The sequence below is a fragment of the Salminus brasiliensis genome, chromosome 9 (genome assembly GCF_030463535.1).
Source record: "Salminus brasiliensis chromosome 9, fSalBra1.hap2, whole genome shotgun sequence".
Classification (NCBI taxonomy): Eukaryota; Metazoa; Chordata; class Actinopteri; order Characiformes; family Bryconidae; genus Salminus; species Salminus brasiliensis.
This window is the reverse complement of record NC_132886.1, coordinates 9,585,760-9,713,545: the sequence shown is the minus strand read 5'-3', so window position 1 is coordinate 9,713,545 and position 127,786 is coordinate 9,585,760. Positions and strand designations below refer to the sequence as shown.

The window sequence follows — 127,786 nt, the reverse complement described above, 5'->3', positions numbered from 1 at the left end:
AGTCACTTAGTTGGGGATTATTTAAAAGAGCTACAATTCTTAGTTTAATACATTTAGAACATTAGAAAATGAATTTCTCAGACTGTCCGACTGTATTTTTTTCTACTTCATGCGAGTATGAATCTACACATCACTCATTACACGTCCACTTTTGATGAAACAGTAGATTTAAGTCTCACCTTTATGAACTGCTTGATTGTTTCATCTATTTCATCTTTAAACACTTCTCACTGTCTCTGACTGGGCTGGCAAAATAACTGCCCCAAACGGTTTGGGAAGTTATTGCCATCTAGAGGTCAGGCATAGAGTCTGTCACCTCAGTGAGAAGGTTGGATGTAGCTACAGGTAGCTGAAGCAGAGCCGGTTCAAGTTAGGAAGTTAGCTAAGGTAGCTAACTATTCAGAACATTCTTTTAAAGAAATGGACCACAGCCCTCATCTACAGAAAACGATGTGTCAGGTGAGTCTGCAGTGAGGGAGGTGGAGGTGAATATATTCCACATCCTAATAAACTTTACAAAAGTTAGCTGTAGTTACTGTGTTGAAACTAACTTAAGCAAACTAAACTAAACAAGATAATAACATTTATTTAACTTTGTGTAATATTAAAACAACAAAAAATTGTTGCCTAAATGTAAATAATTTAGTTTATACGTTCCTGTTAACTTGGATAGACATTACACAGATGTAGCACCTCTTCAAACCCTGCTAGTACATTGAAAATATAGTTTTAGTGTAAATATATACATTTCTTTATATATCATTTAAAAACAGAATTGTTATGCCTGCCATTAATGAGCTTTAATATAAATATACCATTTGTCAAGTATTTTTGTAAGACAACTCTGGTACACCTCCTTGTCCATCTCATCAGCTCTGTTTATCATCTAGGAGAACTTTGTAGTCCTTCAGTTTCTTTGTATATTACATAAAGTGTCCTATATAAGTGGAGCTGAAAAACTGATAATGTGTAATTAATAACATCTAGTGGCTGATGAGTGTACGTGTGTATATAAACATATAAAGTGTGTGTTCTTGAGGGTGTACTCAGGGGAAGTCAGGGGATATAAGGTTATGGACAGTTGGACTAAGCCCGGGATGTTTAAAATGTCTGGCCCCTTCCCTGGACACCAGCTCTCCTGGACTGCCGTTACTGCTGCTTTATCTCAGTGTTTCCCAAACCTGGTCCTAGAGCCATACTGCCCTGCACATTGTAGAGTGTTTCCTCCTTTAAACAGCCATATCAACACAACTATGATCACACTACGCTGGAGTTAGCCATTAGCCTAGCATGTACCCACTAGCTGTGTCTCTGCCTCCTCTCACACTGCTTTCATGTCCCCTCTTTCAGCCAGCAGGCTGAGGCAATGCTGTGACCCATAGAAGGCCTATGGTCTGGTGACGGTATTTATTAGTTGGACCAGTTGTGTTGGAAGCAGGGGAAGTGCTGTAATGTGCAGAGCAGTGTGCCAGGACCAGAGTTGGGAAACGCTTCTCTAGCTAAAGACGAATGTAGAAGAGTTATGTACACGAGTCCATTAAGGGAGTGACCAGAGTCCAAGCTGATGTCAAGTGACGTGAATTAAACCAAGTGCTCTACCTTAAACTGTGTGATTTAATGGCAAGCAGACATTATAATTGTGAAGGTCATACACTCTTTAAAGAATACACAACCAGCTAGCAGATTGTTTTTGCAGCATTTTTCAGGCATTTCACTGTTGTTGCTGAGATTTAAACGTCATGAGGGTTTTTTTATTTTTATAAGTGATGCAGAATTTACCACATATTATGTGTATTATGCCACATATTGAATATCAGTCCTAGAAGCTCCATGGTAAAGACATACTTTTGCTGCTATTGATAGTCCTGACTTTCAATCTCTGAACTCTACAGTCTCATTAAAGTATCCCAGGAATGTTTCTGTAATTTCAGAACATAATCTCATCTTAGATTATTAGCAGATTCCCTTTCTCAATAAGATTCAGATTTGAGTTTACTGTACTGCAATTGTCTTTACAATATTTGTGATTAACAATCTAAAGAGAAACTTACCGGAGAGGATCCAGGAGTAATTCTTCAAATCATCATTGTGCTCAGGCAGGAGGCAGTCATGCTTTTTCCCAAAGTTCTGGATATGAGCTGTAGGTTTAATCATAGCAACAAATGTAAGTTATAAGTTGTGAATTCTGAGAATTGGTGTGAGTTTGAGAAGTGATGTAAAAAATATTTTGAACAGCTGATAATGAAGCATGTCTAAGAAGCAGAATAAAACTTTGAATGTTTAATAAAGCCTCTGGTGAAAGCAATTTAACCTTGAACCGCTACATTACATGATACATAGATGTGGTGAAAAAGTTATTGATGTTTGGGGTAATTTATCTGTTGAAACTTTAGTCAAGCTTGAATGTGTCAGTTTTGGATCAGGGGCTTTTTTCTTTCACCTCTCAGTCCATGCTAATAGACACAGAGCGCATCGTGTCAATGGAGGGAAATCCATGCCTCTTGTGGGGGAAAACATATCACAGAGTTTAAATAATGGGGAATGTGGAGTTGCAGGTCACTGTGTCTTAAAACCGCTTTAATATGAAATGTCAACACCAGCCTTCTTCGATACCCTTATGTCTAAAGAAAAGGACAGATTACTAAACTAAACATGATTGAACTCCCTCAGTGTCCCTTTTCTGTGGACCCAGATGGCACTAGGGTCTACGCTTCAGCGAGGTATATGAATAATAATAAATCATAATTAGAATCGCTTCAACAGGAAGTCCTCAACAGGAAGAACGAGCTCAGCCTTCACATGGCCCTGTGGCTATGGTGAGCCCTCCTGTCTGTTGATAGCTTTAAGTCTACTTGGACATCTGTTTGGCTCAGTTTTGCATCTCAAATTAGGGTTTTTGTCATGCCTGGTCAGGCATAAAAGTGAAAAACTAGGAAAGGGAATGGTAGACTTACAAGTCTTGCATCGTCACAAGATAACACAAGATAGGATAATACAGACAAGATGGGATAAATCAAGCAGCAAACTAAGGAACAAAACTAACAAACAATACAAAAAAACAGCACTGAAGGATATTCCTTGAGCTGACTATGGAAAACTCTGCATCTAGAAAGATGCAGTGATTTCACAGCAGAGAGTTCATGACTGCACAGAGCTTTTGTAGCCACAGTCCCAAGCATTGTGCATGAGGTTAACGAGAGGAAAGCAACTGCAGTGCAAATGAGTAGCTGCTTTCTGGAAACCCAGCTCCTGACAGGGCTCCTGGGCGGAGACCTGGGATTGCTCCGGGGGAGAGTGTGAGAACGAGGTCCTGACAGTAACCCCTCCCCAGAATGCTGGCCAAAAACTCGCAAACCAGACCCCCGGATGGGGCCCCCACGGTACACCAGGCGCTGGAAAAGGGTTCGTCCAGGGGACCAGGAACCACGGGCTTGAACAGAGAAACATGGAACGAGTTGTGAGAATGAGGGGGGAGCTTAAGCTTGTAACAGACATCGTTAATCTTATGTGTGATAACGTCAGGAGCTGGTAGAGTCGGATGGCCAGAGAGACCAGTTGGTTAAGGTTGAGCTTCTCTTCACAACACACCAACTCCCTCTGTATCCGCGGGTTTAACCCATCACGAAACGGGGTTGTAAGAGCCGCCGGATTCTACCTGCTACCGGCGGCCAGGGTGCAGAAGTTGAGGGCATAGCAAGCGACTGAACGATCACCCTGAGTCACCCGGAGAAGTAGATCGCCTTTTGAGAGCCCTTCCCTTGGGTGCTAAAACACCACAAGCTCCTTTCTTGCATCTCTTCCCAGGTAGCAGTGGCCCAGAGCTCTAACCGTGATAAGGGAAACCATGATAGCCATCTTGGCCTTATCAGTGCAGGAAGCCTGGTTTATAAAAAAAAAGAAATTAGCACTGAAGCAGGAACCCTTCATAGAACTCTGGATCGCTGAAGTATGCCTCCAGTTTACAGAGCAGATACGTACTCGGGGACGGGGTGACCTGGCTGGGATAACTAGAGGGCTCTAACGAAGCCTGAACACCGCCCACTAGTTGGGCGACTTGTTGCTGTTGACCAGCCTGTTGCTGCACCAGGTGGCTAACAGTCACAGACATGCCCATTAGTGTTTGTTGCTGTTGTCCCAGGAATCTACCCTGGGCACGAACAGCCTGGTTCAGGGCCTCCATCTCCACTGTTTTGGGGGTTCCTGTCATTCTGTCATGCCTGTTCAGGCGCGGCAGTGAAGAACTAGAAAACACTTGCAGGGAATGGACGATGCAAGACTTTAATAAACAAAGGCTGGATAACAAGATAGGGTAATACAAACAAGATGGGATAAATCAAGGCAGCAGCAAACTAAGGGACAAAACTTACGAACAATACAAACTTGACAACTGCAACAAAACAACAAACATGGGACTGGGAAGAGGTGGAGCTTGGGTTAACGAGGGACAAACAGGACATAAAACACAACTGGCAGGAATGAACAAAAAACTACTGAGCCTAACTCAGGAGGGGACAGGGACAGAAGGAGCACTTATCCTCTCAGGGTGAATGTTTGGGTCTTTTTCCAAACTGTGAACCACTGGGAACATCTCCCAACAACGTACTGACCATGGAATCTGCAGTTATTTAGAAATGACTGACACTCACACCTAGTTTGTTTGCTGAAGTCTACACTAGTGTGTGTGTGTGTGTGTGTGTGTGTGTGGCATTCTATCAATGTAACAAAGCAATGACTCAAATGAAAAACATGTTCACTGTAGTGTTTGATTTGACAGAAATTTGGCAGGGCTACATAGATACATATTACCCTAGACATATAATGTCTACATGACCCACAATAACAGTAGTGAAATTAAGTCTAACTTAACCAGGGTTAACAATAATGTATTTAATTATGCATCTAAATTATGTTTGAATTTGAGCAATCATGTCACCCAGGCTGTGTTCATGTGCCATTATTAGCAGACGCTCGCACTGAAGGAATCATTTAAACCTCTTTAAAGCAACATTATGTAGAAATAGCACCTTTAAAATAGCAGCTTCAGAGTCATGATGATGCCCCACTGATGGTAATACATTGAATGACATCCCTATTAATCCCACATGGGATTCCACGTGGGAATTCTGCTACTGCACTATAGAACTTCAGTGATCTGCACGAGATCTCTCATCAGAACTGTGTAAAGCTGCATAACAGAGTCATATTTGTGTAAAATCCTGTAGGAATACTCTTCATCTTTTCTGATGCTTCCATCACTTTTAATTTAGCTCAAAAAGGTTCCATCAAAGAAACCAAGAACTCAAGTTCTATAAAGAGAGGAAATGCAGTTAGTTACTTTTTACCTCTAATAACAACCAAACTATTTACTGTCTTTGCAGTGTGAAACTCTAACCTTGCACTTTAAACGCCATGAGGAAAGCTCCAAGGAAAACACAGAGAACAGCCAGAATGAGCAGCTTGAGTTTTAACAGCCACTTTTCACCTCGCACCTGGAAATACATGAGCTGCTGGGACGTCTGACCTAAACACAAACACAAGAAGTGACTTTAAAACTAAATAAAGAACAGATTAAAATGTTCTGTTCAGAAATCTATTGAAAGTTGAAACACCTCTGATTAGACTAACAGAGATGTGTCGACTTTGAAAATATGAAATGTAGACAAAATATGACTGTACTTAGAATACAGGACTGGGGAATGTGATTTCTATTGGTAGCCCTTTTCAGAATATTGATTAGGTGATTTAAATATGTAACAAATAAGTAACAAAATGCAATGCAAAAAAACAATGTATCTCTAAAATGGCAACTTTACTAGAAAGTTGTAATTTTTTAGCTTTTAATGGAAGTCAATGTAAAAAGTTTTTTTTTCCAAGTCATGTTGGAACTTTTTGTACTGGTGTATGCATCATGCATTCTTACACTTGGTAGGAAATGTCATGTTACCATGTAAGCATCAAAAAAAAGTATTTTGTCAAATGACATGAACATAAGCAACATGCCTTAAGCCCCTCCTCCTCACAATCAAACCATTTATAGAATTCGGTCTTGCCCTGCCATGTCCATGATGAGGTTTTGTGCCCCACCATCAGCCTGTCACCTCCACATGAGCTACTTATCAGAGGGGAGGTCTGACCTTCTAGCACAAGCAGAAGCCAACTGAACTCCAGTTATCCCCCCTCTTACAGTCTCCTCCAACATTATCATATTTTGATGGCATGATCCAAACTCACAATCTAATATACCCCCCTCCCAACACACCCCACATACCAACACCACAGTTTGTTTTAGAAAAAGGGTTGAGTATAACTGGTCTGAGAGAAACATATATAAGGTTAACAAGTACAGATTTAGAAGATGAAAAGCACCGTTATAATGCCTTCATACCCAAACAACATCACCCTGTCAAGAGCTTGTAGACGTTCTGTACAAGAACAGCACTCCAAAATGCTATGGAGTCTATGATAGTCTGGCTGTAAAACACTGCAGGTTACAGTATACTTACCTTTGCTGTTGACTTGTTCTCTGTCTGCCATGGAGCTGATTTGGAGTGGGCCGAATGTTTTATATTAGGAAGAGAGAGAAAACTGCTGCAGTTGTGCCTCAGTAAGATGGCCGAGAGACTACAGTGCTACTTCCTCATGTAGACGATGCTGATGATGATTGTGGCCTTTGCTGCACACTCCTTTAACCATTGCACTTAATGAACAGACATTACAGCACGATTGTAAATGAAATGCAGTGACAACTACAACCCTATAAGTCTCACCTGATAGAAAAAATGTCAAATAATCAAAAATATCTGAAATAATAATAATAATAATAATAATAATAATAATAATAATAATAATTATTATTATTATTATTTTTTATTATTTATAATTTTTTAAATTATAAGCAAATGTAGCAATAATAAGCAAACATGTAGCAATAATAAGCAAATGTCTTACAAAACTTCCCAAAATTGAGTCCATATATATTTATATTATAATATTTGTTTCTCAGATCTGATGGTTTGTTGTTTGTTGTTTATTAACCTGCAAAACGTGTGAAGTCGAGTCACATCACACATTTAAAAGTGTGAAGTTGTTTCACACTAATGAATGCACAAAACAATCCTTCAAGTACAACACCACCCAGGACGCCTGTAAGTAAATGCCAATTAAGAAGCTTTATTAATGACAAAAGGGGAATATGTCTCTCCTGAAGCCCACAGTGCCTAACATCAATCTTATCCTGAAAAAAAAAAGAGTTTTCTTATCTGCCCACAAAAGTCTCAGATTGTGTTCACCCTGTCTCACTCCAGAGTTCACAACACCGCTCCGTCCCCAGCTCCAGTCTTTTCCGCCATACTGAATCCTCTCTATTCAAATCATCCGTCACTTCCTGTTTTCCAGTTCCACAGCTGATCATCATGAACTGACATCATCCCATCACAAGCCCTGCATCCCAGTTCTGCTGATTAGCCTCCACAAATAAAGACAACATAGACAGAGTACAGTTCTTCAACCAACCCATCAGTTTGAAGATGGTAGGGAGATTCATTACTAGTGGAAGTTTAATAGTCTGCACAAGTCTTCGAACAGATAGGATTAAAAGTTTTCTGATCATTATCTATACTGTGAGCTGCACATACCTACAATCACACTCTTCTGCTAACACCTCTGAAACAGTTTTGGCTTCTTGGTTGAGTAAAGAAAATGCCTCTATCCTCCTCAAAAAATAATCTCCAATAATCAAGTTATATCTATATTCTGTGGAGTTGATTGTAAAGGGCCCAGGATATCTAAAGGCTCTTGTTGCATAGGTTCTAATCATTGGAAAAAGAGGGTCACATGGGACTGGACAAAACCAAACTTCTGAACCCCCAAATGTCCCCCAGTAAGATAATTGTGCAGCATAGCCAAAAGCATTGGAATCATACACTGTCTGCTGAGCTGTCTGAACCACTGCAGGCTAAATGGGTCTGATGGTCACACTGGCACCAAACTTGCTCATCCTGTATCTGCAGTTGGCCACACCTGGGCATATTACTGTAAAGGGGATATTTGTAAAGAACTAAGGATGACTAAGGTGCTAAATGAATGGGTTTGACTTCTATTAATCCCATAAAGTGTTGAATGAGGTGGATTTTGGGAGAGCTCATTTTTACTAAATTCAACTTTGTCATTATACTAATACAGGCTTGTACAGTACAACCAGGCACTGTTAGGCTAAGTCTCCAGTGCAGAAGAGGTAGGAAATACAATAATGCAAGGTTAATAGACAAAACATGAGAGCGGCTGCACAGACAATAACTACAAAGACCATAAGTACAATAAATACAAAAAGACACAAATACAAACATGTGCATGTTCAAATGTGTAAACACCAACCGATTATCCCTCAACAGATCCCTTATTGCTAACATTTGAGTTGGAAGTAAAGTAACCCTCTTCTCATGCAGTTATAACTGTTCGACCAGATCATCAATGGCCCAATGTGTTGGTGTTTACTCCCTGTATTGCCTCTCTGTTCACTCACATCAAAATATTTATTTTAGTACAGAGAGGGATTAGAGGGTTTTCAGTACACAGGGTATTTTAGTACAGGGAGTGATTAGAGGGTTTATAGTACAAATGGTATTTTAGTACAGGGAGTGATTAGAGGGTCTATAGTACAAATGGTATTTTAGTACTGGGAGTGATTAGAGGGTTTATAGTACAAATGGTATTTTAGTACAGGGAGTGATTAGAGGGTCTATAGTACAAATGGTATTTTAGTACAGGGAGGGATGAGAGGGTTTATAGTACACATGGTATTTTAGTACAGGGAGGGCTTAGAGGGTTTATAGTACACATGGTATTTTAGTACAGAGAGGGATTAGAGGGTTTATAGTACACATGGTATTTTAGTACAGGGAGGGCTTAGAGGGTTTATAGTACACATGGTATTTTAGTACAGAGAGGGATAAGAGGGTTTATAGTACACATGGTATTTTAGTACAGAGAGGGATTAGAGGGTTTATAGTACACATGGTATTTTAGTACAGGGAGGGATTAGAGGGTTTATAGTACGCAGGAAATTTTAGTACAGGGAGGTATTAGCAGGGTTTATAGTACACAGCCACAATCTACAGTGTGCTGCGCAAGCCGCAGACTTCAACAGATAACAGCGCTGAGAACTTTGAGAAACTGGACTACATGGAGGTGCTGGTTGTAATGTCTCCCTCTGCTGGCCTCAGTGGGGAGCTCAGGCACAGGCAAATGTGCAAGGCCTAAGCCCTTCATCTGGGGCTCAGCTCCAGCACACAGGTGCTGTTCATGCTTGAACTGATTAGGAACCTCAGTTGGAAGTGCTCTTGGTGAAGTCACTGCTTCTTTACCAATCCTGGAAGTTGCCTGGCTGGTTCCTGACCTCTGCCTGTCCTGACACTGTCTATGCAGCCTGCCTCCACCTTTGGCAGCAGTGGAGGACGTCACTCCTCCCCACCCGTCTATCCTTGCTTTTTATTTATGCGGACCGGAGCAGAGGTGAGTGCTCGTGTTATTTGTCCCACTTTTCAGAATCTGAATTTTCTTTATACCGCCCTCAGGCCAGGCCATTCTCTTCAGGTGTCCTCATGTGGGTTCCTTCCACTTGCCTTGGTAACCACCATGCGCTAGCTTAAGCTATACTCTCATGGTAATTACTTCACATAGGAACAGTTAGGTTCAGCCATATGCTCTAACTACTCAGGCAGGACCCTAGATAGTGAGATTGTTGATTTAGTGAGAGTGCTAGGGAGCATGGAGTCATAGCACTTACCCTGTAGGTGAGCCAAGGTCAGAGAAGAGCAGATGAGAGATGGACCTCGTTCCACAAAACCAGAACTTCCAATCACTTTTCAAGATGTACTAATGACTCCTCAAAGCAACTCTACCTAACACACACCTGCCTTTACAGAGAATCAATAGACTTAAACCACAAAATCCATAAAATAATGTCATAGATACTAGGAAGGATACTGAGAATGCAAAACAGAGAGGAAAAAGCCAGACTGTACACAATGCTCCCTTTATTTCTGAACATTTTATTAATACAATAAAGATAATTTCAGTCTTTCAGCTATTTTAAGTCAACAAATGTCAGAAAAACAACCAAACAAGCATTTTCACACTTATAGAGGATGACTGATCATGACTTGCTGTTTGGTTTACAACAATATAGAGCCATCAATATCAAAGGATGACAACCTCTTACACATTAAAATGAAATGAAATGATTGAGAGTAAGACCTTCAAATAACTTGATCTTTTTAGAAGCTGTCTCTGCTGGATGATCATGTAATTTGCTACAGGGATGTTTATATAAATCGATGCTGTCAAAAACTCCTTACCTTTAAATAGACATCAGTGTAAAAAGTCATTTTGAAGCTTTTCTATTGGTCCAGTCATCATGAAATTTTAACACAATGTAAAGAACAACCAGATTCACATTGTTAGTGAAAAAGTGAAAAAACAAAAATGGAGACACAAGGTTTTTGCATGAGTGCATCAAAATGTTAAGGGCTACTCTGATCATTTGAACAAATATAAATAATGAAAGGAAAACCCTTGACCCTCTACCTTGCTGTCATATTAGTCATTCAATTGTTTACCCTTAAATTGGAGCTTTTGCTTCACAGACATGTTTGAATTTTCTATAATATACGTCACATAATGCAATTTTTAATAAATAAGTGTTAGTGGTTAATTGCATCAGACCACAGTTCCCTCTTTCCCAGTCATAATACTGGTATCTGAAGAACAAGAGAACAGAAATAATGGATTAGTCTTCTCACAGTGATCCGTTCTCAGAAACACATTAAAACACTGGAGTGAGATTTCTAGAACTTTATATTAACGTTCAGACTAAACTCTAAGAGCAGATCAGTGGTGTGTTTTCAGTGCTGTCTGAAACCTACTTTGATGTTGTACTGAGTTTTGTTCCGTCTAACCAGCGCCAGTCTCCTTTCTTCACAGCGTCAGTCAGACCAATCCAGTAGTATTCGTAATTATTCAACCTTTTTATGAATTTCTGCAACAGAAATATCCTGCTACTTTAAGACTTTATTCACTGTACAGAACTAGCACACATGAGAATTTACCAATAATAATAATAATAATAATAATAATAATAAATACTTGCCAGTAGCAGCTATAGTAGTAGTATTACATTATATCTGACCATCATACCTCTTCTTCTGGGGTGTTGATGATCACCAAGTGTCCTCCTACAGCCACACAAGCATCTCTACTAGCAGTCCAGGTCTCCTCATCAGTAGAAAAGTAGTAGCACTTCCCCCTGAAGTACTTCCAGCCTTCAGCACAACAGACTTCATCCACATTCTGAGCTGCAATTTTACAATGATGGGATACTTGATGATGATGATGATGATGATGATGATATTTAATAAACACTTTCAAGAATTATCTTAAAAACAAAAATATCATGTAAAAACAATTGAAGGTTTTTAATCTTATCTTTAAAGGCTCTCATGGTTGAGACATGTTTCCCTCACTATAACAGTCCTTCCAAGGCTGAATCATAATGATTTTTAAAAAGTTATTTTCTCAGTGAAAATAAAGTTTTCAAAGTTTTTATTCCTTGAGTGAGGATCTTAATGCTGCTCAAATACCTAAAAAATCTAAAACATCTAATCTATTGTATTTTATTTTATTATTAAATAATCCAAGATGGCGCTTTGTTTGTTTTAGTTGTCACGTGTGAACCTAACACGGTCACATACAGCGCTGAGGATCTTCTCAGCATCAGGCACTCCATGCCTAATGGAATCACTCCCGATTTCTCTTTATCGGACTGTTTTCTGGACGTTGTAGTGAGCGGAGTAGCTGCGCTCCTCAGCCGCAGACGCAGGCGGACGCGCAGACGTGGGAAACGCAGCGGAGCGCTCGTCAAACTCCGCCAGCGCGGACTGCGCACAGCGCTTCCCAGCTTACACCTGGCCAACCTCCGCTCACTAGGCAACACAATGGACGAACTTTCACTTCTGAACCGGACCAGCAACGACTTTTCTCTCTCTGCGGCGCTGTGCTTCACTGAGACCTGGCTCACCGAGGCCGGCCCGGACAGCGCGCTCCAGCTCGCCGGCTTTCACCTCCACAGAGCGGACCGCGTCGCGGAGACTTCGGGGAAGCTTAGAGGCGGAGGAATCTGCTCCTACATCAACCGCGGCTGGTGTTCAGACCTCACTGTGTTCATGAAAACATGCAGTCCTGATCTGGAGTCTGTGTTTATACTCTGTAAACCCTTTTACTGCGCGCGGGAATTCTCCTCCGTGGTGCTCGTCGGAGTTTATATCCCACCAAGCGCGTGCGTGCGCGGGGCACTGCGCGCCCTCACAGACCAGATCACCAGCGCGGAGCACCAACACACAGAGTCTGTTTTCCTCATTCTTGGGGACTTCAACAGAGCGGAACTTACCAGTGAGCTGCCCAAATACAGACAGCATGTTACCTGCCCCACCAGGGAGAGTAATATACTAGACCACTGCTATACTGTACTAAAGGGTGCATATAGCTCCGTTCCCCGAGCTGCTCTGGGCCTATCTGACCACTCTATGGTCCATCTTCTCCCAACCTACAGACAGAAGCTCAAGTGGGCCAAGCCTGAGGTTAGTACTGTGAAGAAGTGGACCAGTGAGGCTAAGGAGAGGCTTCAGGACTGTATGGAGTTAACAGACTGGTGTGTGTTTGAGGACTCTACAAGCGGCCTGGATGAATATACTGATACAGTGACGTCCTACATCAGCTTCTGTGAGGACATCTGTGTTGCGACCAGGACTCGCATTAGATACAATAATGACAAGCCCTGCTTTAACGCCAAACTGAAGCACCTGCGACAGTCCAAGGAGAACGCATTTAGGAGTTGAGACCGTACGCTCTACAACAGGGCTAGGAACACACTGAACAGAGAGATCAGAGCTGCAAAGAAGAGCTACTCCACCAAGCCGAGCAGACTGATGTCCACTAACGAGCCTTCAGCCGCCTGGAAGTGTCTACACAACCTCTCAGGTTACAAACGACCACTCCACCAGACACCTTCTACTGTAGGTTTGAAAAGCCCAGCTCCACTCAACAACACAACACCACTTCACACCCTTCTGACTCCCAGCCATCCATACAGCCCCCCCTGAAGATCTGTGAAGCAGACGTGCACCGACTCTTCAAAAAACAAAGAGTGAAGAAGGCACCAGGCCCAGACGGAGTGTCACCCTCTTGCTTGAGGAATTGTGCAGACCAGCTTGCTCATGTCTTCACCAAGATCTTCAATAAATCACTGGAGCAGTGTGTCGTACCGGCGTGCTTCAAACGCTCCACAATAATTCCCATCCCCAAAAAGCCAACCACCTCTGGACTGAATGACTACAGACCTGTCGCACTGACCTCTGTGGTCATGAAATCCTTTGAGAGGCTGGTTCTCACCCACCTGAAGGAGATAACCAACTCCCAACTAGACCCCCTGCAGTTCGCGTATCGGGCCAACAGGTCTGTGGACGATGCAGTGAACATGGGACTTCACCACATCCTCCAGCACCTCGACCAGCCAAGTACATATGCAAGAGTTTTGTTCTTGGACTTCAGCTCCGCCTTCAACACAGTCATCCCCAGACATCTACACACCAAACTGACCCACCTCAGTGTGCCAGCCTCCACCTGCCAGTGGATCACAAACTTCCTCACTGGCAGAGAGCAGCAGGTGAGGCTGGGAAAGATCACCTCAGGAACCAGGACCATTAGCAAAGGAGCTCCACAAGGCTGTGTTCTCTCCCCGCTGCTCTTCTCACTCTACACAAATGAGTGCACCTCCACAGACCCCTCAGTCAAAATCCTGAAGTTCGCAGATGATTTGACAGTCATTGGTGTCATCCGGGACAGTGACGAGTCTGCCTACAGACGGGTTGTGGAGCAGGTGGTCCTCTGGAGCTATCAGAACCACCTGGAGCTGAACACAGCCAAGACAGTGGAGATGAGAGTGGACTTCAGGAGAAGTCCTCCAACCCTTCCAGCACTCACCATCCTCAGCAGTACTGTAACGGCTGTGGACTCCTACAAGTTCCTGGGCACAATAATCTCCAAGGACTTGAAATGGGACTGCAACATCAGCACCATCGTCAAGAGAGCTCAGCAGAGGCTGTACTTCCTGCGTCAGCTGAGGAAGTTCAACCTGCCCAAGGAGCTGATGGTGCAGTTCTACACCGCCACCATAGAATCTGTCCTCACCGCATCCATCACAGTGTGGGGCAGCTCAGCCACCAAACACGACACCCACCAACTGCAGCGCCTCATCAGGTCTGCAGAGAGAACCATCGGTGTGAAGTTGCCCTCCCTACCGGACCTGCACACGGCCAGAATCAGGAAGTGTGCAGAGAACATCGTCCGTGATCCATCACACCCTGGACATCACCTGTTCCAGTATCTTCCCTGAGGTCGGCGTTTCAGCCAGTTGAAGATCAAGACCTCCAGGCTACAGAGAAGCTTCTTCCACATTACAACATTACAACAATACTTTCTGTATACAGTCTACTACATACATACATCCTATTCAGATGCTCTCTCACTCTCCTTTCTCTGTACTGCACTTTATTTATCTGATAGTGTCTCAGAACAACCTGTACTACCGTCTCAACCAGTGACTCCTCTGTTCTCCATATTTATATCTATTTAATCCAGTCTGCACTGTTCTTTACTGCTGCACTTAGCACTTTACTTTAAATAATTTAAATGTGTGTGTGTGTGTGTGTGTGTGTGTGTGTGTGTGTGTGTGTGTGTTTGTGTGAAGGTTGGGTGTGTTTGTTACTTCTGTAATGTCAGTTATCGTGCACTGTGAGCTACTGTAAACCAAAAACAAATTCCTTGTATGTGTAAGCATACTTGGCCAAGTCAGATTCTGATTCTGATTCTATAATATGAATTATTATTATTTATATTATATACATTATTACAATGTTTTTGGTTTAACTTTTTTTTTTTAAAGATCTTACCTTTAGGATTACAGCTCTGTTTTCCTTCTTTTTCCTTAAGCTGCCTAATTAGCTCTTCTTTCTCTGAAATGTCAGAAAAGCACATCAGAATGTTAATGCAGAAGAAGATCAGTTTAATGACAGTAAAGACTGTGGACAGGAACTGACCAACAAGAACACTGAGAAAACTGAGTTCATATGTACAGACAGTACTGGCTAACTCTTACTGCATTTAATTTAAGATAAGCATCTGAGACTGAAGGACACCTAATGAAGGTAACTGTATTCATTATTTCTCACAGGGAGTTTTTAAACCAGTTATATATTACATCCTAATAAATGATGTATGCTCAAAATAGTACCCAATAGGCTTTTTTGACACTCTTATTATGATGGTTCTCTATAGATTATATACAGATGCTCAGAACAGTAACACACTAGTAGAATTGAGTGGATTAACAGCAATGCTAGGAGTCATGTTTAGGATAAAGTGTAGTTTCTGAGCTGAAATTGGGGTTTAGGTTCAAATTTAATAAAATGTCAGACCTGAAATAGTCAGACCACCGACCTAAAATAGTGTCCCTGTTGTTGCCACTCCTGGCTTTGCATACTGCTAATCGCACAGTGTAACTTTGGTGAAGTGGGCAGGGCAAAGCTTGTGAGCACTGTGTAACGCTGCCTAACCATATTTGTGTAAAATACTTTACTATACTTTACTATACTATACTTTAATATTACTCTACTGCCTCAGTCCTCATACCTGTTTCACTTTCAGTGACCGTTCTGTATCTCTCAGCTCATCCAGAAAAGTGTCTCCTTTAGTGGTTGCTTGAAGTGCTAATTCCCTTTACTGACAATAGGGGGAGCTCAGAAGCAAGAAAGAGCAATTTTGCATAGTGCTGCTTTTAAGTAGTTCATCTACAAATAATCTACAGTGACCCAGCAAAATAAAGAGTTATCAACAGGGTAAACAGACTGTTTTCACTCCTCCAGTCTGCCAGATGATCCTTCTCCAGCAGTCCAATTTCTGCACCTAGCAGTTCTGAACTGTCTCCGGTCCAGAAACACTGATCATACAGCTATGTGTAAAATAAAGCAGTCTAACTTCACTAATGCGTTTAATTACAGATTTTGGAGGAGAAGATGATACAACATGGGGAAAGGTGTAGCCGAGTAATGGGCAACCAACATAATCAACAGTTAAGGCATGTACACACTTATTGGGTGCAATTGACTCATTTACTGAAATTAGTTAATTAGTGGCAAATTAATAGCAGTGTGGAGTTCAATTGGTGAGGTCATTCATTCAGTGAAGTAACTGGCCCTAATTTAGTTGGACCTGCTGGTTTGAGCCCTTGCTCAGTGAGAAAAATGGATCCTTTCAGACACTGGATTGGAGAGGGGGAAACATATCAAGAAGGGCTGAAAATTATTGGTTGCTCAGCTAAAATGTCAGATGTTAATCGAGTTCATGCCACACGAATATAAAGCACTTATCATAAAGATTCACTGCTGTTATTTTTGCACAAAACTGTACATACACGCCCTTCTCCCTACATGATTTTATGTGTACTCTCCTAAAAGACCAATGCTGTCTGGCTGACGTTTGCTTAAGACAACATGTATAGGCCAGAATTCTACTGGAAGGATGTTCTGTGGACAGATAGATTCAAAATCAGGAGGATGTCAAGGCTTAATCATAAGTGTAGCAAGACAATGTTAGCACAGCATGTTATGTTAGCACAGCAGGCTAATAACTAAAAGCTTACAGATTAATACTGGAAAGCATGAAACCTCCTCTACTTTGGCTCTTTATCATTTAAACCTGCATCCTCTGAGCACTTTGCCAGTGTCAGGCTTGTGATGTGCTTTCACCTTTAGAAGCAACATCTGCAGATGGCTTCATTTAAACATTAAACATCTGCAGCTGCATTGTTGAAGGGCTGGTGTGGCTCAGCGGTTAGAGCTCTGAGCTGTTGATGACAAGGCTGTGGGTTCGATACTCTGGCTCGGCAACCTACCACTCTTCACCCTTTCTGCTTCCTGGGTCCCGCAGCAATGGCTGCCCTGTGTGTGTGTGTGTGTGTGTGTGTGTGTGTGTGTGTGTGTGTGTGTGTGTGTGTGTGTGGCCAACTTCAGCATCAGTACATAGCAGATTAGCTAGGAGGCTACCAGTTCTAACTTGCACACCATATTTGAGGCCAAAGAATCAATGTAATAAATGTCAGTGTCAAATGTCTTCTGATCTGCTGGTATTTATACCTCTGAATGTGTTCAGTTTGTTTTTTGATAAATTACACATTTCATTACACCTTCAGTTAGTCTGTTGTTTTTATGTTACATGTTTTATGTAGTAAAAGTAAAGTTGTGTCTCACCTTTGATTAGTTTATCATTTTCTCCTTGAAGTTTTGTATTACTGTCATTTTTCTCTGAAAAGTCAAATCAACACGTTACTTCAAATGAAGATTAGACTCTCAGGCACTTATCGGGATTTTGGGCCTCATGAAAAGATATAACACTGAACACAGCTCTAATTCTACCAGAATACTCAACTAATACATTTAGAAAATTAGAAAATCTCAGACTGTCAGACTGTATTTTTTTCTACTTCATGCAAGTATAAATCTACAAATCACTCATTACACGTCCACTTTTCATAAAATAGTAAAGTTAAGTCTCACCTTTAAGGACTGTCTGGAGCTGCTTGATTGTTTCATCTTTTTCTGGAAAGTCAGAAAGTCACATCAACATCTTACTGAGAGTGAAGATCAGATCAGTCACAGTAAACTGTGAGGACAGTGTAAGTAGACTGAAAACATTGTTAACCTGAATAAGATCACAGAACTGAAAAAAAATAAGACCCTCAGTTCATTAAATCAAAACGTCTGAAGTTTGTAGAGCTGTATGGTTTTACTTTACATGGTTAAAATAATAGAATTATTGAAAAATATTTTCAGTTCATGAAAATTACAAATTGACAGAATTTGCTTAACAGATTAACAATTGAAAGCATAGGTCTGCCTCCTCTAATTTGTCTCTATCATTTAAACCTGCAACTTCTGAGCACTTTCCCAGTGTCCAGCTTGTGCTGAACTCTAAGAAGCTTTGAGTCTTAGAAGCTACAGCTGCAGTTGACTTCTTATTGTTCCACCATGTTTTGGCCATTTAAGGGGTTAATCAGATGTTGTACTCTCAATCTGCACCAATGAACAAGAACAGAAAAAATGTGGTCATGTCTACATTAACCAGACATGTCTAAATTTAGCAGATAGAGCCTTTAGTAGGAAGTGATCTCACCATTGTTCAGTACAACTCCATCTACACATCATTTTAAGTTATTCTAAAGTCACTTAGTTGGGGATTATTTAAAAGAGCTACAATTCTTAGTTTAATACATTTAGAACATTAGAAAATGAATTTCTCAGACTGTCCGACTGTATTTTTTTCTACTTCATGCGAGTATGAATCTACACATCACTCATTACACGTCCACTTTTGATGAAACAGTAGATTTAAGTCTCACCTTTATGAACTGCTTGATTGTTTCATCTATTTCATCTTTAAACACTTCTCACTGTCTCTGACTGGGCTGGCAAAATAACTGCCCCAAACGGTTTGGGAAGTTATTGCCATCTAGAGGTCAGGCATAGAGTCTGTCACCTCAGTGAGAAGGTTGGATGTAGCTACAGGTAGCTGAAGCAGAGCCGGTTCAAGTTAGGAAGTTAGCTAAGGTAGCTAACTATTCAGAACATTCTTTTAAAGAAATGGACCACAGCCCTCATCTACAGAAAACGATGTGTCAGGTGAGTCTGCAGTGAGGGAGGTGGAGGTGAATATATTCCACATCCTAATAAACTTTACAAAAGTTAGCTGTAGTTACTGTGTTGAAACTAACTTAAGCAAACTAAACTAAACAAGATAATAACATTTATTTAACTTTGTGTAATATTAAAACAACAAAAAATTGTTGCCTAAATGTAAATAATTTAGTTTATACGTTCCTGTTAACTTGGATAGACATTACACAGATGTAGCACCTCTTCAAACCCTGCTAGTACATTGAAAATATAGTTTTAGTGTAAATATATACATTTCTTTATATATCATTTAAAAACAGAATTGTTATGCCTGCCATTAATGAGCTTTAATATAAATATACCATTTGTCAAGTATTTTTGTAAGACAACTCTGGTACACCTCCTTGTCCATCTCATCAGCTCTGTTTATCATCTAGGAGAACTTTGTAGTCCTTCAGTTTCTTTGTATATTACATAAAGTGTCCTATATAAGTGGAGCTGAAAAACTGATAATGTGTAATTAATAACATCTAGTGGCTGATGAGTGTACGTGTGTATATAAACATATAAAGTGTGTGTTCTTGAGGGTGTACTCAGGGGAAGTCAGGGGATATAAGGTTATGGACAGTTGGACTAAGCCCGGGATGTTTAAAATGTCTGGCCCCTTCCCTGGACACCAGCTCTCCTGGACTGCCGTTACTGCTGCTTTATCTCAGTGTTTCCCAAACCTGGTCCTAGAGCCATACTGCCCTGCACATTGTAGAGTGTTTCCTCCTTTAAACAGCCATATCAACACAACTATGATCACACTACGCTGGAGTTAGCCATTAGCCTAGCATGTACCCACTAGCTGTGTCTCTGCCTCCTCTCACACTGCTTTCATGTCCCCTCTTTCAGCCAGCAGGCTGAGGCAATGCTGTGACCCATAGAAGGCCTATGGTCTGGTGACGGTATTTATTAGTTGGACCAGTTGTGTTGGAAGCAGGGGAAGTGCTGTAATGTGCAGAGCAGTGTGCCAGGACCAGAGTTGGGAAACGCTTCTCTAGCTAAAGACGAATGTAGAAGAGTTATGTACACGAGTCCATTAAGGGAGTGACCAGAGTCCAAGCTGATGTCAAGTGACGTGAATTAAACCAAGTGCTCTACCTTAAACTGTGTGATTTAATGGCAAGCAGACATTATAATTGTGAAGGTCATACACTCTTTAAAGAATACACAACCAGCTAGCAGATTGTTTTTGCAGCATTTTTCAGGCATTTCACTGTTGTTGCTGAGATTTAAACGTCATGAGGGTTTTTTTATTTTTATAAGTGATGCAGAATTTACCACATATTATGTGTATTATGCCACATATTGAATATCAGTCCTAGAAGCTCCATGGTAAAGACATACTTTTGCTGCTATTGATAGTCCTGACTTTCAATCTCTGAACTCTACAGTCTCATTAAAGTATCCCAGGAATGTTTCTGTAATTTCAGAACATAATCTCATCTTAGATTATTAGCAGATTCCCTTTCTCAATAAGATTCAGATTTGAGTTTACTGTACTGCAATTGTCTTTACAATATTTGTGATTAACAATCTAAAGAGAAACTTACCGGAGAGGATCCAGGAGTAATTCTTCAAATCATCATTGTGCTCAGGCAGGAGGCAGTCATGCTTTTTCCCAAAGTTCTGGATATGAGCTGTAGGTTTAATCATAGCAACAAATGTAAGTTATAAGTTGTGAATTCTGAGAATTGGTGTGAGTTTGAGAAGTGATGTAAAAAATATTTTGAACAGCTGATAATGAAGCATGTCTAAGAAGCAGAATAAAACTTTGAATGTTTAATAAAGCCTCTGGTGAAAGCAATTTAACCTTGAACCGCTACATTACATGATACATAGATGTGGTGAAAAAGTTATTGATGTTTGGGGTAATTTATCTGTTGAAACTTTAGTCAAGCTTGAATGTGTCAGTTTTGGATCAGGGGCTTTTTTCTTTCACCTCTCAGTCCATGCTAATAGACACAGAGCGCATCGTGTCAATGGAGGGAAATCCATGCCTCTTGTGGGGGAAAACATATCACAGAGTTTAAATAATGGGGAATGTGGAGTTGCAGGTCACTGTGTCTTAAAACCGCTTTAATATGAAATGTCAACACCAGCCTTCTTCGATACCCTTATGTCTAAAGAAAAGGACAGATTACTAAACTAAACATGATTGAACTCCCTCAGTGTCCCTTTTCTGTGGACCCAGATGGCACTAGGGTCTACGCTTCAGCGAGGTATATGAATAATAATAAATCATAATTAGAATCGCTTCAACAGGAAGTCCTCAACAGGAAGAACGAGCTCAGCCTTCACATGGCCCTGTGGCTATGGTGAGCCCTCCTGTCTGTTGATAGCTTTAAGTCTACTTGGACATCTGTTTGGCTCAGTTTTGCATCTCAAATTAGGGTTTTTGTCATGCCTGGTCAGGCATAAAAGTGAAAAACTAGGAAAGGGAATGGTAGACTTACAAGTCTTGCATCGTCACAAGATAACACAAGATAGGATAATACAGACAAGATGGGATAAATCAAGCAGCAAACTAAGGAACAAAACTAACAAACAATACAAAAAAACAGCACTGAAGGATATTCCTTGAGCTGACTATGGAAAACTCTGCATCTAGAAAGATGCAGTGATTTCACAGCAGAGAGTTCATGACTGCACAGAGCTTTTGTAGCCACAGTCCCAAGCATTGTGCATGAGGTTAACGAGAGGAAAGCAACTGCAGTGCAAATGAGTAGCTGCTTTCTGGAAACCCAGCTCCTGACAGGGCTCCTGGGCGGAGACCTGGGATTGCTCCGGGGGAGAGTGTGAGAACGAGGTCCTGACAGTAACCCCTCCCCAGAATGCTGGCCAAAAACTCGCAAACCAGACCCCCGGATGGGGCCCCCACGGTACACCAGGCGCTGGAAAAGGGTTCGTCCAGGGGACCAGGAACCACGGGCTTGAACAGAGAAACATGGAACGAGTTGTGAGAATGAGGGGGGAGCTTAAGCTTGTAACAGACATCGTTAATCTTATGTGTGATAACGTCAGGAGCTGGTAGAGTCGGATGGCCAGAGAGACCAGTTGGTTAAGGTTGAGCTTCTCTTCACAACACACCAACTCCCTCTGTATCCGCGGGTTTAACCCATCACGAAACGGGGTTGTAAGAGCCGCCGGATTCTACCTGCTACCGGCGGCCAGGGTGCAGAAGTTGAGGGCATAGCAAGCGACTGAACGATCACCCTGAGTCACCCGGAGAAGTAGATCGCCTTTTGAGAGCCCTTCCCTTGGGTGCTAAAACACCACAAGCTCCTTTCTTGCATCTCTTCCCAGGTAGCAGTGGCCCAGAGCTCTAACCGTGATAAGGGAAACCATGATAGCCATCTTGGCCTTATCAGTGCAGGAAGCCTGGTTTATAAAAAAAAAGAAATTAGCACTGAAGCAGGAACCCTTCATAGAACTCTGGATCGCTGAAGTATGCCTCCAGTTTACAGAGCAGATACGTACTCGGGGACGGGGTGACCTGGCTGGGATAACTAGAGGGCTCTAACGAAGCCTGAACACCGCCCACTAGTTGGGCGACTTGTTGCTGTTGACCAGCCTGTTGCTGCACCAGGTGGCTAACAGTCACAGACATGCCCATTAGTGTTTGTTGCTGTTGTCCCAGGAATCTACCCTGGGCACGAACAGCCTGGTTCAGGGCCTCCATCTCCACTGTTTTGGGGGTTCCTGTCATTCTGTCATGCCTGTTCAGGCGCGGCAGTGAAGAACTAGAAAACACTTGCAGGGAATGGACGATGCAAGACTTTAATAAACAAAGGCTGGATAACAAGATAGGGTAATACAAACAAGATGGGATAAATCAAGGCAGCAGCAAACTAAGGGACAAAACTTACGAACAATACAAACTTGACAACTGCAACAAAACAACAAACATGGGACTGGGAAGAGGTGGAGCTTGGGTTAACGAGGGACAAACAGGACATAAAACACAACTGGCAGGAATGAACAAAAAACTACTGAGCCTAACTCAGGAGGGGACAGGGACAGAAGGAGCACTTATCCTCTCAGGGTGAATGTTTGGGTCTTTTTCCAAACTGTGAACCACTGGGAACATCTCCCAACAACGTACTGACCATGGAATCTGCAGTTATTTAGAAATGACTGACACTCACACCTAGTTTGTTTGCTGAAGTCTACACTAGTGTGTGTGTGTGTGTGTGTGTGTGTGTGGCATTCTATCAATGTAACAAAGCAATGACTCAAATGAAAAACATGTTCACTGTAGTGTTTGATTTGACAGAAATTTGGCAGGGCTACATAGATACATATTACCCTAGACATATAATGTCTACATGACCCACAATAACAGTAGTGAAATTAAGTCTAACTTAACCAGGGTTAACAATAATGTATTTAATTATGCATCTAAATTATGTTTGAATTTGAGCAATCATGTCACCCAGGCTGTGTTCATGTGCCATTATTAGCAGACGCTCGCACTGAAGGAATCATTTAAACCTCTTTAAAGCAACATTATGTAGAAATAGCACCTTTAAAATAGCAGCTTCAGAGTCATGATGATGCCCCACTGATGGTAATACATTGAATGACATCCCTATTAATCCCACATGGGATTCCACGTGGGAATTCTGCTACTGCACTATAGAACTTCAGTGATCTGCACGAGATCTCTCATCAGAACTGTGTAAAGCTGCATAACAGAGTCATATTTGTGTAAAATCCTGTAGGAATACTCTTCATCTTTTCTGATGCTTCCATCACTTTTAATTTAGCTCAAAAAGGTTCCATCAAAGAAACCAAGAACTCAAGTTCTATAAAGAGAGGAAATGCAGTTAGTTACTTTTTACCTCTAATAACAACCAAACTATTTACTGTCTTTGCAGTGTGAAACTCTAACCTTGCACTTTAAACGCCATGAGGAAAGCTCCAAGGAAAACACAGAGAACAGCCAGAATGAGCAGCTTGAGTTTTAACAGCCACTTTTCACCTCGCACCTGGAAATACATGAGCTGCTGGGACGTCTGACCTAAACACAAACACAAGAAGTGACTTTAAAACTAAATAAAGAACAGATTAAAATGTTCTGTTCAGAAATCTATTGAAAGTTGAAACACCTCTGATTAGACTAACAGAGATGTGTCGACTTTGAAAATATGAAATGTAGACAAAATATGACTGTACTTAGAATACAGGACTGGGGAATGTGATTTCTATTGGTAGCCCTTTTCAGAATATTGATTAGGTGATTTAAATATGTAACAAATAAGTAACAAAATGCAATGCAAAAAAACAATGTATCTCTAAAATGGCAACTTTACTAGAAAGTTGTAATTTTTTAGCTTTTAATGGAAGTCAATGTAAAAAGTTTTTTTTTCCAAGTCATGTTGGAACTTTTTGTACTGGTGTATGCATCATGCATTCTTACACTTGGTAGGAAATGTCATGTTACCATGTAAGCATCAAAAAAAAGTATTTTGTCAAATGACATGAACATAAGCAACATGCCTTAAGCCCCTCCTCCTCACAATCAAACCATTTATAGAATTCGGTCTTGCCCTGCCATGTCCATGATGAGGTTTTGTGCCCCACCATCAGCCTGTCACCTCCACATGAGCTACTTATCAGAGGGGAGGTCTGACCTTCTAGCACAAGCAGAAGCCAACTGAACTCCAGTTATCCCCCCTCTTACAGTCTCCTCCAACATTATCATATTTTGATGGCATGATCCAAACTCACAATCTAATATACCCCCCTCCCAACACACCCCACATACCAACACCACAGTTTCTTTTAGAAAAAGGGTTGAGTATAACTGGTCTGAGAGAAACATATATAAGGTTAACAAGTACAGATTTAGAAGATGAAAAGCACCGTTATAATGCCTTCATACCCAAACAACATCACCCTGTCAAGAGCTTGTAGACGTTCTGTACAAGAACAGCACTCCAAAATGCTATGGAGTCTATGATAGTCTGGCTGTAAAACACTGCAGGTTACAGTATACTTACCTTTGCTGTTGACTTGTTCTCTGTCTGCCATGGAGCTGATTTGGAGTGGGCCGAATGTTTTATATTAGGAAGAGAGAGAAAACTGCTGCAGTTGTGCCTCAGTAAGATGGCAGAGAGACTACAGTGCTACTTCCTCATGTAGACGATGCTGATGATGATTGTGGCCTTTGCTGCACACTCCTTTAACCATTGCACTTAATGAACAGACATTACAGCACGATTGTAAATGAAATGCAGTGACAACTACAACCCTATAAGTCTCACCTGATAGAAAAAATGTCAAATAATCAAAAATATCTGAAATAATAATAATAATAATAATAATAATAATAATAATAATAATAATTATTATTATTATTATTTTTTATTATTTATAATTTTTTAAATTATAAGCAAATGTAGCAATAATAAGCAAACATGTAGCAATAATAAGCAAATGTCTTACAAAACTTCCCAAAATTGAGTCCATATATATTTATATTATAATATTTGTTTCTCAGATCTGATGGTTTGTTGTTTGTTGTTTATTAACCTGCAAAACGTGTGAAGTCGAGTCACATCACACATTTAAAAGTGTGAAGTTGTTTCACACTAATGAATGCACAAAACAATCCTTCAAGTACAACACCACCCAGGACGCCTGTAAGTAAATGCCAATTAAGAAGCTTTATTAATGACAAAAGGGGAATATGTCTCTCCTGAAGCCCACAGTGCCTAACATCAATCTTATCCTGAAAAAAAAAAGAGTTTTCTTATCTGCCCACAAAAGTCTCAGATTGTGTTCACCCTGTCTCACTCCAGAGTTCACAACACCGCTCCGTCCCCAGCTCCAGTCTTTTCCGCCATACTGAATCCTCTCTATTCAAATCATCCGTCACTTCCTGTTTTCCAGTTCCACAGCTGATCATCATGAACTGACATCATCCCATCACAAGCCCTGCATCCCAGTTCTGCTGATTAGCCTCCACAAATAAAGACAACATAGACAGAGTACAGTTCTTCAACCAACCCATCAGTTTGAAGATGGTAGGGAGATTCATTACTAGTGGAAGTTTAATAGTCTGCACAAGTCTTCGAACAGATAGGATTAAAAGTTTTCTGATCATTATCTATACTGTGAGCTGCACATACCTACAATCACACTCTTCTGCTAACACCTCTGAAACAGTTTTGGCTTCTTGGTTGAGTAAAGAAAATGCCTCTATCCTCCTCAAAAAATAATCTCCAATAATCAAGTTATATCTATATTCTGTGGAGTTGATTGTAAAGGGCCCAGGATATCTAAAGGCTCTTGTTGCATAGGTTCTAATCATTGGAAAAAGAGGGTCACATGGGACTGGACAAAACCAAACTTCTGAACCCCCAAATGTCCCCCAGTAAGATAATTGTGCAGCATAGCCAAAAGCATTGGAATCATACACTGTCTGCTGAGCTGTCTGAACCACTGCAGGCTAAATGGGTCTGATGGTCACACTGGCACCAAACTTGCTCATCCTGTATCTGCAGTTGGCCACACCTGGGCATATTACTGTAAAGGGGATATTTGTAAAGAACTAAGGATGACTAAGGTGCTAAATGAATGGGTTTGACTTCTATTAATCCCATAAAGTGTTGAATGAGGTGGATTTTGGGAGAGCTCATTTTTACTAAATTCAACTTTGTCATTATACTAATACAGGCTTGTACAGTACAACCAGGCACTGTTAGGCTAAGTCTCCAGTGCAGAAGAGGTAGGAAATACAATAATGCAAGGTTAATAGACAAAACATGAGAGCGGCTGCACAGACAATAACTACAAAGACCATAAGTACAATAAATACAAAAAGACACAAATACAAACATGTGCATGTTCAAATGTGTAAACACCAACCGATTATCCCTCAACAGATCCCTTATTGCTAACATTTGAGTTGGAAGTAAAGTAACCCCCTTCTCATGCAGTTATAACTGTTCGACCAGATCATCAATGGCCCAATGTGTTGGTGTTTACTCCCTGTATTGCCTCTCTGTTCACTCACATCAAAATATTTATTTTAGTACAGAGAGGGATTAGAGGGTTTTCAGTACACAGGGTATTTTAGTACAGGGAGTGATTAGAGGGTTTATAGTACAAATGGTATTTTAGTACAGGGAGTGATTAGAGGGTCTATAGTACAAATGGTATTTTAGTACTGGGAGTGATTAGAGGGTTTATAGTACAAATGGTATTTTAGTACAGGGAGTGATTAGAGGGTCTATAGTACAAATGGTATTTTAGTACAGGGAGGGATGAGAGGGTTTATAGTACACATGGTATTTTAGTACAGGGAGGGCTTAGAGGGTTTATAGTACACATGGTATTTTAGTACAGAGAGGGATTAGAGGGTTTATAGTACACATGGTATTTTAGTACAGGGAGGGCTTAGAGGGTTTATAGTACACATGGTATTTTAGTACAGAGAGGGATAAGAGGGTTTATAGTACACATGGTATTTTAGTACAGAGAGGGATTAGAGGGTTTATAGTACACATGGTATTTTAGTACAGGGAGGGATTAGAGGGTTTATAGTACGCAGGAAATTTTAGTACAGGGAGGTATTAGCAGGGTTTATAGTACACAGCCACAATCTACAGTGTGCTGCGCAAGCCGCAGACTTCAACAGATAACAGCGCTGAGAACTTTGAGAAACTGGACCACATGGAGGTGCTGGTTGTAATGTCTCCCTCTGCTGGCCTCAGTGGGGAGCTCAGGCACAGGCAAATGTGCAAGGCCTAAGCCCTTCATCTGGGGCTCAGCTCCAGCACACAGGTGCTGTTCATGCTTGAACTGATTAGGAACCTCAGTTGGAAGTGCTCTTGGTGAAGTCACTGCTTCTTTACCAATCCTGGAAGTTGCCTGGCTGGTTCCTGACCTCTGCCTGTCCTGACACTGTCTATGCAGCCTGCCTCCACCTTTGGCAGCAGTGGAGGACGTCACTCCTCCCCACCCGTCTATCCTTGCTTTTTATTTATGCGGACCGGAGCAGAGGTGAGTGCTCGTGTTATTTGTCCCACTTTTCAGAATCTGAATTTTCTTTATACCGCCCTCAGGCCAGGCCATTCTCTTCAGGTGTCCTCATGTGGGTTCCTTCCACTTGCCTTGGTAACCACCATGCGCTAGCTTAAGCTATACTCTCATGGTAATTACTTCACATAGGAACAGTTAGGTTCAGCCATATGCTCTAACTACTCAGGCAGGACCCTAGATAGTGAGATTGTTGATTTAGTGAGAGTGCTAGGGAGCATGGAGTCATAGCACTTACCCTGTAGGTGAGCCAAGGTCAGAGAAGAGCAGATGAGAGATGGACCTCGTTCCACAAAACCAGAACTTCCAATCACTTTTCAAGATGTACTAATGACTCCTCAAAGCAACTCTACCTAACACACACCTGCCTTTACAGAGAATCAATAGACTTAAACCACAAAATCCATAAAATAATGTCATAGATACTAGGAAGGATACTGAGAATGCAAAACAGAGAGGAAAAAGCCAGACTGTACACAATGCTCCCTTTATTTCTGAACATTTTATTAATACAATAAAGATAATTTCAGTCTTTCAGCTATTTTAAGTCAACAAATGTCAGAAAAACAACCAAACAAGCATTTTCACACTTATAGAGGATGACTGATCATGACTTGCTGTTTGGTTTACAACAATATAGAGCCATCAATATCAAAGGATGACAACCTCTTACACATTAAAATGAAATGAAATGATTGAGAGTAAGACCTTCAAATAACTTGATCTTTTTAGAAGCTGTCTCTGCTGGATGATCATGTAATTTGCTACAGGGATGTTTATATAAATCGATGCTGTCAAAAACTCCTTACCTTTAAATAGACATCAGTGTAAAAAGTCATTTTGAAGCTTTTCTATTGGTCCAGTCATCATGAAATTTTAACACAATGTAAAGAACAACCAGATTCACATTGTTAGTGAAAAAGTGAAAAAACTAAAATGGAGACACAAGGTTTTTGCATGAGTGCATCAAAATGTTAAGGGCTACTCTGATCATTTGAACAAATATAAATAATGAAAGGAAAACCCTTGACCCTCTACCTTGCTGTCATATTAGTCATTCAATTGTTTACCCTTAAATTGGAGCTTTTGCTTCACAGACATGTTTGAATTTTCTATAATATACGTCACATAATGCAATTTTTAATAAATAAGTGTCAGTGGTTAATCTCATCAGACCACAGTTCCCTCTTTCCCTGTCATAATACTGGTATCTGAAGAACAAGAGAACAGAAATAATGGATTATTCTTCTCACAGTGATCCGTTCTCAGAAACACATTAAAACACTGGAGTGAGATTTCTAGAACTTTATATTAATGTTCAGACTAAACTCTAAGAGCAGATCAGTGGTGTGTTTTCAGTGCTGTCTGAAACCTACTTTGATGTTGTACTGAGTTTTGTTCCGTCTAACCAGCGCCAGTCTCCTTTCTTCACAGCGTCAGTCAGACCAATCCAGTAGTATTCGTAATTATTCAACCTTTTTATGAATTTCTGCAACAGAAATATCCTGCTACTTTAAGACTTTATTCACTGTACAGAACTAGCACACATGAGAATTTACCAATAATAATAATAATAATAATAATAATAATAAATACTTGCCAGTAGCAGCTATAGTAGTAGTATTACATTATATCTGACCATCATACCTCTTCTTCTGGGGTGTTGATGATCACCAAGTGTCCTCCTACAGCCACACAAGCATCTCTACTAGCAGTCCAGGTCTCCTCATCAGTAGAAAAGTAGTAGCACTTCCCCCTGAAGTACTTCCAGCCTTCAGCACAACAGACTTCATCCACATTCTGAGCTGCAATTTTACAATGATGGGATACTTGATGATGATGATGATGATGATGATGATATTTAATAAACACTTTCAAGAATTATCTTAAAAACAAAAATATCATGTAAAAACAATTGAAGGTTTTTAATCTTATCTTTAAAGGCTCTCATGGTTAAGACATGTTTCCCTCACTATAACAGTCCTTCCAAGGCTGAATCATAATGATTTTTAAAAAGTTATTTTCTCAGTGAAAATAAAGTTTTCAAAGTTTTTATTCCTTGAGTGAGGATCTTAATGCTGCTCAAATACCTAAAAAATCTAAAACATCTAATCTATTGTATTTTATTTTATTATTAAATAATCCAAGATGGCGCTTTGTTTGTTTTAGTTGTCACGTGTGAACCTAACACGGTCACATACAGCGCTGAGGATCTTCTCAGCATCAGGCACTCCATGCCTAATGGAATCACTCCCGATTTCTCTTTATCGGACTGTTTTCTGGACGTTGTAGTGAGCGGAGTAGCTGCGCTCCTCAGCCGCAGACGCAGGCGGACGCGCAGACGTGGGAAACGCAGCGGAGCGCTCGTCAAACTCCGCCAGCGCGGACTGCGCACAGCGCTTCCCAGCTTACACCTGGCCAACCTCCGCTCACTAGGCAACACAATGGACGAACTTTCACTTCTGAACCGGACCAGCAACGACTTTTCTCTCTCTGCGGCGCTGTGCTTCACTGAGACCTGGCTCACCGAGGCCGGCCCGGACAGCGCGCTCCAGCTCGCCGGCTTTCACCTCCACAGAGCGGACCGCGTCGCGGAGACTTCGGGGAAGCTTAGAGGCGGAGGAATCTGCTCCTACATCAACCGCGGCTGGTGTTCAGACCTCACTGTGTTCATGAAAACATGCAGTCCTGATCTGGAGTCTGTGTTTATACTCTGTAAACCCTTTTACTGCGCGCGGGAATTCTCCTCCGTGGTGCTCGTCGGAGTTTATATCCCACCAAGCGCGTGCGTGCGCGGGGCACTGCGCGCCCTCACAGACCAGATCACCAGCGCGGAGCACCAACACACAGAGTCTGTTTTCCTCATTCTTGGGGACTTCAACAGAGCGGAACTTACCAGTGAGCTGCCCAAATACAGACAGCATGTTACCTGCCCCACCAGGGAGAGTAATATACTAGACCACTGCTATGCTGTACTAAAGGGTGCATATAGCTCCGTTCCCCGAGCTGCTCTGGGCCTATCTGACCACTCTATGGTCCATCTTCTCCCAACCTACAGACAGAAGCTCAAGTGGGCCAAGCCTGAGGTTAGTACTGTGAAGAAGTGGACCAGTGAGGCTAAAGAGAGGCTTCAGGACTGTATGGAGTTAACAGACTGGTGTGTGTTTGAGGACTCTACAAGCGGCCTGGATGAATATACTGATACAGTGACGTCCTACATCAGCTTCTGTGAGGACATCTGTGTTCCGACCAGGACTCGCATTAGATACAATAATGGCAAGCCCTGGTTTAACGCCAAACTGAAGCACCTGCGACAGTCCAAGGAGAACGCATTTAGGAGTGGAGACCGTACGCTCTACAACAGGGCTAGGAACACACTGAACAGAGAGATCAGAGCTGCAAAGAAGAGCTACTCCACCAAGCCGAGCAGACTGATGTCCACTAACGAGCCTTCAGCCGTCTGGAAGTGTCTACACAACCTCTCAGGTTACAAACGACCACTCCACCAGACACCTTCTACTGTAGGTTTGAAAAGCCTTAATTTCACTTCAAAAAAGAAAGAGTGAAGAAGGCACCAGGCCCAGACGGAGTGTCACCCTCCTGCCTGAGGAATTGTGCAGACCAGCTTGCTCCTGTCTTCACCAAGATCTTCGATAAATCACTGGAGCAGTGTGTCGTACCGGCGTGCTTCAAGCGCTCCACAATAATTCCCATCCCCAAAAAGCCAACCACCTCTGGACTGAATGACTACAGACCTGTCGCACTGACCTCTGTGGTCATGAAATCCTTCGAGAGGCTGGTTCTCACCCACCTGAAGGAGATCACCAACTCCCAACTAGACCCCCTGCAGTTCGCGTATCGGGCCAACAGGTCTGTGGACGATGCAGTGAACATGGGACTTCACCACATCCTCCAGCACCTCGACCAGCCAAGTACATATGCAAGAGTTTTGTTCTTGGACTTCAGCTCCGCCTTCAACACAATCATCCCCGGACATGTACACACCAAACTGACCCACCTCAGTGTGCCAGCCTCCACCTGCCAGTGGATCACAAACTTCCTCACTGGCAGAGAGCAGCAGGTGAGGCTGGGAAAGATCACCTCAGGAACCAGGACCATTAGCACAGGAGCTCCACAAGGCTGTGTTCTCTCCCCGCTGCTCTTCTCACTCTACACAAATGAGTGCACCTCCACGGACCCCTCAGTCAAAATCCTGAAGTTTGCAGATGATTTGACAGTCATTGGTCTCATCCGGGAGAGTGACGAGTCTGCCTACAGACGGGTTGTGGAGCAGGTGGTCCTCTGGAGCTATCAGAACAACCTGGAGCTGAACACAGCCAAGACAGTGGAGATGAGAGTGGACTTCAGGAGAAGTCCTCAAACTCTTCTAGCACTCACCATCCTCAACAGTACTGTAACGGCTGTGGACTCCTACAAGTTCCTAGGCACAATAATCTCCAAGGACTTGAAATGGGACTGCAACATCAGCACCATCGTCAAGAGAGCTCAGCAGAGGCTGTACTTCCTGCCTCAGCTGAGGAAGTTCAACCTGCCCAAGGAGCTGATGGTGCAGTACTACACCGCCACCATAGAATCGGTCCTCACCGCATGCATCACAGTGTGGGGCAGCTCAGCCACCAAACACGACACCCACCGACTGCAGCGCCTCATCAGGTCTGCAGAGAGAACCATCGGTGTGAAGTTGCCCTCCCTACCAGACCTGCACACGGCCAGAACCAGGAAGCGTGCAGAGAACATCGTCCGTGATCCATCACACCCTGGACATCACCTGTTCCAGTATCTTCCCTCAGGTCGGCGTTTCAGCCAGTTGAAGATCAAGACCTCCAGGCTACAGAGAAGCTTCTTCCCACACGCCATCACACTCATGAACAGCTGAACATTACAACAATACTTTCTGTATACAGTCTACTACATACATACATCCTATCCAGATGCTCTCTCACTCTCCTTTCTCTGTACTGCACTTTATTTATCTGATAGTGTCTCAGAACAACCTGTACTACCGTCTCAACCAGTGACTCCTCTGTTCTCCATATTTATATCTATTTAATCCAGTCTGCACTGTTCTTTACTGCTGCACTTAGCACTTAACGTGCAGAGTTGTATATTTAAGGTAAAGTTTACAGGTGTGTCTGTGCGTGTATGTCACTGTGTGTGTGTGTGTGTGTGTGTGTGTGTTTGTGTGTAGGTTGGGTGTGTTTGTTACTTCTGTAATGTCAGTTATCGTGCACTGTGAGCTACTGTAACCAAAAACAAATTCCTTGTATGTGTAAGCATACTTGGCCAATAAAGTCTGATTCTGATTCTATATTATGAATTATTATTATTTATATTATATACATTATTACAATGTTTTTGGTTTAACTTTTTTTTTTTTTTTTTAAAGATCTTACCTGTAGGATTACAGCTCTGTTTTCCTTCTTTTTCCTTAAGCTGCCTAATTAGCTCTTCTTTATCTGAAGTGTCAGAAAAGTACATCAGAATGTTAATGAAGAAGAAGATCAGTTTAATGACCGTAAAGACTGTGGACAGGTATGAACTGATCAACAAGAACACTGAGAAAACTGAGTTCATATGTACAGACAGTACTGGCTAACTCTTACTGCATTTAATTTAAGATAAGCATCTGAGACTGAAGGACACCTAATGAAGGTAACTGTATTCATTATTTCTCACAGGGAGTTTTTAAACCAGTTATATATTACATCCTTATAACTGATGTATGCTCAACATAGTACCCAATAGGCTTTTTTGACACTCTTATTATGATGGTTCTCTATAGATTATATACAGATGCTCAGAACAGTAACACACTAGTAGAATTGAGTGGATTAACAGCAATGCTAAGAGTCATGTTTAGGATAAAGTGTAGTTTCTGAGCTGAAATTGGGGTTTAGGTTCAAATTTAATAAAATGTCAGACCTGAAATAGTCAGACCACCGACCTAAAATAGTGTCCCTGTTGTTGCCACTCCCAGCTCGGCGTACTGCTAATCGCACAGTGTAACTTTGGTGAAGTGGGCAGGGCAAAGCTTGTGAGCACTGTGTAACGCTGCCTAACCATATTTGTGTAAAATACTTTACTATACTTTAATATTACTCTACTGCCTCAGTCCTCATACCTCTTTCACTTTCAGTGACCGTTCTGTATCTCTCAGCTCATCCAGAAAAGTGTCTCCTTTAGTGGTTGCTTGAAGTGCTAATTCCCTTTACTGACAATAGGGGGAGCTCAGAAGCAAGAAAGAGCAATTTTGCATAGTGCTGCTTTTAAGTAGTTCATCTACAAATAATCTACAGTGACCCAGCGAAATAAAGAGTTATCAACAGGGTAAACAGGCTGTTTTCACTCCTCCAGTCTGCCAGATGATCTTTCTCCAGCAGTCCGATTTCTGCACCTAGCAGTTCTGAACTGTCTCCGGTCCAGAAACACTGATCATACAGCTTTGTGTAAAATAAAGCAGTCTAACTTCACTAATGCGTTTAATTACAGATTTTGGAGGAGAAGATGATACAACATGGGGAAAGGTGTAGCCGAGTAATGGGCAACCAACATAATCAACAGTTAAGGCATGTACACACTTATTGGGTGCAATTGACTCATTTACTGAAATTAGTTAATTAGTGGCAAATTAATAGCAGTGTGGAGTTCAATTGGTAAGGTCATTCATTCAGTGAAGTAACTGGCCCTAATATAGTTGGACCTGCTGGTTTGAGCCCTTGCTCAGTGAGAAAAATGGATCCTTTCAGACACTGGATTGGAGAGGGGGAAACATATCAAGAAGGGCTGAAAATTATTGGTTGCTCAGCTAAAATGTCAGATGTTAATCGAGTTCATGCCACACGAATATAAAGCACTTATCATAAAGATTCACTGCTGTTATTTTTGCACAAAACTGTACATACACTCCCTTCTCCCTACATGATCTTATGTATACTCTCCTAAAAGACCAATGCTGTCTGGCTGACGTTTGCTTAAGACAACATGTATAGGCCAGAATTCTACTGGAAGGATGTTCTGTGGACAGATAGATTCAAAATCAGGAGGATGTCAAGGCTTAATCATGAGTGTAGCAAGACAATGTTAGCACAGCATGTTATGTTAGCACAGCTGGCTAATAACTAAAAGCTTACAGATTAATACTGGAAAGCATGAAACCTCCTCTACTTTGGCTCTTTATCATTTAAACCTGCATCCTCTGAGCACTTTGCCAGTGTCAGGCTTGTGATGTGCTTTCAGCTTTAGAAGCAACAGCTGCAGTTGGCTTTATTTAAATCTTAAACATCTGCAGCTGCATTGTTGAAGGGCTGGTGTGGCTCAGCGGATAGAGCTCTGAGCTGTCGATGACAAGGCTGTGGGTTCGATACTCTGGCTCGGCAACCTACCACTCTTCACCCTTTCTGCTTCCTGGGTCCCGCAGCAATGGCTGCCCTGTGTGTGTGTGTGTGTGTGTGTGTGTGTGTGTGTGTGGCCAACTTCAGCATCAGTACATAGCAGTTTAGCTAGGAGGCTACCAGTTCTAACTTGCACACCATATTTGAGGCCAAAGAATCAATGTAATAAATGTCAACATCAAATTTCTTCTGATCTGCTGGTATTTATACCTCTGAATGTGTTCAGTTTGTTTTTTGATAAATTACACATTTCATTACACCTTCAGTTAGTCTGTTGTTTTTATGTTACATGTTTTATGTAGTAAAAGTAAAGTTGTGTCTCACCTTTGATTAGTTTATCATTTTCTCCTTGAAGTTTTGTATTACTGTCATTTTTCTCTGAAAAGTCAAATCAACACGTTACTTCAAATGAAGATTTGACTCATGGGCGCTGTCAGGGATTTTGGGCCCCATGAAAAGATATTACACTGAGCCCCACAGCTCTACGAATTCTTCCAGAATAGTCAATACTTTTAGAAAATACATTTCTCAGACTGGATTTTTTTTCCTACTTTATGCAAGTATAAATCTACACATCACTCATTACACGTCCACTTTTGATAAAAGAGTAAAGTTAAGTCTCACCTTTAAGGTCTGCCTCAAGCTGCCTGAGTTTTTCATCTTTTTCTGGAAAGTCAGAAAGTCACATCAACATCTTACTGAGAGTGAAGATCAGATCAGTCACAGTAAACTGTGAGGACAGTGTAAGAAGACTGAAAACATTGTTAACCTGAATAAGTTCACAGAACTGGACAAATTAAGACCCTCAGTTCATTACATCAAAAAGTCAGAAGTTTGTAGAGCTGTACAGTTTTACTTTTATATACTGTACATTTATAAACGATTTAAATGATTTACATGGTTAAAATAATAGAATTATTGAAAAATATTTTCAGTTAATGAAAATTACAAATTGACAGAATTTGCTTAACAGATTAACAATTGAAAGCATAGGTCTGCCTCCTCTAATTTGGCTCTGTCATTTAAACCTGCAACTTCTGAGCACTTTCCCAGTGTCCAGCTTGTGCTGAACTCTAAGAAGCTTTGAGTCTTAGAAGCTACAGCTGCAGTTGACTTCTTATTAGATTTTTTTTCCACCATGTTTTGGCCATTTAAGGGGTTAAACAGATGTTGTACTCTCAATCTGCACCAATGAACAAGAACAGGAAAACGTGGTTATGTCTACATTAACCAGACATGTCTATATTTAGCAGATAGAGCCTTTGGTAGGAAGTGATCTCACCATTGTTCAGTACAACTCCATCTACACATTATTTTAAGTTACTCTAAAGTCACTTAGTTGGGGATTATTTAAAAGAGCTACAATTCTTAGTTTCTCTTATATTTACCAACTGCACTTTGCTATTGATATTAAATAAACACTAGTAGTAATGTAACATGAAACAAATCTCTCCAGCATTTTCAATATGACTTCTGCCATTGCATGTTTCTGTCTTGTTGATTAACCCCTTGGCTGGTGGGCCAAAAGTGTTATTACAAACTATTACCAAAGACCAGCTCCACCAGTTTGTACAGACGTCCCTGTAGTTACTGAGTAATACACCTTAGTGTGTAATAAGTCTTGCAGTGTAAAGGGTTTAAAGATGCTTGATGCTGTTTCCAAAATTGAACAAAACACTCTAAAGTAGGAAGCATGTCTGGGTTGCTAAGAGTGAAGTCATATTTTAGGGATGCACATTTAAAACGCTGCCTGTGCAAACGCTCACTTCCCCCTTCTCGCTCACTTCTGACAGAGAGTGGTTCAGGGTAAGATTGTTTTATAGCTTTTCTCTGTCTGATGCAGTTTTTCTTTTGATAAATTACACATTTCATTACTCCTTCAGTTAGTCTGTTTTTGTGTTCCATGTTTAATGTAGTAAAAGTAAAGTTGTGTCTCACCTTGAATTAGTTTATTCATTTCTTCTTGAAGTTTTGTATTACTGTCATTTCTCTCTGAAAAGTCAAATCAACACGTTACTTCAAATGAAGATTAGACTCACAGACGCTGTCAGGGATTTTAGGCCCCATGAAAAGATATTACAGAGCCCCACAGCTCTACGAATTCTTCCAGAATAGTCAATACTTTTAGAAAATAAATTTCTCAGGCTGGATTTTTTTTCCTACTTCATGCAAGTATAAATCTAGACATCACTCATTACACGTCCACTTTTGATAAAACAGTAGAGTTAAGTCTCACCTTTAAGGTCTGCCTCAAGCTGCCTGAGTTTTTCATCTTTTTCTGGAAAGTCAGAAAGTCACATCAACATCTTACTGAGAGTGAAGATCAGATCAGTCACAGTAAACAGTGTAAGAAGACTGAAAACATTGTTAACCTGAATAGGTTCACAGAACTGGACAAATTAAGATTAAGACCCTCAGTTCATTAAATCAAAAAGTCAGAAGTTTGTAGAGCTGTACAGCTTTACTTGTATATACTGTACATATATAAACAATTTAAATGATTGAGATGGTAATATAATTATTGCCTGAAGAAAGAGGTATACTTTTAAAGTGTTCAGAGAGTGTATATTAGATCACTTTGGTAATGACGCCCTTAGTTTTGTGAAATTAGAGAAAGCACTTACTCACTTGCCTCTAAATGAGAAATATATACACTGATTAAGAATAAGTACCATTTACTGCCATTGCACTGCAACACATTGGAATTCAGCCAATGCATTTAACCCATCCGTGACTGTGAACACACACACACACGTGTATTAGGGCAGTGAGGACACACACCTCAACACTCTGGGAGGAATTGGGGGTTAGATGCCTTGCTCAAGGTCACCACAGTTGTGGAAGTTCTCTAACATGTATTGGCCCAGAAGAGTTCTTGTATAAAAGCATATTTTGCAAAAAGCGGAAATGACTCATGAATTGGCAAACTAATGCCATATGTGATGCAAAACCTAAATATATATTTTTAGAAGTTGCTACTGGGTTTACTGAATGATTTTTAGGCTTTGTCTGGCACAACGTTCACACACATTGCAAATTCTGACACCAACCTGTTTCTTTATGTGAAATGTTACCAAGATCTGGGGAACAGAAAGAGAAGATCCAGTCTTCATAACCAAAAGAACTTCATAATCAAGAGAAAAGCTTTACCTTCTGATGACGAAGACGAGCCTGGCTGTCCATATGATTTCAGCAAATACAGGTAATTGGTATTTAAAGATACAGTCATGTCCATTAAAATACAAAAACATATACATATGTATATGAGTTAAGACTCACAGAGCACTGTAATGATGAGGCCCACAACAAACAAGATAGCACACAGAGAACGCAGCAGCAGTCTCTCTTTAGCCCATCCAGGGGTCACTGTCTCAGGTGAGGAGTCAGCAGGGTCTTGTGGTCCAGGCAGGTTGTGATGACTAGGATCAGCTGCCAGGAGAGAAATGATTTCCAAGAGTTTCAAGAGTAATCTCAAGGTTCAGCATTTGAGAGAACTAAACCTGGCACAGGAAGTAAGGAAAATTGTGTTTGGTAGATTCTTTATTGTAACCATGCTTCTTGACAATTAATCTTATACCATTGGAAAGTGTTTTCATTTCCCTTTTAAATGCCACATTTGTAAGAAACATACATGCATGCCTTTGTGGAATAAGCAGTAGAGCCAAGTATGTGGGTTGCGCCCATTAAAAATTTGCTGAATCTTCTCTGCCATTGCCAAGACAATATGGCCGACATCTCTCTGCCCAGACAATCCGGAACAGACTGTACGCAGCCAATCTCCGGTCTCATCAGGCTGCCAAGAGGCCTGCCATGATTGCCCTTCACCACCAGGCCCATTTGCACTAGGTTTGGCAACACATACATTGGACCTGAACATGTGGAGGAGCGTTATATTCAGTGATAAGTCCAGATTCTGTCTACAGCAGTTGGATCATAGGGTCAAAGTGTGGAGAAGATGCGGAGAACACTATGCTGATTGCTGCATTGATGGAGAAACATCTTTTGGTGGAGGCAGTGTGATGGTGTGGGGCGACTTCTCCCTCACTGCAAAAATGAAGCTTGTCATCATTGGAGGCTCAATCTCAATGCAGAGAGATATCAAGATGATATTCTGCAAACATTGGCAATCCCATAAGTCTGGGACCAACAACGCTCGCCCCACAGAGCAGGGTTTATCAGAGACTACCTGCAGAATTTGTGAGTGCAGAGGATGGAATCAGCTTGGGCATGCTGTTCGTCCCAGAGTGACCAACACAACCATGTTGTCTGACTTGCGACCAATGCTGGCTGAAGAATTGGATGCCATCCCACAGCAGTGTATAGCTAGGCTGGTGACTAGCATGTTTGTTAAATGAAGGAATTGTTAAATTGCCAATATGTCTTATTTCCCTAATCTTCAATCATCCAGTCCACCAAACACCAAATGAGTAAATGGCAGAATAAGATGTTTGGCAATGGCAGAGAGGCTTTGGCCAAATTTTCATGGATGCAACCCACATACTCTGCTCTGCTGCTCATCCTTCAAATGCATGTTTCTTCAAATGTGGAAGACTGCTGGGTATTTATAATTAACAATAATTACAACTTAGAACAATAATTAATACATTTGAGGTCAGGAAGACTTCTGTATTGTTGTTTATATGTGTGGTTTATGCTGTAGGGCTGGTCAGGATGATGAAGAGCAGTGAGCTTTTGAACTTTGTGATGACAGAAGCAGCAGCAGTTCCAGTAAGTAAATAACAGTGTTCACACAGTAACACTACTGACCATTTCACACACTAACCTGTGGTATTATTTGTGGTTTGCCCATGGGAGTTACAGTGACCTGTAGAGTCAGTTTATCTTTTTGGCTCCTGGCACTATCTATTTTCATATTAAGCTTGTCCTCACCATATCAATGTGTTGTCATTCCTCAGGCTACCTTGGGCGTACATTTATATATTTTTATTTATATTTTTGGACTGTGTAATGACTAAAAGAATGGGCTACAGTTGAAGTATCCAATAGTACACCTACAGTGTGTCCGGTTTCTAGTAAAGTGGCCTTTGTCACTGTCACTTGGGAAAACTGTAGAGAGTTATGATAAATATTTGCACTCACCATCAGGGGCTGTTTGTGTATTTGTCTGGTCTGACTGGACAATATGAACTTCAGAGTATATGATGTCATCGCTGATGGCTAAACTCCCTGGTGGTTTAAAGACAACAAGAAAAAGTGCTAAATTGAGGCCAATGATCGAGAGAGAGAGAGAGAGAGAGAGAGAGAGAGAGAGAGAGAGAGAGAGAGGGAGCGAGGGAGACTGACTGACTGACTGGATTTGTTCAGTCCCAACAGCAGCTCCCCTGATTAAATAAATAAACTAGATATTGCTTGGTAACTGGAGATACTGGTCTTTCCTGAGGAGAGGTTGGGCTTAGTTTAAACACACTCACACGTGACTTTACATATACTTATATGTTTATTTAAGTATTTGTCTTTATTCTAATATCAGTGCTTAAAGTCTCAAACAAAGCCTCACTTTCCAGATAAACAGCTTCATGCATCAATCTTAGTTAGATTAACTTTTTTTAGTCACTGCACATTTATACCAATGATCTGAAAAGCTGTGAAGTTGGACCGACCCTTGAGTGATATTTCACACATCTACTGACGTCCAGAACAAAACACAATACGTTCACAAAGTCAGTCAGTCTTTCCCCGAGCCATTACTATAATAAAGTGTAGTTAGACAAAACTATAGGATTTCTACAGTGCTGTACAATATTTACCTACATTCTTACTATAACAAACTGCGTATTAGATTTTTCACTTCACCAAGAGTTTTTGGACAACACTCCTAACTCTACATTCAACTACCTTGATAAAAGCATCAGCCAAATGCCGTAAATGTACGTATCTCAAACTGGAACCTACACAATAAAACCACACCAAACATGAATAGTGCATCTCCTGTTTGTAGGGGACACTTGGTAAATAGTTTTCAAACCACGTTTCAGGAATTCTTGTAGCCTTTATTGTTCAATTAACAACATTTTACAATCATTTAACCAGACATTTCTCTTCCGTGCAGAATTCGTCCAGCTCAGCAAAGTAATCTTGACACTGCCCTTCAAACTTCAAAACATGAGACACTTTCCTAGTTTTGGCTGGAAGCAACATAATACAAAAACTGTGCACCAAAGGGATCTTAGGAATATCAGTAAAACACATAGTAGAACTCAAACAGTCGTAGACCGTGCCTAATCCTCCATTAAATGACTGATAGTATGCAGTTAATACAACCCTGTTATTCCTTCACTGTAGATATCATTAGTCATTAAAACTCACCTTTGGAAGGTTCATCCTCTTCTTTTTTCCCTTGATTTTTATATTTCACATTGGAGTAAATGGCTGCCATCAATGCTCTTCATGGGTGGGTTATCTGAATGACTTATTGAAACAGATTCAGTGGAGTGTGGCACTTCCTTTTTTGTGTCATTCTAAATATAACACAACTCTCCCACAATGCATCCTCTACATGTGCACTAAAACCACATTAGTGGTGGAGGAGGTTTTTTGTCGCCAGTTCCACACAAAAGAAATGTCCCGTTACTTCAGTTGTGTCAGTATTCCACAGCGCTCGCAAAAGCTTAAGTGACATTAGCCTTTAGTGGCAGAGGAGGTCAACATTCTCCATCTTATAACAAACCGAAAGCAAGCTTGGTATGATTCAGATATGACTAAGTGCACCTTCCTACACCATCAGGTCAGCTTTTTTTTAAAGTTATCATTTCTGGTTCTGCTTTTACATCCTGACAAGAAAAAAAAACAGCAGTGCTGCATCTGACCTTCTGAGGTCCTGTATTACAGCAGAATGTATTTATACTCTGAAAGGAGACCTGCTCTTTGTTTACAATAGTCCAGTAACAAAAATAGTCAAAGTTCTCCAAAGTAGAAGTACTTCACTATGGTACTTGAGTACTAAAATACTGTATCTGTATCTACTGGAGGTTTATTTGTTTTTACTTTTACTTCACTACATATTTTGGATGAGTTTAATATTTTTACTCTGTTACATTGTTTAAGTGCTGCATCGTTACTGGCTACAATCATAAAAACGTTCCGAACCATTTCAAACCCACATTATCACCACCAGAGCGCTAGAGGGGGGCCGTCACCGGGTTTGATGAAGCCGCCTCAACATTGAGCAGAACAGGGGATCGAGCTGTGAGCGAGCATGCTGGTGTTCTTCCTCTCACTCCGCTGCTGCAGTGAGGACACTGGAGCTCTGTTCATTTATCTTCAGATGAAGAAGAAAAAGAACCACCAGAAGAAACACCTCCATCTTCACCTCCTGCAGATACTCGCATATGTCCGACTGGCCTGAGATCTTTCAGCTGTAGTTGAGTTTATAGAGAGTGAAGCTCAGGGGTTTACGCTGCTCTCCTCACTGATTTTTGGTTGTTTGTGGCGGGTTGAGTCAGGTCTGTTCAACTTTCTCTCTTTTGGGCGAGTTTGTTTAGAGAGTTAACTGAAGACTTGTGTTAATGAACTCTGTCTTCTACAGTCCTGTCCTTCTACTACAGCCAGAGGAACTGAGACAGTTATTAAGTCTGAGAACTAATATAAACAGTGATGTGTACTAATCAACATGAACACTATACAATAAAAACTACATATGTCAATACTTGTACTTTTACTTCTGATACTTAAGTAGTACATTTTAGAATAAACTACTTCCAATACTTAAGTACAATGTTAAATACTTAAGTCTGAAGCTTCAAGAACATTTCTACTTCTACTTAAGTCAATATTTTGATAGAGCTCTTGTACTTTAACTCAAGTTTGTGTCTCTAGTACTTTCTACATGTCTGTCCAGTATGAAACATTGACTAAATGGTTCTTTGCCTGGCTAAATGACTCTTCAGGCTCATTTTGACTCTCCCTGGTACCTGCTACAGTGTGCTATTCAATATGATCTAAACCACAAGATGCCTGCATCCTGCCCTCAGAGTATATTTTTTGTATTTGAGTGTTGTACAGATGTGAAAGCCTGATATAAAATAGTCAAAACTTACTTCTACTATCAGGTCTAAAAGTATTTGAAGTGACATCATTTTTAATGTTTTAACCAAATTTTTAACCAAAATAAGTGTTTAGGAATTATAAACATTTTATATAGTCCCTCGTGTTCACAGGCTCAAAAGTTGACAAATAACTGATGAGCAGTTTCATGGCCAGGTGTGGTTTGAACCTATCTCTAATGTCTCCCTCTGCTGGCCTCAGTGGGGAGTTCATGCACAAGGGCTGGTCTCCGCCTCTCACCTGAGGATAAGCTCTAAGCACACAGGTGCAGTTGATCATTGGACTGATTAGGACTCCACTTAAGCTCATTTGGTTGGTGTGCTAGACTGGAGTCTTGTTGTACTTACTTTTTTTTTTTTTTTTTTTTTTTTTGGACACTCTTGTCTGTCTGTGTCTTGACCCCTGCATGTCCAGGCCATGAGTTTTTCCTTAGCCCAATTAAATCCCTTTTGCACATGCAGCCTTCCTCGACCATTCCGTCACTATCGTAAGCCTGATTAAGAAAAAAAAGACCTATCATGGGTTTCTAAAAAACTCAGTAAGTAACCAGATCAACACTTTGGTACTTTTTAAAAAATAAAGACTTCTTTAGTGAGCTCATCACTAACAGTCAGGAAGGCCACAAATTACATCTAAAGTTTTAAAGCAAAATTATTTAGACAGATAAGACCAAGATTAAACTGAATGTTGCTGCTGTCTGTAGAAAAATCTCTATTTTGTCTGTTTTTAGTTTTCTTTATGGTTTGAACCCTGTAGCTGCTCTGCACACTGTAAATAAGTCTGGTAAATAGACCAATAGAAATGCTCTAAATGACATACATGCCTTTCTTGGGACTGTGACGATATTGAGTATAGCTGCCAATAAAACTGTCACTGGTGTTTATTAATTATGTGACCGCTGATACAAGGAGCAGGATAAATGTCTAAAATAACAAACAAGCATAAACAATAAAAAAAGAACTATATACTCCTGAAAATAATAGAAATATAAATAGACAAAAGGGTATTAAACCAAAAGGAACTTCCCTGAAGATTTATGCGTTTACTAAAGCTATCGCAGAGTTGGTTTGAACAAGTTGTGTCAAAGGAAAGGTGTTTCTGGTGTTGTCTTGCTATTGTCTTTTATACAGTAGATGCGAAGACCTCGCTGAAGAATCGCTGAAGTTATTTTATGTATTGTAATCTCTGCTCTTATCTCTCTAAAAATCATGTAGTGTAGGTCCGGCATAAGCAAATAAAATTATATATAATTAGCATAACTTTTCATTGATCTACAACTCCTCCAAATCAAGCCATTAGACATTTCTAATCTCTGAGACCCTCCATACACACTATGAGCCCGTTTACACCTGGTCAAATCATCCATCTTGAGTATCACCACTTCAGGAGGAGCTCTGAGAAGCAAAATAATAGCAGTAAATCAGTAATAAATTAATAAAATCAATTACTCAACCATCTTATAATTAATAAAGAATGCTTGGTTTGTTATAGTGCTCCCACTTCTCCCAAATACTCCCGCTACAACAGAGTATTTAGTACACAGGGGATCGAGCAGGGCCTACAGTGTACAGGCTGTTTAGTAAGGAGAGGGTCAGTTGGGTTATATAGTACACAGGGTATTTCGTAAGGAGAGGGTCAGTTAGGATCTATAGTACACAAGATATTTAGTAAGGAGAGGGTCAGTTAGGGTCTATAGTACATAGGATATTTAGTAAGGAGAGGGTCAGTTAGGGTCTATAGTACACAGAGTATTTAGTATAGAGAGGGTCAGTTAGGGTCTATAGTACACAGGGTATTTCATAAGGAGAGGGTCAGTTCGGGTATATAGTACATAGGATATTTAGTAAGGAGAGGGTCAGTTAGGGTCTATAGTACACGGGGTGTTTAATAAGGAGAGGGTCAGTTCGGGTATATAGTACACAGGATATTTAGTAAGGAGAGGGTCAGTTAGGGTCTATAGTACACAGGATATTTAGTAAGGAAAGGGTCAGTTAGGGTCTACAGTACACAGGGTGTTTAATAAGGAGAGGGTCAGTTAGGGTCTATAGTACATAGGATATTTAGTAAGTAGAGGGTCAGTTAGGGTATATAGTACACACCCTTCACCCTCTCTGCTCCCTGCTGCAATGGCTGCCCACCGCTCTGGGCACGTCTGAATGGGTATGGCTGAATTGCTTTATTCACTAGCTTTGCTTGTTCACCTGTGTGTGTGTGTGTGTGTGTGTGTGTACTACCACAGATGGGTCAAATGCGGAGGACACATTTGGCTGTATGTAGTACAGTGACAAATACTCACACCTTTATAGAACGCAGGGTCTTCAGCACACAGAGGGCCAAATAAGTTGTTTTGAGTTTTTGATTCAGTTTGGGTTGATTTGCTCCAAACAATCAGCAGAACCCAGATTTGTGTCTGTATGCCTCACAATGTCTGTGATCTGGATGGAAAAATTAAACACTAGCGCCTCCATCTGGGTGATGAAATGAATTTTCATGTGCCTGAATAACAGGACCCTAGACAGCTAGATTGTAGATTTAGTGAGAGGGCTAGAGAGCACTGGGTCATGACAGCACTTACACTGTTCCCTTACCAGCCTGAAGAAGGTGGTCCAAATGTGGAGAAGAGCAGCTGAGAGATGGACCTCATTCCACAAAAGCAGAACTCCCAATCACCTTTTAAGATGAAGTAGTTTTACATAGACTTTTACATCACACACAGAAAAGAAACTGAACAGTTCACAGAAGAACAATGTGCCAAACTGCAGAAACTAAAGAGACTGAAAATGCCAAACAGAGAGAGTAAAGATGAAGACCTGACTGTTCTCAGAGCTCACTTTAATTCTTAACATGTTAATAGTAGAATTATGATATTCTCTTATGATATTCACTCATTCAGCTACTTTAGATTGACATACACCCTAAAACAAGTAAATCATCTCAACACTTAATTCACAAGATAGTAGATCACATGGCTGGCTGTTTCACTGAGAACAATACAGGGACATTAATATCAAGGGACAATATGATCACTTAGAAATGAAACTCAATCAAATTATTAAGAGTAAGTTCATCAAATAGCTTGAGATCTTTTGGGGAGCTCTCTTTGATTGTCATGTGAGTCACATTATGTGTGAAAACCATCAAAAATGGAGATACAAGGTTCTTGGGTGACAGTGACAAAATGCTAAGGGTCACTCTGAACATTTATACAAATTAAAATAAATAAATGAAGACAGAATGGAAAAAAGAAAAGAGCTGTCAGACTTGTGAGCCTCCATTTTTTGACCCTCCACTTTATTAAGATATTAGTAATATATTTTTTTTACTTAGACGGGTGCTTTTGCTTCACAGACACGTTTAAATCTAAAATTCTCTACATTACAGGCTGCATCTGATAAAACATAATCATCAGTGACAAAATGCATCAAACCACAATCCTCTCCTTCAAGATATTCTTTTTTTCCCCTCTCCAGTTATCAGGCTGCTTTTCTCCCCAGTATCTGAAGAACAAGAGAACAGAAATAATAGATTACTCTTCACACAGGGATCCGTTCTCAGAAACACATTAAAACACTGGAATAAGATTTCTATAACTTTATGTTAACGTTCAGACTAAACACTACACTAAACCTACATTGATCTCGTACTGAATTCTGTTCCGTCTAACCAGCGCCAGTCTCCTTCCTTCACAGCATCAGTCAGACCGACCCAGTAGTAATTTAGGTGACTAGGAGACGTTGACCTTTTTATGAAATCCTGTAACAGAAATATCCTGCTACTTTAAGACTGTATTCACTGTACACTAGCACACATGAGAATTTACCAATAATAATAATAATAATAATAAATACTTGCCAGTAGCAGCTATAGTAGTAGTATTACATTATATCTGACCATCATACCTCTTCCTCTGGGGTGTTGATGATCACCAAGTCTCCTCCCACAGCCACACAAGCATCTCTACTAGCAGTCCAGGTCTTCTCATCAGTAGAAAAGTAGTAGCACTTCCCCATGAAGTACTTCCAGCCTTCAGCACAACAGACTTCATCCACATTCCGAGCTACAATTTCACAATGATGGGATACTTGATGATGATGATGATGATATTTAATAAACACTTTCAAACATTTTCACTTTTTTTCCTCGAGTGAAGATCTTTGCCGTGCAAATGCTAAAAAATAAGTCTCTCTTTTTTGTTGGGTTTAATGTTTGAACTTTTTAAGAATGATCTTACCTGTAGGATCACAGCTCTGTTTTCCTGTTATTAGTTCTTCTTTATCTGACATGTCTGAAAACCACATCAGAATGTTAATGCAGAAGAAGATCAGTTTAATGACTGTAAAGACTGTGGACAGGTATGAACTGACCAACAAGAACACTGAGAAAACTGAGTTCATATGTACAGACAGTACTGGCTAACTCTTACTGCATTTAATTCAAGATAAGCATCTGAGACTGAAGGACACCTAATGAAGGTAACTGTATTCATTATTTCTCACAGGGAGTTTTTAAACCAGTTATATATTACATCCTTATAAATGATGTATGCTCAAAATAGTATCTTCTGGTCAAATCTAGTTGATTAGTCGTGTGTAGGATTAGTGTAGCTTTTTGATCTAAAGTCAGGGTTTAAGTTTAGAAAACAGAATTCAACTTAAGGTTCAGGTGCTTTTAGTAGAAATGTAGTTGCATCACCATGAACAAGTTATCTACAAATCATCTAAAGGGGATCTTTAAAAAAGAGGTACCAATAGGCTTTGTGGGACACTCTTATATTATTATATTTTTTCCTCAATTTAGATCGCCAACCCCATACGTATGCACCCCCCCACCTATCACATGCAACGCTCCCGACACTAGTGAGGGCGAGACAACACACGCCCCCTCCAACATGTGCTCAGCCAGCTACACTTCCTTTTTCTAACTGCCACCGATGCGACATCACCAGACCTGACCAACACGCCTGATCTGCTGGGATTTGAACCTCTGAATGTGCTCCTAAAGTTTTACTTCTCTTGTAAGATTGTTTTATAGCTTTTCTCTGTCTGATGCAGTTTGTTTTTTGATAAATTACACATTTCATTACTCCTTCAGTTAGTCTGTTGTTTTTGTGTTACATGTTTAATGTAGTAAAAGTAAAGTTGTGTCTCACCTTTGATTAGTTTATTCATTTCTTCTTGAAGTTTCGTATAGTTGTACTATTTCTCTGAAAAGTCAAATCAACACGTTACTTCAAATGAAGATTAGACTCACAGGCGCTGTCAGGGATTTTGTTCCCAATGAAAACATATCAGACTGAGCCCCACACCTCTACGAATTCTACCAGAATACCCAACTAAAACATTTAGAAAATTAGAAAATGAATTTCTCAGACTGTCAGACTGTATTTTTTTTCTACTTCATGCAAGTATAAATCTACACATCACTCATTACACGTACACTTTTGATAAAATAGTAAAGTTAAGTCTCACCTTTAAGGTCTGCCTGGAGCAGCTTGATTGTTTCATATTTTTCTGGAAAGTCAGAAAGTCACATCAACATCTTACTGAGAGTGAAGATCAGATCAGTCACAGTAAACTGTGAGGACAGTGTAAGAAGACTGAAAACATTGTTAACCTGAATAAGTTCACAGAACTGGACAAATTAAGACCCTCAGTTCATTAAATCAAAAAGTCAGAAGTTGTCAGAAGTAGAGCTGTACAGTTTTACTTTTATATACTCTCCATATTTGCTCTTTTCACATCAACAGAAATGGTAAACTCAATTAAATAAGCAGCAGCCTCTCTACTCACCAACTAAGTGACATCAGATCTGTGTAAACTGATGCTCATATGCAGTGAACAAATGTTAGATTTCCTACCAAATGCTCCCTCTGCTTAATACAGATGTGATGCCCTCATTGGGACACCTTTTATGTAGAGCTAGGTTTTCAGTCTGGACTTGAAGACTGAGAGTGTGTCTGAGACCTGAACAGTAATAACAGATTATTCCAGAGTTGGGGAGCTTTGCGATAGAAAGCTCTTCCTCCTGCATAGTTTTTTTTCTAATTACACCAAGTGTAGCACCTCTGCAAAACCCTGCTAGTACAGTGAAAATATAGATTTTGTGTAAATATATACATTTCTTTATATATCATTTAAAAACCGAAGTGTGAAGCCTGCCATGAATGAGCTTGAAAATAAATATACCATTTGTCAAATATTTTTGTAAGACAACTCTGGGACACCTCCTTGTCCATTTCATCTGCTCTGTTTATCATCTAGGAGAACTTTGTAGTCCTTCAGTTTCTCTGCATATTGCATAAAGTGTCCTATATAGTCAGTGGAGCTGAAAAACTGATAATGTGTAATTAATAACATCTAATGGCTGGTGAGTGTACGTGTGTATATAAACATATAAAGTGTGTGTTCTTGAGGGTGTACTTTATCACACAGAAGACTCAGGGGAAGTCAGGGGATATAAGGTTATGGACAGTTGGGCTAAGCCCTGGATGTTTAAAATGTCTGGCTCCTCCCCTGGACACCAGCTCTTCTGGACTGCCGTTACGGCTGCTTTATCTCAGTGTTTCCCAAACCTGGTCCTAGAGCCATACTGCCCTGCACATTGTAGAGTGTTTCCTCTTTAAACAACCATATCAACACAACTATGATCACACTACGCTGGAGTTAGCCATTAGCCTAGCATGTACCCGCTAGCCTTATCTTTGCCTCCTCTCACACTGCTTTCATGTCCCCTTTTTAAACCAGCAGGCTGAGGCAATGCTGTGACCCAGCCTAGGGCAAGCTTTTAATATCAACCTTTAAACAATTCAAAAAGTCCCAGGAATGTTTCTGTAATTTCAGAACATAATCTCATCTAAGATTATTAGCAGATTCCCTTTCTCAATAAGATTCATCATTTGAGTTTACTGTACTGCAATTGTCTTTACAATATTTGTGATTAACAATCTAAAGAGAAACTTACCGGAGAGGATCCAGGAGTAATTCTTCAAATCATCATTGTGCTCAGGCAGGAGGCAGTCATGCTTTTCCAAAGTTCTGGATATAAGCTGTAGGTTTAATCATAGCAACAAATGTAAGTTATAAGTTGTGAATTCTGAGAATTGGTGTGAGTTTGAGAAGTGATGTAAAAAATATTTTGAACAGCTGATAATGAAGCATGTCTAAGAAGCAGAATAAAACTTTGAATGTTTAATAAAGCCTCTGGTGAAAGCAATTTAACCTTGAACCGCTACATTACATGATACATAGATGTGGTGAAAAAGTTATTGATGTTTGGGGTAATTTATCTGTTGAAACTTTAGTCAAGCTTGGAGGTGTCAGTTTTGGAGCAGGGGCTTTTTTCTTTCACCTCTCAGTCCATGGTAATAGACACAGAGTGCATCGTGTCAATGGAAATCCATGCCTCTTGTGGGGGAAAACATATCACAGAGTTTAAATAGGGGGGAATGTGGAGTTGCAGGTCACTGTGTCTTGAAACCGCTTTAATATGAAATGTCAACACCAGCCTACTCCGATACCCTTATGTCTAAATAAAGGGACAGATTACTAAATTAAACATGATTGAACTCCCTCAGTGTCCCTTTTCTGTGGACCCAGATGGCACTAGGATCTACGCTTCAGCGAGGTATATGAATAATAATAAATAATAATTAGAATTGCTTCAACAGGAAGTCCTCAACAGGAAGTATGAGCTTAGCCTTCACATGGCCCTCCTGTCTGTTCATAGTCTACTTTGACGTCTGTTTGGCTCAGTTTTGCATCTCAAATTAGGGCTATTGTCATGCCTGGTCAGGCGTGGCAGTGAAAAACTAGGAAACCCCTGCAGGGAATGGACGATGCAAGACTTTAAGCAAACTACGGGACAATACTAACAAACAATACAAACTGGGCTGCAAAAAAAAAAAAAAACAGCACTGAAGGATATTCCTTGTGTATGAGGTTAAGGAGAGGAAAGTGGCTGCAGTGTGCATGCATAGCTGCTCTCTGGAATCTCTGGACCGGACCCCTGGACGGGACCCCCAGGGGACACCAGGCGCTGGAAAAGGGGCCGGCCTGAGTGCTGGCGAGGCAGCTCGGCGCGGGGACAGGCCTTACTGGGATGCCCACGGGGCCTGGGATCCAGCTTGTCAGGGAAACGGGCATGAAACTCCTGGACCAGGGCTGGATTTAGGACATGGCTGGCCGGGATGCAGGAGCGTTCCTCAGGGCCATACCCCTCCCAATCATGGCATTCTACCCCCTAGTCTTCTGGAAAACAGCACCTCCCTGACGGTGTATGCTGGGGACCCCATGACGTCCAAGGGAGCAGGAGGCGCGCCTGGAGGCAACGCCTCGTCCAGGGGACCTTCAAAGGCTTGAACAGAGAAACATAGAACGAGTTGTGCACATGTGAATAAGGGGGGAGCTTAAGCTTGTAACAAACATTGTTAATCTTATGTGTGATGTGATGAAACGTATGGGCCTGTGTTCTTAGCATGGAGCTTGTGAAGAGGATCCCCAGCCTTCATGTCCCATGTGGAAAGCCATACACGGTCCCCAGGCTCGTAGGCTGGGGTCTTCCCCCTCGGCCTGCCTTTTCCTTGTATCACGCAGGAAGGTTTGGATGTGCTGGTGTGTGGAGAACCAGGCTGAGGCGCATCCAGGCGTCGACTGCCAGTACCGGGGTCTCTGTGGCGGTCCAAGGGGCCAGGGCTGGTTGGTAGCCCAAGATTACCTGGTAGGGCATGAGGCCAGTGGTGGCTCATCTTAGGGAATTTTGGGCCATCTCGGCCCAGGCGAGATACTTGGACCAGTCACTGGGGTACTTAAAGCAGTAAGCCACCATGGAGTGCACATCCATGCACATGCGCTCCCACCAGTATTTCGGGAGAGGATCTGGAACGTCCGATCATAGGTCCGATCCGTTGGACATGAGGCAGGTACCGCTGTACTGGTGAGGGCCTGGGCAATGTTGTTGTCTATGTCCCTTAGTGTTTCTGGAACCTGGCCTGTAGGTGATGGTGAAATGAAACCACCTGGCCTGGCAAGGGTTGAGTATCTTGGTCTGATGTAGTTACTCTAAGTTCTTGTGGTCCATGATTACCAAAAAGGGGAATGTTACCCCTTCTAACCAGTGACGCCACTCACTTATGACCATCTTGACCGCTAGGAGTTCTCCTACCGCGTAGTTGTGCTTGGTCGCCGTCGTTTTTTGTCATTGTCGTTTTTAGTTTGTCATTATCCCTGTGTCTTTGGGAGAGGACAGCTCCCACCCCAGCGTCAGAGGCATCCACCTCCACCGTGAACATCTCACGGGGTCAGGGTGCTTCAACAATGGGGGCAGAGGTGAAGATGCGTTTAAGTGCCAAGAAGGACTCCTCCATCTGTGGAGTCCAAGACACCCTCTTTGGGGCCCCTTTTAGGAAGGACGTGTAGAGTACTAGATGGCTAGCGTACTGACATCTCGTTTGCAGCAGCGGTAAAAGTTGGCAAAGCCCAGAAAAAGGTGGATTTCTTTAACCATGGAAGGAGTGGGCCAATCAAGAACAGCCTGGACCTTGGCTTGGTCCATAAGCACACCTTGTTCGCTAATGATTTACCCTAGGAAGCTGACCCTGCACAGCTGGAAAGCGCAGGTTCACATACATATGGTTAGCCCTGAGTTTGGTCAGGACCCGGCGGGCATGCTGTATGTGAGTGGGCAGATCAGGAGAGTACACCAAAATGTCATCCAAAAAGGCCACCACAAAGTGCACAGGACGTCATTGGTGAGTGACTGGAAGATGGTGGGGGCGTTGGTCAGGCCATAGGGCATGGCCTGGTACTGATAATGCTCCCTGGTGGTGAGAAAGGCTGTCTTCCACTCATCCCCCTCTCTGATGCACACTAAATTAAGTAGGGTAGTCAATACATGGACTAAGACCCTCCCCCCCCCCCCTTCTTCTTGATGGAAAAAGAAACATAAGGCCACAGGGGACTCCATCGCCCATTCCTCACCAACCCCCAGTGGAAACACTTACTGTGTTCCAGGGGGTTGTGTGTGGGCTCTCTGTGTATGGACTGAGCACTCCACAGTAGAAACGGCGCCCCTCCTGTGCCCTCCGATGATGTTCTTCTGGCGTGATTCCGAAGCAGAGGGGGCTGTCAACGGGGGGTGGTCTTTGTGAATGGTGGGAGGTGAAACTGGGTCTTGGCCAAGGTCTGAGACCTGGATGAAGTGGTTTGACTCAGGAGGTGTTCGAGTCGGATGGCTAGAGAGGCCAGTTGGTTAAGGTTGAGCTCATCACGACACGCCAACTCCCTCTGCATCCGTGGGTTTAACCCATCGCGAAACATGGTTGAAAGAGCTGCCTGATTCCACCTGCTACTGAGTGCGGAAGTCGAGGGCATAGCAAGCGACTGAACAATCACCCTGAGTCAACCGCAGAAGTAGATCGCCTTTTGAGAGCCCTTCCCTTGGGTGCTGAAACATCCCCTTGATGCAAGCTCCTTTTTTACATCTCTTCCCATGTAGCTGGACCAGGTGGCTAACAGTCTCAGACATGCCCACCAACGTTTGAATGTCGTCATGCCTGGTCAGGCGTGGCAGTGAAAAACTAGGAAACACTTGCAGGGAATGGATGATGCAAGACTTTAATAAATAAAGGCTGGATAACACAAGATGGGATAAATCAAGGCAGCAGCAAACTAAGAGACAAAACTTAGGAACAATACAAACCTGGGACTGGGATGAGCAGCTTGAGTTTTAACAGCCACTTTTCACCTCGCACCTGGAAATACATGAGCTGCCGGGACGTCTGACCTAAACACAAACACAAGAAGTGACTTTGACACTCAATATATATATTGAACAGATCATTTGAATCTGTTCTTTATTTAAAGTTGAAACCCCGCTGATTAGACTAACAGAGATGTGTTGACTTTGAAAATATGAAATGTAGACAAAATATGACTGTACTTAGAATACAGGACTGGGGAATGTGATTTCTATTGGTAGCCCTTTTCAGAATATTGAATAGGTGATTTAAATATGTAACAAATAAGTAACAAAATTTTAAATAAATAAAAATACATTTATGCTAAAAACTTCATAACTTTCCATTATTTTCCACCAATCCACCTTTGCTGCCATGCAAAAACCAATGTATCTCTAAAATGATATTTGAAATGATACTCCATTTTTTAGCTTTCAATGGAAGTCAATTTAAAAAGATTTTATTCCAAGTCATGTTGGAACTTTTTGTATTGGTCTATGCATCATGCATTTTTACACTTAGTAGGTAGGAAATGTCATGTTACCATGTAAGCATCAAAAAAACATTTTATATTCTGTTGAACAAGTTCTAAAAAATGATGTTTGGGAGGAGGAACATGCCTTAAGCCCCTCCTCCTCATAATCAAACCATATATGAAATTCTGTCTTGCCCTGCCATGTCCATGATGAGGTTTTGTGCCCCACCATCAGCCTGTCACCTCCATTTAACTTTAGCTACTTATCAGAGAGGAGATCTGACCTACTAGCACAAGCAGAAGCCAACTGAACTCCAGTTATCCCCCCTCTTACAGTCTCCTCCAACATTATCATATTTCGATGGCATGATCCAAACTCACAATCTAATACACCCCCCCTCCCAACACACCCCACATACCAACACCACAGTTTCTTTTAGAAAAAGGGTTGAGTATAACTGGTCTGAGAGATACATATATAAGGTTAACAAGTACAGATTTAGAAGACGAAAAGCACCGTTATAATGCCTTCATACCCAAATGACATCACCCTGTCAAGAGCTTGTAGACTCTTTGTACAAGAACAGCACTCCAAAATGCTATGGAGTCTATGTTAGTCTGGCTGTAAAACACTGCAGGTTACAGTAAACTTACCTTTGCTGTTGACTTGTTCTCTGTCTGCCATGGAGCTGATTTGGAGTGGGCCGAATGTTTTATATTAAGAGGAGAGAGAAAACTGCTGCAGTTGTGCCTCAGTAAGATGGCTGTGAGACTACAGTGCTACTTCCTCATGTAGACGATGATGATTGTGGCCTTTACTGCACACTCCTTTAGGCTAACCATTGCACTTAATGAACAGACATTACAGCACAATTGTAACTAAAATGCAGTGACAACTACTACCCTATAAGTCTCACCTGATAGCAAAAATGTCTAATAATCCAAAATATCTGAAATAATAATAATAATGATAATTATAATAATAATAATTTTGTAATTATAAGCAAATGTAGCAATAATAAGCAAAAATGTAGCAACAATAAGCAAATGTCTTACAAAACTTCCCATATTTGAGTCTATATATATTTATATTATAATGTTAGTTTCTCAGATTATTAACCTGCAAAACATGTGAAGTCGAGTCACATCACACATTTAAAAGTGTGAAGTTGTTTCACACTAATGAATGCACAAAACAATCCTTCAAGTACAACACCACCCAGGACGCCTGTAAGTAAATGCCAATGAAGAAGCTTTATTAATGACAAAAGGGGAAAATTTCTCTCCTGGAGCTCACAGAGCCTAACATCAACCTTATTCTGAAAAAATGAGTTTTCTTATCTGCCCACAAAAGTCTCAGATTGTGTTCACCCTGTCTCACTCCAGAGTTCACAACACAGCTCCGTCCCCAGCTCCAGTCTTTTCCGCCATACTGAATCCTCTTTATTTCAAATCATCCGTCACTTCCTGTTTTCCAGTTCCACAGCTGATCATCATGAACTGACATCATCCCATCACAAGCCCTGTATCCCAGTTCTGCTGATTAGCCTTCACAAACAAAGACAACATAGACAGAGTACAGTTCTTCAACCAACCCATCAGTTTGAAGATGGTAGGGAGATTCATTACTAGTGGGAGTTTAATAGTCTGCACAAGTCTTCGAACAGATGGGATTAAAAGTTTCTCCCCTGATCATTATCTACACTGTGAGCTGCACATACCTACAATCACACTCTTCTGCTAACACCTCTGAAACAGTTTTGGCTTCTTGGTTGAATAAAGAAAATGCCTCTATCTTGCCCCTATAGTATATCTATATTCTGTGGAGTTGACTGTAAAGGACCCAGGATATCTAAAGGCTCTTGTTGCATAGGTTCTAACTGTTGGAAAAAGAGGGTCACATGGGACTGGACAAAACCAAACTTCTGAACCCCCAAATGCCCCCCAGTAAGATAATTGTGCAGCATAGTGGAATCATACACTGTCTGCTGAGCTGTCTGAACCACTGCAGGCTAAATGGGTCTGATGGTCACACTGGCACCAGACTTGCTCATCCTATATTTGCAGTTGGCCACACCTGGGCATATTCCTGTAGCAAGGGATATTTGTAAAGAACTAAGGATGACTAAGGTGCTAAATGAATGAGTTTGGTTTGTATCAATCTCATAAAGAATTGAATGAGGTGGATTTTGGGAGAGCTCATTTTTACTAAATTCAACTTTGTCATTATACTAATACAGGCTTGTACAGTACAACCAGGCACTGTTAGGCTAAGTCTCCAGTGCAGAAGAGGTAGGAAATACAATAGTACAAGGTCAATAGACAAAACATGAGACCGGCTGCATAGACAATATGTACAAAGACCATAAGTACAATAAATACAAAAAGACACAAATACAAACATGTGCATGTGCAAATGTGTAAACACCAACCGATTATCCCTCAACAAATCCCTTATTGCTAACATTTGAGTTGGAAGTAAAGTAACCCCCTTCTCATGCAGTTATAACTGTTCGACCAGATCATCAATGGCCCAGTGTGTTGGTGTTTACTCCCTGTATTGGCTCTCTGTTCACTCACATCACAATATTTATTTTAGTACAGGGAGGGATTAGAGGGTCTATAGTACACATGGTATTTTAGTACAGGGAGGGATTAGAGGGTTTATAGTACACATGGTATTTTAGTACAGGGAGGGATTAGAGGGTTTATAGTACACATGGTATTTTAGTACAGAGAGGGATTAGAGGGTTTATAGTACACATGGTATTGTAGTACAGGGAGGGATTAGAGGGTTTATAGTACACATGGTATTTTAGTACAGGGAGGGATTAGAGGGTTTATAGTACACATGGTATTTTAGTACAGAGAGGGATTAGAGGGTTTATAGTACACATGGTATTGTAGTACAGAGAGGGATTAGAGGGTTTATAGTACACATGGTATTTTAGTACAGGGAGGGATTAGAGGGTTTATAGTACACATGGTATTTTAGTACAGGGAGGGATTATAGGGTTTATAGTACACAATGTATTTTAGTACAGAGAGGGATTAGAGGGTTTATAGTACACATGGTATTTTAGTACAGGGAGGGATTAGAGGGTTTATAGTACACATGTTATTTTAGTACAGGGAGGGATTAGAGGGTTTATAGTACACAATGTATTTTAGTACAGAGAGGGATTATAGGGTTTATAGTACACATGGTATTTTAGTACAGAGAGGGATTAGAGGGTTTATAGTACACATGGTATTTTAGTACAGAGAGGGATTAGAGGGTTTATAGTACACATGGTATTTTAGTACAGAGAGGGATTAGAGGGTTTATAGTCCACATGGTATTTTAGTACAGAGAGGGATTAGAGGGTTTATAGTACACAATGTATTTTAGTATAGAGAGGGATTAGAGGGTCTATAGTACACATGGTATTTTAGTACAGGGAGGGATTAGAGGGTTTATAGTAAACATGGTATTTTAGTACAGAGAGGGATTAGAGGGTTTATAGTACACATGGTATTTTAGTACAGGGCGGGATTAGAGGGTTTATAGTACGCAGGAAATTTTAGTACAGGGAGGTATTAGCAGGGTTTGTAGTACACAGCCACAATCTACAGTGTGGTGTGCAAGCCGCAGACTTCAACAGATAACAGCGCTGAGAACTTTGAGAAACTGGACCACATGGAGGTGCTGGTTGTAATGTCTCCCTCTGCTGGCCTCAGTTGGAAGCTCAGGCACAGGCAAATGTGCAAGGCCTAAGCCCTTCACCTGGGGCTCATCTCCAGCACACAGGTGCTGTTCATGCTTGAACTGATTAGAACTCACTTAAAGCACCTCAGTTTGAAGTGCTCTTGGTGAAGTCACTGCTTCTTTACCAATCCTGGAAGTTGCCTGGCTGGTTCCTGACCTCTGCCTGTCCTGACACTGTCTATGCAGCCTGCCTCCACCTTTGGCAGCAGTGAAGGGCGTCACTCCTCACCACCCGTCTATCCTTGCTTTTTATTTATGCAGACCGGAGCAGAGGTGAGTGCTCGTGTTATTTGTCCCACTTTTCTGAATCTGAATTTTCTTTATACCGCCCTCAGGCCAGGCCATTCTCTTCAGGTGTCCTCATGTGGGTTTCTTCCACTAGCCTTGGTAACCACCATGCACTAGCTTAAGCTATACTCTCATGGTAATTGCTTCACAGAGGAACAGTGAGGTTCAGCCATATGCTCTAACTACTCAGGCAGGACCCTAGATAGTGAGATTGTTGATTTAGTGAGAGTGCTAGGGAGCATGGAGTCATAGCACTTACCCTGTAGGTGAGCCAAGGTCAGAGAAGAGCAGATGAGATGGACCTCGTTCCACAAAACCAGAACTTCCAATCACTTTTCAAGATGTACTAATGACTCCTCAAAGCAACTCTACCTAACACACTCCTGCCTTTACAGAGAATCAATAGACTTAAACCACAAAATCCATAAAATAATGTCATGGAAACTAGGAAGGATACTGAGAATGCAAAACAGAGAGGAAAAAGCCAGGCTGTACACAATGCTCCCTTTATTTCTGAACATTTTATTAGTACAATAAAGATAATTTCAGTCTTTCAGCTATTTTAAGTCCACAAATGTCAGACAAACAACCAAACAAGCATTTTCACACTTATAGAGGATGACTGAACATGACTTGCTGTTTGGTTTACGACAATATAAAGCCATCAATATCAAAGCATGACAACCTCTTACACATTAAAATGAAATGAAATGATTGAGAGTAAGACCTTCAAATAACTTGATCTTTTTAAAAGCTGTCTCTGCTGGATGATCATGTAAATTGCTACAATACAGGGATGTTTATATAAATAGATGCTGTCAAAAAACCCTTAGCTTTTAAATAGACATCAGTGTAAAAAGCTTTTATTCCAAGTCATTTTGAAGCTTTTCTATTGGTCCAGTCATGATGAAATTTTAACACAATGTAAAGAACAACCAGATTCACATTGTTAGTGAAAAAGTGAAAAAACAAAAATGGAGACACAAGGTTTTTGCATGAGAGCATCAACATGTTAAGGGCTACTCTGATCATTTTAACAAATATAAATAATGAAAGGAAAACCCTTGACCCTCTACCTTGCTGTCATATTAGTCATTCAATTTTGTCCCCTTAAATTGGAGCTTTTGCTTCACAGACATGTTTGAAATTTCTATAATATCCATCACATAATGCATCGAATAAATAATAAGTGTCAGTGGTTAATTGCATCAGACCACAGTTCCCACTCCAGTCATCATACTGGTGTCTGAAGAACAAGAGAACAGAAATAATAGATTACTCTTCACACAGGGATCCGTTCTCAGAAACACATTAAAACACTGGAGTGAGATTTCTAGAACTTTATATTAATGTTAAAATGTTAGACTAAGCTCTAAGAGCAGATCAGTGGTGTGTTTTCAGTGGTGTCTGAAACCTACATTTGTGTCTTACTGAGTTTTGTTCCGTCTAACCAGCGCCAGTCTCCTTCCTTCACAGCTTTAGTCAGACCAATCCAGTAGTACTCGTTGTAAGTACCCAACGTTTTTATGAAGTCCTGTAACAGAAATATGCTACTCCTATATTTACGCCAGTATAGAAATTAACAGAATCAGCTGAAATTATGATAATTATGCTAAGTAACAGAGGACCCTGGATCACATTCATAAAACGCTTCAGGTTGTTTGTGTTTTTGGGTTTGGGCCAGATGTCTGGTTTAACTCACAAACACCTCTTCTATGGAAAGCACTGAGTCACTGGTGTGTTTGTAGTTTACCTGTTCTTACAGCACTTAGAGCAGAGCAGTTCACTAGATACTGAACAGTGCACATCTATATAAAATGGTACTGAAATAAACAGTGTTAATCCCCATCCCTACCTCTTTCAGTGCACACTTTGAGGATTATAATTAATGGTGAATCATGAGATCAGTGAGATTTTGCTGAACTGATATACTTCTTGTACATGAAGCATTTTTGGTGTGAAACAACTTGGATACACATTTACAGATAAACATCTGACGTCTTCAGTTCTTTACTCTCAGAAAAAGAGCATGTTTTATAAAATAATCAGGGTTATATTTTCATATATAGTATCTCAGTGGAGCTGGTTATATGTGAAGAGGTAGATCTGACCTGTCAGAGTAGAAGTGACCTGACAGAAGTAGGACATAAAAACTTTACAATACAACATGAGGTACAACCACAAATACACACACACACACACACACACACACACACACACACAGAAATCCTTTATGGAGAAATTACACTACACTGCTGAGCTCCTACACTACTCCCTTACAAGCTTGAAGGAGGTCAGTCAAAATAGGAGAAGAGCAGCTAATGTACAGTCTGAGAGTGGACCTCATTCCACAATGAGATCTTCAGAAATGGCTGAACACCCTATTCAAATTAACCTACTGACTACAAGCAACTCAGACTTCAGTGTGTGAGAGAGAACTGATACACTGACATCATTCATTTAACAGCTATCAGTTGGACCAGTTTTGTTCTAACAAACAGCAGTAGCGGTCTCGCCTTAATAATATCCTATCCACAATCTCAAGAATAATATTCTGTGGGACGAGTGTTAAAGTTATATCTGTCTTTGATGCTGTGAATCTGAAATGATCTCTTTCATTACTACCTTTTTATTCAATAAATGTTTCATTCTTTATAAACTGGCATCTCTTGTGTGAGTGTATACAAAGAGACTGGGTTACTGAACAACAGAACTGTGAAAAGTGAGACTGATTTTAACTGTTGTATTGTAGCAGTAGAAGTGATAGTAGTAGCAATAGCAGCGATATTAGTATAGAAGTAACCAGTTAGCATGTTAGTATTGCTAGCAGCAGTAAACGTAGTAGTAGTAGTAGTAGTAGTAGTAGTAGTAGAAGTGGTGGAGCAGTAGTAAAAGTGGTAGCAGTAGTATAGAAGGAGCAATAATATAAGTAGTTTTGTGGTAGTTTTAGTAGCAGTAGTTTAGTAGTTGTACTGTTAGCAGTAATAGTACATTAGTAGTTGTAGACATTGTACATTAATAGTAAAAGTGGTAGCAGTATCAAAAGAAGCAGTGGTATTAAAGAACTGGCAATATTACTAGTTTTGGAGTAGCATTAGTAGCAACAGTAATAGTAATAGCATATAAAAGTTGTGTAGTAGTAGAAGCGATAGCAGTAGCAACAGTAGTAGTTTCAGTAGTAGCAGTGGTAGTTGTTTAGTAGATTTATTAGTAGTAGTAGTAGTAGTAGTAGCTGTAAATGTGCTATCTTTCATGGTTCAATGACAGTTGTAACTACATTAACTTACACTGTACTCTCATAAATGAGCATTTCTCAACTAATCAGTTAATGAACACGCTGACTGTGCAACACAGCAGTTCTCTAGAGCAGGGTTGTGTACACTCTTTACCACACACACACACACACAGGCAAGGGTTAACCTACAAATGAGTCACATTTAATTACTCATCAAAGGCTTGGGGAGCCAGTTTGTTAACTCTTAGAACCATAAAACACTTAACTGATTAAAACAACAAGGATTTCACATCACTGCTTTCTCTGGTGGTATTTTAATTAGTCAGTGTTATGGAGTCACTGGCATTATGTATGATCATCATACCTTCTCTTCTTCACTTTCGATAATCAATAGGTCTCCTCCTTTAGCCCGACAAGCATGTCTACTAGCAGTCCAGGTCTTCCAATCAGTAGAAACGTAGTAGCACTTCCCTCTGAAGTACGTCCAGCTTTTAGCACAACAGACTTCATCCAAATTCCGAGCTGCAATTGTGTAATGGAAGACACTTCTTAGTGGTTATGATGTTCAGGTAAAATCAGGTAAATACAATCACATACTACAGGGCATGTGATCTTTAGAGAACTACTGTAAAACATCATAGAAATTATAACAGATCAATCTTTAAAAGTTCCCCTGATGAAATAATTATGGTAATTTCCTTCCCTGGCAGTAAATAATGTATTTTTTTGTACTTAAAAAAAGTCATATTTTTGCAAGTATGTGACATTCTTGATGTCGTGCAAATGCTGGTTTATTTTTAATTTTTTTTATATATATTTTTTTCTGTTAAAGGTTGAACTTTTATACAAGTTAAAACGTGAGACACATTTAGGATCATGTGTTTGCGTCTCTTTTCTTCAAGCTGTTTCATTATGTCGTCTTTTTCAGGAAGGTTAAGATAACTGTATTTCTGTGAGAGTGAGGCTCTGATTCTAACCTCTGCCTCACCAGACATCTTCAACCTCACTGAGACCTTTAGATGGGTGTCTAAAAGGTTCCATGTCATTTGGCCCATCACCAACAGGACCCAACATGAGACTCTGGGTTTTTTAGATGGCAAAAGACTCCCTGTTCATTCAAACAATGCCAAGCAGTCTCTCCTCTTGCTCCTCACATGCACTGAAAGCAGAAACACTAACCTTTCTTCTTTCTTCTTACATTCTGGTCCCCGTTTTTTCAAAACTGGACATTGATCGCATGGATGTGCTGGGTCTCTCCCAGCTACTGCTGGTGGAATCCTTTGTAGCTACTGGTGGAGCTGATATGCCAGGCTAAGGGAATATCTCATATTCTCTGTCTTAATGATTCACACTTCTTGCTGCTCCTGTTGGTCCGTAAAAGCTGTTCAGTTCTGCTATAATGACCACGAGCCAGAAGTGCAAAACTCACAATCAGGAGGGTAAAGTCTTTTCTCTGTGCCTTCTTCAGAGGCTAGCTTCTAGCCAAACACACCTAGTGCTGAAGCTCCAGCATTCCTCCAAGGAGTCTGCTCAAACATGTAGAGCAAACAAACTCCTGGGTATTTTTGATGGTTTCAACGAACAGCTGTCTGGATTTAGGAAAGTCTTGACCACGCAGGCTGTAGGAGGGGGCCTGTGCTTGTGCTACAGACAGACATTTTCTCTTTTATACAAGCGGGAAATCTGAGTGGTACCAACAAATGAGAGCCTTTATGGTTTTCTACTCCCAGTACTTCTTCGTTCCCAAGAAACATGGGGGCTTACATTCCATTCTGGATTTGTGTGTGCTCGGATTCAGAAGGTTAATGTCACAAAGTCTGTGCCATTTATAGATATTTACCCAAATTAAAGAAAATGTCTGAGGAGTGGCTCACTAGTTCCTCACGGCCCCTTGCAAACTCAGCGTGTCTTTATCAAGTGCATGGAGTCTGCACTAGCCCCACTAGGGGCTGCAGGCTTGAAAATGTAAACCTATTATAAACAATTGTTTTCTTGGCTCCCCATCTCACATCCAGACAGAGAAAAAAAATCCTGGTATCCCACCTCTCCAAGTTAAGATCCAACTGTTAAGAATGAGAGATATTCAGTGCTGGGTTATACATATGCTTGCACCACCACTGGAGCAACTGTGTCAGAGTATCAGAAGAGTGCTTAGCAATGGTGGAGAAATTCATTAGTTGTTGAAACTGGTACTACTCTGGTGGTGCTTTCAAGAAAGGTAGAATGCTTCTCTCTCTGGTTGGTGGCACGATTTTCAACTGCAGCACAGTGAACAGCATCTGGCCACAACACCTATGCTCTGACCACAAACGTTTTTTTGAGCTTCTAGCAGCCTGAGACACTTAACCCCCTCTCTCCCGTCACCCTCATGCATTCAGACAGCACTACAAAGATAGCATAAATAAACAGTCAGTGAGGCACGCGCTTCCTTTTACTTCACAAGCTGGCAAGCAAACCTCTTCTTTAAAGCAGCACATGCAAAGCCCTCATGACTCATGTGCCAGACTACATGAATGTGAGGGCTGATTTCCACTCCAAGGGTAATCTGCTTTATGAAGGCTGGAAGTTGCATTCACAGGTGGTAAAACAGATATGGTAAAAACCCTGAACATCTGGGTCTGTGGTTATAGTACTCTACCATACACCCAAGTATTCTCGGAAGAGGTGGGTCTGAGAGCAACTCTGCTGGTCGGACACTCAGGGGAAGTTTGTTCTACCACTTTGGTGCCAGAACAGACAAAAGCCTGGACTTGGCTTTGTAGGCCAGCGCCAGGGTTTGAATCTGATGCGGGCAGCTACAGGAAGCCAGTGAAGAGAACGCAGCAGTAGAGTGACATGGCTGAATTTAGGAACTTTGAAGTCAACCCTTGCCGCTGCATTCTGGATGAGTTGCAGGGGCCTGATAGTGTGCAGAGGGAGACCAGCAAGAAAAGAGTTGCAGTAGTCAAGTCTGGAAGTGACGAGAGACTGATCGAGCACCTGGGCTGGGGAAGAAGTGTCGAATTCAGCTTTAACTCTTCCTGGAAGGCTTTCCACAAGGTTTAAGAGTGGGTTCATGGGAATTTTACCATTCTTCCAGAAGCACATTTGTGGGGAAAGACACTGATGTTGGACGAGAAGGCCTGGCTCGCAGTCTCTGCTCTTAATTCACCAAAGGGTCTCTATCAGATTGAGGTTCAGGACTCTATGCAGGCCAGGCAAGTTCTTCTACATCAAACTTGCTGATCCATGTCTTTATGGACCTTGCTTTTTGAACTGGCGTGCAGTCATGTTGGAACAGGAAGAGGCCGTCCCCAAACTGTTCCCACAAAGCTGGAAGTATGAAATTGACCAAAATCTCTTGGTAAGGTGAAGCATTAAGTGGCCGAGCTCCTGAAAAACAACCCACTGTAAAATCCCCCCACCACCAAACTTTACACTTGGCACAATGCAGTCAGACAAGAACCCTTCTCCCGGCAACCACTAAAACCTGATTCATCAACTGGCTTGCCAGATGGAGAAGCGTGATTCGTCATTTCAGAGAATACATCTTCACCGCTCTAGAGTCCAGTGGCAGCATGCTTTACACCACTGCATCCGACACTTTGCATTGCGCTTGGTGATGTAAGGCTTGGATACAACTGCTCAGCCATGAAGGCTCTCTACGCACTGTTCTTGAGTTAATATGAAGGCAAGATGAAGTTTGGAGTTCTGTAGTGATTGTGCACAGAGGTCGCCAACTTTCTGCAGTCAATGTGTCTAAGCATCTGCATTAAATAGTTTCAATCTTTCAGATGAAAGACCTCCATCCTTCCACCGCCATGTTTTATTATTTCCATTTGCAACTTTGGCAACCCTAGTTACACCAGTTACTGAAAGCAAAGATGTGCATACTTTTTCTGGCAAAGACATTTTCTGTTGGGTCATTTTAATTCTTAATAAATAAATATAAAATGTTTGCATCATTTTTATAATTGGGTCAAATTTATGCAGAAATGTAAGTGGTTTATGGTTTAAAAATACAAGTGTACAAAGGTTCACATACTTCAGCAGAACTACGTCTCACCTTTAAGATTAGTGCACAGTTCATCATTCTTTGTCTGGAGCTGCTTAATCCTTTCATCTTTCTCTGGAAAATTAGGAAGTCACATTAACATCTTGTTATAATTGGAAATCGACGTGACTAACTGACATATTTAACACATTCAAAGTTAAAGGTACATTCAACACCGACTTCTGAATGCTAAAGAGTGCTATGAAGAGTAGAGTGGAGCTGGTTATGCCGGTGTTAGCACAGCAGGCTAATAACCTAGATTAACACACCACAGAGTGTAAGATTCTGTGTTTCTGTTGCAGAAGATGTTCAGCTAAATGATTACCCAAGTTCTTCAAGGTGAGACACACTCATTTACCTCATATACCAACAATATTAAACATTAAGTGTTAAAGTTATTCTTTTCTGTTTCAAGCTGCTTTATACAGTCATCTTTCACTGAAAAATCAAATCCACATCTCAATGCAAGTAAAGAGTAGACTAATAACAAACTGTCTGACAAACTAATGCAGATTTTTTTTAATAAACTAAATATCTATATAGTTTATATAAACATAACAAATAGTAATCGATTCATTGAGGTTATTTTGTAATTATAGAATTATATTGTTAGTTAATGAAAACTTACTTTTATTAAATTTATAGAAATATGTCTGAAATGTTTATACCCATGTTTATTCCCATGGAATAATGTAAGTGTTATGTCTTAAACAATTGATACTGAGAAAAAAAGATTTTAGTATGTCAGTGAAACCCAGGTGACTGTACCACAAGCCCAGACATTATTTGTACTTATAAATCATAATAACTGTATTAATTTTTAGTTATAAATTGTTTTTTAAAGAACTCATAATGTCATAATATAACCCGTAAAATATAACCTGTGTTGATAAATGTTTATGCATTATTGTTCTGCCCAGGTGCATACATAAACATTAATACATATTAAACAGTAATTACACTCCCAATACATTTTTTTTGTATTACCAATAGGAAGCTCATGTTTTCTAGTAATAAATGTTCAGTTTTATATAGTATCTCAACCTGTCCAAATAACATTGTGACTGTGGTCAGAGAGGTCTCTGCAGCGCTGGGATGACGTGGCTTAGTACTACAGAAATACTACATATCACAATATGCAAATCAGTCAACAAATATCTCCAGTTCTGATGACATCTGTCCCGTGTTATTTTGAACATGATGAGTTTGAAATATAATAAGGTATAAAGCATTTTTTGATAGACCCCTTACATGAATGAGAGATACATCTATGGGTTCCACCACTTTGTAGGACCACCACCAGTACTATAAACTATTTACTCTCCCAAAGCAGGACAGAATAGATGAGAAACCAGTGTTTACAGTAGGTAAAATGCAAATGATGTACATGCTGAGCAGGAAAGTAAAATTGGATCTCATCTGGTCACGCTGGGGATGCATTTTAATGACAAGGATAAGCAGAATCCAGTTAAAGTATGTCCATATACTGTCTGGATACAGAATGTTAATGCCAGTGGTAAACAGACGCTAGGGGTTTGGTTATTGTTAAGGGAATGTGGGGATTCCAATTTGCATAATCTTGCAAACACCTTTCCACCACTATCCTGCTTACATTTTGTTTTTGAACGTTATTCAAAATATTGAACGTTAATTATTTGAAATATGCAGAGCAGAACAACAAGCTATTTATTGTGACATTGATACATTGAAAATCCCACTGGCTTGTTTAATAATCAATTAAGCATAAATTTAAGCATTAAGTTACACATAAATTGAACACTTACTTGGATAGAGCTATGAGGTGGAGCTGATTAAGCTTGTTAGAATAGCAGGCTACAACCCTACCTTAACACACCATTGAATGTTAGATTCTTGAAGTTTCTTATTACTGTCAATTTTCTCTGAAAAGTCAAATCAACATGTTACTTCAAATGAAGATTAGACTCAGAGGCACTGTCAGGGATTTTGGGCCTCATGAAAAGATATTACACTGAGCTCCACAGCACCCATCCACCATTTAAGGGGTTAAACAGATGTTGTACTCTCAATCTGCACCAATGAACAAGAACAGGAAAATGTGGTCATGTCTACATTAACCAGACATGTCTATATTTAGCAGATAGAGCCTTTGGTAGAAAGTGATCTCATCATTGTTCAGTACAACTCCATCTACACATCATTTTAAGTTATTCTAAAGTCACTTAGTTGGGGATTATTTAAAAGAGCTGCAATTCTTAGTTTCTCTTATATTTACCAACTGCACTTTGCCATTGATATTAAATAAACACTAGTAGTAATGTAACGTGAAACAAATCTCTCCAGCATTTTCAATACGACTTCTGCCATTGCATGTTTCTCTCTTGTTGTTTAACCCCTTGGCTGGTGGGCCAAAAGTGTTATTACAAACTATTACCAAAGACCAGCTCCACCAGTTTGTACAGAAGTCTCTGTAGTTACTGAGTAATACACCTTAGTGTGTAATAAGTCTTGCAGTGTAAAGGATTTAAAGATGCTTGATGCTGTTTCCAAAATTGAACAAAACACTCTAAAGTAGGAAGCATGTTTGAGTTGCTAAGAGTGAAGTCATATTTTAGGGATGCACATTTAAAATGCTGCCTGTGCAAACGCTCACTTCCCCCTTCTCACTCACTTCTGACAGAGAGTAAGTAGTTCAGGGTAAGATTGTTTTATAGCTTTTCTCTGTCTGATGCAGTTTTTCTTTTGATAAATTACACATTTCATTACACCTTCAGTTAGTCTGTTGTTTTTGTGTTACATGTTTAATGTAGTAAAAGTAAAGTTGTGTCTCACCTTTGATTAGTTTATTCACTTCTTCTTGAAGCTTCATATTGTCTTTATTCTCTGAAAAGTCAAATCAACACATTACTTCAAATGAAGATTAGTCTCACATCTTTTCATGGGGCCCAAAATGGCCCCTGGCAGAGCCTATCACACCTAGGCCCACAGCTCTACGAATTCTATCAGAATACTCAGCTAATACATTTAGAACATTAGAAAATGAATTTCTCAGACTGTCAGACTTTATTTTTTTCTACTTCATGCGAGTATGAATCTACACATCACTCATTACACGTTAAGCCTCACCTTTAAGAACTGCTTGATTGTTTCATCTTTTTCATCTTTAAACACTCCTCACTGTCTCTGACTGGGCTGGCAAAATAACTGCCCCAAACCGTTTGGGAAGTTATTGCCATCTAGAGGTCAGGCATAGAGTCTGTCACCTCAGTGAGAAGGTTGGATGTAGCTACAGGTAGCTGAAGCAGAGTCGGTTCAAGTTAGGAAGCTAGCTAAGGTAGCTAACTATTCAGAACATTCTTTTAAAGAAATGGACCACAGCCCTCATCTACAAAAAACGATGTGTCAGGTGAGTCAGCAGTGAGGGAGGTGGAGGTGAATATATTCCACATCCTAATAAACTTTACAAAAGATAGCTGTAGTTACTGTGTCGAAACTAACTTAAGCAAACTAAACAAGATAATAACATTTATTTAACTTTGTGTAATATTAAAACAACATTTGTTGCCTAAATGTAAATAATTTAGTTTATACGTTCCTGTTAACTTGGATAGACATTACACTAAGATGTAGCACCTCTTCAAACCCTGCTAGTACATTGAAAATATAGTTTTAGTGTAAATATATACATTTCTTTATATATCATTTAAAAACAGAATTGTTATGCCTGCCATTAATGAGCTTTAGTATAAATATACCATTTGTCAAGTATTTTTGTAAGACAACTCTGGTACACCTCCTTGTCCATCTCATCTGCTCTGCTTATCATCTAGGAGAACTTTGTAGTCCTTCAGTTTCTCTGCATGTTGCATAAAGTGTCCTATATAATCAGTGGAGCTGAAAAACTGATCATGTGTAATTAATAACATCTAGTGGCTGGTGAGTGTATGTGTGTGTATAAACATATAAAGTGTGTGTTCTTGAGGTGTACTTTATCACACAGAAGACTCAGGGGAAGTCAGGGGATATAAGGTTATGGACAGTTGGACTAAGCCCGGGATGTTTAAAATGTCTGGCTCCTTCCCTGGACACCAGCTCTCCTGGACTGCCGTTACTGCTGCTTTATCTCAGTGTTTCCCAAACCTGGTCCTAGAGCCATACTGCCCTGCACATTGTAGAGTGTTTCCTCTTTAAACAGCCATATCAACACAACTATGATCACACTACGCTGGAGTTAGCCATTAGCCTAGCATGTACCCACTAGCTGTGTCTCTGCCTCCTCTCACACTGCTTTCATGTCCCCTCTTTCAGCCAGCAGGCTGAGGCAATGCCGTGACCCATAGAAGGCCTAGGGTCTGGTGATGGTATTTATTAGTTGGACCAGTTGTGTTGGAAGCAGGGGAAGTGCAGAGCAGTGTGCCAGGACCAGAGTTGGGAAACGCTTCTCTAGCTAAAGGCGAATGTAGAAGAGTTATGTACACATGAGTCCATTAAGAGAGTGACCAGAGTCCAAGCTGATGTCAAGTGACGTGAATTAAACCAAGTGCTCTACCTTAAACTTTGTGATTTAATGGCAAGCAGACATTATAATTGTGGAGGTCATACACTCTTTAAAGAATACACAACCAGCTAGCAGATTGTTTTTGCAACATTTTTCAGGCATTTCACTGATGTTGCTGAGATTTAAACGTCATGAGGAGTTTTTTTTATTTTTATAAGTGATGCAGAATTTACCACGTATTATGTGTATTATGCCACATATTGAATATCAGTCCTAGAAGCTCCATGGTAAAGACATACTTTTGCTGCTATTGATCGACTTTCAATCTCTGATCTCTGCAGTCTCATTAAAGTATCCCAGGAATGTTTCTGTAATTTCAGAACATAATCTCATCTTAGATTATTAGCAGATTCCCTTTCTCAATAAGATTCGTCATTTGAGTTTACTGTACTGCAATTGTCTTTACAATATTTGTGATTAACAATCTAAAGAGAAACTTACCGGAGAGGATCCAGGAGTAATTCTTCAAATCATCATTGTGCTCAGGCAGGAGGCAGTCATGCTTTTCCCCAAAGTTCTGGATATGAGCTTTAGGTTTAATCATAGCAACAAATGTAAGTTATAAGTTGTGAATTCTGAGAATTGGTGTGAGTTTGAGAAGTGATGTAAAAAATATTTTGAACAGCTGATAATGAAGCATGTCTAAGAAGCAGAATAAAACTTTGAATGTTTAATAAAGCCTCTGGTGAAAGCAATTTAACCTTGAACCGCTACATTACATGATACATAGATGTGGTGAAAAAGTTATTGATGTTTGGGGTAATTTATCTGTTGAACCTTTAGTCAAGCTTGAAGGTGTCAGTTTTGGAGTAGGGGCTTTTTTCTTTCACCTCTCAGTCCATGCTAATAGACACAGAGCGCATCGTGTCAATGGAGGGAAATCCATGCCTCTTGTGGGGGAAAACATATCACAGAGTTTAAATAGGGGGGAATGTGGAGTTGCAGGTCACTGTGTCTTGAAACCGCTTTAATATGAAATGTCAACACCAGCCTACTCCGATACCCTTATGTCTAAAGAAAGGGACAGATTACTAAACTAAACATGATTGAACTCCCTCAGTGTCCCTTTTCTGTGGACCCAGATGGCACTAGGGTCTGCGCTTCAGCGAGGTATATGAATAATAATAAATCATAATTAGAATCGCTTCAACAGGAAGTCCTCAACAGGAAGAACGAGCTCAGCCTTCACATGGCCCTCTGGCTATGGGGAGCCCTCCTGTCTGTTGATAGCTTTAAGTCTACTTTGACGTCTGTTTGGCTCAGTTTTGCATCTCAAATTAGGGTTTTTGTCATGCCTGGTCAGGCATAAAAGTGAAAAACTAGGAAAGGGAATGGTAGACTTACAAGTCTTGCATCGTCACAAGATAACACAAGATAGGATAATACAGACAAGATGGGATAAATCAAGCAGCAAACTAAGGAACAAAACTAACAAACAATACAAAAAAACAGCACTGAAGGATATTCCTTGAGCTGACTATGGAAAACTCTGCATCTAGAAAGATGCAGTGATTTCACAGCAGAGAGTTCATGACTGCACAGAGCTTTTGTAGCCACAGTCCCAAGCATTGTGCATGAGGTTAACGAGAGGAAAGCAACTGCAGTGCAAATGAGTAGCTGCTCTCTGGAAACCCAGCTCCTGACAGGGCTCGTGGGCGGAGACCTGGGATTGCTCCGGGGGAGAGTGTAAGAACGAGGTCCTGACAGTAACCCCTCCCCAGAATGCCGGACAAAAACCCGCAAACCAGACCCCCGGATGGAGACCCCACGGTACACCAGGCACTGGAAAAGGGTTAGTCCGGAAAAGAGGTTTGGTTGGTGTGGCGCAGCAGATAAAACCACTAGCTGCCAGTGAGCTATTACACCATGTGGGAGACCAGGGTTCGATTCCCATTCTGGGTGACCATATGCTGCGCTACATCAATAAGAGTCCCTGGGCAAGACTCCTAACACTACATTGGCCCAACTCTGTAATACGAGTGACCTTGTAAGTCGCTCTGGATAAGAGCGTCAGCTAAATGCCGTAAATGTAAATGAGAAAGATGGGGGAGCTTAAGCTTGTAACAGACATCGTTAATATTATGTGTGATAACGTCAGGAGATGGCCAGAGAGACCAGTTGGTTAAGGTTGAGCCTCTCTCCACAACACACCAACTCCCTCTGTATCCGCGGGTTTAACCCATCACGAAACGGGGTTGTAAGAGCTGCCGGATTCTACCTGCTACCGGTGGCCAGGGTGCAGAAGTTGAGGGCATAGCAAGCGACTGAACGATCACCCTGAGTCACCCAGAGAAGTAGATCGCCTTTTGAGAGCCCTTCCCTTGGGTGCTAAAACACCACAAGCTCCTTTCTTGCATCTCTTCCCAGGTAGCAGTGGCCCAAAGCTCTAACCGTGATAAGGGAAACCACGATAGCCATCTTGGCCTTATCAGTGCCGGAAGCCTGGTTATTTAAAAAAAAGAAAAATAGCACTGAAGCAGGAACCCTTCACAGAACTCTGGATCGCTGAAGTATGCCTCCAGTTTACAGACCAGATACGTACTCAGGGACGGGGTGACCTGGCTGGGATAACTAGAGGGCTCTAACGAAGCCTGAACACCACCCACTAGTTGGGCGACTTGTTGCTGTTGACCAGCCTGTTGCTGCACCAGGTGGCTAACAGTCTCAGACATGCCCATTAGTGTTTGTTGCTGTTGTCCCAGGAATCTACCCTGGGCATGAACAGCCTGGTTCAGGGCCTCCATCTCCACTGTTTTGGGGGTTCCTGTCATTCTGTCATGCCTGTTCAGGCGCGGCAGTAAAGAACTAGAAAACACTTGCAGGGAATGGACGATGCAAGACTTTAATAAACAAAGGCTGAATAACAAGATAGGGTAATACAAACAAGATGGGACAAATCAAGGCAGCAGCAAACTAAGGGACAAAACTTACGAACAATACAAACTTGACAACTGCAACAAAACAACAAACCTGGGACTGGGAAGAGGTGGAGCTTGGGTAACCGAGGGACAAACAGGACATAAAACACAACTGGCAGGAATGAACAAAAAACTACTGAGCCTAACTCAGGAGGGGACAGGGACAGAAGGAGCACTTATCCTCTCAGGGTGAATGTTTGGGTCTTTTTCCAAACTGTGAACCACTGGGAACATCTCCCAACAACGTACTGACCATGGAATCTGCAGTTGTTTAGAAATGACTGACACTCACACCTAGTTTGTTTGCTGAAGTCTAAACCAGGATGTGTGTGTGTGTGTGTGTGTGTGTGTGTGTGTGTGTGTGTGTGTGTGTGGGGCATTCTATCAATGTAACAAAGCAAAGACTCCAATGAAAAACATGTTCACTGTAGTGTTTGATTTGACAGAAATTTGGCAGGGCTACATAGATACATATTACCCTAGACATATGATGTCTACATGACCCACAATAACAGTAGTGAAATTAAGTCTAACTTAACCAGGGTTAACAATAATGTATTTAATTATGCATCTAAATTATGTTTGAATTTGAGCAATCATGTCACCCAGGCTGTGTTCATGTGCTATTTTTAGCAGACGATCAGTGCAGGAATCATTTAAACCTCTTTAAAGCAACATTATGTAGAAATAGCACCTTTAAAATAGCAGCTTCAGAGTCATGATGATGCCCCACTGATGGTTATACATTGAATGACATCCCTATTAATCCCACATGGGATTCCACATGGGAATGCTGCTACTGCACTATAGAACTTCAGTGATCTGCACGAGATCTCTCATCAGAACTGTGTAAAGCTGCATAACAGAGTCATATTTGTGTAAAATCCTGTAGGAATACTCTTCATCTTTTCTGATGCTTCCATCACTTTCAATTTAGCTCAAAAAGGTTCCATCAAAGAAACCAAAAACTCAAGTTCTGTAAAGAGAGGAAATGCAGTTAGTTACTTTTCACCTCTAATAACCAACCAAACTATTTACTGTCTTTGCAGTGTGAAACTCTAACCTTGCACTTTAAACGCCACGAGGAAAGCTCCAAGGAAAACACAGAGAACAGCCAGAATGAGCAGCTTGAGTTTTAACAGCCACTTTTCACCTCGCACCTGGAAATACATGAGCTGCCGGGACGTCTGACCTAAACACAAACACAAGAAGTGACTTTAAAACTAAATAAAGAACAGATTCAAATGATCTGTTCAGAAATCTATTGAAAGTTGAAACACCTCTGATTAGACTAACAGAGATGTGTTGACTTTGAAAATATGAAATAGACAACATATGACTGTACTTAGAATACAGGACTGGGGAATGTGATTTTTAATGGTAGCCCTTTTCAGAATATTGATTAGGTAATTTAAATATGTAACAAAACGTAACAAAAAAAAACTCATAACTTTCCATTATTTTCCACCAATCCACCTTTGCTGCCATGCAAAAAACAATGTATCTCTAAAATGGCAGCTTTAGTAGAAAACTTTCAATGGAAGTCAGTGTAAAAAGTTTTTATTCCAAGTCATGTTGGAACTTTATGTACTGGTCTATGCATCATACATTTTTACACTTGGTAGGAAATGTCATGTTACCATGTAAGCGTCAAAAAAACATTTTATATACTGTTAAACAAGTTATAAAAATGATGTTTGGGAGGAGGAACATGCCTTAAGCCCCTCCTCCTCACAATCAAACCATATATAGAATTCTGTATTGCCCTGCCATGTCCATGATGAGGTTTTGTGCCCCACCATCAGCCTGTCACCTCCATTTAACTTGGTCACATGAGCTACTTATCAGAGGGGAGGTCTGACCTTCTAGCACAAGCAGAAGCCAGCTGAACTCCAGTTATCCCCCCTCTTACAGTCTCCTCCTACATTATCATATTTTGATGGCATGATCCAAACTCACAATCTAATATACCCCCCTCCCAACACACCCCACACATCCCACATACCAACACCACAGTTTCTTTTATAAACAGGGTTGAGTATAACTGGTCTGAGAGATACATATATAAGGTTAACAAGTACAGATTTAGAAGACGAAAAGCACCGTTATAATCCCTTTATACCCAAACAACATCACCCTGTCAAGAGCTTGTAGACTCTTTGTACAAGAACAGCACTCCAAAATGCTATGGAGTCTATGTTAGTCTGGCTGTAAAACACTGCAGGTTACAGTAAACTTACCTTTGCTGTTGACTTGTTCTCTGTCTGCCATTGAGCTGATTTGGAGTGGGCCGAATGTTTTATATTACTGCTGCAGTTGCTGCAGTTGTGCCTCAGTAAGATGGCCGAGAGACTACAGTGCTACTTCCTCATGAAGACGATGCTGAGGATGATTGTGGCCTTTGCTGCACACTCCTTTAACCATTGCACTTAATGAACAGACATTACAGCACAATTGTAAATGAAATGCAGTGACAACTACTACCCTATAAGTCTCACCTGATAGCAAAAATGTAAAATAATCCAAAATATCTGTAATAATAATAATAATATTAATAATGTTAATATTATGTTTTTAACATTAATGTTTCACACTAATGAATGCAAAAAACAATCCTTCAAGTACAACACCACCCAGGACGCCTGTAAGTGAATGCCAATGAAGAAGCTTTATTAATGACAAAAGGGGAAAATGTCTCTCCTGAAGCTCACAGAGCCTAACATCAACCTTATCCTGAAAAAAATGAGTTTTCTTATCTGCCCACAAAATTATGCTGATTAGCCTCCACAAACAAAGACAACATAGACTGAGTACAGTTCAAATGTTCAACCAACCCATCAAGATTGTAGGGAGATTCATTACTAGTGGGAGTTTAATAGTCTGCACAAGTCTTCGAACAGATGGGATTAAAAGTTTCTCCCCTGATCATTATCTACACTGTGAGCTGCACATACCTACAATCACACTCTTCTGCTAACACCTCTGAAACAGTTTTGGCTTCTTGGTTGAGTAAAGAAAATGCCTCTGTCCTCCTCAAAAAATAATCTCCAATAATGAACGTATATCTATATTCTGTGGAGTTGATTGTAAAGGGCCCAGGATATCTAAAGGCTCTTGTTGCATAGGTTCTAATCATTGGAAAAAGAGGGTCACATGGGACTGGACAAAACCAAACTTCTGAACCCCCAAATGTCCCCCAGTAAGGTAATTGGGCAGCATAGCCAAAAGCATTGAAATCATACACTGTCTGCTGAGCTGTCTGAACCACTGCAGGCTAAATGGGTCTGATGGTCACACTGGCACCAGACTTGCTCATCCTGTATCTGCAGTTGGCCACACCTGGGCATATTAGTATCATATTATATTAGTATCAATCTCATAAAGAATTGAATGAGGTGGATTTTGGGAGAGCTCATTTTTACTAAATTCAACTTTGTCATTATACTAATACAGGCTTGTACAGTACAACCAGGCACTGTTAGGCTAAGTCTCCAGTGCAGAAGAGGTAGGAAATACAATAGTGCAAGGTCAATAGACAAAACATGAGACCGGCTGCATAGACAATATGTACAAAGACCATAAGTACAATAAATACAAAAAGACACAAATACAAACATGTGCATGTGCAAATGTGTAAACACCAACAGATTATCCCTCAACAAATCCCTTATTGCTAACATTTGAGTTGGAAGTAAAGTGACCCCCTTCTCATGCAGTTATAACTGTTTAACCAGATCATCAATGGCCCAGTGTGTTGGTGTTTACTCCCTGTATTGGCTCTCTGTTCACTCACATCACAATATTTATTTTAGTACAGGGAGGGATTAGAGGGTCTATAGTACACATGGTATTTTAGTACAGGGAGGGATTAGAGGGTCTATAGTACACATGGTATTTTAGTACAGGGAGGGATTAGCAGGGTTTATAGTACACAGGGCATTCTAATACAGAGAGGGATTAGAGGGTCTATAGTACACATGATATTTTAGTACAGTGAGGGATTAGCATACAACATTTAGCAACCTTACAAAAGTGCTATGCTGTTTACTCAGGCTCTCAAGTAGACAGGCTGTTTAGTATGGAGGCAGTCAGGAGCACGAACAATCAATAGTGCTTTTAGGCTCAAGATCCAATTTCATACCTAGCATATGGTTTTAATGTGTGAAACTGGCACAAACAGCATCTTTTATCATCTTTTATGTGTTTGTAGGACACCTTTACCTGCCACATTACTGCCATATTAGTCATTTAATTTCCTTATGTAAATTGGGGCTTTTGCTTCACAGACAAATTTATAAGTCATTGAATCACAAAATTCATCCCAGAAATAATAATTGCCCATCACAGCACAGTCCTCTCCTCCAGGATACTCTTTGTATGTCCCTTTCCGGTTATCAGGCTGGTTTCTTTTCCAGTATCTGAAGAACAAGAAAACAGAAATAATAGATTACTCTTCACACAGTGATCCGTTCTCAGAAACACATTAAAACACTGGAGTGAGATTTCTAGAACTTTATATTAACGTTCAGACTAAACTCTAAGAGCAGATCAGTGGTGTGTTTTCAGTGCTGTCTGAAACCTACATTGGTGTCTTACTGAGTTTTGTTCCGTCTAACCAGCGCCAGTCTCCTTCCTTCACAGCATCAGTCAGACCGATCCAGTAGTAATTATTCAACTTTTTTATGAAATTCTGCAACAGAAATATCCTGCTACTTTTAGACTTTATTCACTGTACAGAACCAGCACACATGAGAATTTACCAATAATAATAACAATAATAATAATAATAAAATAATAAATATTTGCCAGTAGCAGCTATAGTAGTAGTATTACATCATATGACCATCATACCTCTTCCTCTGGGGTGTTGATGATCACCAAGTGTCCTCCTACAGCCACACAAGCATCTCTACTAGCAGTCCAGGTCTCCTTATCAGTAGAAAAGTAGTAGCACTTCCCCATGAAGTACTTCCAGCCTTCAGCACAACAGACTTCATCCACATTCTGAGCTGCAATTTCACAATGATGGGATACTTGATGATGATGATGATGATGATGATATTTAATAAACACTTTCAAGAATTATCTTAAAAACACAAATATTATGTAAAAACAATTGAAGGTTTTTAATCTTATCTTTAAAGGCTCTCATGGTTAAGACATGTTTCCCTCACTATAACAGTCCTCCCAAGGCTGCATCATAATGATTTTTAAAAAGTTATTTTCTCAGTGAAAATAAAGTTTTCAAAGTTTTTTTTCCTTGAGTGAGGATCTTAATGCTGCTCAAATACTTAAAAAATCTAAAACATCTAATCTATTGTATTTTATTTTATTATTAAATAATCCAAGATGGCGCTTTGTTTGTTTTAGTTGTCACGTGTGAACCTAACACGGTCACATACAGCGCTGAGGATCTTCTCAGCATCAGGCACTCCATGCCTAATGGAATCACTCCCGATTTCTCTTTATCGGACTGTTTTCTGGACGTTGTAGTGAGCGGAGTAGCTGCGCTCCTCAGCCGCAGACGCAGGCGGACGCGCAGACGTGGGAAACGCAGCGGAGCGCTCGTCAAACTCCGCCAGCGCGGACTGCGCACAGCGCTTCCCAGCTTACACCTGGCCAACCTCCGCTCACTAGGCAACACAATGGACGAACTTTCACTTCTGAACCGGACCAGCAACGACTTTTCTCTCTCTGCGGCGCTGTGCTTCACTGAGACCTGGCTCACCGAGGCCGGCCCGGACAGCGCGCTCCAGCTCGCCGGCTTTCACCTCCACAGAGCGGACCGCGTCGCGGAGACTTCGGGGAAGCTTAGAGGCGGAGGAATCTGCTCCTACATCAACCGCGGCTGGTGTTCAGACCTCACTGTGTTCATGAAAACATGCAGTCCTGATCTGGAGTCTGTGTTTATACTCTGTAAACCCTTTTACTGCGCGCGGGAATTCTCCTCCGTGGTGCTCGTCGGAGTTTATATCCCACCAAGCGCGTGCGTGCGCGGGGCACTGCGCGCCCTCACAGACCAGATCACCAGCGCGGAGCACCAACACACAGAGTCTGTTTTCCTCATTCTTGGGGACTTCAACAGAGCGGAACTTACCAGTGAGCTGCCCAAATACAGACAGCATGTTACCTGCCCCACCAGGGAGAGTAATATACTAGACCACTGCTATACTGTACTAAAGGGTGCATATAGCTCCGTTCCCCGAGCTGCTCTGGGCCTATCTGACCACTCTATGGTCCATCTTCTCCCAACCTACAGACAGAAGCTCAAGTGGGCCAAGCCTGAGGTTAGTACTGTGAAGAAGTGGACCAGTGAGGCTAAGGAGAGGCTTCAGGACTGTATGGAGTTAACAGACTGGTGTGTGTTTGAGGACTCTACAAGCGGCCTGGATGAATATACTGATACAGTGACGTCCTGCATCAGCTTCTGTGAGGACATCTGTGTTGCGACCAGGACTCGCATTAGATACAATAATGACAAGCCCTGCTTTAACGCCAAACTGAAGCACCTGCGACAGTCCAAGGAGAACGCATTTAGGAGTTGAGACCGTACGCTCTACAACAGGGCTAGGAACACACTGAACAGAGAGATCAGAGCTGCAAAGAAGAGCTACTCCACCAAGCTGAGCAGACTGATGTCCACTAACAAGCCTTCAGCCGCCTGGAAGTGTCTACACAACCTCTCAGGTTATAAACGACCACTCCACCAGACACCTTCTACTGTAGGTTTGAAAAGCCCAGCTCCACTCAACAACACAACACCACTTCACACCCTTCTGACTCCCAGCCATCCATACAGCCCCCCCTGAAGATCTGTGAAGCAGACGTGCACCGACTCTTCAAAAAACAAAGAGTGAAGAAGGCACCAGGCCCAGACGGAGTGTCACCCTCTTGCTTGAGGAATTGTGCAGACCAGCTTGCTCATGTCTTCACCAAGATCTTCAATAAATCACTGGAGCAGTGTGTCGTACCGGCGTGCTTCAAACGCTCCACAATAATTCCCATCCCCAAAAAGCCAACCACCTCTGGACTGAATGACTACAGATCTGTCACACTGACCTCTGTGGTCATGAAATCCTTTGAGAGGCTGGTTCTCACCAACCTGAAGGAGATCACCAACTTCCAACTAGACCCCCTGCAGTTCGCGTATCGGGCCAACAGGTCTGTGGACGATGCAGTGAACATGGGACTTCACCACATCCTCCAGCACCTCGACCAGCCAAGTACATATGCAAGAGTTTTGTTCTTGGACTTCAGCTCCGCCTTCAACACAATCATCCCCGGACATCTACACACCAAACTGACCCACCTCAGTGTGCCAGCCTCCACCTGCCAGTGGATCACAAACTTCCTAACTGGCAGAGAGCAGCAGGTGAGGCTGGGAAAGATCACCTCAGGAACCAGGACCATCAGCACAGGAGCTCCACAAGGCTGTGTTCTCTCCCCGCTGCTCTTCTCACTCTACACAAATGAGTGTACCTCCACGGACCCCTCAGTCAAAATCCTGAAGTTCGCAGATGATTTGACAGTCATTGGTCTCATTCAGGACAGTGACAAGTCTGCCTACAGACGGGTTGTGGAGCAGGTGGTCCTCTGGAGCTATCAGAACAACCTGGAGCTGAACACAGCCAAAACAGTGGAGATGAGAGTGGACTTCAGGAAAAGTCCTCCAACCCTTCCAGCACTCACCATCCTCAACAGTACTGTAACGGCTGTGGACTCCTACAAGTTCCTGGGCACAATAATCTCCAAGGACTTGAAATGGGACTGCAACATCAGCACCATCGTCAAGAGAGCTCAGCAGAGGCTGTACTTCCTGCGTCAGCTGAGGAAGTTCAACCTGCCCAAGGAGCTGATGGTGCAGTTCTACACCGCCACCATAGAATCTGTCCTCACCGCATCCATCACAGTGTGGGGCAGCTCAGCCACCAAACACGACACCCACCGACTGCAGCGCCTCATGAGGTCTGCAGAGAGAACCATCGGTGTGAAGTTGCCCTCCCTAGCGGACCTGAACACGGCCAGAACCAGGAAGCGTGCAGAGAACATCGTCCGTGATCCGTCACACCCTGGACATCACCTGTTCCAGTATCTTCCCTGAGGTCACGCCATCACACTCATGAACAGCTGAACATTACAACAATACTTTCTGTATACAGTCTACTACATACATACATCCTATCCAGATGCTCTCTCTCTCTCCTTTCTCTGTACTGCACTTTATTTATTTGATAGTGTCTCAGAACAACCTGTACTACCGTCTCAACCAGTGACTCCTCTGTTCTCCATATTTATATCTATTTAATCCAGTCTGCACTGTTCTTTACTGCTGCACTTAGCACTTAACATGTGCAGAGTTGTATATTTAAAGTAAAGTTTACAGGTGTGTCAGTGCGTGTATGTCACTGTGTGTGTGTGTGTGTGTGTGTGTGTGTGTGTGTGAAGGTTGGGTGTGTGAAGGTTGGGTGTGTTTGTTACTTCTGTAATGTCAGTTATCGTGCACTGTGAGCTACTGTAACCAAAAACAAATTCCTTGTATGTGTAAGCATAATACACATTCGGCCAATAAAGTCTGATTCTGATTCTGATTCTATATTATGAATTATTATTATTTATATTATATACATTATTACAATGTTTTTGGTTTAACTTTTTTTTTTAAAAAGATCTTACCTGTAGGATTACAGCTCTGTTTTCCTTCTTTTTCCTTAAGTTGCCTAATTAGCTCTTCTTTCTCTGAAATGTCAGAAAAGCACATCAGAATGTTAATGCAGAAGAAGATCAGTTTAATGACAGTAAAGACTGTGGACAGGTATGAACTGACCAACAAGAACACTGAGAAAACTGAGTTCATATGTACAGACAGTACTGGCTAACTCTTACTGCATTTAATTTAAGATAAGCATCTGAGACTGAAGGACACCTAATGAAGGTAACTGTATTCATTATTTCTCACAGGGAGTTTTTAAACCAGTTATATATTACATCCTTATAACTGATGTATGCTCAAAATAGTACCCAATAGGCTTTTTTGACACTCTTATTATGATGGTTCTCTATAGATTATATACAGATGCTCAGAACAGTAACACACTAGTAGAATTGAGTGGATTAACAGCAATGCTAAGAGTCATGTTTAGGATAAAGTGTAGTTTCTGAGCTGAAATTGGGGTTTAGGTTCAAATTTAATAGAATGTCAGACCTGAAATAGTCAGACCACCGACCTGAAATAGTGTCCCTGTTGTTGCCACTCCCGGCTCGGCGTACTGCTAATCGCACAGTGTAACTTTGGTGAAGTGGGCAGGGCAAAGCTTGTGAGCACTGTGTAATGCTGCCTAACCATATTTGTGTAAAATACTTTACTATACTTTACTATACTTTAATATTACTCTACTGCCTCAGTCCTCATACCTGTTTCACTTTCAGTGACCGTTCTGTATCTCTCAGCTCATCCAGAAAAGTGTCTCCTTTAGTGGTTGCTTGAAGTGCTAATTCCCTTTACTGACAATAGGGGGAGCTCAGAAGCAAGAAAGAGCAATTTTGCATAGTGCTGCTTTTAAGTAGTTCATCCACAAATAATCTACAGTGACCCAGCAAAATAAAGAGTTATCAACAGGGTAAACAGGCTGTTTTCACTCCTCCAGTCTGCCAGACGATCCTTCTCCAGCAGTCCGATTTCTGCACCTAGCAGTTCTGAACTGTCTCCGGTCCAGAAACACTGATCATACAGCTATGTGTAAAATAAAGCAGTCTAACTTCACTAATGCGTTTAATTACAGATTTTGGAGGAGAAGATGATACAACACGGGACAAAAAATTCATGACTGGGTGTAGCCGAGTAATGGGCAACCAACATAATCAACAGTTAAGGCATGTACACACTAATTGGGTGCAATTGACTCATTTACTGAAATTAGTTCATTAGTGGCAAATTAATAGCAGTGTGGAGTTCAATTGGTGAGGTCATTCATTCAGTGTAGTAACTGGCCCTAATTTAGTTGGACCTGCTGGTTTGAGCCCTTGCTCAGTGAGAAAAATGGATCCTTTCAGACACTGGATTGGAGAGTGGGAAAAATATCAAGAAGGGCTGAAAATTATTAGTTGCTCAGCTAAAATGTCAGATGTTAATTGAGTTCAGGCCACATGAATATAAAGCACTTATCATAAAGATTCACTGCTGTTATTTTTGCACATAACTGTACATACACGCCCTTCTCCCTACATGATCTCATGTATACTCTCCTAAAAGACCAATGCTGTCTGGCTGACGTTTGCTTAAGACAACATGTATAGGCCAGAATTCTATTGGAAGGATGTTCTGTGGACAGATGGATTCAAAATCAGAAGGATGTCAAGGCTTAATCATAAGTGTAGCAAGACAATGTTAGCACAGCATGTTATGTTAGCACAGCAGGCTAATAACTAAAAGCTTACAGATTAATACTGGAAAGCATGAAACCTCCTCTACTTTGGCTCTTTATCATTTAAACCTGCATCCTCTGAGCACTTTGCCAGTGTCAGGCTTGTGATGTGCTTTCAGCTTTAGAAGCAACATCTGCAGATGGCTTTATTTAAACCTTAAACATCTGCAGCTGCATTGTTGAAGGGCTGGTGTGGCTCAGCGGTTAGAGCTCTGAGCTGTTGATGACAGGGCTGTGGGTTCAATACTCGGGTTCGGCAAGCTACCACTCTTCACCCTTTCTGCTTCCTGGGTGCCGCAGCAATGTCTGCCCATCACGTGTGTGTGTGTGTGAGAGTGACTGCTCATATATTTTACGTTTCTGGAAAATCAGGAAGTCACATTAATATCTTAATCAAAAATACAAACATTCTCTGCTTAAGTTAAATAATTAGTTAAATAGACAAAAGTAAATACATTAAAGAATTAAAAACAAACTACTCAAACAAAATTATAAAACGCAATAATATTTGATTGAATGTCCCTTAGCGAGCTGCACACTGACCAAATGCTTTTACTGGACATCAAGTTTCTAGTTGGATATTTGACCTCTCTGCTTGGCAGATTCAATTAAATTTAATCACAGGCCTAGCTTTTAAGCACAGTCCGCATATTTTTTGCTAGGCTGAAAATTCCTGACAGTCCTTCATTTTTTCATGCACTTCATGCAAAGTATATCAGTTCCACTGGCAGCAAAACAACAGAGAATGACCTGCTGGAAGATTGCCCGCTGAGGTCCCCTCTACGTGCGTCAGACCAGCTGCCACCGACCAGTCCAACCATCAGACCCCCCCACCCACCACCACCCATACCAGAGCATACCAGAGCACTGCTACCTGTTTAATGACCATGTTAAAACCTAACTGACACTCGTAACTATCTGCCACTATTAATATCACCACTATTAACTTTCTGTTGTATCTGGTTTGGTAATTTTTATCAATCATTTATTTATCTGATCAGAGGAGGATGGGTCGATCCCCCTTGTGAGTCTTGGTTCCTCCCAAGGTTTCTTCCTCCAGCTCTGAGGGAGTTTTTCCTTGCCACTGTCGCCGTGAGGGTCTTTGATCCTTCATGTCTTACATTATTTCTTCCTTTTGTCTCTGTCTTTTACTAATCACTAATTATGTAAAGCTGTTATGTGATGTCAACAGTTGTAAGAAGCTATACAAATAAATCTGACTTGACTTGACTTGACTCTACCACGCTTAACAGTTGATACAGTGTTTGTACAGACGTCCCTGTAGTTACTGAGTAATACACCTTAGTGTGTAATAAGTCTTGGAGTGTAAAGGATTTAAAGATGATTGATGCTGTTTTCAAAATTGAACAAAACACTCTAAAGTAGGAAACATATTTGAGTTGCTAAGAGTGAAGTCATATTTTAGGGATGCACATTTAAAACGCTGCCTGTGCAAACACTCACTTCCCCCTTCTCGCTCGCTTCTCCCTTCTCGCTCACTTCTGACAGAGAGTAGTTCATGGTAAGATTGTTTTATAGCTTTTCTCTGTCTGATGCAGTTTTTCTTTTGATAAATTACACATTTCATTACACCTTCAGTTAGTCTGTTGTTTTTGTTCTTGAAGTTTCGTATTACTGTCATTTCTCTCTGAAAAGTCAAATCAACACGTTACTTCAATTGAAGATTAGACTCACGGAGGCTGTCAGGGATTTTGGGCCCTATGAAAAGATACAACACTGAGGCCAACAGCCCTACGAATTCTACCAGAATACTCAGCTAATACTTTTAGAAAATTAGAAAATAAATTTCTCAGGCTGTATTTTTTTCTACTTCATGCAAGTATAAATCTACACATCACTCATTACATGTCCACTTTTCATAAAATAGTAAAGTTAAGTCTCACCTTTAAGGTCTGCCTGGAGCTGCTTGATTGTTTCATTTTTTTCTGGAAAGTCAGAAAGTCACATCAACATCTTACTGAGAGTGAAGATCAGATCAGTCACAGTAAACTGTGAGGACAGTGTAAGAAGACTGAAAGCATTGTTACCCTGAATAACTTCACAGAACTGGACAAATTAAGACCCTCAGTTCATTAAATCAAAACGTCTGAAGTTTGTAGAGCTGTATGGTTTTACTTTAAATGGTTAAAATAATAGAATTATTGAAAAATATTTTCAGTTCATGAAAATTACAAATTGACAGAATTTGTTTAACAGATTAACAATTGAAAGCATTGGTCTGCCTCATCTAATTTGGCTCTATCATTTAAACCTGCAACTTCTGAGCCCTTTCCCAGTGTCCAGCTTGTGCTGAACTCTAAGAAGCTTTGAGTCTTAGAAGCTACAGCTGCAGTTGACTTCTTATTAGATTTTTTGTTCCACCATGTTTTGGCCATTTAAGGGGTTAAACAGATGTTGTACTCTCAATCTGCACCAATGACCAAGAACAGGAAAACGTGGTCATGTCTACATTAACCAGACATGTCTATATTTAGCAGATAGAGCCTTTGGTAGGAAGTGATCTCACCATTGTTCAGTACAACTCCATCTACACATCATTTTAAGTTATTCTAAAGTCACTTAGTTGGGGATTATTTAAAAGAGCTACAATTCTTAGTTTCTCTTATATTTACCAACTGCATTTTGCTATTGATATTAAATAAACACTATGTAGTAATGTAACATGAAACAAATCTCTCCAGCATTTTCAATACGACTTCTGCCATTGCATGTTTCTGTCTTGTTGTTTAACCCCTTGGCTGGTGGGCCAAAAGTGTTATTACAAACTATTACCAAAGACCAGCTCCACCAGTTTGTACAGAAGTCTCTGTAGTTACTGAGTAATACACCTTAGTGTGTAATAGGTCTTGGAGTGTAAAGGGTTTAAAGATGATTGATGCTGTTTCCAAAATTGAACAAAACACTCTAAAGTAGGAAGCATATTTGAGTTGCTAAGAGTGAAGTCATATTTTAGGTATGCACATTTAAAACGCTGCCTGTGCAAACGCTCACTTCCCCCTTCTCGCTCACTTCTGACAGAGAGTAGTTCAGGGTAAGATTGTTTTATAGCTTTTCTCTGTCTGATGCAGTTTTTCTTTTGATAAATTACACATTTCATTACTCCTTCAGTTAGTCTGTTGTTTTTGTGTTAAATGTTTAATGTAGTAAAAGTAAAGTTGTGTCTAACCTTGAATTAGTTTATTCATTTCTTCTTGAAGTTTCGTATTACTGTCATTTTTCTCAAAGTCAAATCAACACGTTACTTCAAATGAAGATTTGACTCACGGGTGCTGTCAGGGATTTTAGGCCCCATGAAAATATATTACACTGAGCCCCACAGCTCTACGAATTCTTTCAGAATAGTCAATACTTTTAGAAAATAAATTTCTCAGGCTGGATTTTTTTTCCTGCTTTATGCAAGTATAAATCTACACATCACTCATTACATGTCCACTTTTGATAAAACAGTAAAGTTAAGTCTCACCTTTAAGGTCTGTCTGGAGCTGCTTGATTGTTCCGTCTTTTTCTGGAAAGTCAGAAAGTCACATCAACATCTTACTGAGAGTGAAGATCAGATCAGTCACAGTAAACTGTGAGGACAGTGTAAGAAGACTGAAAACATTGTTACCCTGAATAAGTTCACAGAACTGGACAAATTAAGATTAAGACCCTCAGTTTATTAAATCAAAAAGTCAGAAGTTTGTAGAGCTGTACAGCTATACTTGTATATACTGTACATATATAAACGATTGAGATGGTAATAGAATTATTGCCTGAAGAAAGAGGTATACTTTTAAAGTGTTCAGAGAGTGTATATTAGATCACTTTGGTAATGACGCCCTTAGTTTTGTGAAATTAGAGAAAGCACTTACTCACTTGCCTCTAAATGAGAAATATATACACTGATTAAGAATAAGTACCATTTACTGCCATTGCACTGCAACACATTGGAATTCAGCCAATGCATTTAACCCATCTGTGACTGTGAACACACACACACTCGTGTATTAGGGCAGTGAGGACACACACCTCAACACTCTGGGAGGAATTGGGGGTTAGATGCCTTGCTCAAGGGTACAGCAGTTGTGGAAGTTCTCTAACATGTATTGGCCCAGAAGAGTTCTTGTATAAAAGCATATTTTGCAAAAAGCAGAAATGACTCATGAATTGGCAAACTAATGCCATATGTGATGCAAAACCTAAATATATGTTTTTAGAAGTTGCTACTGGGTTTACTGAATGATTTTTAGGCTTTGTCTGGCGCAACGTTCACACACATTGCAAATTCTGACACCAACCTGTTTCTTTATGTGAAATGTTACCAAGATCTGGGGAACAGAAAGAGAAGATCCAATCTTCATAACCAAAAGAACTTCATAATCAAGAGAAAAGCTTTACCTTCTGATGACTAAGACGAGCCTGGCTGTCCATATGATTTCAGCAAATACAGGTAATTGGTATTTAAAGATACAGTCATGTCCATTAATATACAAAAACATATGTATGGGTATATGAGCTAAGACTCACAGAGCACTGTAATGATGAGGCCCACAACAAACAAGATAGCACACAGAGAACGCAGCAGCAGTCTCTCTTTAGCCCATCCAGGGGTCACTGTCTCAGGTGAGGAGTCAGCAGGGTCTTGTGGTCCAGGCAGGTTGGGATGACTAGGATCAGCTGCCAGGAGAGAAATGATTTCCAAGAGTTTCAAGAGTAATCTCAAGGTTCAGCATTTGAGAGAACTAAACCTGGCACAGGAAGTAAGGAAAATTGTGTTTGGTAGATTCTTTATTGTAACCATGCTTCTTGACAATTAATCTTATACCATTGGAAAGTGTTTTCATTTCCCTTTTAAATGCCACATTTGTAAGGAACATACATGCATGCCTTTGTGGAATAAGCAGTAGAGCCAAGTATGTGGGTTGCGCCCATTAAAAATTTGCTGAATCTTCTCTGCCATTGCCAAACAGCTTATTTTGCTGTTGCTATTGACACTTGTTTTAAGCTTCTGGTACCCCCAGGTACCAAAGCAGGCATCCCAAGAAAATGACCCCAAAAAGATTGTTTCCTCATCCTGTCAGCAAGACAATATGGCCGACGTCTCTCTGCCCAGACAATCCGGAACAGACTGTACGCAGCCAATCTCCGGTCTCATCAGGCTGCCAAGAGGCCTGCCATGATTGCCCTTCACCACCAGGCCCATTTGCACTAGGTTTGGCAACACATACATTGGACCTGAACATGTGGAGGAGCGTTATATTCAGTGATAAGTCTACAGCAGTTGGATCATAGGGTCAAAGTGTGGAGAAGATGCGGAGAACACTATGCTGATTGCTGCATTGATGGAGAAACATCTTTTGGTGGAGGCAGTGTGATGGTGTGGGGCGACTTCTCCCTCACTGCAAAAATGAAGCTTGTCATCATTGGAGGCTCAATCTCAATGCAGAGAGATATCTAGATGATATTCTGCAAACATTGGCAATCCCATAAGTCTGGGACCAACAACGCTCGCCCCACAGAGCAGGGTTTATCAGAGACTACCTGCAGAATTTGGGAGTGGAGAGGATGGAATCGGCTTGGGCATGCTGTTCGTCCCAGAGTGACCAACACAACCATGTTGTCTGACTTGCGACCAATGCTGGCTGAAGAATTGGATGCCATCCCACAGCAGTGTATAGCTAGGCTGGTGACTAGCATGTTTGTTAAATGAAGGAATTGTTAAATTGCCAATATGTCTTATTTCCCTAATCTTCAATCATCCAGTCCACCAAACACCAAATGAGTAAATGGCAGAATAAGCTGTTTGGCAATGGCAGAGAAGCTTTGGCCAAATTTTCATGGATGCAACCCACATACTGCTCTGCTGCTCATCCTTCAAATGCATGTTTCTTACAAATGTGGAAGACTGCTGGGTATTTATAATGAACATTAATTACAACTTAGAACAATAATTAATACATTTGAGGTCAGGAAGACTTCTGTATTGTTGTTTATATGTGTGGTTTATGCCGTAGGGCTGGTCAGGATGATAAAGAGCAGTGAGCTTTTGAACTTTGTGATGACAGAAGCAGCAGCACTTCCAGTAAGTGAATAACAGTGTTCACACAGTAACACTACTGACCATTTCACACACTAACCTGTGGTATTATTTGTGGTTTGCCCATGGGAGTTACAGTGACCTGTAGAGTCAGTTTATCTTTTTGGCTCCTGGCACTATCTATTTTCATATTAAGCTTGTCCTCACCATATCAATGTGTTGTCATTACATTGTTGGGCGTACATTTATATATTTTTATTTATATTTTTGGACTGTGTAATGAGTAAAAGAATGGGCTACAGTTGAAGTATCCAATAGTACATCTACAGTGTTTCCGGTTTCTAGTAAAGTGGCCTTTGTCACTGTCACTGGGGAAAACTGTAGAGAGTTATAATAAATATTTGTACTCACCATCAGGGGCTGTTTGTGTATTTGTCTGGTCTGACTGGACAATATGAACTTCAGAGTATATGATGTCATCGCTGATGGCTAAACTCCCTGGTGGTTTAAAGACAACAAGAAAAAGTGCTAAATTGAGGCCAATGAGAGAGAGAGAGAGAGACAGACAGACAGACAGAGAGAGAGACAGACAGACAGAGAGAGAGAGAGGGAGGGAGAGCGACTGACTGACTGGAGATACTGGTCTTCCCTGAGGAGAGGTTGGGCTTAGACATTTACATATACTGTTTATTTGAGTATTTGTCTTTATTCTAATATCAGTGCTTAAAGTCTCAAACAAAGCCTCACTTTCCAGATAAACAGCTTCATGCATCAATCTTAGTTATATTAACTTTTTTTAGTCACTGCACACTTTATACCAATGATCTGAAAAGCTGTGAAGTTGGACCGACCCTTGAGTGATATTTCACACATCTACTGACGTCCAGAACAAAACACAATACGTTCACAAAGTCAGTCTTTCACCGAGCCATTACTATAATAAAGTGTAGTTAGACAAAACTATAGGATTTCTACAGTGCTGTACAATATTTATCTACATTCTTACTATAACAAACTGCGTATTAGATTTTTCACTTCTGTAGAATTTCCCTGCAGTTGTGTGGTCTTTTAGAAAGCCAGGCATGCTCATCACATTACACCAAGAGTTTTTGGACAACACTCCTAACTCTACATTCAACTACCTTGATAAAAGCATCAGCCAAATGCCGTAAATGTACGTATCTCAAACTGGAACCTACACAATAAAACCACACCAAACATGAATAGTGCATCTCCTGTTTGTAGGAGACACTTGGTAAATAGTTTTCAAACCATGTTTCAGGAATTCTTGTAGCCTTTATTGTTCAATCAACAACATTTTACAATCACTTAACCAGACATTTCTCTTCCGTGCAGAATTCGTCCAGCTCAGAAGAAAAGCAAAGTAATCTTGACACTGCCCTTCAAACTTCAAAACATGAGACACTTTCTTAGTTTTGGCTGGAAGCAACATAATACAAAAACTGTGCACCAAAGAGATCTTAGGATTATCAATAAAACTCATAGTAGAACTCAAACAGTTGTAGACCGTGCCTAATCCTCCATGAAATGACTGATAGTATGCAGTTAATACAACCCTGTTATTCCTTCACTGTAGATATCATTAGTCATTAAAACTCACCTTTGGAAGGTTCATCCTCTTCTTTTTTCCCTTGATTTTTATATTTCACATTGGAGTAAATGGCTGCCATCAATGCTCTTCATGGGTGGGTTATCTGAATGACTTATTGAAACCAATTCAGTGGAGTGTGGCACTTCCTTTTTTGTGTCATTCTAAATATAACACAACTCTCCCACAATGCATCCTCTACATGTACACTAAAACAACATTAGTGGTGGAGGAGGTTTTTTGTCGCCAGTTCCACACAAAAGAAATGTCCCGTTATCTCAGTTGTGTCAGTGTACCACAGCGCTCGCAAAAGCTTAAGTGACATTAGCCTTTAGTGGCAGAGGAGGTCAACATTCTCCATCTTATAACAAACCGAAAGCAAGCTTGGTATGATTCAGATATGATTAAGTGCACCTTCCTCCACCATCAGGTCAGCTTTTTTTTAAAGTTATTATTTCTGGTTCTGCTTTTACATCCTGACAAGAAAAAAAACAGCAGTGCTGCATCTGACCTTCTGAGGTCCTGTATTAACACAGCAGAATGTATTTATACTCTGAAAGGAGACCTGCTCTTTGTTTACAATAGTCCAGTAACAAAAATAGTCAAAGTTCTACAAAGTAGATGTACTTCACTACTGTACTTGAGCACTAAAATACTGTATCTGTATCTACTGGAGGTTTATTTGTTTTTACTTTTACTTCACTACATATTTTGGATGAGTTTAATACTTTTACTCTGTTACATTGTTTATGTGCTGCATCGTTACTGGCTACAATTATAAAAACATTCCGAACCATTTAAAACCCACATTATCACCACCAGAGCGCTAGAGGGGGGCCGTCACCGGGTTTGATGAAGCCACCTCAACATTGAGCAGAACAGGGGATCGAGCCATGAGTGAGCATGCTGGTGTTCTTCCTCTCACTCCGCTGCTGCAGTGAGGACACTATAGCTGGAGCTATGTTAGTTTATCTCCAGATGAAGAAGAAAAAGAACCACCAGAAGAAACACCTCCATCTTCACCTCCTGCAGATACTCGCATATGTCCGACTGGCCTGAGATCTTTCAGCTGTAGTTGAGTTTATAGAGAGTGAAGCTCAGGGGTTTACGCTGCTCTCCTCACTGATTTTTGGTTTTGGTTGTTTGTGGCGGGTTGAGTCAGGTCTGTTCAGCTTTCTCTCTTTTGGGCGAGTTTGTTTAGAGAGTTAACTGAAGACTTGTGTTCATGAACTCTGTCTTCTACAGTCCTGTCCTTCTACTACAGCCAGAGGAACTGAGACAGTTATTAAGTCTGAGAAATAATATAAACAATGATGTGTACTAATCAACATGAACACTATACAATAAAAACTACATATTTCAATACTTGTACTTTTACTTCTGATACTTAAGTAGTACATTTTAGAATAAACTACTTGCAATACTTAAGTACAAACAATGTTGAATACTTAAGTCTGGAGCTTCAAGAACATTTCTACTTCTACTCAAGTCAATTTTTTGATAGAGCTCTTGTACTTTAACTCAAGTTTGTGTCTCTAGTACTTTCTACATGTCTGTCCAGTATGAAACATTGACTAAATGGTTCTTTGTCTGGCTAAATGACTCTTCAGGCTCATTTTGACTCTCCCTGGTACCTGCTACAGTGTGCTATTCAAGATATGATCTAAACCACAAGAGGCCTGCATCCTGCCCTCAGAGTATATTTTTTGTATATGAGTGTTGTACAGATGTGAAAGCCTGATATAAAATGGCCAAAACTTACTCACTTCTACTATCAGGTCTAAAAGTATTTGAAGTGACATCATTTTTAATGTTTTAACCAAATTCTTAACCAAAATAAGTGTTTAGGAATTATAAACATTTTATATAGTCCCTCATGTTCACAGGATCAAAAGGTGACAAATAACTGATGAGCAGTTTCATGGCCAGGTGTGGTTTGAACCTATCTGTAATGTCTCCCTCTGCTGGCCTCAGTGGGGAGTTCATGCACAAGGGCTGGGCTCCGCCTCTCACCTGAGGATAAGCTCTAAGCACACAGGTGCAGTTGATCACTGGACTGATTAGGACTCCACTTAAGCTCATTTGGTTGGTGTGCTAGACTGGAGTCTTCTTGTACTTACTTTTTTTTTTTTTTGGACACTCTTGTCTGTCTGCGTCTTGACCCCTGCATGTCCAGGCCATGAGTTTTTCCTTAGCCCAATTAAATCCCTTTTGCACATGCAGCCTTCCTCGACCATTCCATCACTATCGTAAGCCTGATTAAGAAAAAAAAGACCTATCATGGGTTTCTAAAAAACTCAGTAAGTAACCAGATCAACACTTTGGTACTTTTTAAAAAATAAAGACTGCTTTAGTGAGCTCATCACTAACAGTCAGGAAGGCCACAAATTACATCTAAAGTTTTAAAGGAAAATTATTTAGACAGATAAGACCAAGATTAAACTGAATGTTGCTGCTGTCTGTAGAAAAATCTCTATTTTGTCTGTTTTTAGTTTTCTTTATGGTTTGAACCCTGTAGCTGCTCTGCACACTGTAAATAAGTCTGGTAAATAGACCAATAGAAATGCTCTAAATGACATACATGCCTTTCTTGGGACTGTGACGATATTGAGTATAGCTGCCAATAAAACTGTCACTGGTGTTTATTAATTATGTGACCGCTGATACAAATAGCAGGATAAATGTCTAAAATAACAAACAAGCATAAACAATAAAAAAAGAACTATATACTTATGCGTTTACTAAAGCTAACACAGAGTTGGTTTGAACAAGTTGTGTCAAAGGAAAGGTGTTACTGGTGTTGTCTTGCTATTGTCTTTTATACAGTAGATGCGAAGACCTCGCTGAAGAATCGCTGAAGTTATTTTATATATTGTAATCTCTGCTCTTATCTCTCTAAAAATCATGTAGTGTAGGTCCGGCATAAGTAAATAAAATTATATATAATTAGCATAACTTTTCATTGATCTACAACTCCTCCAAATCAAGCCATTAGACATTTCTAATCTCTGAGACCCTCCATACACACTATGAGCCCGTTTACACCTGGTCAAATCATCCATCTTGAGTATCACCACTTCAGGAGGAGCTCTGAGAAGCAAAATAATAGCAGTAAATCAGTAATAAATTAATAAAATCAATTACTCAACCATCTTATAATTAATAAAGAATGCTTGGTTTGTTATAGTGCTCCCACTTCTCCCAAATACTCCCGCTACAACAGAGTATTTAGTACACAGGGGATCGAGCAGGGCCTACAGTGTACAGGCTGTTTAGTAAGGAGAGGGTCAGTTGGGTTATATAGTACACAGGGTATTTCGTAAGGAGAGGGTCAGTTAGGATCTATAGTACACAAGATATTTAGTAAGGAGAGGGTCAGTTAGGGTCTATAGTACATAGGATATTTAGTAAGGAGAGGGTCAGTTAGGGTCTATAGTACACAGAGTATTTAGTATAGAGAGGGTCAGTTAGGGTCTATAGTACACAGGGTATTTCATAAGGAGAGGGTCAGTTCGGGTATATAGTACATAGGATATTTAGTAAGGAGAGGGTCAGTTAGGGTCTATAGTACACGGGGTGTTTAATAAGGAGAGGGTCAGTTCGGGTATATAGTACACAGGATATTTAGTAAGGAGAGGGTCAGTTAGGGTCTATAGTACACAGGATATTTAGTAAGGAAAGGGTCAGTTAGGGTCTACAGTACACAGGGTGTTTAATAAGGAGAGGGTCAGTTAGGGTCTATAGTACATAGGATATTTAGTAAGTAGAGGGTCAGTTAGGGTATATAGCACACACCCTTCACCCTCTCTGCTCCCTGGGTGCTGCTGCAATGGCTGCCCACTGCTCTGGGCACGTCTGAATGGGTATGGCTGAATTGCTTTATTCACTAGCTTTGCTTGTTCACCTGTGTGTGTGTGTGTGTGTGTGTGTGTGTACTACCACAGATGGGTCAAATGCGGAGGACACATTTGGCTGTATGTAGTACAGTGACAAATACTCACACCTTTATAGAACGCAGGGTCTTCAGCACACAGAGGGCCAAATAAGTTGTTTTGAGTTTTTGATTCAGTTTGGGTTGATTTGCTCCAAACAATCAGCAGAACCCAGATTTGTGTCTGTATGCCTCACAATGTCTGTGATCTGGATGGAAAAATTAAACACTAGCGCCTCCATCTGGGTGATGAAATGAATTTTCATGTGCCTGAATAACAGGACCCTAGACAGCTAGATTGTAGATTTAGTGAGAGGGCTAGAGAGCACTGGGTCATGACAGCACTTACACTGTTCCCTTACCAGCCTGAAGAAGGTGGTCCAAATGTGGAGAAGAGCAGCTGAGAGATGGACCTCATTCCACAAAAGCAGAACTCCCAATCACCTTTTAAGATGAAGTAGTTTTACATAGACTTTTACATCACACACAGAAAAGAAACTGAACAGCTCACAGAAGAAAACAAAATGTGCCAAACTGCAGAAACTAAAGAGACTGAAAATGCCAAACAGAGAGAGTAAAGATGAAGACCTGACTGTTCTCAGAGCTCACTTTAATTCTTAACATGTTAATAGTAGAATTATGATATTTCCACTCATTCAGCTACTTTAGATTGACATACACCCTAAAACAAGTAAATCATCTCAACACTTAATTCACAAGATAGTAGATCACATGGCTGGCTGTTTCACTGAGAACAATACAGGGACATTAATATCAAGGGACAATATGATCACTTAGAAATGAAACTCAATCAAATTATTAAGAGTAAGTTCATCAAATAGCTTGAGATCTTTTGGGGAGCTCTCTTTGATTGTCATGTGAGTCACATTATGTGTGAAAACCATCAAAAATGGAGATACAAGGTTCTTGGGTGACAGTGACAAAATGCTAAGGGTCACTCTGAACATTTATACAAATTAAAATAAATAAATGAAGACAGAATGGAAAAAAGAAAAGAGCTGTCAGACTTGTGAGCCTCCATTTTTTGACCCTCCACTTTATTAAGATATTAGTAATATATTTTTTTTACTTAGACGGGTGCTTTTGCTTCACAGACACGTTTAAATCTAAAACTCTCTACATTACAGGCTGCATCTGATAAAACATAATCATCAGTGACAAAATGCATCAAACCACAATCCTCTCCTTCAAGATATTCTTTTTTTCCCCTCTCCAGTTATCAGGCTGCTTTTCTCCCCAGTATCTGAAAAACAAGAGAACAGAAATAATAGATTACTCTTCACACAGGGATCCGTTCTCAGAAACACATTAAAACACTGGAATAAGATTTCTATAACTTTATGTTAACGTTCAGACTAAACACTACACTAAACCTACATTGATGTTGTACTGAGTTCTGTTCCGTCTAACCAGCGCCAGTCTCCTTCCTTCACAGCATCAGTCAGACCGACCCAGTAGTAATTTAGGTGACTAGGAGACGTTGACCTTTTTATGAAATCCTGTAACAGAAATATCCTGCTACTTTAAGACTGTATTCACTGTACAGAACTAGCACACATGAGAATTTAACAATAATAATAATAATAATAATAATAATAATAAAATAATAAATATTTGCCAGTAGCAGCTATAGTAGTAGTATTACATTATATTTGACCATCATACCTCTTCCTCTGGGGTGTTGATGATCACCAAGTCTCCTCCCACAGCCACACAAGCATCTCTACTAGCAGTCCAGGTCTTCCCATCAGTAGAAAAGTAGTAGCACTTCCCCATGAAGTACTTCCAGTCTTTAGCACAACAGATTTCATCTACTTTCCAAGCTGCAATTTCACAATGATGGGATACTTGATGATGATGATGATGATATTTAATAAACACTTTCAAACATTTTCACTTTTTTTCCTTGAGTGAAGATCTTTGCCGTGCAAATGCTAAAAAATAAGTCTCTCTTTTTTGTTGGGTTTAATGTTTGACCTTTTTAAGAATGATCTTACCTGTAGGATAACAGCTCTGTTTTCCTGTTTTTCTCTCAAGCTGCTGAATTAGTTCTTCTTTATCTGAAGTGTCAGAAAAGTACATCAGAATGTTTATGCAGAAGAAGATCAGTTTAATGACAGTAAAGACTGTGGACAGGTATGAACTGACCAACAAGAACACTGAGAAAACTGAGTTCATATGTACAGACAGTACTGGCTAACTCTTACTGCATTTAATTTAAGATAAGCATCTGAGACTGAAGGACACCTAATGAAGGTAACTGTATTCATTATTTGTCGCAGGGAGTTTTTAAACCAGTTATATATTACATCCTTATAAATGATGCATGCTCAAAATAGTATCTTCTGGTCAAATCTAGTTGATTAGTCGTGTGTAGGATTAGTGTAGCTTTTTGATCTAAAGTCAGGGTTTAAGTTTAGAAAACAGAATTCAACTTAAGGTTCATGTGCTTTTAGTAGAAATGTAGTTGCATCACCATGAACAAGTTATCTACAAATCATCTAAAGGGGATCTTTAAAAAAGAGGTACCAATAGGCTTTGTGGGACACTCTTATATTATTATATTTTTTCCTCAATTTAGATCGCCAACCCCGTACGTATGCACCCCCCCACCTATCACATGCAACGCTCCCGACACTAGTGAGGGCGAGACAACACACGCCCCCTCCAACATGTGCTCAGCCAGCTACACTTCCTTTTTCTAACTGCCACCGATGCGACATCACCAGAACTGACCAACACGCCTGATCTGCAGGGATTTGAACCTCCTAAAGTTTTACTTCTCTTGTAAGATTGTTTTATAGCTTTTCTCTGTCTGATGCAGTTTGTTTTTTGATAAATTACACATTTCATTACACCTTCAGTTAGTCTGTTGTTTTTGTGTTACATGTTTAATGTAGTAAAAGTAAAGTTGTGTCTCACCTTTGATTAGTTTATTCATTTCTTCTTGAAGTTTCGTATAGTTGTAATTTTTCTCTGAAAAGTCAAATCAACACGTTACTTCAAATGAAGATTAGACTCACGGGCGCTGTCAGGGATTTTGTTCCCAATGAAAACATATCAGACTGAGCCCCACACCTCTACGAATTCTACCAGAATACTCAACTAAAACATTTAGAAAATTAGAAAATCTCAGACTGTCAGACTGTATTTTTTTCTACTTCATGCAAGTATAAATCTACACTTCACTCATTACACGTCCACTTTTAAAACAGTAGAGTTAAGTCTCACCTTTAAGGTCTGCCTGGAGCAGCTTGATTGTTTCATATTTTTCTGGAAAGTCAGAAAGTCACATCAACATCTTACTGAGAGTGAAAATCAGATCAGTCACAGTAAACTGTGAGGACAGTGTAAGAAGACTGAAAACATTGTTAACCTGAATAAGTTCACAGAACTGGACAAATTAAGACCCTCAGTTCATTAAATCAAAAAGTCAGAAGTTGTCAGAAGTAGAGCTGTACAGCTTTACTTTTATATACTCTCCATATATGATCTTTTCACATCAACAGAAATGGTAAACTCAATTAAATAAGCAGTTGCCTCTCTACTCACCAACAAAGTGACATCAGATCTGTGTAAACTGATGCTCATATGCAGTGAACAAATGTTAGATTTCCTACCAAATGCTCCCTCTGCTTAATACAGATGTGACGCCCTCATTGGGACACCTTTTATGTAGAGCTAGGTTTTCAGTCTGGACTTGAAGACTGAGAGTGTGTCTGAGACCTGAACAGTAATAAAAGATTATTCCAGAGTTGGGGAGCTTTGCGATAGAAAGCTCTTCCTCCTGCATAGTTTTTTTCTAATTACACCAAGTGTAGCACCTCTGCAAAACCCTGCTAGTACATTGAAAATATAGATTTTGTGTAAATATATACATTTCTTTATATATCATTTAAAAACCGAAGTGTGAAGCCTGCCATGAATGAGCTTGAAAATAAATATACCATTTGTCAAATATTTTTGTAAGACAACTCTGGTACACCTCCTTGTCCATTTCATCTGCTCTGTTTATCATCTAGGAGAACTTTGTAGTCCTTCAGTTTCTCTGCATATTGCATAAAGTGTCCTATATAGTCAGTGGAGCTGAAAAACTGATAATGTGTAATTAATAACATCTAGTGGCTGGTGAGTGTACGTGTGTATATAAACATATAAAGTGTGTGTTCTTGAGGGTGTACTTTATCACACAGAAGACTCAGGGGAAGTCAGGGGATATAAGGTTATGGACAGTTGGGCTAAGCCCTGGATGTTTAAAATGTCTGGCTCCTCCCCTGGACACCAGCTCTCCTGGACTGCCGTTACTGCTGCTTTATCTCAGTGTTTCCCAAACCTGGTCCTAGAGCCATACTGCCCTGCACATTGTAGAGTGTTTCCTCTTTAAACAACCATATCAACACAACTATGATCACACTACGCTGGAGTTAGCCATTAGCCTAGCATGTACCCGCTAGCCTTATCTTTGCCTCCTCTCACACTGCTTTCATGTCCCCTTTTTGAGCCAGCAGGCTGAGGCAATGCTGTGACCCAGCCTAGGGCAAGCTTTTAATATCAACCTTTAAACAATTCAAAAAGTCCCAGGAATGTTTCTGTAATTTCAGAACATAATCTCATCTAAGATTATTAGCAGATTCCCTTTCTCAATAAGATACATCATTTGAGTTTACTGTACTGCAATTGTCTTTACAATATTTGTGATTAACAATCTAAAGAGAAACTTACCGGAGAGGATCCAGGAGTAATTCTTCAAATCATCATTGTGCTCAGGCAGGAGACAGTCATGCTTTGCCCCAAAGTTCTGGATATGAGCTTTAGGTCAAATCATAGCAAGAAATGTAAGATATAATTGTGAATTCTGAGAATTGGTGCTTTTGAGAAGTGTTTTCAGACACTTTACAGCAGAGACTCATAATGTAAAAAATATTTTGAACAGCTGATAATAAAGCATGTCTAAGAAGCAGAATAAAACTTTGAATGTTTAATAAAGCCTCTGGTGAAAGCAATTTAACCTTGAACCGCTACATTACATGATACATAGATGTGGTGAAAAAGTTATTGATGTTTGGGGTAATTTATCTGTTGAAACTTTAGTCAAGCTTGGAGGTGTCAGTTTTGGAGCAGGGGCTTTTTTCTTTCACCTCTCAGTCCATGCTAATAGACACAGAGCGCATCGTGTCAATGGAGGGAAATCCATGCCTCTTGTGAGGGAAACATATCACAGAGTTTAAATAGGGGGGAATGTGGAGTTGCAGGTCACTGTGTCTTGAAACCGATTTAATATGAAATGTCAACACCAGCCTACTCCGATACCCTTATGTCTAAAGAAAGGGGCAGATTACTAAACTAAACATGATTGAACTCCCTCAGTGTCCCTTTTCTGTGGACCCAGATGGCACTAGGATCTACGCTTCAGCGAGGTATATGAATAATAATAAATAATAATTAGAATTGCTTCAACAGGAAGTCCTCAACAGGAAGTATGAGCTCAGCCTTCACATGGCCCTCTGGCTATGGGGAGCCCTCCTGTCTGTTCATAGTCTACTTTGATGTCTGTTTGGCTCAGTTTTGCATCTCAAATTAGGGCTATTGTCATGCCTGGTCAGGCGTGGCAGTGAAAAACTAGGAAACCCCTGCAGGGAATGGACGATGCAAGACTTTAAGCAAACTATGGGACAATACTAACAAACAATACAAACTGGGCTGCAAAAAAAAAAAAAACAGCACTGAAGGATATTCCTTGTGTATGAGGTTAAGGAGAGGAAAGTGGCTGCAGTGTGCATGCATAGCTGCTCTCTGGAATCTCTGGACCAGACCCCTGGACGGGACCCCCAGGGGACACCAGGCGCTGGAAAAGGGGCCGGCCTGAGTGCTGGCGAGGCAGCTCGGCGCGGGGACAGGCCTTACTGGGATGCCCACGGGGCCTGGGACCCAGCTTGTCAGGGAAACGGGCATGAAACTCCTGGACCAGGGCTGGATTTAGGACATGGCTGGCCGGGATGCAGGAGCGTTCCTCAGGGCCATACCCCTCCCAATCATGGCATTCTACCCCCTAGTCTTCTGGAAAACAGCACCTCCCTGACGGTGTATGCTGGGGACCCCATGACGTCCAAGGGAGCAGGAGGCGCGCCTGGAGGCAACGCCTCGTCCAGGGGACCTTCAAAGGCTTGAACAGAGAAACATAGAACGAGTTGTGCACATGTGAATAAGGGGGGAGCTTAAGCTTGTAACAAACATTGTTAATCTTATGTGTGATGTGATGAAACGAATGGGCCTGTGTTCTTAGCATGGAGCTTGTGAAGAGGATCCCCAGCCTTCATGTCCCATGTGGAAAGCCATACACGGTCCCCGGGCTCGTAGGCTGGGGTCTTCCCCCTCGGCCTGCCTTTTCCTTGTATCACGCAGGAAGGTTTGGATGTGCTGGTGTGTGGAGAACCAGGCTGAGGCGCATCCAGGCGTCGACTGCCAGTACCGGGGTCTCTGTGGCGGTCCAAGGGGCCAGGGTTGGTTGGTAGCCCAAGATTACCTGGTAGGGCATGAGGCCAGTGGTGGCTCATCTTAGGGAATTTTGGGCCATCTCGGCCCAGGCAAGATACTTGGACCAGTCACTGGGGTACTTAAAACAGTAAGCCACCATGGAGTGCACATCCATGCACATGCGCTCCCACCAGTATTTTGGGAGAGGATCTGGAACGTCCGATCATAGGTCCGATCCGTTGGACATGAGGCACTTACCGCTGTACTGGTGAGGGCCTGGGCAATGTTGTTGTCTATGTCCCTTAGTGTTTCTGGAACCTGGCCTGTAGGTGATGGTGAAATGAAACCACCTGGCCTGGCGAGGGTTGAGTATCTTGGTCTGATGTAGTTACTCTAAGTTCTTGTGGTCCATGATTACCAAAAAGGGGAAAGTTACCCCTTCTAACCAGTGACGCCACTCACTTATGACCATCTTGACCGCTAGGAGTTCTCCTACCGCGTAGTTGTGCTCGGTCGCCGTCGTTTTTTGTCATTGTCGTTTTTAGTTTGTCATTATCCCTGTGCCTTTGGGAGAGGACAGCTCCCACCCCAGCGTCAGAGGCATCCACCTCCACCGTGAACATCTCACGGGGTCAGGGTGCTTCAACAATGGGGGCAGAGGTGAAGATGCGTTTAAGTGCCAAGAAGGACTCCTCCAACTGTGGAGTCCAAGACACCCTCTTTGGGGCCCCTTTTAGGAAGGACGTGTAGAGTACTAGATGGCTAGCGTACTGACATCTCGTTTGCAGCAGCGGTAAAAGTTGGCAAAGCCCAGAAAAAGGTGGATTTCTTTAACCATGGAAGGAGTGGGCCAATCAAGAACAGCCTGGACCTTGGCTTGGTCCATAAGCACACCTTGTTCGCTAATGATTTACCCTAGGAAGCTGACCCTGCACAGCTGGAAAGCGCAGGTTCACATACATATGGTTAGCCCTGAGTTTGGTCAGGACCCGGCGGGCATGCTGTATGTGAGTGGGCAGATCAGGAGAGTACACCAAAATGTCATCCAAAAAGGCCACCACAAAGTGCACAGGACGTCATTGGTGAGTGACTGATACTGATAATGCTCCCTGGTGGTGAGAAAGGCTGTCTTCCACTCATCCCCCTCTCTGATGCACACTAAATTAAGTAGGGTAGTCAATACATGGACTAAGACCCCCCCCCCTTTCTTCTTGATGGAAAAAGAAACATAAGGCCTCCATCGCCCATTCCTCACCAACCCCCAGTGGAAACATTTACTGTGTTCCAGGGGGTTGTGTGTGGGCTCTCTGTGTATGGACTGTGCACTCCACAGTTAAAACGGCGCCCCTCCTGTGCCCTCCGATGATGTTCTTCTGGCGTGATTCCGAAGCAGAGGGGGCTGTCAACGGGGGGTGGTCTTTGTGAATGGTGGGAGGTGAAACTGGGTCTTGGCTGAGGTCTGAGACCTGGATGAAGTGGTTCGACTCAGGAGGTGTTCGAGTCGGATGGCTAGAGAGGCCAGTTGGTTAAGGTTGAGCTCATCACGACACGCCAACTCCCTCTGTATCCGTGGGTTTAACCCATCGCGAAACATGGTTGAAAGAGCTGCCTGATTCCACCTGCTACTGAGTGCGGAAGTCGAGGGCATAGCAAGCGACTGAACAATCACCCTGAGTCAACCGCAGAAGTAGATCGCCTTTTGAGAGCCCTTCCCTTGGGTGCTGAAACATCCCCTTGATGCAAGCTCCTTTTTTACATGTCTTCCCATGTAGCTGGACCAGGTGGCTAACAGTCTCAGACATGCCCACCAACGTTTGAATGTCGTCATGCCTGGTCAGGCGTGGCAGTGAAAAACTAGGAAACACTTGCAGGGAATGGATGATGCAAGACTTTAATAAATAAAGGCTGGATAACACAAGATGGGATAAATCAAGGCAGCAGCAAACTAAGAGACAAAACTTAGGAACAATACAAACTTGACAACTACAACAAACCTGGGACTGGGATGAGCAGCTTGAGTTTTAACAGCCACTTTTCACCTCGCACCTGGAAATACATGAGCTGCCGGGACGTCTGACCTAAACACAAACACAAGAAGTGACTTTGACACTCAATAAATATATTGAACAGATCATTTGAATCTGTTCTTTATTTAAAGTTGAAACCCCGCTGATTAGACTAACAGAGATGTGTTGACTTTGAAAATATGAAATGTAGACAAAATATGACTGTACTTAGAATACAGGACTGGGGAATGTGATTTCTATTGGTAGCCTTTTTCAGAATATTGATTAGGTGATTTAAATATGTAACAAATAAGTAACAAACTTTTAAATAAATAAAAATACATTTATGCTAAAAACTTCATAACTTTCCATTATTTTCCACCAATCCACCTTTGCTGCCGTGCAAAAACCAATGTATCTCTAAAATGATATTTGAAATGATACTCCATTTTTTAGCTTTCAATGGAAGTCAATTTAAAAAGATTTTATTCCAAGTCATGTTGGAACTTTTTGTATTGGTCTATGCATCATGCATTTTTACACTTAGTAGGTAGGAAATGTCATGTTACCATGTAAGCATCAAAAAGACATTTTATATTCTGTTGAACAAGTTCTAAAAAATGATGTTTGGGAGGAGGAACATGCCTTAAGCCCCTCCTCCTCATAATCAAACCATATATGAAATTCTGTCTTGCCCTGCCATGTCCATGATGAGGTTTTGTGCCCCACCATCAGCCTGTCACCTCCATTTAACTTTAGCTACTTATCAGAGAGGAGATCTGACCTTCTAGCACAAGCAGAAGCCAACTGAACTTCAGTTATCCCCCCTCTTACAGTCTCCTCCAACATTATCATATTTTGATGGCATGATCCAAACTCACAATCTAATACACCCCCCCTCCCAACACACCCCACACATCCCACATACCAACACCACAGTTTCTTTTAGAAAAAGGGTTGAGTATAACTGGTCTGAGAGAAACGTATATAAGGTTAACAAGTACAGATTTAGAAGACGAAAAGCACCGTTATAATGCCTTCATACCCAAATGACATCACCCTGAAAAGAGCTTGTAGACTCTTTGTACAAGAACAGCACTCCAAAATGCTATGGAGTCTATGTTAGTCTGGCTGTAAAACACTGCAGGTTACAGTAAACTTACCTTTGCTGTTGACTTGTTTTCTGTCTGCCATGGAGCTGATTTGAAGTGGGCAGAATGTTTTATATTAAGAGGAGAGAGAAAACTGCTGCAGTTGTGCCTCAGTAAGATGGCTGTGAGACTACAGTGCTACTTCCTCATGTAGACGATGATGATTGTGGCCTTTGCTGCACACTCCTTTAGGCTAACCATTGCACTTAATGAACAGACATTACAGCACAATTGTAACTAAAATGCAGTGACAACTACTACCCTATAAGTCTCACCTGATAGCAAAAATGTCTAATAATCCAAAATATCTGAAATAATAATAATAATGATAATTATAATAATAATAATTTTGTAATTATAAGCAAATGTAGCAATAATAAGCAAAAATGTAGCAACAATAAGCAAATGTCTTACAAAACTTCCCATATTTGAGTCTATATATATTTATATTATAATATTAGTTTCTCAGATTATTAACCTGCAAAACGTGTGAAGTCGAGTCACATCACACATTTAAAAGTGTGAAGTTGTTTCACACTAATGAATGCACAAAACAATCCTTCAAGTACAACACCACCCAGGACGCCTGTAAGTGAATGCCAATGAAGAAGCTTTATTAATGACAAAAGGGGAAAATGTCTCTCCTGAAGCTCACAGAGCCTAACATCAACCTTATCCTGGAAAAAATGAGTTTAATAATCTGCCCACAAAAGTCTCAGATTGTGTTCACCCTGTCTCACTCCAGAGTTCACAACACAGCTCCGTCCCCAGCTCCAGTTTTTTCCGCCATACTGAATCCTCTCTATTTCAAATCATCCATCACTTCCTGTTTTCCAGTTCCACAGCTGATCATCATGAACTGACATCATCCAATCACAAGCCCTGCATCCCAGTTCTGCTGATTAGCATCCACAAACAAAGACAACATAGACTGAGTACAGTTCTTCAACCAACCCATCAGTTTGAAGATTGTAGGGAGATTCATTACTAGTGGGAGTTTAATAGTCTGCACAAGTCTTCGAACAGATGGGATTAAAAGTTTCTCCCCTGATCATTATCTACACTGTGAGCTGCACATACCTACAATCACACTCTTCTGCTAACACCTTTACAACAGTTTTGTCTTCTTGGTTGAATAAAGAAAATGCCTCTATCTTGCCTCTATAGTATATCTATATTCTGTGGAGTTGACTGTAAAGGGCATAGGTTCTAACTGTTGGAAAAAGAGGGTCACATGGGACTGGACAAAACTAAACTTCTGAACCCCCAAATGCCCCCCAGTAGGATAATTGTGCAGCATAGTGGAATCATACACTTCAGAAGAACTATCTGAACCACTGCAGGCTAAATGGGTCTGATGGTCACACTGGCACCAAACTTGCTCATCCTGTATCTGCAGTTGGCCACACCTGGGCATATTACTGTAGCAAGGGATATTTGAAAAGAACTAAGGATAACTAAGGTGCTAAATGAATGGGTTTGACTTGTATCAATCTCATAAAGTGTTGAATGAGGTGGATTTTGGGAGAGCTCATTTTTACTAAATTCAACTTTGTCATTATACTAATACAGGCTTGTACAGTACAACCAGGCACTGTTAGGCTAAATCTCCGATGCAGAAGAGGTAGGAAATACAATAGTGCAAGGTCAATAGACAAAACATGAGAGCGGCTGCACAGACAATAACTACAAAGACCATAAGTACAATAAATACAAAAATACACAAATACAAACATGTGCATGTGCAAATGTGTAAACACCAACCGATTATCCCTCAACAAATCCCTTATTGCTAACATTTGAGTTGGAAGTAAAGTAACCCTCTTCTCATGCAGTTATAACTGTTTAACCAGATCATCTATGGCCCAGTGTGTTGGTGTTTACTCCCTGTATTGGCTCTCTGTTCACTCACATCACAATATTTATTTTAGTACAGAGAGGGATTAGAGGGTTTATAGTACACATGGTATTTTAGTACAGAGGGGGATTAGAGGCTTTATAGTACACATGGTATTTTAGTACAGGGAGGGATTAGAGGGTTTATAGTACACATGGTATTTTAGTACAGGGAGGGATTAGAGGGTTTATAGTACACATGGTATTTTAGTACAGAGAGGGATTAGAGGGTTTATAGTACACAATGTATTTTAGTACAGAGAGGGATTAGAGGGTTTATAGTACACATGGTATTTTAGTACAGGGAGGGATTAGAGGGTTTATAGTACACATGGTATTTTAGTACAGAGAGGGATTAGAGGGTTTATAGTACACAATGTATTTTAGTACAGGGAGGGATTAGAGGGTTTATAGTACACATGGTATTTTAGTACAGGGAGGGATTAGAGGGTTTATAGTACACAATTGGTATTTTAGTACAGAGAGGGATTAGAAGGTTTATAGTACACATGGTATTTTAGTACAGAGAGGGATTAGAGGGTTTATAGTACACAATGTATTTTAGTACAGGGAGGGATTAGAGGGTTTATAGTACACATGGTATTTTAGTACAGGGAGGGATTAGAGGGTTTATAGTACACAATTGGTATTTTAGTACAGAGAGGGATTAGAAGGTTTATAGTACACAATGTATTTTAGTACAGAGAGGGATTAGAGGGTTTATAGTACACATGGTATTTTAGTACAGGGCGGGATTAGAGGGTTTATAGTATGCAGGAAATTTTAGTACAGAGAGGGATTAGAGGGTTTATAGTACACATGGTATTTTAGTACAGGGAGGGATTAGCAGGGTTTATAGTACACAGCCACAATCTACAGTGTGCTGCGCAAGCCGCAGACTTCAACAGATAACAGCGCTGAGAACTTTGAGAAACTGGACCACATGGAGGTGCTGGTTGTAATGTCTCCCTCTGCTGGCCTCAGTGGGGAGCTCAGGCACAGGCAAATGTGCAAGGCCTAAGCCCTTCACCTGGGGCGCATCTCCAGCACACAGGTGCTGTTCATGCTTGAACTGATTAGTACTCACTTTAAGCACCTCAGTTTGAAGTGCTCTTGGTGAAGTCACTGCTTCTTTACCAATCCTGGAAGTTGCCTGGCTGGTTCCTGACCTCTGCCTGTCCTGACACTGTCGCTGCAGCCTGCCTCCACCTTTGGCAGCAGTGGAGGACGTCACTCCTCACCACCCGTCTATCCTTGCTTTTTATTTATGCGGACCGGAGCAGAGGTGAGTGCTCGAGTTATTTGTCCCACTTTTCTGAATCTGAATTTTCTTTATACCGCCCTCAAGCCAGGCCATTCTCTTCAGGTGTCCTTATGTGGGTTCCTTCCACTAGCCTTGGTAACCACCACGCACTAGCTTAAGCTATACTCTCATGGCAATTACTTCACATAGGAACAGTGAGGTTCAGCCATATGCTCTAACTACTCAGGCAGGACCCTAGACAGTGAGATTATTGATTTAGTGAGAGTGCTAGGGAGCATGGAGTCATAGCACTTACCCTGTAGGTGAGCCAAGGTCAGAGAAGAGCAGATGAGATGGACCTCGTTCCACAAAACCAGAATTTCCAATCACTTTTCAAGATGTACTAATGACTCCTCAAAGCAACTCTACCTAACACACTCCTGCCTTTACAGAGAATCAATAGACTTAAACCACAAAATCCATAAAATAATGTCATGGAAACTAGGAAGGATACTGAGAATGCAAAACAGAGAGGAAAAAGCCAGACTGTACACAATGCTCCCTTTATTTCTGAACATTTTATTAGTACAATAAATATAATTTCAGTCTTTCAGCTATTTTAAGTCAACAAATGTCAGACAAACAACCAAACAAGCATTTTCACACTTATAGAGGATGACTGAACATGACTTGCTTTGGTTTACAACAATATAGGGCCATCAATATCAAAGCATGACATGACCTCTTACACATTAAAATGAAATGAAATGATTGAGAGTAAGACCTTCAAATAACTTGATCTTTTTAGAAGCTGTCTCTGCTGGATGATCATGTAAATTGCTACAATACAGGGATGTTTATATAAATCGATGCTGTCAAAAACCCTTAGCTTTTAAATGGACATCAGTGTAAAAAGTCATTTTGAAGCTTTTCTATTGGTCCTGTCATCATGAAATTTTAACACAATGTAAAGAACAACCAGATTCACATTGTTAGTGAAAAAGTGAAAAAACAAAAATGGAGACACAAGGTTTTTGCATGAGAGCATCAAAATGTTAAGGGCTACTCTGATCATTTGAACAAATATAAATAATGAAAGGAAAACCCTCGACCCTCTACCTTGCTGTTATATTAGTCATTCTATTGTTTCCCCTTAAATTGGAGCTTTTGCTTCACAGACATGTTTGAATTTTCTATCATTTTCATTACAAAATGCTTTTAATAAATAATTGTCAGTGGTTAATCTCATCAGACCACAGTTCCCTCTCCAGTCATAATACTGGTATCTGAAGAACAAGAGAACAGAAATAATAGATTACTCTTCTCACAGTGATCCGTTCTCAGAAACACATTAAAACACTGGAGTGAGATTTCTAGAACTTTATATTAACATTCAGACTAAACTCTAAGAGCAGATCAGTGGTGTGTTTTCAGTGCTGTCTGAAACCTACATTGATCTCGTACTGAGTTTTGTTCCGTCTAACCAGCGCCAGTCTCCTTCCTTCACAGCGTCAGTCAGACCGACCCAGTAGTACTCGTTAGAAGTACCCAACCTTTTTATGAAATCCTGTAACAGAAATATCCTGCTACTTTAAGACTGTATTCACTGTACAGAACCAGCACACATGAGAATTTAACAATAATAATAATAATAATAATAATAATAAATACTTGCCAGTAGCAGCTATAGTAGTAGTATTACATTATATCTGACCATCATACCTCTTCCTCTGGGGTGTTGATGATCACCAAGTCTCCTCCTACAGCCACACAAGCATCTCTACTAGCAGTCCAGGTCTCCTTATCAGTAGAAAAGTAGTAGCACTTCCCCATGAAGTACTTCCAGCCTTTAGCACAACAGACTTCATCCACATTCTGAGCTGCAATTTCACAATGATGGGATACTTGATGATGATGATGATGATGATGATGATATTTAATAAACACTTTCAAGAATTATCTTAAAAACAAAAATATCATGTAAAAACAATTGAAGGTTTTTAATCTTATCTTTAAAGGCTCTCATGGTTAAGACATGTTTCCCTCACTATAACAGTCCTTCCAAGGCTGCATCATAATGATTTTTAAAAAGTTATTTTCTCAGTGAAAATAAAGTAATAAAGTTTTTTTTCCTTGAGTGAGGATCTTAATGCTGCTCAAATACCTAAAAAATCTAAAACATCTAATCTATTGTATTTTATTTTATTATTAAATAATCCAATATGGCGCTTTGTTTGTTTTAGTTGTCACGTGTGAACCTAACACGGTCACATACAGCGCTGAGGATCTTCTCAGCATCAGGCACTCCATGCCTAATGGAATCACTCCCGATTTCTCTTTATCGGACTGTTTTCTGGACGTTGTAGTGAGCGGAGTAGCTGCGCTCCTCAGCCGCAGACGCAGGCGGACGCGCAGACGTGGGAAACGCAGCGGAGCGCTCGTCAAACTCCGCCAGCGCGGACTGCGCACAGCGCTTCCCAGCTTACACCTGGCCAACCTCCGCTCACTAGGCAACACAATGGACGAACTTTCACTTCTGAACCGGACCAGCAACGACTTTTCTCTCTCTGCGGCGCTGTGCTTCACTGAGACCTGGCTCACCGAGGCCGGCCCGGACAGCGCGCTCCAGCTCGCCGGCTTTCACCTCCACAGAGCGGACCGCGTCGCGGAGACTTCGGGGAAGCTTAGAGGCGGAGGAATCTGCTCCTACATCAACCGCGGCTGGTGTTCAGACCTCACTGTGTTCATGAAAACATGCAGTCCTGATCTGGAGTCTGTGTTTATACTCTGTAAACCCTTTTACTGCGCGCGGGAATTCTCCTCCGTGGTGCTCGTCGGAGTTTATATCCCACCAAGCGCGTGCGTGCGCGGGGCACTGCGCGCCCTCACAGACCAGATCACCAGCGCGGAGCACCAACACACAGAGTCTGTTTTCCTCATTCTTGGGGACTTCAACAGAGCGGAACTTACCAGTGAGCTGCCCAAATACAGACAGCATGTTACCTGCCCCACCAGGGAGAGTAATATACTAGACCACTGCTATACTGTACTAAAGGGTGCATATAGCTCCGTTCCCCGAGCTGCTCTGGCCCTATCTGACCACTCTATGGTCCATCTTCTCCCAACCTACAGACAGAAGCTCAAGTGGGCCAAGCCTGAGGTTAGTACTGTGAAGAAGTGGACCAGTGAGGCTAAGGAGAGGCTTCAGGACTGTATGGAGTTAACAGACTGGTGTGTGTTTGAGGACTCTACAAGCGGCCTGGATGAATATACTGATACAGTGACGTCCTACATCAGCTTCTGTGAGGACATCTGTGTTCCGACCAGGACTCGCATTAGATACAATAATGACAAGCCCTGGTTTAATGCCAAACTGAAGCACCTGCGACAGTCCAAGGAGAACGCATTTAGGAGTAGAGACCGTGCGCTTTACAACAGGGCTAGGAACACACTGAACAGAGAGATCAGAGCTTCAAAGAAGAGCTACTCCACCAAGCTGAGCAGACTGATGTCCACTAACGAGCCTTCAGCCGTCTGGAAGTGTCTACACAACCTCTCAGGTTACAAACGACCACTCCACCAGACACCTTCTACTGTAGGTTTGAAAAGCCCAGCTCCACTCAACAACACAACACCACTTCACACCCTTCTGACTCCCAGCCATCCATACAGCCCCCCCTGAAGATCTGTGAAGCAGACGTGCACCGACTCTTCAAAAAACAAAGAGTGAAGAAGGCACCAGGCCCAGACGGAGTGTCACCCTCTTGCTTGAGGAATTGTGCAGACCAGCTTGCTCATGTCTTCACCAAGATCTTCAATAAATCACTGGAGCAGTGTGTCGTACCGGCGTGCTTCAAACGCTCCACAATAATTCCCATCCCCAAAAAGCCAACCACCTCTGGACTGAATGACTACAGACCTGTCGCACTGACCTCTGTGGTCATGAAATCCTTTGAGAGGCTGGTTCTCACCCACCTGAAGGAGATAACCAACTCCCAACTAGACCCCCTGCAGTTCGCGTATCGGGCCAACAGGTCTGTGGACGATGCAGTGAACATGGGACTTCACCACATCCTCCAGCACCTCGACCAGCCAAGTACATATGCAAGAGTTTTGTTCTTGGACTTCAGCTCCGCCTTCAACACAATCATCCCCAGACATCTACACACCAAACTGACCCACCTCAGTGTGCCAGCCTCCACCTGCCAGTGGATCACAAACTTCCTCACTGGCAGAGAGCAGCAGGTGAGGCTGGGAAAGATCACCTCAGGAACCAGGACCATTAGCAAAGGAGCTCCACAAGGCTGTGTTCTCTCCCCGCTGCTCTTCTCACTCTACACAAATGAGTGCACCTCCACAGACCCCTCAGTCAAAATCCTGAAGTTCGCAGATGATTTGACAGTCATTGGTGTCATCCGGGACAGTGACGAGTCTGCCTACAGACGGGTTGTGGAGCAGGTGGTCCTCTGGAGCTATCAGAACCACCTGGAGCTGATCACAGCCAAGACAGTGGAGATGAGAGTGGACTTCAGGAAAAGTCCTCCAACCCTTCCAGCACTCACCATCCTCAACAGTACTGTAACGGCTGTGGACTCCTACAAGTTCCTGGGCACAATAATCTCCAAGGACTTGAAATGGGACTGCAACATCAGCACCATCGTCAAGAGAGCTCAGCAGAGGCTGTACTTCCTGCCTCAGCTGAGGAAGTTCAACCTGCCCAAGGAGCTGATGGTGCAGTTCTACACCGCCACCATAGAATCTGTCCTCACCGCATCCATCACAGTGTGGGGCAGCTCAGCCACCAAACACGACACCCACCAACTGCAGCGCCTCATCAGGTCTGCAGAGAGAACCATCGCTGTGAAGTTGCCCTCCCTACCGGACCTGCACACGGCCAGAATCAGGAAGTGTGCAGAGAACATCGTCCGTGATCCATCACACCCTGGACATCACCTGTTCCAGTATCTTCCCTGAGGTCGGCGTTTCAGCCAGTTGAAGATCAAGACCTCCAGGCTACAGAGAAGCTTCTTCCCACATGCCATCACACTCATGAACAGCTGAACATTACAACAATACTTTCTGTATACAGTCTACTACATACATACATCCTATTCAGATGCTCTCTCACTCTCCTTTCTCTGTACTGCACTTTATTTATCTGATAGTGTCTCAGAACAACCTGTACTACCGTCTCAACCAGTGACTCCTCTGTTCTCCATATTTATATCTATTTAATCCAGTCTGCACTGTTCTTTACTGCTGCACTTAGCACTTTACTTTAAATTTAAAGTTTACAGGTGTGTCTGTGCGTGTATGTCACTGTGTGTGTGTGTGTGTGTGTGTGTGTGTGTGTTTGTGTGAAGGTTGGGTGTGTTTGTTACTTCTGTAATGTCAGTTATCGTGCACTGTGAGCTACTGTAAACCAAAAACAAATTCCTTGTATGTGTAAGCATACTTGGCCAAGTCAGATTCTGATTCTGATTCTATAATATGAATTATTATTATTTATATTATATACATTATTACAATGTTTTTGGTTTAACTTTTTTTTTTTAAAGATCTTACCTTTAGGATTACAGCTCTGTTTTCCTTCTTTTTCCTTAAGCTGCCTAATTAGCTCTTCTTTCTCTGAAATGTCAGAAAAGCACATCAGAATGTTAATGCAGAAGAAGATCAGTTTAATGACTGTAAAGACTGTGGACAGGAACTGACCAACAAGAACACTGAGAAAACTGAGTTCATATGTACAGACAGTACTGGCTAACTCTTACTGCATTTAATTTAAGATAAGCATCTGAGACTGAAGGACACCTAATGAAGGTAACTGTATTCATTATTTCTCACAGGGAGTTTTTAAACCAGTTATATATTACATCCTAATAAATGATGTATGCTCAAAATAGTACCCAATAGGCTTTTTTGACACTCTTATTATGATGGTTCTCTATAGATTATATACAGATGCTCAGAACAGTAACACACTAGTAGAATTGAGTGGATTAACAGCAATGCTAAGAGACATGTTTAGGATAAAGTGTAGTTTCTGAGCTGAAATTGGGGTTTAGGTTCAAATTTAATAAAATGTCAGACCTGAAATAGTCAGACCACCGACCTAAAATAGTGTTGCCACTCCCGGCTTTGCATACTGCTAATCGCACAGTGTAACTTTGGTGAAGTGGGCAGGGCAAAGCTTGTGAGCACTGTGTAATGCTGCCTAACCATATTTGTGTAAAATACTTTACTATACTTTACTATACTTTAATATTACTCTACTGCCTCAGTCCTCATACCTGTTTCACTTTCAGTGACCGTTCTGTATCTCTCAGCTCATCCAGAAAAGTGTCTCCTTTAGTGGTTGCTTGAAGTGCTAATTCCCTTTACTGACAATAGGGGGAGCTCAGAAGCAAGAAAGAGCAATTTTGCATAGTGCTGCTTTTAAGTAGTTCATCTACAAATAATCTACAGTGACCCAGCAAAATAAAGAGTTATCAACAGGGTAAACAGGCTGTTTTCACTCCTCCAGTGTGCCAGATGATCTTTCTCCAGCAGTCCGATTTCTGCACCTAGCAGTTCTGAACTGTCTCCGGTCCAGAAACACTGATCATACAGCTATGTGTGAAATAAAGCAGTCTAACTTCACTAATGCGTTTAATTACAGATTTTGGAGGAGAAGATGATACAACATGGGGAAAGGTGTAGCCGAGTAATGGGCAACCAACATAATCAACAGTTAAGGCATGTACACACTTATTGGGTGCAATTGACTCATTTACTGAAATTAGTTAATTAGTGGCAAATTAATAGCAGTGTGGAGTTCAATTGGTGAGGTCATTCATTCAGTGAAGTAACTGGCCCTAATTTAGTTGGACCTGCTGGTTTGAGCCCTTGCTCAGTGAGAAAAATGGATCCTTTCAGACACTGGATTGGAGAGGGGGAAACATATCAAGAAGGGCTGAAAATTATTGGTTGCTCAGCTAAAATGTCAGATGTTAATTGAGTTCAGGCCACACGAATATAAAGCACTTATCATAGAGCTTCACTGCTGTTATTTTTGCACAAAACTGTACATACACGCCCTTCTCCCTACATGATCTCATGTATACTCTTCTAAAAGACCAATGCTGTCTGGCTGACGTTTGCTTAAGACAACATGTATAGGCCAGAATTCTACTGGAAGGATGTTCTGTGGACAGATAGATTCAAAATCAGAAGGATGTCAAGGCTTAATCATGAGTGTAGCAAGACAATGTTAGCACAGCATGTTATGTTAGCACAGCAGGCTAATAACTAAAAGCTTACAGATTAATACTGGAAAGCATGAAACCTCCTCTACTTTGGCTCTTTATCATTTAAACCTGCATCCTCTGAGCACTTTGCCAGTGTCAGGCTTGTGATGTGCTTTCAGCTTTAGAAGCAACATCTGCAGATGGCTTTATTTAAATCTTAAACATCTGCAGCTGCATTGTTGAAGGGCTGGTGTGGCTCAGCGGTTAGAGCTCTGAGCTGTCGATGACAAGGCTGTGGGTTCGATACTCTGGCTCGGCAACCTACCACTCTTCACCCTTTCTGCTTCCTGGGTCCCGCAGCAATGGCTGCCCTGTGTGTGTGTGTGTGTGTGTGTGTGTGTGTGTGTGTGTGTGTGTGTGGCCAACTTCAGCATCAGTACATAGCAGTTTAGCTAGGAGGCTACCAGTTCTAACTTGCACACAATATTTGAGGCCAAAGAATCAATGTAATAAATGTCAACGTCAAATTTCTTCTGATCTGCTGGTATTTATACCTCTGAATGTGTTCAGTTTGTTTTTTGATAAATTACACATTTCATTACACCTTCAGTTAGTCTGTTGTTTTTATGTTACATGTTTTATGTAGTAAAAGTAAAGTTGTGTCTCACCTTTGATTAGTTTATCATTTTCTCCTTGAAGTTTTGTATTACTGTCATTTTTCTCTGAAAAGTCAAATCAACACGTTACTTCAAATGAAGATTTGACTCATGGGCGCTGTCAGGGATTTTGGGCCCCATGAAAAGATATTACACTGAGCCCCACAGCTCTACGAATTCTTCCAGAATAGTCAATACTTTTAGAAATTAAATTTCTCAGACTGGATTTTTTTTCCTACTTTATGCAAGTATAAATCTACACATCACTCATTACACGTCCACTTTTGATAAAAGAGTAAAGTTAAGTCTCACCTTTAAGGTCTGCCTCAAGCTGCCTGAGTTTTTCATCTTTTTCTGGAAAGTCAGAAAGTCACATCAACATCTTACTGAGAGTGAAGATCGGATCAGTCACAGTAAACTGTGAGGACAGTGTAAGAAGACTGAAAACATTGTTAACCTGAATAAGTTCACAGAACTGGACAAATTAAGACCCTCAGTTCATTACATCAAAAAGTCAGAAGTTTGTAGAGCTGTACAGTTTTACTTTTATATACTGTACATATATAAACAATTTAAATGATTTACATGGTTAAAATAATAGAATTATTGAAAAATATTTTCAGTTAATGAAAATTACAAATTGACAGAATTTGCTTAATAGATTAACAATTGAAAGCATAGGTCTGCCTCCTCTAATTTGTCTCTATCATTTAAACCTGCAACTTCTGAGCACTTTCCCAGTGTCCAGCTTGTGCTGAACTCTAAGAAGCTTTGAGTCTTAGAAGCTACAGCTGCAGTTGACTTCTTATTAGATTTTTTTTCCCACCATGTTTTGGCCATTTAAGGGGTTAAACAGATGTTGTACTCTCAATCTGCACCAATGAACAAGAACAGGAAAACGTGGTTATGTCTACATTAACCAGACATGTCTATATTTAGCAGATAGAGCCTTTGGTAGGAAGTGATCTCACCATTGTTCAGTACAACTCCATCTACACATTATTTTAAGTTACTCTAAAGTCACTTAGTTGGGGATTATTTAAAAGAGCTACAATTCTTAGTTTCTCTTATATTTACCAACTGCACTTTGCTATTGATATTAAATAAACACTAGTAGTAATGTAACATGAAACAAATCTCTCCAGCATTTTCAATACGACTTCTGCCATTGCATGTTTCTGTCTTGTTGATTAACCCCTTGGCTGGTGGGCCAAAAGTGTTATTACAAACTATTACCAAAGACCAGCTCCACCAGTTTGTACAGACGTCCCTGTAGTTACTGAGTAATACACCTTAGTGTGTAATAAGTCTTGCAGTGTAAAGGGTTTAAAGATGCTTGATGCTGTTTCCAAAATTGAACAAAACACTCTAAAGTAGAAAGCATGTTTGGGTTGCTAAGAGTGAAGTCATATTTTAGGGATGCACATTTAAAACGCTGCCTGTGCAAACGCTCACTTCCCCCTTCTCGCTCACTTCTGACAGAGAGTAGTTCAGGGTAAGATTGTTTTATAGCTTTTCTCTGTCTGATGCAGTTTTTCTTTTGATAAATTACACATTTCATTACTCCTTCAGTTAGTCTGTTTTTGTGTTCCATGTTTAATGTAGTAGAAGTAAAGTTGTGTCTCACTTGAATTAGTTTATTCATTTCTTCTTGAAGTTTTGTATTACTGTCATTTCTCTCTGAAAAGTCAAATCAACACGTTACTTCAAATGAAGATTAGACTCACAGACGCTGTCAGGGATTTTAGGCCCCATGAAAAGATATTACAGAGCCCCACAGCTCTACGAATTCTTCCAGAATAGTCAATACTTTTAGAAAATAAATTTCTCAGGCTGGATTTTTTTTCCTACTTCATGCAAGTATAAATCTAGACATCACTCATTACACGTCCACTTTTGATAAAACAGTAGAGTTAAGTCTCACCTTTAAGGTCTGCCTCAAGCTGCCTGAGTTTTTCAGCTTTTTCTGGAAAGTCAGAAAGTCACATCAACATCTTACTGAGAGTGAAGATCAGATCAGTCACAGTAAACAGTGTAAGAAGACTGAAAACATTGTTAACCTGAATAGGTTCACAGAACTGGACAAATTAAGATTAAGACCCTCAGTTCATTAAATCAAAAAGTCAGAAGTTTGTAGAGCTGTACAGCTTTACTTGTATATACTGTACATATATAAACAATTTAAATGTTTGAGATGGTAATATAATTATTGCCTGAAGAAAGAGGTATACTTTTAAAGTGTTCAGAGAGTGTATATTAGATCACTTTGGTAATGACGCCCTTAGTTTTGTGAAAATAGAGAAAACACTTACTCACTTGCCTCTAAATGAGAAATATATACACTGATTAAGAATAAGTACCATTTACTGCCATTGCACTGCAACACATTGGAATTCAGCCAATGCATTTAACCCATCCGTGACTGTGAACACACACACACTCGTGTATTAGGGCAGTGAGGACACACACCTCAACACTCTGGGAGGAATTGGGGGTTAGATGCCTTGCTCAAGGTCACCACAGTTGTGGAAGTTCTCTAACATGTATTGGCCCAGAAGAGTTCTTGTATAAAAGCATATTTTGCAAAAAGCGGAAATGACTCATGAGTTGGCAAACTAATGCCATATGTGATGCAAAACCTAAATATATGTTTTTAGAAGTTGCTACTGGGTTTACTGAATGATTTTTAGGCTTTGTCTGGCACAACGTTCACACACATTGCAAATTCTGACACCAACCTGTTTCTTTATGTGAAATGTTACCAAGATCTGGGGAACAGAAAGAGAAGATCCAGTCTTCATAACAAAAGAACTTCATAATCAAGAGAAAAGCTTTACCTTCTGATGACGAAGACAAGCCTGGCTGTCCATATGATTTCAGCAAATACAGGTAATTGGTATTTAAAGATACAGTCATGTCCATTAAAATACAAAAACATATACATATGTATATGAGTTAAGACTCACAGAGCACTGTAATGATGAGGCCCACAACAAACAAGATAGCACACAGAGAACGCAGCAGCAGTCTCTCTTTAGCCCATCCAGGGGTCACTGTCTCAGGTGAGGAGTCAGCAGGGTCTTGTGGTCCAGGCAGGTTGTGATGACTAGGATCAGCTGCCAGGAGAGAAATGATTTCCAAGAGTTTCAAGAGTAATCTCAAGGTTCAGCATTTGAGAGAACTAAACCTGGCACAGGAAGTAAGGAAAATTGTGTTTGGTAGATTCTTTATTGTAACCATGCTTCTTGACAATTAATCTTATACCATTGGAAAGTGTTTTCATTTCCCTTTTAAATGCCACATTTGTAAGGAACATGCATGCATGCCTTTGTGGAATAAGCAGTAGAGCCAAGTATGTGGGTTGCGCCCATTAAAAATTTGCTGAATCTTCTCTGCCATTGCCAAACAGCTTATTTTGCTGTTGCTATTGACACTTGTTTTAAGCTTCTGGTACCCCCAGGTACCAAAGCAGGCATCCCAAGAAAATTACCCCAAAAAGATTGTTTCCTCATCCTGTCAGCAAGACAATATGGCCGACGTCTCTCTGCCCAGACAATGGAACAGACTGTACGCAGCCAATCTCCGGTCTCATCAGGCCTGCCATGATTGCCCTTCACCACCAGGCCCATTTGCACTAGGTTTGGCAACACATACATTGGACCTGAACATGTGGAGGAGCGTTATATTCAGTGATAAGTCCAGATTCTGTCTACAGCAGTTGGATCATAGGGTCAAAGTGTGGAGAAGATGCGGAGAACACTATGCTGATTGCTGCATTGATGGAGAAACATCTTTTGGTGGAGGCAGTGTGATGGTGTGGGGCGACTTCTCCCTCACTGCAAAAATGAAGCTTGTCATCATTGGAGGCTCAATCTCAATGCAGAGAGATATCAAGATGATATTCTGCAAACATTGGCAATCCCATAAGTCTGGGACCAACAACGCTCGCCCCACAGAGCAGGGTTTATCAGAGACTACCTGCAGAATTTGGGAGTGCAGAGGATGGAATCAGCTTGGGCATGCTGTTCGTCCCAGAGTGACCAACACAACCATGTTGTCTGACTTGCGACCAATGCTGGCTGAAGAATTGGATGCCATCCCACAGCAGTGTATAGCTAGGCTGGTGACTAGCATGTTTGTTAAATGAAGGAATTGTTAAATTGCCAATATGTCTTATTTCCCTAATCTTCAATCATCCAGTCCACCAAACACCAAATGAGTAAATGGCAGAATAAGATGTTTGGCAATGGCAGAGAGGCTTTGGCCAAATTTTCATGGATGCAACCCACATACTCTGCTCTGCTGCTCATCCTTCAAATGCATGTTTCTTCAAATGTGGAAGACTGCTGGGTATTTATACTTAACAATAATTACAACTTAGAACAATAATTAATACATTTGAGGTCAGGAAGACTTCTGTATTGTTGTTTATATGTGTGGTTTATGCTGTAGGGCTGGTCAGGATGATGAAGAGCAGTGAGCTTTTGAACTTTGTGATGACAGAAGCAGCAGCAGTTCCAGTAAGTAAATAACAGTGTTCACACAGTAACACTACTGACCATTTCACACACTAACCTGTGGTATTATTTGTGGTTTGCCCATGGGAGTTACAGTGACCTGTAGAGTCAGTTTATCTTTTTGGCTCCTGGCACTATCTATTTTCATATTAAGCTTGTCCTTACCATATCAATGTGTTGTCATTCCTCAGGCTACCTTGGGCGTACATTTATATATTTTTATTTATATTTTTGGACTGTGTAATGACTAAAAGAATGGGCTACAGTTGAAGTATCCAATAGTACACCTACAGTGTGTCCGGTTTCTAGTAAAGTGGCCTTTGTCACTGTCACTTGGGAAAACTGTAGAGAGTTATGATAAATATTTGCACTCACCATCAGGGGCTGTTTGTGTATTTGTCTGGTCTGACTGGACAATATGAACTTCAGAGTATATGATGTCATCGCTGATGGCTAAACTCCCTGGTGGTTTAAAGACAACAAGAAAAAGTGCTAAATTGAGGCCAATGATCGAGAGAGAGAGAGAGAGAGAGAGAGAGAGAGAGAGAGAGAGAGAGAGAGACAGAGAGAGAGGGAGCGAGGGAGACTGACTGACTGACTGGATTTGTTCAGTCCCAACAGCAGCTCCCCTGATTAAATAAATAAACTAGATATTGCTTGGTAACTGGAGATACTGGTCTTTCCTGAGGACAGGTTGGGCTTAGTTTAAACACACTCACACGTGACTTTACATGTACTGTTTATTTGAGTATTTGTCTTTATTCTAATATCAGTGCTTAAAGTCTCAAACAAAGCCTCACTTTCCAGATAAACAGCTTCATGCATCAATCTTAGTTATATTAACTTTTTTTAGTCACTGCACACTTTATACCAATGATCTGAAAAGCTGTGAAGTTGGACCGACCCTTGAGTGATATTTCACACATCTACTGACGTCCAGAACAAAACACAATACGTTCACAAAGTCAGTCTTTCACCGAGCCATTACTATAATAAAGTGTAGTTAGACAAAACTATAGGATTTCTACAGTGCTGTACAATATTTATCTACATTCTTACTATAACAAACTGCGTATTAGATTTTTCACTTCTGTAGAATTTCCCTGCAGTTGTGTGGTCTTTTAGAAAGCCAGGCATGCTCACCACATTACACCAAGAGTTTTTGGACAACACTCCTAACTCTACATTCAACTACCTTGATAAAAGCATCAGCCAAATGCCGTAAATGTAAATGTACGTATCTCAAACTGGAACCTATACAATAAAACCACACCAAACATGAATAGTGCATCTCCTGTTTGTAGGAGACACTTGGTAAATAGTTTTCAAACCATGTTTCAGGAATTCTTGTAGCCTTTATTGTTCAATCAACAACATTTTACAATCACTTAACCAGACATTTCTCTTCCGTGTAGAATTCGTCCAGCTCAGCAAAGTAATCTTGACACTGCCCTTCAAACTTCAAAACATGAGACACTTTCTTAGTTTTGGCTGGAAGCAACATAATACAAAAACTGTGCACCAAAGAGATCTTAGGATTATTAATAAAACTCATAGTAGAACTCAAACAGTCGTAGACCGTGCCTAATCCTCCATGAAATGACTGATAGTATGCAGTTAATACAACCCTGTTATTCCTTCACTGTAGATATCATTAGTCATTAAAACTCACCTTTGGAAGGTTCATCCTCTTCTTTTTTCCCTCGATTTTTATATTTCACATTGGAGTAAATGGCTGCCATCAATGCTCTTCATGGGTGGGTTATCTGAATGACTTATTGAAACCAATTCAGTGGAGTGTGGCACTTCCTTTTTTGTGTCATTCTAAATATAACACAACTCTCCCACAATGCATCCTCTACATGTACACTAAAACAACATTAGTGGTGGAGGAGGTTTTTTGTCGCCAGTTCCACACAAAAGAAACGTCCCGTTATCTCAGTTGTGTCAGTGTACCACAGTGCTCGCAAAAGCTTAAGTGACATTAGCCTTTAGTGGCAGAGGAGGTCAACATTCTCCATCTTATAACAAACCGAAAGCAAGCTTGGTATGATTCAGATATGATTAAGTGCACCTTCCTCCACCATCAGGTCAGCTTTTTTTTAAAGTTATCATTTCTGGTTCTGCTTTTACATCCTGACAAGAAAAAAAACAGCAGTGCTGCATCTGACCTTCTGAGGTCCTGTATTAACACAGCAGAATGTATTTATACTCTGAAAGGAGACCTGCTCTTTGTTTACAATAGTCCAGTAACAAAAATAGTCAAAGTTCTACAAAGTAGATGTACTTCACTACTGTACTTGAGCACTAAAATACTGTATCTGTATCTACTGGAGGTTTATTTGTTTTTACTTTTACTTCACTACATATTTTGGATGAGTTTAATATTTTTACTCTGTTACATTGTTTAAGTGCTGCATCGTTACTGGCTACAATTATAAAAACATTCCGAACCATTTAAAACCCACATTATCACCACCAGAGCGCTAGAGGGGGGCCGTCACCGGGTTTGATGAAGCCACCTCAACATTGAGCAGAACAGGGGATCGAGCCATGAGCGAGCATGCTGGTGTTCTTCCTCTCACTCCGCTGCTGCAGTGAGGACACTGGAGCTCTGTTAATTTATCTTCAGATGAAGAAGAAAAAGAACCACCAGAAGAAACACCTCCATCTTCACCTCCTGCAGATACTCGCATATGTCCGACTGGCCTGAGATCTTTCAGCTGTAGTTGAGTTTATAGAGAGTGAAGATCAGGGGTTTACGCTGCTCTCCTCACTGGTTTTTGGTTTTGGTTGTTTGTGGCGGGTTGAGTCAGGTCTGTTCAGCTTTCTCTCTTTTGGGCGAGTTTGTTTAGAGAGTTAACTGAAGACTTGTGTTCATGAACTCTGTCTTCCACAGTCCTGTCCTTCTACTACAGCCAGAGGAACTGAGACAGTTATTAAGTCTGAGAACTAATATAAACAATGATGTGTACTAATCAACATGAACACTATACAATAAAAACTACATGTCAATACTTGTACTTTTACTTTTGATACTTAAGTAGTACATTTTAGAATAAACTACTTGCAATACTTAAGTACAAACAATGTTGAATACTTAAGTCTGGAGCTTCAAGAACATTTCTACTTCTACTCAAGTCAATTTTTTGATAGAGCTCTTGTACTTTAACTCAAGTTTGTGTCTCTAGTACTTTCTACATGTCTGTCCAGTATGAAACATTGACTAAATGGTTCTTTGTCTGGCTTAATGACTCTTCAGGCTCATTTTGGCTCACCCTGTTACCTGCTACAGTGTGCTATTCAAGATATGATCTAAACCACAAGAGGCCTGCATCCTGCCCTCAGAGTATATTTTTTGTATATGAGTGTTGTACAGATGTGAAAGCCTGATATAAAATGGCCAAAACTTACTCACTTCTACTATCAGGTCTAAAAGTATTTGAAGTGACATCATTTTTAACCAAATTCTTAACCAAAATAAGTGTTTAGGAATTCTAAACATTTTATATAGTCCCTCGTGTTCACAGGATCAAAAGGTGACAAATAACTGATGAGCAGTTTCATGGCCAGGTGTGGTTTGAACCTATCTGTAATGTCTCCCTCTGCTGGCCTCAGTGGGGAGTTCATGCACAAGGGCTGGGCTCCGCCTCTCACCTGAGGATAAGCTCTAAGCACACAGGTGCAGTTGATCACTGGACTGATTAGGACTCCACTTAAGCTCATTTGGTTGGTGTGCTAGACTGGAGTCTTGTTGTACTTACTTTTTTTTTTTTTTGGACACTCTTGTCTGTCTGTGTCTTGACCCCTGCATGTCCAGGCCATGAGTTTTTCCTTAGCCCTATTAAATCCCTTTTGCACATGCAAATTGCCTGATTAAGAAAAAAAAGACCTATCATGGGTTTCTAAAAACCTTAGAAAGTAACCAGATTAACACTTTGGTACTTTTTTAAAAATAAAGACTGCTTTAGTGAGCTCATCACTAACAGTCAGGAAGGCCACAAATTACATCTAAAGTTTTAAAGCAAAATTATTTAGACAGATAAGACCAAGATTAAACTGAATGTTGCTGCTGTCTGTAGAAAAATCTCTATTTTGTCTGTTTTTAGTTTTCTTTATGGTTTGAACCCTGTAGCTGCTCTGTACACTGTAAATAAGTCAATTAGACCAACAGAAATGCTCTAAATGACTTGAAATAGACATTTTGGAGATACATGCCTTTCTTAGGACTGTGACGATATTGAGTATAGCTGCCAATAAAACTGTCACTGGTGTTTATTAATTATGTGACCGCTGATACAAGTAGCAGGATAAATGTCTAAAATAACAAACAAGCATAAACAATCAAAAAGAACTATATACTCCTGAAAATAATAGAAATATAAATAGACAAAAGGGTATTAAACCAAAAGGAACTTCCCTGAAGATTTATGCGTTTACTAAAGCTAACACAGAGTTGGTTTGAACAAGTTGTGTCAAAGGAAAGGTGTTACTGGTGTTGTCTTGCTATTGTCTTTTATACAGAAGATGCGAAGACCTCGCTGAAGAATCGCTGAAGTTATTTTATATATTGTAATCTCTGCTCTTATCTCTCTAAAAATCATGTAGTGTAGGTCCGGCATAAGTAAATAAAATTATATATAATTAGCATAACTTTTCATTGATCTACAACTCCTCCAAATCAAGCCATTAGACATTTCTAATCTCTGAGACCCTCCATACACACTATGAGCCCGTTTACACCTGGTCAAATCATCCATCTTGAGTATCACCACTTCAGGAGGAGCTCTGAGAAGCAAAATACTAATTTATAATTTTTAATATAATAATCTAATATAATAATATTATTATTATTATAATAATATATTTTTAATAATAATAATAATAATTACTGTGCAATTTCATCCCGCACAGCAATCAGATTTCTGAAGATGCATTTGATCAAGTATAAATGCATGTAGCTAAAATCTGATCTGGATATGACCCAGATACTAGGCACATGACTGGGTGTAAACAGGGTCTATGCTGTATCTTAGCTTTACCTGTGTTTTGTTTCAACTCTAAATATACAGTGTCAGAATTAACATGGGTCTTCTCTAAAAGGTGGCATGAAATCCAACCTAGCTGCCAGAAAGATCTACTACTCATCCAAATCAATAAACAGAACATGCAAAGAATACAGAAATAAAGTGGATTTGGAAACTTGGACAAATGTGGATGTAGGTTAGATCCCAAACTAACCTACAAAAGCTCTTATTGGCCATGGTATTGGCTGTTTTCCCAATTTATTTTTAATTAATGAATCACAAGAAATAAAAGTGGATTGTGTACTGTGTTTTGTGAGTGTACAGTCAGCACTCAGCTTCATATGTCCTTTATATGTATATATACCAAACACTGTCCTCCTAGTTTCAAACTGTACAAGCTCTACATTTCTGTAAGGGGGAACCTAGAGTCTGTTTCAGTATCCTGGTTATACTGTTTGTCAGAAGGCTTTAATCTGAAAGGCTGTATCAGTCAGTAGCCCTGGTAGACAGTAAGGAACCATTCATATGTGTAAGCGGTGGTCTCGCAGCTCAGGAGGGCGCTTTGATTTCTCAAATAAATAATATCTTTATGTCCATAACACAACTTTTTGCTTTCTTGAGATCTAATTATTACTGAATTAATAAACAAAAGCATGTCCATTAACTTTTAGGACCTTCGGAACTCCAGAATAAACAGTTTCTCCACCATTCTTCATTTTCAGATTAATCACCGAGTAAGTCACATCTATGGATGCCGCACCAGCATCTGCATTAAAAAGGAAAATTAATGATTAAACTAATGTAATCTAATGTACACTAACATTTACACTTTATAAATGTAAGCCCTAGCCATAAGGCCCACAGTACACCTCCCTTTAACTGATCCCATTATAGGTATATACAACACCACCTTGTGGTTATAGGAGGTCAATCAATCCCATTAGTTAAGTTTGGTATGCAATGTGGGGGACTACCCGAGGTGAGTTAAGAAGATGATAACTACATTTTCACACAATATTCTTTTATAAGAAAAACTCTAAATGATTAGAATTACAACATTGACTGATAGAAAAAGAAACAGTGTCACAGCACAATCATATGTATCAAATAACCATTTGATTAGAGGTATAGAAAGCCAGCAGCACAACCATGAATCAAAACCAACGATTTACAAGAATCTATGGGCCAAAAAATCCCCAAATAAATGTGAACACTATACTCCACAATAAAAACGCTCAAAGCTTGTTCCTTAATTTTACTTAAATTACTATTATAAAAAGGACACTGTCTGAACTTCTAAGTTGAATAAACATATAATATTCACCTAAAAAGGTTGACCCTCAACTCAAACAACCCATTTAAGACCTACTACAATTCAAACCACATCTCTTGCACACATTTAGTATCTATTAAAATAAATGAGGAAAGGAAAGAACAGAGATTAACTTTTGCTGGCTGGGAATACCTCTCCCATGAGGAGAAACACACTATATTAGTGCTATGCATCTTTAATAAAAAGCCTCGATTTAATGCATACACATACCTGTGACTAAAGGTTGAGTGTGTCTGTCATGACGAGACTGCACTCTTCATTCTTTACTGAAGCCGCAGTCCAATACCGGGCACTGCTACACACTGCAACCAATAAATACTTTCAAACAAGCCCAATAGCAGGCATACACTTCAATTCTACGTTTTAGCATCAACCTCTAAAACAAACATGCATTCGAACATACTGTGTCTGCATCTCAACGGTGCGTACCAGGTTTACTGGCCTGTCCAGCTCAGTTTACTGTAAATCATTTACTCCTAACTGCTTGAATGAAGTGCTCCAAAACTTAGTGAACTTTTGAAGCGAGCTCCTCACACTGCCTGCACATGTTGAACCTTTGAACAAGTCTACATTAAATTGCCACGTCCTGCCTAAGAAAGACTCTAAATAGAGTTAGAACTTATATATTTTCTAAAAGGTGGCATGAAATCCAACCTAGCTGCCAGAAAGATCTACTACTCATCCAAATCAATAAACAGAACATAAAGAATACAGAAATAAAGTGGATTTGGAAACTTGGAAAAATGTGGATGTAGGTTAGATCCCAAATGAACCTACAAAAGCTCTAAATGGCCATGGTATTGGCTGTTTTCCCAATTTATTTTTAATTAATGAATCACAAGAAATAAAAGTGGATTGTGTACTGTGTTTTGTGAGTGTACAGTCAGCACTCAGCTTCTTATATGTGCTATAGGATGTGTGTAT

General features: G+C 40.8%; 4 protein-coding genes and 6 long non-coding RNA genes across 11 annotated transcripts; 3 read left to right on the top strand and 7 right to left on the bottom strand.

The window, feature by feature from the left end:
* Window positions 1-10,022: 10,022 nt before the first annotated feature.
* LOC140562873 (uncharacterized) lies at window positions 10,023-17,421 on the bottom strand. Its single transcript, XR_011980174.1, has 5 exons — window positions 17,358-17,421; window positions 15,003-15,065; window positions 11,194-11,351; window positions 10,923-11,035; window positions 10,023-10,757 (listed from the first exon to the last, which is right to left on the bottom strand). It is a non-coding gene; the product is annotated as an uncharacterized lncRNA (long non-coding RNA).
* Window positions 17,422-28,348: 10,927 nt separating this feature from the next.
* On the bottom strand, window positions 28,349-41,718 carry LOC140561991 (uncharacterized). Of its 2 annotated transcripts, XM_072687337.1 has the most exons (12): window positions 41,612-41,718; window positions 40,385-40,471; window positions 38,564-38,713; window positions 38,335-38,364; window positions 37,521-37,562; window positions 37,223-37,276; window positions 35,909-35,950; window positions 35,609-35,662; window positions 33,287-33,349; window positions 29,520-29,677; window positions 29,249-29,361; window positions 28,349-29,083 (listed from the first exon to the last, which is right to left on the bottom strand). In XM_072687337.1, the coding sequence occupies exons 1-12, from the start codon at window positions 41,679-41,681 to the stop codon at window positions 28,945-28,947; spliced, it is 1,002 nt and encodes a 333-aa protein (XP_072543438.1). In that variant the 5' UTR covers window positions 41,682-41,718; the 3' UTR covers window positions 28,349-28,944. The 2 variants fall into 2 exon arrangements, with proteins under 2 accessions (XP_072543438.1, XP_072543439.1); XM_072687338.1 differs by lacking the exons at window positions 35,609-35,662; window positions 35,909-35,950.
* Window positions 38,365-42,948, top strand: LOC140561996 (uncharacterized). The gene is made up of 3 exons (XR_011980118.1): window positions 38,365-38,486; window positions 39,945-40,012; window positions 42,420-42,948. It is a non-coding gene; the product is annotated as an uncharacterized lncRNA (long non-coding RNA).
* A 4,063-nt stretch (window positions 42,949-47,011) lies between these two features.
* Window positions 47,012-48,539, bottom strand: LOC140562871 (uncharacterized). Its single transcript, XR_011980173.1, has 4 exons — window positions 48,498-48,539; window positions 47,580-47,633; window positions 47,248-47,405; window positions 47,012-47,101 (listed from the first exon to the last, which is right to left on the bottom strand). It is a non-coding gene; the product is annotated as an uncharacterized lncRNA (long non-coding RNA).
* Window positions 48,540-59,799: 11,260 nt separating this feature from the next.
* LOC140562346 (CD209 antigen-like protein A) lies at window positions 59,800-70,978 on the bottom strand. Its single transcript, XM_072687894.1, has 6 exons — window positions 70,838-70,978; window positions 68,671-68,721; window positions 65,872-65,934; window positions 62,191-62,348; window positions 60,023-60,125; window positions 59,800-59,837 (listed from the first exon to the last, which is right to left on the bottom strand). Exons 1-6 carry the CDS (start codon window positions 70,938-70,940, stop codon window positions 59,800-59,802), a joined length of 516 nt encoding a protein of 171 aa, XP_072543995.1. The 5' UTR covers window positions 70,941-70,978.
* A 15,797-nt stretch (window positions 70,979-86,775) lies between these two features.
* LOC140561995 (uncharacterized) lies at window positions 86,776-92,728 on the top strand. The gene is made up of 4 exons (XR_011980117.1): window positions 86,776-86,787; window positions 88,062-88,185; window positions 89,750-89,817; window positions 92,204-92,728. It is a non-coding gene; the product is annotated as an uncharacterized lncRNA (long non-coding RNA).
* On the bottom strand, window positions 88,005-91,483 carry LOC140561993 (uncharacterized). Its single transcript, XR_011980115.1, has 4 exons — window positions 91,394-91,483; window positions 90,184-90,270; window positions 88,263-88,412; window positions 88,005-88,063 (listed from the first exon to the last, which is right to left on the bottom strand). It is a non-coding gene; the product is annotated as an uncharacterized lncRNA (long non-coding RNA).
* Window positions 92,729-96,500: 3,772 nt separating the features above from the next.
* On the bottom strand, window positions 96,501-98,717 carry LOC140562344 (C-type lectin domain family 4 member E-like). The gene is made up of 6 exons (XM_072687891.1): window positions 98,565-98,717; window positions 98,256-98,309; window positions 97,331-97,393; window positions 96,999-97,156; window positions 96,711-96,832; window positions 96,501-96,576 (listed from the first exon to the last, which is right to left on the bottom strand). The coding sequence occupies exons 2-6, from the start codon at window positions 98,272-98,274 to the stop codon at window positions 96,501-96,503; spliced, it is 438 nt and encodes a 145-aa protein (XP_072543992.1). The 5' UTR covers window positions 98,275-98,309; window positions 98,565-98,717.
* A 9,933-nt stretch (window positions 98,718-108,650) lies between these two features.
* LOC140561992 (uncharacterized) lies at window positions 108,651-122,264 on the bottom strand. Its single transcript, XM_072687339.1, has 10 exons — window positions 122,175-122,264; window positions 120,878-120,964; window positions 118,952-119,101; window positions 118,724-118,753; window positions 116,298-116,339; window positions 115,998-116,051; window positions 113,669-113,731; window positions 109,826-109,983; window positions 109,555-109,670; window positions 108,651-109,389 (listed from the first exon to the last, which is right to left on the bottom strand). Exons 1-10 carry the CDS (start codon window positions 122,242-122,244, stop codon window positions 109,257-109,259), a joined length of 903 nt encoding a protein of 300 aa, XP_072543440.1. The 5' UTR covers window positions 122,245-122,264; the 3' UTR covers window positions 108,651-109,256.
* On the top strand, window positions 118,754-123,501 carry LOC140561997 (uncharacterized). The gene is made up of 3 exons (XR_011980119.1): window positions 118,754-118,874; window positions 120,438-120,505; window positions 122,985-123,501. It is a non-coding gene; the product is annotated as an uncharacterized lncRNA (long non-coding RNA).
* Window positions 123,502-127,786: the final 4,285 nt, after the last annotated feature.

Excerpts from the sequence above, each read along its gene's own strand:
- LOC140562346 (XM_072687894.1), bottom strand. The coding sequence starts at position 70,940 with ATGATTAAACCTAAAGCTCATATCCAGAACTTTGGGGAAAAGCATGAC. Across the intron at positions 68,722-70,837 it reads TTACTCCTGGATCCTCTCCG|AGAATAAAGACAATATGAAG; the intron begins GTAAGTTTCTCT and ends TTGACTTTTCAG. Across the intron at positions 62,349-65,871 it reads ACTGTGCACTAATCTTAAAG|CTCGGAATTTGGATGAAGTC; the intron begins GTGAGACGTAGT and ends ACACAATTGCAG.
- LOC140561991 (XM_072687337.1), bottom strand. The coding sequence starts at position 41,681 with ATGGCAGCCATTTACTCCAATGTGAAATATAAAAATCAAGGGAAAAAA. Across the intron at positions 35,663-35,908 it reads GCTTGAGGCAGACCTTAAAG|AGAAAAATGACAGTAATACA; the intron begins GTGAGACTTAAC and ends TTGACTTTTCAG. Across the intron at positions 29,678-33,286 it reads ACAGAGCTGTAATCCTACAG|CTCAGAATGTGGATGAAGTC; the intron begins GTAAGATCTTTA and ends GTAAAATTGCAG.
- LOC140562344 (XM_072687891.1), bottom strand. Across the intron at positions 97,157-97,330 it reads ACAGAGCTGTTATCCTACAG|CTTGGAAAGTAGATGAAATC; the intron begins GTAAGATCATTC and ends GTGAAATTGCAG. Across the intron at positions 96,577-96,710 it reads GAACTCAGTACAACATCAAT|ATACTGGGGAGAAAAGCAGC; the intron begins GTAGGTTTAGTG and ends CTTGTTTTTCAG.
- LOC140561992 (XM_072687339.1), bottom strand. The coding sequence starts at position 122,244 with ATGGCAGCCATTTACTCCAATGTGAAATATAAAAATCGAGGGAAAAAA. Across the intron at positions 120,965-122,174 it reads AGAGGATGAACCTTCCAAAG|GGAGTTTAGCCATCAGCGAT; the intron begins GTGAGTTTTAAT and ends TTAAACCACCAG. Across the intron at positions 116,052-116,297 it reads GCTTGAGGCAGACCTTAAAG|AGAAAAATGACAGTAATACA; the intron begins GTGAGACTTAAC and ends TTGACTTTTCAG.